The 101632-nt window shown below is 51.0% G+C and overlaps 1 non-coding gene and 2 pseudogenes across 1 annotated transcript; 2 read left to right on the top strand and 1 right to left on the bottom strand.

Moving 5' to 3' along the window:
• Positions 36641-42829, top strand: SLC29A4P1 (solute carrier family 29 member 4 pseudogene 1; annotated as a pseudogene).
• Positions 47762-61380, bottom strand: TNRC18P3 (trinucleotide repeat containing 18 pseudogene 3; annotated as a pseudogene).
• Positions 101050-101129, top strand: MIR4283-1 (microRNA 4283-1). The gene has a single exon (NR_036246.1). It is a non-coding gene; the product is annotated as a microRNA 4283-1 (primary transcript).
• The last annotated feature ends 503 nt before the right edge of the window (positions 101130-101632 follow it).

Below are 101632 nucleotides of genomic sequence, written 5' to 3'. Positions count from 1 at the left end.
TGACATTTTTATCTTGCGCCCATACTTCTAAATTATTCCTCAAATGGAATATGTCGTAGCAGCCAAGATATCCAACCCTGACATTACACGCATGGACCCAACCAGCCAATAGGCCTGGAAGAAAATCAGACAGTAGCGTCCTGGACCATTCTCTTATTTATTTAACGTGTGTTCATTCATTCCCCAGAGTGTTGTTGGAATCAATTAAAGATAAAAGACACAAAGCCATGCCATGCAGAATAAATGAGATAGATAGATAGATAGATGATAGAAATAGATAGATGCTAGATAGATAGATAGATAGATATGTATAGATGGAGAGAGAGAAACAGATGGATAGGCATAGAGAGATAAGTAGAAGATAGATAGATATATAGATAGATAGATAGATATAGGTGGAGAGAGAAACAGATGAATAGGAATAGATAGATGGATAGATAGATGATAGATAGAGGAATAGATGGATACATAGATGATAGATAAATATAGATACATATAGATGGAGAGAGAAAAATGGATAGATATATGGATAGATGGATAGGGAGAGATACATAGATATAGATCAATAGATGGATACATGATAGATAAATACATATGTATAGATGGAGAGAAATGGATAGATAGATGGATAGGGATAAATAGAAGTAGATGGATACAGAGATGGATAGACAGATATAGACAGATGTGAAAAATACATATATATGTGTATGTGTAGTTATAAATATGTATATATGTAGTAACAAATATGTGTATATGTATTTATACACGTGTGTGTGTGTGTGTGTGTGTGTGTGTGTGTGTGAACTCTCCATGCATCCTGGGTTGTCAGAGACAAGAAGGAGCCCAGCAGAAAGTACCCGCTGAGGGAGACATGAAAACTCTGAATTTTGAATGTGTTCCCCACACCACGCAGCTCCATAGCACAGCATAAAACATTTGGCATTTGGAAGCATTTTGTGCTTTTCTGTTGGTTTTGGGTTAAATTCTGTTTGTAGTTCTATGTATTTAGGGGGTGCAAGTGCAGGTTTCTTAGGGAATATATTGTGGAGTGGTGAAGTCTGGGCTTTTCATGTACCCATCGCCCAAATAGTGAACATTATACCCAATAGGTACTTTTTCAGTCCTCACCCCCTCCCAGCCTCCCACCTTTCATAGTCTCCAATGTCTATTATTCCCTCTGTATGACCATGTGTATGCACTGATTAGCTCCCACTTACAAGTGAGACCGTGTGGTATTTGGCTTTCTGTTCCTGAGTTATTTCACCTAGGATTATGGCCTCCAGTTCCATTCACATTGCTACAAAAGACATTATTTTATTTCATTCTTTTTAATGGCTGAGTAGTATTTCATGGTGTCTATATAGCACATTTTTAAAATCCAATCTTCCCTTGATGGGCACTTAGGTGGATTCCACATCTTTGCTTTTGTGAATAATGCTGCGATAAACATACAAGTGCAGGTGTCTTTTTGATATCTTTATTTTTAGAGGCATTTTGAAGCATAAGTGGACTGTGGGAAGGCAGAGATCCATCCATGAGAAGGGCATGTCAGGCAAAAAGAATGGCTTGGACAAAGGGTGACAGTGTAGAAATACATGGTGTGAATGAGGATAAAACACAACAAGCCCCATTTGGATTGAGCAAAATATACTGCAGGAGAGAGAACTGGATGCAGTTATGGCATGAATCAGAAATAATTTCAACTTCCTAAGGGGAAGTTGTGAAACTTGATTTCCATCATATCTGGGAAGTGAATAAAGCCCAGAAAGTTTAAGGTATCAGTTTGAAGAACTTGAGTGTTATGGTTCATGCCACTGGGCCTCTGGGGATCGTGTTGAATAAATATTTAGAAATAGTGCTTTATGAGTATTGCTGTTAATTAAGTATTAAGGAGTAATCATGTCATTGCCTGATGGCCTCTTATCCCCCACTGCACAGATACAGCCAATTTACTGAGACAGAAGTATTGTAATAAAGAGTTTAATAAACACAGAGCCAGCTAAACAGGATATAGGAGTTTATTACTCACATCAGTCTCCCTGAAAGCTTGGAAGCTAGGGTTTTCATGGCTAATTTGGCCGGGAGGGGCTAAGCAATGGGTATTGCTTATTGGTTGAAGATAAAATCATAGGGGTGTGGAAAACAGTCCCCGTGAGCCGAGTCAGCCTTTGGGTGGGGACCACAGGACTGGGTTGAGTCATGAGTCATGGGTCCAAATGGAGTTAGTTGTAAGAATGCAATAGTCTGAAAAACATCTCAAAAGGCCCCTTTTAGGTTCTACAATAGAGATGTTATCTATATGAGCAATTGGGGAAGTCACAAATCTTGTGAAGTCTGGATTCATGAATCCTGAGTGATTAGGGATTATAAGAAAGCAAGCTATGGAACAATGGGTGGTTATTATTTAACTAAGCCTACATCTGAGCAGATTTCAGTCCCCTCCTATAATCCCAATCTCGTGGTTTTTCACGGATCTTACAAAGATAGTTTCAGTACTGAGACAAGGAGGGGTTCAGTTTTAGAAAGGGAGTCCTATTATCCTTGATTCAAAGTCAAACTGTAAATTAAATTTCTCCCATGGTTAGGTTGGTCTATGCCAAGAATGAACAAAGGCAGCTTGGAGGTTAGAAGCAAAATGGAATCAGGTCAGATTTCTTTCCCTGTCATAATTTTTCTATGTCATGTTTCTCTCACTGTCATACTTTTTGCAAAGGTGGTTTCAATCATAACGAAGATACCTGAGCTACAACATTTCCAAGTTTTTTTTGGTTTGTTTTTTTGTTTTTGAGACAGAGTCTTGCTCTGTTGCCCAGGCTGGAGTGCAGTGGCGCCATCTCGGCTCACTGCAAGCTCTGCCTCCCGGGTTCACACCATTCTCCTGCCTCAGCCTCCCAAGTAGCTAGGACTACAGGCGCCTGCCACCACACCTGGCTAATTTTTTGTATTTTTAGTAGAGACGGGTTTCACCGTGTTAGCCAGGATGGTCTCGATCTCCTGACCTCGTGATCCGCCCGCCTCGGCCTCCCAAAGTGCTGGGATTACAGGCCTGAGCCACCACGCTCGGCCCATTTCCAAGTTTTATCAGCATCTCTTCTAGAGATTAAACAGGTACTGCACAGGGTTGACCTTCAAACCATAGGTGGAATGAACAGAAGCTTGTGCGTGGCCCACATGAGAAAAGATGGCACATCCTGTGGTCTTCCACGAAGTGTCTCTAGCAGTCATGGTGGCAGCATTCCAGCAAAGGGTAGCTAAGGGCTGCAGGATAGAAAATTCCGAAAGCAATGATTTCTTCCAGTTGTGCAGTGGAAGCCTTCTCCTGCAAGAAAGAAACCAAAGCAAAGATCAGACTACAAGCAGCAAGGTCAGAGTCCATGGGGAGAAAGTTTACAGGCACCTTCCCACAGAAAGCCAAACATCAGGAGCCAGAAGAGAAAGCTTCCTAAAGAAGCCAGAGAAGTCAAGACTAGCCCCACCTGGCTGGAATTTCCAGAGACAAACGTTAAACCACAGCCTGAAAATGCAGTTGCATGTTTCAACCCGGTCTTATCCTCTAGGTGAGGCTAGACCCTGCCTGCCTGGTCTCATGCTTATTACTCTGTGCAACGTAGGTGGACAAGAAATACCCCTGGAAGGACCTGGGAGGGGAAAATAATGCCACCTTCAGTTTCGGTTTTCAGAAAGGGGTTCGCAAGGAAAGTACATTTGTCCAGGAATCAGGTCTGAGTGCCATAGCCCAGTACACAGGCTATGGAACCAGCAAATTTGAGTTCCAATCCAAAACTCTGTCTCCGAACCAGATTAAGAGACAGGGTCCTAGGCCATGTCAACATGTCATACATCAGAAATGTGGTGTCTGTTCTGGACTTCTGCTTTGCTGGTTTGCCCTTAACATGGTAGGTGATATGCTGATCCTGACTCATCGAATAAATAGTGAACAAATATTTAAAAGAGGTACAAGGCTGGGTGTGGTGGCTCACACCTGTAATTGCAACACTTTGGGAGGCCAAGGCAAGAGGATTGGTTCAACCCAGTTCGAGACCAGCCGAGCAATATATTGAGACCACCATCTCTGCAAAATAAAAAAAAAATAATTAGCCAGGTGTGGTGGTGCGTACCTGTAGTCCCTGCTACTCATCAGGCTGAGGTGGGAGGATTGCTTGAGCAGGGGAGGTCGAGGCTGCAGTGAGCTATGATCATGCCACTGCACTCCAGCCTGGGTGACAGAGCAAGACTCTATCTCAGAAAAAAAAAGAGAGATATAAACATTTTAACATTATTTTATGAAATGTTATAAAAAATAAAAATTACAAACTTATCCTGGGTGTTCTGTCCTCTCTGCTCTGCTTCTTCTAACTGGGTGATCTTAGGACAGATGTTTAATGCCTCCAAGCCTCACTCTTCTCATCTGCAAGAATGTAATAGGTCCTGTAATCCCAGCACTTTGGAAGGTGAGGCAGGTGAATCACTTGAGATCAGGAGTTCGAGACCAGCCTGACCGACATGGTGAAACCCCGTCTCTACTAAAAATACAAAAATTAAGCCAGGTGTGGTGGTGGATGCGTGTAATCCCAGCTACTTGGGAGGCTGAGGCAGAATTGCTTGAAAGCAGGAGGCGGAGGTTGCAGTGAACCAAGATCATGCCACTGCACTCCAGCCTGGGTGACAGAGTGAGACTCCATCTCCAAAATAAACAAAAAAAAGAATGCAATAGGAAGTGCAATATTTTTCCTAAGGCTGTTCAAGGGGTGAGTGGCGGGTGTTCTATAAATTGTGATTATTCATCCCTAGCTCTGCCAGTAAGTGTTTGCTCTTACATAGCTCACTTTTCCTTTCCGAAGTTCAGTGTTCTCACATGCAAAATGGGGGGTTCAGACCAGATAACCCCTAAGAAGTAAAAGCGAGCTTTCTGTTTTTCATTGTGCTGTGTTTCCAAAGCAGCACCTGGTGAGAAAGCAAGCGGTGCCCCACCTGGAAGCAGGAAGAGAACTAGTGTCTTGAGGTTACTGTGTTAGTCCATTTTGCATTGCTATAAGGCAATACCTGAGACTGGGTAATTAGAGAGAAAAGAGGTTTATTTGGCTCATGGTTCTGCAGGCTGTCCAAGAAGCATGGTGCCAGTGTCTGCTTCTGGTGAGGACCTCAGGAAGCTTCCAATCATGGTAGAAGGTGAATGAGGAGCCAGTGAATCACATGGAGAGAGAGGAAGCAAGAAAGAGAGGAGGAGGTGCCAGGCTCCTTTAAACAACCAGCTCTTCATGCCTGTAATTCCTGCCCTTTGGGGGGCTAAGGCGGATGGATCACATGGTCAGGAGATTGAGACCATCCTGGCTAACACAGTGAAAACCCATCTCTACTAAAAATATAAAAAATTAGCCAGGCGGGGTGGTGGGCGCCTGTAGCCCCAGCTACTCATAAGGCTGAGGCAGGTGAATCGCTTGAACCCGGGAGGTGGAGGTTGCAGTGAGCTGACATCATGCCACTGCAATTCTGCCTGGGTGACAGAGCGAGACTCTGTCTCAAAATAAATTAAAAAAAAAAATAGCTGGATGTTCTGTTGTGCACCTGTAGAACTAGCTTCTTGGGAGGGAGAGGGAGGAGGATGGCTCGATCCCAGGAGTTCAAGGCTGCAGTGAGCTATGATTGTGCCATTGCACTACAGCCTGGGCAACAGATCAATTTGAGACAGAGTCTCACCCTGTCACCCAGGCTGGAGTGCAGTGGCATGATCTCGGCTCACTGCAAGCTCTGCCTCCCGGGTTCATGCCATTCTCCTACCTGAGCCTCCAGGTTAGCCGGGACTACAGGCACCCGCCACCATGCCCGGCTAATTTTTTGTATTTTTTAGGAGAGATGGGGTTTCACCGTGTTAGCCATGACAGTCTCGGTCTCCTGACCTCGTGATCCACCTGCCTTGGCCTCCCAAAGTGCTGAGATTACAGGTGTGAGTCACCGTGCCAGGCCCAAGATGTGATCCGCCTGCCTCGGCCTCCCAAAGTGCTGGGATTACAGGTGTGAGCCACCAGGCCCAGCCCAAGACCTGTCACTCTGTCGCCCAGGCTGGAGTGCAGTGGAGCAATCTCGGCTCACTGCCAGCTCTGCCTCACGGGTTCACGCCATTCTCCTGCCTCAGCCTCCTGAGTAGCTGGGACTACAGGCACCCACCACCATGCCAGGCTAATTTTTTTTGTATTTTTAGTAGAGACGGGGTTTCACCATGTTAGCCAGGATGGTCTGGATCTCCTGACCTCGTGATCTGCCCTCCTCGGCCTCCCAAAATGCTGGGATTACAGGCGTGAGCCACCGCACCCGGCCAAGACCTGTCTTAAAAAAAAAATTCGTGGCCGGGCATGGTGGCTCACACCTGTAATCCCAGCACTTTGGGAGGCCGAGGTAGGCGGATCACGAGGTCAGGAGATGGAGACCATCCTGGCTAACAGGTGAAACCCCATCTCTAATTAAAATACAAAAAATTAGCCAGTTGTGGTGGTGGGCACCTGTAGTCCCAGCTACTCAGGAGGCTGAGGCAGAAGAATGCACCACCACACTCCAGCCTGGGCAACAGAGCAAGACTCCATCTCAAAAAAAAAAAAAAAAAATTCATGTTGGAAAGGGTTTTTAATTTTTAGTAGATATGAGTTCTCGCTATGTTGCCCAGCCTCTCTCGAATTTCTGAGCTCAGGCAATCCTCCCAGCTTGGCCTCTCAAAGTGCTGGGATTACAGGTGTGGGCCACCATGCCTGGCTGGAAAGGAGTCTTATTGGACAAGCCAAAAGCTGTTTCCCATGATAATAATCTCTCCATTAGGAAGATGTATATCCAATAACTGGCCTTACAGCTTAGCTATGCTTTTCATCATCGATGTATTAATACAATGTCATTGTAATTCTGGACAGGAAACTGGATTAAGCCACTTTTCTTTCTTTCTTTTTTTTTTTTTTTTTTGAGATGGAGTCTCGCTCTGTTGTCCAGGCTGGAGTGCAGTGGCGTGATCTCAGCTCACTGCAAGCTCTGCCTCCTGGGTTCACGCCATTCTCCTGTCTCAGCCTCCCGAGTAGCTGGGACTACAGGCACCCACCACCATGCCTGGCTAATTTTTTGTATTTTTAGTAGAGATGGGGATTCACCATGTTAGCCAGGATGGTCTCTATCTCCTGACCTCGTGATCCGCCTACTTCAGCCTCCCAGAGTGCTGGGATTACAGGCGTGAGACACCACACCCGGCCCTTCAGCCACTTTTCAAATGCCAGGGTAGGGCGCTTCCCAGGTTTTAACTTACAGAAGAACCCTGATGTGTCAAGTTGATACATTTCTTTCTTTCTTCTTCTTTTTTTTTTTCTTTTGACGTAGTCTCTCTCTGTTACCCAAGCTGGAGTGTAGTGGCGCAATCTCAGCCCACTGCACCCTCTCCCTCCCAGGTTCAAGCAATTCTCATGCCTCAGCCTCCCGAGTAGCTGGAATTACAGGAGTGCACCACCACGCCCAGCTAATTTTTGAATTTTACTAGAAATGGGGTTTGTCCATGTTGGCCAGGCTGGTCTGAAACTCCTGACCTGAAATGATCCGCCTGCCTCGATCTCCCAAAGTGCTGAGATTACAGGTGTGAGCCACTGCGCCCAGCCCAGCTGGTAAATTTCTGAGTTTAGTGAAAGTTAAAATGGCAGCTCGATTGTTTAAAACAATGTGATGAGAAGAACGTCTTTGTCTATGTGTGTCAACCCCATGGGATCTGCGTGGCATCCCTCAAGTTGGTGAAAAATATTTACCATATAATAGAGAATAAAAGATTCTCACCACTAACTGATAATCCTGCTAAACAGCAGCTGCTTTTAAAGGGAGTAGACAATCATTGAAATCCAGGTAACTTTAAAGAATTCACCAGCCGGAATCTGTAGGTCCAGAGTATTTTATAAAAGATCAGGTCTCTTTGTAGAGGGAGGTAGCAAGGTTAATATAATGAAGTACAATTTGCTGCTATACTAGACATGTAATCTAATAACAGTATAGTATGATAAGAAAATTTAAATATGTAGTTTTGAAAAGGTTTCAGAAGGGCTCAATGGTTCTGCATCAGAAAGTGAATTTCAGTAACAAGAGGAGACTCAAGGCAGGGCTAATTAGAAGGCTCAGGGGACATTCACAGGGTCAATTAGGCTGTTCACACAATCTTCCTTAAATGGATCAGAAAGCCTAGGGCAGAGATACTGTGAACTAGAAAAATGAAAAGGGTCAACAATTCAACAGTAAAGAGAAATTTCAGTTAAGAGTTATATCTAATGTAAATGAGGAGTTAATGGGTGCAGCAAACCAACACGGCACATGTATACATATGTAACAGATCTGCACGTTTTGCACATGTACCCTAGAACTTAAAGTATAACAATAATAATAATTTTAAAAAGTTATATCAGTAAACATAATTAGGCCAAATTTACCCATAAAAATAAAATACATATTTTTTAAAAAACCCAAAAAGGGTGGTAGAAACACATTTTGAGTAAAAAGGCGATGATTAACTAGATTTTTTTTTTGAGATGGGATCTCACTTTGTTGCCCAGGCTGGGGTGCAATGGCACGATCTTGGCTCACTGCAGCCTTGACCTCCTGGGCTTAAGCAATCCTCCCTCCTCAGTCTCCCAAGTAGCTAAGACTATGGTGAGCACCACCATGCCCAGCTAATTTAATTTTTTTAGAGAGATGATCTTGCTACGTTACCCAGGCTGGTCTCCAGCTCCTGGGCTCAAGTGATCCTCCTGCCTTGGCCTCTCAAAGTGTTGAGGTTATAGGTGTGCACCAGTGTGCTTGGCCAACTAGATTTTTTTTAAAGGCTAATTAAGGCAAGGTTTGAAGCCAGACTAACCAATATTATATGTGGCATAATAATGTTAGGGAGAAATAAGAAATGCTAAACAGCACAGTAAATAGAAACATGAGCTTCAACTTCTCTTAAATAATCAAGTAAGAAAATCTATAAAATATGTAAAATAAAAATGGAATGAAATGTACTGTATAAAAGTGTAATCCTACTATTAGGTCGGTGCAAAAGTATTTGCAGTTTTGCCGTTACTTTTTTTTTTGAGATGAAATCTCGCTCTTGTCCCCCAGGCTGGAGTGCAGTGGTGTGATCTCGGCTCACTGCAACCTCCACCTCCCACGTGCAAGCAATTCTCTTGCCTCGGCCCCCCAAGTAGCTGGAATTACAGGCACCTGCCACCATGCCTGGCTAATTTTTGTATTTTTTAGTAGAGACGGGGTTTCACCAAGTTGGCCAGGCTGGTCTAGGACTCCTGACCTCAGGTGATCCACCTGCCTCAGCCTCCCAAAGTCCTGGGATTACAGGCGTGAGCCACCGTGCCTGGCCTACTTCTTTTTTTTTTTTTGAGATGGACTTTCACCATTCTCACCCAGGCTGGAGTGCAGTGGCATGACCTATGCTCACTGTAACCTCTGCCCCCTGGGTTCAAGCAATTCTCATGCCTCAGCCTCCCCAATAGCTGGAATTACAGGCACCCACTACCACGCACAGCTAATTTTTGTATTTTTGGTAGAGGCGGAGTTTTGCCGTGTTGGCCAGGATGGTCTTGAAATCCTGACCTCAGGTGATGTGCCTGCCTCGGCCTCCCAAAGTGCTGGGATTACAGGCGTGAGCCACCGCACCCGACCTGCCATTACTTTTAATGGCAATAACTGCAATTACTTTTGCACTGACCTAATAGAAAACTAACTACCCCACTAGGAGAATCTCACACAGTTGTGGGGTTTTAATCCCATGGAATCTAGAAACCACTTCACAGTTCAATTTACAGAGGGGAAATCACTGGAGCATTTGGTTAACATGGAAAAGGACACAGACTTAAACCAAGAGCCTCCACAATTCTTCCCAGAGCTATAATAGAATGCTCCTCTTGAAAACAGGAATGAAAGAAAAGGATCAGAGGCTCTGAGTGTCACAAAGGGTGCACATTCACTACTTGTAGGTAATGCAGTCTCATGCAATCCAAGGGATTCACTTGAGCAAATGGACTGGGACAATCATGGGTTCAGCAAAGCGCTATGTTTCTTGGTAAAGACAAGAAAATAACAAACTCCCCTATACCAGTAATAAACATCCACAAAATAAAATAAAAGATCTTTCTCATTTACAACAGGGATAAACATATAAGCATGTGGGAATTAAAATAATGTAGTATAAATTCCACCAATAGAAAAATCAGATTACAAAATGCTTGGAGCAAAGGAAAAGAATGATACATTTCTTAGTGCAGTTGCATTAAATATAAAGAAACATACATTTCTTTCCCAAGTTAATTTATAAAAGTTGGTAAAATGGCTGGACATGGTGGCTCATGCCTGTAATCCCGCACTTTGGGAGGCTAAGGCGGGCAGATCTCGAGGTCAGGAGTTTGAGACCAGCCTGCCCAACATGGTGCAACCCCGCCTCCACTAAAAATACAAAAATTAGCTTCGCATGGTAGTGGGTGCCTGTAATCCCAGCTACTCAGGAGGCTGAGGCAGGAGGAAGGAGAATCACTTGAACCCATGAAGCAGAGGTTGCAGTGAGCCAAGATCACACCACTGCCACTCCAGCCTGGGTGGCAGAATGAGACTCCGTCTCCAAAAAAAAAAAAAAAAAAAAGTTGGTAAAATGATGAGATGCATAGAGAAAAAATAGGTGCCCAAAATACTAAAGGTCGTTGTTTTTGTTTAAAGTAAAAACAATAGTAAACTGGCTATACAAGATATTGAAATAGAAAACAAGGAGACTTCATCAAAAGAGTGTGGCACTTATTAGAGTGAAAAACTAGACTGATAGAATGAAATTATAGACAGAAATCCAGATGTATGTGTAATTATGCCCGATTTGTCAGATATTATTTATCGGGGGAAGAAGTCATCAATATTATTGGGCAAACTGAGTATTAAAGAATAAGAAAAAGAAACAGATATTACTCTATATGCTATAATAAACTTCAGACAAGTTAAAGATACAATAAATCACTGAAGAATAAGAAAATGGATTGAGGAGAAAAGACTGTTTTCTTTTCTTTTTTTTTTTTTGAGACGGAGTCTCATGCTGTCTCCCAGGCTGGGGTGCAGTGGCATGATCTCAGCTCACTGTAACCTCCACCTCCCGGGTTCAAGGATTCTCCTGCTTCAGCCTCCCAAGTAGCTGGGATTATAGGCATTCACCACCACACTGGGGTAATTTTTGTATTTAGAGTACAGATAGGGTTTCACCATGTTGGACAGGCTGGTCTTGAACTCCTGACCTCAAGTGATCCACCCACCTTGGCCTCCCAAAGTGCCAGAATTACAGGCATGAGCCACCATGCCCGACCTGAAAAGACTATTTTCCATCATTGAAACCATATTAGAAATGATGAAGGATAAGATTGATGGGACCTATCTTATTTATATATATTATTATTTATGTGTGGTTGTACAAACACACACACACACACACACACAAGTTGACCCTTGAATATGGGTCTGAACAGTATGGTTCCACTTCACCTTGAATATTTTTTGGTAAAATTACACTGAGTGTGCCTGGCTCCCCTCCCACCTCCTCCTCTGCTGTCACCAGAGACAGCAAGACCAACCCTCCTCTTCCTCTTCCTTGGCCTACTTGATGTGAAGACAACGGGGATGAAGACCTTTTTGATGATCCACTTCCACTTAACAGAAAGTGTGTTTTCTTATCCTTAGGATTTCCTTAACATTTTCTTTTCTCTACCTTACTTTATTGGAAGAATATTGTATATAACGTATGTAACTTACAAAACATCTTAATCGCCAGTTTATGTAACTGGTAAGGCTTCCGGTCACTAACAGGCTGTCAGTAAAACTTTTGAGGAGTCAAAAGTTGTACTTGGATTTTTCACTGTGTGAGGGTCAGTACCTCTAACCCCTGTGTTGTTCAAAGGTCAACTATATATGATTCTTCTGGACAGTGAAAATCACTAAAACTCGAGTGAAAAGAAAGGCAATTAACTGACAGGTAAAGTAATCATAAATGTGAGTGAGTAGCTAAAATCCAGAACATGTGTAGAATTACTACCCAGTTCCCACTGTACCCATCTTCACAGGATATAAGGAAACACAGAGAGAGTAAAATAAATAGGGATCGGGTGCTGTGGCTCACGTCTGTAATCCCAGCACTTTGGGAGGCAGAGGGGGAAGGATCACTTGAGCCCAGGAGTTCGAGACAGCCTGGGCAACATAGTGAGATCTCATCTCCAAAAATAAAAAAAATTAGCTGGGTGTGCTGGCACTTGCCTGTAGTCCCAGTTACTCAGGAGGCTGAGGTGGGAGGATCCCTTGAGCCCAGGAGGTCAAGGCTGCAGTGAGTGGTGATTGCACCACTGCATTCCAGCCTGGGTGACAAAGCTAGATCCTGCCTCAAAACAAAGAAGCAAACAAATAAAAAGTCACGTGGTACAAAGTGGCACTGTGCAAAGCGGTGGGGCAAAGACAGAGGAGGATCCGGCCACAGGCATCAAGGCTCTGTTAATCTGACGCAGATGCTTAACCCTTCCTTTGCCATGGTCCCCTCTGGAAGTCTTGTAAAGAATACAGGCGTCTATTCACAATATTTTAAAGACTTAAGTCCATAAGTCTATTATAGGAAGTAAGCCTAATCATGTTTTAAGGACCAAGGAAAACAACTATTCTGAAGTGCAGTTATTGCAATTTATTTTTTATTTTTTATTTTTTCTGAGACTGACTCTAGTTCTGTTGCCCAAGGCTGGAGTGCAGTGGTGTGATCTCAGCTCACTGCAACATCCACCTCCTGGGTTCAAGTGATTCTCCTTCCTCAGCCTCCTGAGTAGCTGGGAGGCCTGCTACCACACCTAGTGAATTTTTTATACTTTTAGTAGAGATGAGGTTTCACCATGTTGGTCAGACTGGACTAAACGCCTAACCTCAAGTGATCTGCCCACCTTGGCTTCCCAGAGTGTTGGGATTACAGGCATGAGCCACTGTGCCCAGACAATACTTTTCTAAAACCAGATTTGTGATATAGGAACAACTGTTCTTTACTGTTGCTCTAAATATCTAAGAACCGCTGACATTTTGAAGATGAATCCAAACAGCGTTTGTGATCCCTGCAACAACGGGAATGAGATGTGAAAGCCTCTGTGATTTCCACTCACAGCAAGGTCACGGTCTGCAATTAGCTCGGTGTGGGGGCTTCATTTGCAATGGAAGGAAATGCTACATTGCAGTTAGACATTGATGGAAATAAAGATATATTTTTTCTGGGTTCAATTCGTGAAGCTCTCGGGTTCTCTCTATAGACCCCACATGAAAAGCCCCTAGAATGGGGGAGACCAGAGCCCTCTTTCACCAGAGCAGGTAAGTGTGGGCACAGGAGCAGGCAAGGCAGGGCAGGATCTGCTTGTCAGGAAAGGTGGAACCAGCTGTAAGATGAGCTGGGGAAAGGGCCTGGGATTCCACAGGATGGGGAAATTCGATTTAGCATAAGATGAGGCTGGGAAGGCAGGGCTGTATCCCAAAATGCCTGTGCATCATGCTGTGATTTTGGACTTGCCCTTAGAGACGAGAGAGCGCGCCACGGAGAGATTTTAAGTGGGACAGGTTTTAGCAGGATCAGACATATTTTAGAAAGATAATTTTAGCAGATGCATGGAGGGTGGTTTTGTCCAGGGAGAAACTGGTGGCACAGGGTCAAGTTTGGAAGATCTTGAAGAAGTGAGACCAAGAGATGAAAAACAAATTAAGGCCGGGAATGGTGGCTCACACTTGTAATTCCAGCACTTTGGGAGGCTGAGGCAGGTGAATCACTTGAGGTCAGGAGTTCATGACCAGCCTGGCCAACATGGTGAAACTCCGTCACTACTAAAAATACAAAAATTAGCCAGGTGTGGTAGTGGGTGTCTGTAATCCCCACTACTCGGGAACTTAAGGCAGGAGAATTGCTTGAACCTGGGAGGTGGAGGTGTCAATAAGCAGAGATTGTGCCACTGTACTCCAGGTTGGGTGACACAGCGAGACCCTGTCTCAAAAAATAAAAAAAAGAGAGAAAAAAGAAAAGAGAAGGAAAACACATTAAAATGACAGTAGTAAGAGAGGCGATGAAGTTGGGAATGTACAATATTGCCAGAACTAACACGAATTAGACAGGAGGGCTCACAAAGGAGTGAAGAAATACCATCCATTTCTGGACTGAAGGAGGAGCAGATATCGCTGGGCAGAGGAAAAAAGCAGAAGGGGCTGACTATAGGGAAGGGGGAAGTTATGGAGAATAACAAGTTAAGCTGAGTTTGAGATGCTCATGGTAGAAATGTCTAGTAAGGAACTGAAAATACAGAGGTTTTTCTATTGGGAAAGGAAACTTTTCTTTTTTATTATTATACTTTAAGTTTTAGGGTACATGTGCACAGTGTGCAGGTTAGTTACATATGTATACCTGTGCCATGCTGGTGCGCTGCACCCACTAACTTGTCATCTAGCATTAGGTGTATCTCCCAATGCTATCCCTCCCCCCTCCCCCCACCCCACAACAGTCCCCAGAGTGTGATGTTCCCCTTCCTGTGTCCATGTGATCTCATTGTTCAATTCCCACCTATGAGTGAGAATATGCGGTGTTTGGTTTTTTGTTCTTGCGATAGTTTACTGAGAATGATGATTTCCAATTTCATCCATGTCCCTACAAAGGACATGAACTCATCATTTTTTATGGCTGCATAGTATTCCATGGTGTATATGTGCCACATTTTCTTAATCCAGTCTATCATTGTTGGACATTTGGCTTGGTTCCAAGTCTTTGCTATTGTGAATAATGCCGCAATAAATATACGTGTGCATGTGTCTTTATAGCAGCATGATTTATAGTCCTTGGGTATATACCAGTAATGGGATGGCTGGGTCAAATGGTATTTCTAGTTCTAGATCCCTGAGGAATCACCACACTGACTTACACAAGGGTTGAACTACTTTACAGTCCCACCAACAGTGTAAAAGTGTTCCTATTTCTCCACATCCTCTCCAGCACCTGTTGTTTCCTGACTTTTTAAAGATTGCCATTCTAACTGGTGTGAGATGGTATCTCATTATTGTTTTGATTTGCATTTCTCTGATGGCCAGTGATGATGAGCATTTTTTCATGTGTTTTTTGGCTGCATAAATGTCTTCTTTTGAGAACTGTCTGTTCATGTCCTTCGCCCACTTTTTGATGGGGTTGTTTGTTTTTTTCTTGTAAATTTGTTTGAGTTCATTGTAGATTCTGGATATTAGCCCTTTGTCAGATGAGTAGGTTGCGAAAATTTTCTCCCATTCTGTAGGTTGCCTGTTCACTCTGATGGTAGTTTCTTTTGCTGTGCAGAAGCTCTTTAGTTTAATTAGATCCCATTTGTCAATTTTGGCTTTTGTTGCCATTGCTTTTGGTGTTTTAGACATGAAGTCCTTGCCCATGCCTATGTCCTGAATGGTAATGCCTAGGTTTTCTTCTAGGGTTTTTATGGTTTTAGGTCTAACGTTTAAGTCTTTAATCCATCTTGAATTGATTTTTGTATAAGGTGTAAGGAAGGGATCCAGTTTCAGCTTTCTACATATGGCTAGCCAGTTTTCCCAGCACCATTTATTAAATAGGGAATCCTTTCCCCATTGCTTGTTTTTCTCAGGTTTGTCAAAGATCAGATAGTTGTAGATATGCGGCATTATTTCTGAGGGCTCTGTTCTATTCCATTGATCTATATCTCTGTTTTGGTACCAGTACCATGCTGTTTTGGTTACTGTAGCCTTGTAGTATAGTTTGAAGTCAGGTAGTGTGATGCCTCCAGCTTTGTTCTTTTGGCTTAGGATTGACTTGGCGATGCGGGCTCTTTTTTGGTTCCATATGAACTTTAAAGTAGTTTTTTCCAATTCTGTGAAGAAAGGCATTGGTAGCTTAATGGGGATGGCATTGAATCTGTAAATTACCTTGGGCAGTATGGCCATTTTCACGATATTGATTCTTCCTACGCATGAACATGGAATGTTCTTCCATTTGTTTGTATCCTCTTTTATTTCTTTGAGCAGTGGTTTGTAGTTCTCCTGGAAGAGGTCCTTCACATCCCTTGTAAGTTGGATTCCTAGGTATTTTATTCTCTTTGAAGCAATTGTGAAAGGGAGTTCACTCGTGATTTGGCTGTTTGTCTGTTGTTTGTGTATAAGAATGCTTGTGATTTTTGTACATTGATTTTGTATCCTGAGACTTTGCTGAAGTTGCTTATCAGCTTAAGGAGATTTTGGATTGAGACAATGGGGTTTTCTAGATATACAATCATGTTGTCTGTAAACAGGGACAATTTGACTTCCTCTTTTCCTAATTGAATACCCTTTATTTCCTTCTCCTGCCTAATTGCCGTGGCCAGAACTTCCAACACTATGTTGAATAGGAGTGGTGAGAGAGGGCATCCCTGTCTTGTGCCAGTTTTCAAAGGGAATGCTTCCAGTTTTTGCCCATTCAGTATGATATTGGCTGTGGGTTTGTCATAGATAGCTCTTATTATTTTGAAATACATCCCATCAATACCTAATTTATTGAGAGTTTTTAGCATGAAGCGTTGTTGAATTTTGTCAAAGGCCTTTTCTACATCTATTGAGATAATCGTGGTTTTTGTCTTTGGCTCGGTTTATATGCTGGATTACATTTATTGATTTGCATATACTGAACCAGCCTTGCATCCCAGGGATGAAGCCCACTTGATCATGGTGGATAAGCTTTTTGATGTGCTGCTGGATTCGTTTTGCCAGTATTTTATTGAGGATTTTTGCATCAATGTTCATCAAGGATATTGGTCTAAAATTCTCTTTTTTGGTTGTGTCTCTGCCCGGCTTTGGTATCAGAATGATGCTGGCCTCATAAAATGAGTTAGGGAGGATTCCCTCTTTTTCTATTGATTGGAATAGTTTCAGAAGGAATGGTACCAGTTCCTCCTTGTACCTCCGGTAGAATTCGGCTGTGAATCCATCTGGTCCTGGACTCTTTTTGGTTGGTAAGCTATTGATTATTGCCATAATTTCAGATCCTGTTATTGGTCTATTCAGAGATTCAACTTCTTCCTGGTTTAGTCTTGGGAGAGTGTATGTGTCAAGGAATTTATCCATTTCTTCTAGGGTTTCTAGTTTATTTGCGTAGAGGTGTTTGTAGTATTCTCTGATGGTAGTTTGTATTTCTGTGGGATCGGTGGTGATATCCCCTTTATCATTTTTTATTGCATCTATTTGATTCTTCTCTCTTTTTTTATTAGTCTTGCTAGCGGTCTATCAATTTTGTTGATCCTTTCAAAAAACCAGCTCCTGGATTCATTAATTTTTTGAAGGGTTTTTTGTGTCTCTATTTCCTTCAGTTCTGCTCTGATTTTAGTTATTTCTTGCCTTCTGCTAGCTTTTGAATGTGTTTGCTCTTGCTTTTCTAGTTCTTTTAATTGTGATGTTAGGGTTTCAATTTTGGATCTTTCCTGCTTTCTCTTGTGGGCATTTAGTGCTATAAACTTCCCTCTACACACTGCTTTGAATGCGTCCCAGAGATTCTGGTATGTTGTGTCTTTGTTCTCATTGGTTTCAAAGAACATCTTTATTTCTGCCTTCATTTTCTTATGTACCCAGTAGTCATTCAGGAGCAGGTTGTTCAGTTTCCATGTAGTTGAGCGGTTTTGAGTGAGATTCTTAATCCTGAGTTCTAGTTTGATTGCACTGTGGTCTGAGAGATAGTTTGTTATAATTTCTGTTCTTTTACATTTGCTGAGGAGAGCTTTACTTCCAACTATGTGGTCAATTTTGGAATAGATGTGGTGTGGTGCTGAAAAAAATGTATATTCTGTTGATTTGGGGTGGAGAGTTCTGTAGATGTCTATTAGGTCCACTTGGTGCAGAGCTGAGTTCAATTCCTGAGTATCCTTGTTGACTTTCTGTCTCGTTGATCTGTCTAACGTTGACAGTGGGGTGTTAAAGTCTCCCATTATTAATGTGTGGTAGTCTAAGTCTCTTTGTAGGTAACTCAGGACTTGCTTTATGAATCTGGGTGCTCCTGTATTGGGTGCATATATATTTAGGATAGTTAGCTCTTCTTGTTGAATTGATCCCTTTACCATTATGTAATGGCCTTCTTTGTCTCTTTTGATCTTTGTTGGTTTAAAGTCTGTTTTATCAGAGACTAGGATTGCAACCCCTGCCCTTTTTTGTTTTCCATTGGCTTGGTAGATCTTCCTCCATCCTTTTATTTTGAGCCTATGTGTGTCTCTGCACGTGAGATGGGTTTCCTGAATACAGCACACTGATGGGTCTTGACTCTTTATCCAATTTGCCAGTCTGTGTCTTTTAATTGGAGCATTTAGTCCATTTACATTTAAAGTTAATATTGTTATGTGTGAATTTGATCCTGTCATTATGATGTTAGCTGGTTATTTTGCTCGTTAGTTGATGCAGTTTCTTCCTAGTCTCCATGGTCTTTACATTTTGGCATGATTTTGCAGCAGCTGGTACCGGTTGTTCCTTTCCATGTTTAACCCTTCCTTCAGGAGCTCTTTTAGAGCAGGCCTGGTGGTGACAAAATCTCTCAGCATTTGCTTGTCTGTAAAGGATTTTATTTCTCCTTCACTTATGAAGCTTAGTTTGGCTGGATATGAAATTCTGGGTTGAAAATTCTTTTCTTTAAGAATGTTGAATATTGGCCCCCACTCTCTTCTGGCTTGTAGGGTTTCTGCTGAGAGATCCGCTGTTAAGTCTGATGGGCTTCCCTTTGAGGGTAACCCGACCTTTCTCTCTGGCTGACCTTAACATTTTTTCCTTCATTTCAACTTTGGTGAATCTGACAATTATGTGTCTTGGAGTTGCTCTTCTCGAGGAGTATCTTTGTGGCATTCTCTGTATTTCCTGAATCTGAACGTTTGCCTGCCTTGCTAGATTGGGGAAGTTCTCCTCGATAATATCCTGCAGAGTGTTTTCCAGCTTGGTTCCATTCTCCCCATCACTTTCCGGTACACCAATCAGATGTAGATTTGGTCTTTTCACATAGTCCCATATTTCTTGGAGGCTTTGCTCATTTCTTTTTCTTCTTTTTTCTCTAAACTTCCCTTCTCGCTTCATTTCATTCATTTCATCTTCCATTGCTGATACCCTTTCTTCCAGTTGATCGCATCGGCTCCTGAGGCTTCTGCATTCTTCACGTAGTTCTCGAGCCTTGGTTTTCAGCTCCATCAGCTCCTTTAAGCACTTCTCTGTATTGGTTATTGTAGTTATACATTCTTCTAAATTTTTTTCAAAGTTTTCAACTTCTTTGCCTTTGGTTTGAATGTCCTCCTGTAGCTCGGAGTAATTTGATCATCTGAAGCCTTCTTCTCTCAGCTTGTCAAAGTCATTCTCCATCCAGCTTTGTTCCGTTGCTGGTGAGGAACTGCATTCCTTTGGAGGAGGAGAGGCGCTCTGCTTTTTAGCGTTTCCAATTTTTCTGTTCTGTTTTTTCCCCATCTTTGTGGTTTTATCTACTTTTGGTCTTTGATGATGGTGATGTATAGATGGGTTTTTGGTGTGGATGTCCTTTCTGTTTGTTAGTTTTCCTTCTAACAGACAGGACCCTCAGCTGCAGGTCTGTTGGAGTACCCTGCCGTGTGAGGTGTCAGTGTGCCCCAGCTGGGGGGTGCCTCGCAGTTAGGCTGCTCGGGGGTCGGGGTCAGGGACCCACTTGAGGAGGCAGTCTGCCTGTTCTCAGATCTCCAGCTGTGTACTGGGAGAACCACTGCTCTCTTCAAAGCTGTCAGACAGGGACATTTAAGTCTGCAGAGGTTACTGCTGTCTTTTTGTTTGTCTGTGCCCTGCCTCCAGAGGTGGCGCCTACAGAGCCAGGCAGGCCTCCTTGAGTTGTGGTGGGTTCCACCCAGTTCGAGCTTCCCTGCTGCCTTGTTTACCTAAGCAAGCCTGGGCAATGGTGGGTGCCCCTCCCCCAGCCTCGCTGCCACCTTGCAGTTTGATCTCAGACTGCTGTGCTAGCAATCAGCGAGACTCCGTGGGTGTAGGACCCTCCGAGCCAGGTGTGGGATATAATCTCGTGATGCGCCGTTTTTTAAGCCCATCGGAAAAGCGCAGTATTTGGGTGGGAGTGACCCGATTTTCCAGGTGCTGTCCATCACCCCTTTCCTTGACTAGGAAAGGGAACTCCCTGACTCCTTGCGCTTCCCGAGTGAGGCAATGCCTCGCCCTGCTTCGGCTCACGCACGGTGAGTGCACCCACTGACCTGCGCCCACTGTCTGGCACTCCCTAGTGAAATGAACCCGGTACCTCAGATGGAAATGCAGAAATCACCCGTCTTCTGCGTCGCTCACGCTGGGAGCTGTAGACCTGAGCTGTTCCTATTCGGCCATCTTGGTTCCTCCCCCAAAATGAAACTTTTTTATTGCTCTGTAAGGGCTTACACTATCTCTCTCTCTCTCTCTCTGTCTCTCTCTCTCTCTCTCTCTCTCACACACACACACACACACACACACACTCTGTTATATACATTGCAAATATTTTTGCCAGTCTGTCTAAATTCATATGTCCATCTGTCCATCCATGCATTTATCCACCCACCCATCCATCTCCATAAAGCTCTGAATTTCCCTTTGTGATTTCTACTTTTGGCATCATGCTTAAAAAAAAATTTTTTTTCTACCCCCTTATTTTATAAATATCCACTAAAATTGTTCCTAGTGTCTTCATGGGTTTTTTTTGAGTCAATTTAAATGTTTTAAACTTCTAGACCAAGTGTGATGGCTCACGCCAGTAATCTCAGCACTTTGGCAGGCCGAGGTGGGTGGATCACTTGAGGTCAGGAGTTCAAGATCAGCCTGGCCAACATGGTGAAACCCTGTCTCTACTAAAAATTCAAAAATTGGCTGGGTTTGGTGGCATGTGCCTGTAATGCCAGCTACTTGGGAGGCTGAGGCAGGAGAATCACTTGAACCCAAGAGGTGGAGGTTGCAGTAAACCGAGATCACACCACTGCACTCAGGTCTGGGCAACAGAGTGAGGCCCTTTCTCAAAAAATAAATAAGTAAATAAATAAATAAATAAATAAATAAATAAATAAATGTTTTAAACATGTAGACTTTATTTTGCATGGGGCTCAGCTCTGACTCTATTGGCTTCTACATAGATGACCTGTTAGTCTACCATTTCCTAAAGACTCTGTCCTTCTTTAATGTACTTAAATTTGAGCTATTTTAAAACTTTTTTTTTTGTTTTTTACCCAGCACTATGGGATGCCAAGGTGGGTGGATCACGAGGTCAGGAGATCAAGACCATCCTGGCTAACACTGTGAAACCCCATCTCTACTAAAAAAAATACAAAAAATTAGCCGGGCGTGGTGGCGGGCGCCTGTAGTGCCAGCTACTCGGGAGACTGAGGCAGGAGAATGGCATGAACCCAGGAGGTGGAGCTTGCAGCGAGCCGAGATCATGCCACTGCACCCCAGCCTGGGCGACAGAGCGAGACTCTGTCTCAAAAAAAAAATGACTTTTTTTTAAAAAATAGAGATGATGTCTTGTGGTTTTGCCCAGGCTGGTCTTGAATTCCTGGCCTCAAATGACCCTACTGCCTCGGCCTCCCAAAGTGTTGGGATTACAGGTGTGAGCTGCTGCACCCGGCCAATTGATCAATTTTTATATACAAGTTTTTCTTCTTTTGGCAGTCCGCAAAAATTCAGAAAGCTACTATAAGAAAATGACAATCAACCATCTGTGTACAAAAAGAATTAGCCACTTAACACAACTGGTCCTTTTTCCATTGTAAAAATCCATAGGAAATTGGATTTGTAATTATGTTTCGGCTTTCCATGGAAACCACAGAGCAGCCGGTCATCTATATATTCAGCAAATCCTTCAAATTGCAGAGGTGTTTTTTTTTTTTTGAGACAGAGTCTCACTCTGTTGCCTATGCTGGAATGCAGTGGCATGATCTTGCTCACCACAACCGCTGCCTACCAGGGTCAAGTGATTCTCGTGCCTCAGCCTCCTAGTAGCTGGGACTACAGGCATGCACCACCATACCCGGCTAATTTTTGTATTTTTAGTAGAGATGGGGTTTCACTATATTGGCCAGGCTGGTCTTGAACTCCTGACCTCGAGATCCACCCACCTCAGCCTCCCCAAGTGCTGGGATTACAAGTGTGAGCCACCATACCCAGCCTGCAGAGATTTTTTTTTAGGGATGGGAAGATCACAGAAATGCATCAAAGCACATATTGTCCAAATAAGAAGAAGTGAAAAGGTAAAAATATAGGCTATCCCATAAAATTTCAAGAATAAGCTGTGCTTTTGTGCTTCAGGCTATTTTGATAGCAAGCATTCTCAACACTACATATTTTTTAGTTTTTTTGAGACGGAGTCTTGCTCTGTCGCCCAGGCTGGAGTGCAGTGGCACGATCTCAGCTCACTGCAACCTCTGCCTCCTGGGTTCAAGCGATTCTCCCACCTCAGTGATAGCGATAGAAAAATTGGATTACAAAATGCTTGGAACAAAGGAGAAGAATGACACATTTCTTCTGTGCAGTTGCATTAAATATAAAGAAACATACATTTATCTCCCTAGTTAATTTATAAAAGTTGGTAAAATGGCTGGGCATGGTGGCTCATGCCTGTAATCCCTTAGTAGCTGGGATTGCAAGTGCCTGCCACCACACCCAGCTAATTTTTGTGTTTTTAGCAGAGGCGGTGTTTCAACATGTTGGCCAGGCTGGTCTCAAACTCCTGACCTCAAGTGATCTGCATCTCTTGGCCTCCAAAATTGCTGGGATTATAGCTATGAGCCACCGCACCAGACCCCAGTGTTGACTTTTTAGAGACATATCTATGAAGGCATTTGCAGCTTTGTAATGGTTTGAACTTGGACTTTTGGCCACCGTATTAGTGGCACCTCAGTGGTGACTAATGCAGATTTTAAAATTTAGGGTCCCTGAGGAAGATGATGGGAAACAAAACCTTTCACCTGGCTCTCCCTGCTGTGGCATGCTAATATGGATGAGTAGGTCTTGCAGTGCAGATAATGATTTTTACAAATTCATCGTGGAAAGTGACAGAATTCTTTCGAGTGGGGAGAGACCTTAAGCAAGGGGAGGTAAGCAGACCTTTTTCAAATGTGCCAGGTGATGCCAGGTGCCTTGCAGGTCCTGTGCCAGGCACTGGCATGACATTCTTTGTTTCTGAAACAGAATCTCCCTCTGTTGCCCAGGCTGGAGTGCAGTGGCGCTATCTGGGCTCACTGCAACATCCACCTCCCGGGTTCAAGTGATTCTCCTGCCTCAGCCTCCTGAGTAGCTGGAATTACAGGCACCCGCCACCACATTTGGCAGATTTTTGTATTTTTAATAGAGACGGGGTTTCACCATGCTGGCCAGGCTGGTCTCGAACTCAAGACCTCAAGTGATCCACCCACCTCAGCCTCCCAAAATGCTGGGATTACGGGCGAGGTATGGCATTCTTTCATTTCACTTATGAAAATACTAAGGCCCGAGTATTTAAACCTCCTGCCCTGCTGGAGGTTACATAATTCATGGAGTGGGGAATCAAACCCAGGTCTTTACAATGTTGCCACCCAGCTTCTTCCCATCACTACTCATGCTTTGCTGGGTGCCCTGGATGCAGCCGTGCCTGAAGGCCACTCCACAAACAGGCCCTGCTGGGAGACAGTATCAGAGATCCAGGACTCTGGGAAGTAGAACTGGGCAAGAAAGTGCAAGGGGCTGACAAATGGGCTGGCTCTCCATCCTGCCTGGCATCTGGTCTGATCCTGTTGTAGTACTAGTGAGGTGGGTGCTGTGGCCGAGGGAGGGGCTTTGTGGGGCCACACCTGGGGACAGATGGGACCAGAGTCAGGGTCTCTGAACTGTGTGCATCATCCACTGTCCCTGACTTTTCACTAGAGATGTCTACAAACATCACAGAGCAGCAGTCTAGGAACAGGGGCTCCCTGCCAGTGCTGCTGTGAGCCCTTGGAGAATTCTGCACTTCCAAAATCTCTTATCTGATGGCCTTGGGAAGCTATCTCAAGATGCCACAGCTGGCCGGGTGTGGTGGCTCATGCCTGTAATCCCAGCACTTCTGGAGGCTGAGGCGGGCGGATCACCTGAGGTCAGGAGTTCAAGACCAGCTTGGCCAACATGACAGTATTTTTACTGTCTCTAGTAAAAATACAAAAATTAGCCTGGTATGGTGGCATGCACCTCCCACCCACCTGGGAGGTTGAGATGGGAGGATTGCTTGAGCCGGGCAGTGCAGGTTGCAGTGAGTGGAGATTGCGCCACTGCCTTCCAGCCTGGGTGACAGAGCAAGACCCTGTCTCAAAATTAAATAAGTAAAATTAGAAAAAAAAAATAAACAACTGGTATACTTGGTTGTAGCTGCAGGGATTATCAGTTACCCTCTGTCCATAACCCTTAAGTGAAAGCCTTGTCTAGGGGCCACTGATCTTGGTGGACCTGGCAGGGGAGCAGTACACTCCAGGTGTCTTAGTAGGGCCATTCCTAAAGTCCTAAAGATGGCATTGGGCAGTACAAGGGACTTCTGCACAGCACACACACACCAGGTCTGCATCTTCTCTGCAGGACGTGCAGCGTTTTATGCTGTAGCCCCAGAGATTTCAGTCTCTGCTTTTACGAAGGCATCCCCTGGAGATTATGTGAGTACTTCAACAAGTGCAACCAATTTCCCTCCATATGCAAAGTGTGGGTTGTGGAGAATTCACGTGTGCAGCACTCCCTGGTTTCCTGGGGGAAGTTGCCACTGATGGTGTATTTATTTTCCTTGGGAAAGCCAAGAAGAATGAACCCCAAACTCACCGACTCACCAGACACAATGTCCGCCACAGGTGGGACATCAGTGCTGGGGCTTACCTGGGATGTCAATCAATCTTTTGTAGACATTCAAGAAAGCTGCTTCAGCTTCCTTGCTTCTTTTAATAACGTGTCAATCTGAAAGGGAAGGAAAGAAAGGAAAGAAAGAAAAGAAAACAAAGAGCTCAATATTTGTCAAGAGGTAATTTACAAAGCATTACACATCTAGTGAAGTCCCGCAGCAAGGGGAAGTCTGATTCCTCCGCGTAGATGCTTGACAACTGGGCTTCAACCTCTTAGAGGAAATGCCTGCAAACCACAAAAAGGCCCCTTTCATGAAGGTAAAAGAGGCAGGAGCAGAGATTTGGGAATATGGAGCCATTCACTATACAGCAGGGAACACTGGGTGGGTCTTCCATAGAGAATGGTCTGGCGTGCGTGCCCTTCGTGGTCTTTTTCTTTCTGCAAGTACTAAGAGCTGGCCATGTGCTAGACACTGCTGGGGGGCCGGGGGTGGGCGGAAGAGACAGTTCCTACCCCCAGGAGCTCAGGGTCTAGGAGGGAAACAGGTACGTAATTAAGAAGTAATTAAATCCCTGGGGACATGGAGAAGGGAACCTCAGGCAGGAAAATCGTGACCTTGGAGCAGAGTCTTAAAAAGTATTTCACCCCAGTGGATGGGTAAGACACCGCATGTAAATGGAAGAACATACTCAAACGCCCGGAGCAAAGAATTTCATAAAATTCCTTTTTTTTTTTTTTAAGACAGTTTTGCACTGTCTCCCAGGCTGAGGGGCAGTGGCGCGATCTCGGCTCCAAACTCTGCCTCCCGAGTTCAAGAGATTCTCGTGCCTCAGCCTCATGAGTAGTGGAATTACAGGTGCCCACCACCATGCCCGGCTAATTTTTGTATTTTTAGTATAAATGAGGTTTCATTATGTTGGCCAGGCTGGTCTCAAACTGCTGACCTCAGGTGATCCACCCGCCGCAGCCTCCCAAAGTGCTGGGATTACAGGCCTAAACCACTGCGCCTGACCTATGTGTTCTCTTTTGAGATACTCATTCACATGTCAGCTTGTGCTCCATTCCTGGAGTCCAGATTAAGAGCCCACCAATGGGGCTACAACACACCATGGGGGATAGGGGACCCACGAGAGTCTGCCGGGTGGGAACGTGGATACATATGCAGGATCTGTGGGTGACGCAGTTGGGCAAGCAAATGGGGTCAGATCGTGAGGGGCACAAGAGCAAGTGGTGCAGGGTGACCGTCATCACCTGGGCAGCAGTCGGGGAGAAAAGAGCACAGGGGGCGGCAAGGAGGAAGAGATCACTCTGGAGTCATTGCTCTCATCCAAGGGAGACATGCTGGGCAGTGGCTGTGGGTGTTGAGGAGGACGAGAGGGCGGCTGGAGAGATCAGTGGCACACACAGTTGATGTGAGGCCCAGAAGAACAAGGCGAATCGAGGACGATGCCCAGGATTCCAGATTAGGTAACTGGTGAGGTTTTGCGATCGTGGCCAGGATTGGTTTGTTTTGTGAACTGACTAGCTGAGCCAGTTTCCTCCAGCGTAGACGTCTATTCTTCAGCTGTGCCGGACGCACATGCAAAGAGCCTGCCGTGGTTGGACCGACTTATTAGAATATTTAGCTTACCTACACACTTGCTGAGACAACAGATCACGCTTTACAGCCAAAACACACAAGACTGCACGTGCACCAATTTCATACTGGCTCAGGCAAAGGACAGTAAATTATATATTCCTTCTGTCCCTTCCTAGAACTATGCTGTCTCTGATGTTATTAAAGAGGCAAAAAGATGTGGTTTAATTACAGGGCCTTTCAGCTGAGCCACCTGGCAGTTTGTTAAGGGCTGAGAGAGGTCCCCTGATTAAGGATGTGGGGTTCTCAGGACTAGGGGATGAGGGCTAGTGGGAGCTGGGCCTAGAAAATCAAATGCATAGCAGACTAGTGTAATGCAAGCATTTCCAACTTCTAACAAGCTGTGCACTAAGATTCCAATTTGAAAGTCAGTTGTTTGGAACTCAGACACATTCGCCCCCCCACCGCCCCCTGCCCCCCGCCCCCCAACCTGATAAGTTAAGGCTGTGATTCTAGGCCAGTTGTGGTGGCTCACACCTGTAATCACAGCACTTTGGGAGGGTGAGATGGGAGGATGGCTTGAGCTGAGGAGTTCAAGACCAGCCTGGGAAAAATAATGAGGTATCTACAAATTAAAATTTAACAATAAAAATTTTACAGAATAAAAAATAAAAAAATTAGCTGGGTGGGGTGGCAATGCACCTATAATACCAGCTACTTGGGAGGCTGAAGTGGGAGGATTGCCTGAGCCTAGGAGTTCGAGGCTGCAGTGAGCTGTATTCACACAACTGCACTCCAGCCTGGGGAACACAGTGAGACCCTGTCTCAAATTAAAAAAAAAAAAAAAAACACACACACACACACACAAAATGTTGTGAATTTGGTGTTGAGTAGAGTTTCAGAACACTCTACAAGGACTGTTTTTTGAGATAGAGGCTTGCTTTGTTGCCTAGGTTGGAGTGCAGTGGCACAGTCTCAGCTCACTGCAGCCTCTGCCTCCTGGGTTCAAGCAATTCTCCTGCCTCAGCTTCCCAAGTGGCTGAGACTATAGGAGTGCGCCACCATGCCCAGCTAATTATTTGTTTTGTATTTTTAGTGGAGATAGGGTTTCATCATGTTGGCCAGGCTAGTCTGGTCTTGAACTCCTGACCTCAGGTGATCCACCCGCCTCAGCCTGCCAAAGTGCTGGGATTACAGGCATGAGCCACCATGCCTTGCCTGCAAGGACTATTAATATGACATGACCGCCCTTTGTTTTTAAAATAACTCCCTCCCCCTTTATTAGCAATTCATACTCATTGTGTGATCAGAAAAATATCAAATATATAGAAAAAAATTAAAAGTATAATTACAATGTGCCACTCACAGGCAGGAATCAGACTGTGAGGTCTGTATTTCTAAGTTTGTTTTCCTAATTATACAAAAAAATATCATTGCGGCCAGGTGCAGTGGTTTATGCCTGTAATCCCAGCACTTTGGGAGGCCAACGTGGACAGATCACAAGGTCAGGAGTTCGAGACCAGCCTGGCTAAGATGGTGAAACCTCATCTCTACTAAAAATACAAAAATTAGTTGGGTGTGGTGGCATGCACCTGTAATCCCAGCTACTCAGGAAGCTGAGGCAGAATCGCTTGAACCCGGGAGGCGGAGGTTGCAGTGAGCTGAGATAATGCCACTACACTCTAGCCTAGGCAACAGAGTGAGACTCCGTCTCAAAAAAAAAAATAAATCAGTGACATGAAATGCAGACACACAAGAGACTGATGTATTATACATTAGAGTGGTCTCGGGCTGGGGGTGGGCAGGAAGGAGGGGCTGGTAGATGCCAACTGAAGGGTGTGGGATTTCCTTTTGGGTGATGAAAATGTTTTACAATTGTCTGTGGTGACAGCTGTACAACTTTGTGAATATCCTAAAAGTCAATGAACTGCAGATTTTAAATGGGTGAATTATATGGTATGTGAATTGTATCTCAGTCAAGCTGCTTAAAACGGGTGTGTGTATGTACATATTCGAAATCAACCTATACATAAGATTGTGCATTGTGCTTTCTTTACCTGTCGTATCATGTATCTTTCTCAATATCCATTACAAATTTTGGGAACTGTCTAAATGGTACTGTTTCAACTGTACCTAAGCCCACATATTATAGATGTCTGCAGTAAGCAACGGATTTGGAGTTGCTTCTCCAGACGAATTGGAACACTCCCTGGGGCCCTTCTAAGAGAGGCAGGTGGGTAGCAGAGCCTGTCCAGAAAGCTGGGCAGATGCCCTGGCTGCTGTCCGTACTGATTGACAGCCACACAGAGGCTTCTCTTCCTGGCTTAGGATCTGCCTAGGGAGGGCCCTTCACTTCCCAGGTATTCCGACTGAGGGTACTAGGTGGCTGCATCTCCTGGAGGCAAGGGCTGGGATCTGGAAGGATCCTGAACTCTGTCCTCCTGTCAACTATGTTATTCCCAGGGATGTGGGGTTTGGTAATTTACATGGCACACTTCGGGGCTGTAACAGGTTGAATTGTGTCTCCCGAAAGATGATGAAGTCCTGACCCTCAATACCTGTGAAGATGACCTTATTTGGAACTAGGGTCTCTGTAGGTGATCAAGATAAGGCAAGGTCATTAGCCTGGGCCCTCGTCCAATAGGATCCGATAAGAAGGAGAAACGTGGACACAGAGACAGACACATAGACAGGATGTCACAGGGAGACAAAGGAAAGGCTAGGCTGATGATCTACAAGACAAAGATGACCAGGAAACCACCAGAAGCTGGGACAGGGACACAGTAGATTCTCCCCTACAGCCAGCAGAAGGAACCAGCCCCGTGGACATCGGTGTTTTAAAACCACTCTGCTGAGCTGGGCATGGTAGCTCACACCTGTAATCCCAGCACTTTGGGAGGCCGAGGTGGGTGGATCACCTGAGGTCAGGAGATCTAGACCAGACTGGCCAACATGGTGAAATGCTGTCTCCACCAAAAATACAAAAATTAGCCAGGCGTGGTGGTGGGAGCCTGTAATACTAGCTACTTGGGAGGCTGAGGCAGGAGAATTGCTTGAACCCAGGAGGCAGAGGTTGCACTGAGCTGAGATCATGCCGCTGCATTCCAGCCTGGCGACAGAGCAAGACTCCATCCCCCACACACAAAAAAATTAATTAATTAATTAAAAAAAACCACTCCAAGCATGTCGTTTTGTCTAAACTAGCATAAAAACCAAAAACCCTAGTGTTCCTCCACCCATTGGAGCTGTATCACAGGGACCACGACTTTCAGACCTCTCCCCATGCCCTCTTCCACTAACACAGGGAAATTCCAGCCCAGTCCTGAGGAACATGGTCAGGTCGATGGGTTTAATTAATTCAGTATGCAAATGGGCCATGAGGTTTCTTAAAAGAGATGACTTAAAAGATCCTTTTCTAAATGATGAAGTCCCCTCAGCCCCACAGACAAGAATGGGCCCCAAGGCTGGGCGCAGTGGCTCATGCCTGTAATCCCAACAATTTAGGAAACGGAGGCAGGAATTCAAGACCAGCCTGGGCAGCAGAGTGAGACTCTATCTCTACCAAAAATAAAAATTAGTTGGCCGGGCGCGGTGGCTCAAGCCTGTAATCCCAGCACTTTGGGAAGCCGAGGCGGGTGGATCACGAGGTCAGGAGATCGAGACCATCCTGGCTAACACGGTGAAACCCCATCTTTACTAAAAATACAAAAAAATTAGCCAGGCGTGGTGGCAAGCGCCTGTAGTCCTAGCTATTCAGGAGGCTGAGGCAGGAGAATGGCATGAACCCGGGAGGCAGAGCTTGCAGTGAGCCGAGATCGCGCCACTGCACTCCAGCCTGGGCGACAGAGCGAGACTCCGTCTCAAAAAACAAAAACAAAAATTAGCCAGGCATGGTGGTGTGCACCTGTAATCCCAGCACTTTGGGAAACTGAGGTGGGAGGAGGACTTGAGCCCAGGAATTGAAGACCAGCTTGGGCAGCATAGCGAGACCCTATCTCTACAAAAAAATACAAATTAGCCAGCCACAGCGGTGCACACCTGTAGTCCCAGCTACTCGGAGGCTGAGGTGGGAGGGGCTCAAGGCTGGAGTGAACTATGATTGAGCCACTGCACTCCAGCCTGGAAGACCAAACGAGACTGTGGTTTTTTTAAAAAAACAAAACAAAACAAAACAAAAAAACAGAATGACCCTGGAGGTGGAGTTCAGTCCATCCTCCCTCTGCAGCTCACCCAGTCTGTGGTGGGCTTTCCCTTCCTGTGACTTCACTGCTGCAGCCTAGTTCCGTGTTCCGTGCTTTGCTTACTTGGAACACCCTTGGCTGGCCTCTCCACTCAAAACCTATCTATTCTGCAAGACCCGATGCACACACCACTTCCCCCAGACCTCGAGCTGGGTTCCTGGGCTGTTCTGAGTCTGAAGGGAGGGAGGGAGCCAGGCCTTTGAATGCCAGCCCCACCTCATCTGCATGAGGAGGAGACAGCAGCCACCTCCTGGGGCTGGACGAGTCGCTGACCTACGCTGGCGAGGGCCCCAGTACCAGATACAACACAGTGACTCTGCCACACAGAACAGCTTCCCTCCAGGTGTCCACACGGCTACTGGCCAGGAAGAGCACCCGTGGGAGGGAGGGAGGAAGGGACAGTGTTGTGCTCATCTTCATGGCCCGCACCCACCCACCTCCCTGCAGGGAGCCCAGCCCGTCCACTGCATGCCTTGGAGGTGCAAGCCAAGGCTTGGTAACACAGCTCCCTCTGAGAAGGGGAGGGATCTGCGAATGAGCAAGTGTCTAGGGCGAGGTCTTAATGCAAGGATTGCTGAAGAGAGGATCCCAGGCTAGGGTTCCGGCTCCCTCATGCCTGCGTGCACGTTAGCTTGAGGTAGGTACCATGCCCTTAAAACCATTTAGGGCCGGGCACAGTTGTTCATGCCTGTAATCCCAGCACTTCGGGAGGCCAAGGTGGGAGGATTGCTTGAGCCCAGGAGTTCAAGACCAACCTGGGCAGCATAGCAAAACCCCATTTCACACCGCTCTCACACAGACACAAAACCATTTAGAAGAAGCTAAACTGGGACGGATCTAGAAACGTCAGACACTGGCCTGTGGCCCTGGGTAAAACCTGTCCTGCTCTGAGGGATAGCCTATTTTTCAGGCTCACCTCCTGCCACACCCAGTCACTCCCAGTTCCCGGAACACATGAGCAATTTCCCCTCTGCCTGTAAGGCGCCTCCCAGGAATGCTACCCTGATCCCAGGGCTCAGAGCAGATCCATCTCCCAGTCGTGGCCACTCCCAACACAATGTGGGACTGTCCTGGAGTTCTAGGATGACAGATAAGGCTGCCTGACTCAGGGATCCTGAATTCCTGGAAAACTAAGCTGTAGCATCAACCGCCTTTCCTCCTGACCATGGGCACACAGTGGGTGTTTAATATGCTTTTAATATTTTCCTCAATGGCCAACTGCATGGTTTGCAGATGTGACCCAAGGGTTCAGGAATCCAGGTTTAAATCTTTATGAAAATGCTCAATATGTAAAGAGTTCTTGACTGGGTGTGGTGGCTCACGCCTGTAATCCCAGCACTTTGGGAGGCCAAGGTGGGTGGATCACTTGAGGTCAGGAGTTCAAGACCAGTCTGGCCAACATGGTGAACCCTCGTCTCTACTAAAAATACAAAAATTAGCCGGGTGGGGTGGCAGGCACCTGTAATACCAGCTTCTCAGAAGGCTGAGGCATGAGAATCGCTTGAACCTGGGAGGTGGAGGTTGCAGTGAACCGAGATCACACCACTGCACTCCAGCCTGGGCAACAGAGTGAGACTCCGTCTCAAAAAATATATAAATAAATAAATAAATAGAAAATGCTTAACATGTAAAGAGTTCTCTGTGTAGTAAGCATTGTTTTGTGTGCTGTGAGACAATGACAGCCATTTGGCTGGCAGTAGCTCCTGGGAGGTGTGTTTCTCCACTGTACACACACAATGGTGCTCTCCAGCCGTTTTCCTGCAGTGACCCACACATCCACACTAATGACTGCTGCTGGATTCCATGGTTATCTTTTCAGCAACATCAATTTCATAAGGTTGAGTTTTTCTTTTTAAATGTAATAAGTGTTACATTTAAAGACAAATGTGTAGGCACAGTGGCTCACACCTATAATCCCAACACTTTGGGAGACCAAGGCAGGATCACTTGAGGCAAGGAGTTCGAGACCAGCCTGGCCTTCGTGGCAAAACCCTGTCTCTACTAAAAATACAAAAATTAGCCAGGCGAGGTGGCCCTTGCCTGTGATCCCAGCTACTTGGGAGGCTGAGGCAGGAGAATCACTTGAACCCAGGAGGCAAATGTTGCAGTAAGCCGAGATTGTGCCACTGCACCCCAGCCTGAGCGAGAGTAACATACAGTAAAAATAAAGACTAAACAACCAATATCTTGAGAGCTGAGGGATTTTTGTGTGTTTGTTTTGAAGCTTGTTTATTTTTGACAGGAGTGGGAAGAGGGGAAGATCATATAAGTAAAAAGGGCACTAAGTTTGAAATCAGAAGACTGGATTAAGGCATGGCTCTATCATGCATTTTGGCTCAGGCTGGGAGTGGTGGCTCACACCCGCAATCCCGGCACTTTGGGAAACTGAGGCAGGAGGACTGCTTGAGGCCAACAGTTTGAGACCAGCCTGGGCAACATAGAGAGAACACTTCATTTTTTGTGGATGAATATCTTTTTTTTTTTTTTTTTTTTTTTTTTTGGAGACGGAGTCTAATTTTGTTGCCCAGGCTGGAGTGTAGTGGCGTGATCCCAGCTCACTTCAACCTCCGCCTCCTGGGTTCACGTGATCCTCCTGCCTCAGCTTCCTGAGTAGCTGGGATTACAGGGGCTCATCACCATGACCAGCTAATTTTTGCATGTTGGCCAGGCTGGCCTCAAACTCCTGACCTCAGGTGATCCTCCCACCTCAGCCTCCCAAAGTGCAGGGAGCCACCTCTTCCAAAGAGCTGGGAGCTCACATGCGTGAGCCATTGTGCTTGGCCAACCTCTTGTAAGCTTTCAATAGGATTGTGTGCAAATGCCTATAATTAGGTCTAGCACTCAATGGGCACAGAACATGCTATGACTGTTCCAAGGCATACTGCACGCACAGTGTCAAGTCCAAAACCTCACTAGAGCATGGTCTATTCACCACCACTGTTGCTCACCAAGCTCACGGTAAAAAGGATAATAGTAATTTGTGCACTGGGCTGCAGCAGGCTTTGGGGACCTGCGTGGGGGTGGGGGGTGCACCAGGAGACTAGCTGTCCAGTGGGTGCCTCCCCATGTGCTGCACAACAGGGTACCTGGCATGCCAGGTGGGAGGCACAGAGGGAGACAAGGATGTGGACTGCACAAGGGCCCCAGATCACCAAGGTGTGAATCGGAAAGACTGGACTTCAGATCATCTGTGGGGGTGGTAACCGAGGCTTAAGAAGTGCTGTGTATTTTTTGTTTCTGAGATGGATTTTCACTCTTGTCATCCAGGCTGAAGTGCAGTGGCATGATCTCAGCTCACTGCAGCCTTCGCCTCCCAGGTTCAAGCAATTCTCATGCCTCAGCCTCCGAGTAGCTGAGATTACAGGCACATGCTAGCACATCCGCCTAATTTTTGGATTTTTAGTAGAGACAGGGTTTCGCCATGTTGCTGAGGCTGGTCTTGAACTCCTGACCTCAAGTGATCTGCCGGCCTTGGCCTACCAAAGTGCTGGGATTACAGGCGTAAGCCACTGCACCTGGCCAAGAAGTGCTATGTATTTTGAAATAAGAAAGGCTCATCTCTCCAGTGTACCATGCCCATGTGGTAGGCAAGTCCACGCCACACACAGCCAAGAGCCTGGGTATGTTTTTGGCAGACCAGGGTTTGATTTCCAGCTCCAACATAAAACAGGTACTCTGCCTGGGCCGTTCAATCAACCTCTCTGGGCCTCAGTTTTTTCATCTGCAAAGTGGGGCGATACATCTTGGTTGCTGTCAAGATCAAAGCCGTGGTGACCGTTGGAAAACAGCGAAGGAGTCGCTGCCTCACCAGCTCCACTTCTCAGACGCAGAAACCCATCAAGCCACTTGGAACCTGGCCCCTGGCCCTTCCTAGTGATATGATAAAATCCAGCATTGTGCACTGGGGCTGGGGGCCACATGGTTGATGGAAAGAATATGTGCTTTGATGGAAAGACAGACTTACGTTTGAATCTTAGTTCCAGCACACACTGGCTGGGTGACTGGGAGGCAGGTTATTTAAATACTGAAGCATTTGGCTGGGCACAGTGGCTAACACCTGTAAATACCAGTACTTTGGGAGGCCAAGGCAGACAGATCACCTGAGGTCAGGAGTTCGAGACCAGCCTGGTCAACATGGTGAAATTCTGTCTCTACTGAAAATACAAACATTAGCCAGGCATGGTGGCACATGCCTGTAATTCCAGCTACTTCGGAGGGTTAGGCAGGAGAATGGTGTGAACCCAGGAGGCGGAGGTTGCAGTGAGCTGAGATCACACCACTGCACTCCAGCCTGGGTGACAGAGCAAGACTCTGTCACAAAAAAAAAAAAATATATATATATATATATACTGAAGCCTTGGTCTCTTCGTCTATTAAGTGAGGGTAGTAACTCCCTCCTTGTTAAGCTGTTGTGATTATAAACATGAGAACCTCCTACATCAAGTATCTGACACAGTCTGGATAGAAACCAAATCAACATCACAAACCTTCACTAATAAATCCAAAGTCAGCACCTTTCTTTCCACCACACCATAGGTTATTCTCTGTCGTGATCAAACCAAGCAGGAAGCCAAGATGTGGAAAGTCCTGGAGGACCAGGACACTTAAGCAACATTTAAGATGCTGCTGGCTCTTCTTTACATGAGAGATCTCCCCCAGCCCCCCATTCTTCCTTCTGTGCCTGGACCTGCCCGGGGTCAGTGCTGCCCAGGCAGGAAGCGGAAGCCCAGGTCAAGACCCACGTGGGCCTGGCTCGTTTCTCTCCTGGGGGGCGTTCTGCAACCCTCTGCCTGGTGCTGGGGTCGACCAGATGCCCCGGAGCTTCCAGACTCCCATCTGGGAGGTCCTGGTTCCTGTCGCTGGCCGGTAGATTTTGTGGTGTGGCTGAGCGAGAGTGGGTGCAGAATTGTGTCGGCACACTGATGTCGCGTGGTTTATAGAGCCAAGGGCCCCGCAGAGAAGACGTGCTCAGAGCCCTGCCCACCCTCACGGGGTGGCCCACCATGGCCCTGACCCACCCTGCCTCACACTGGGCAGTGGCTCATGGCCATACGAAGAAAAATCCCACAGCCTGCCCACCCCAAGGCCCTCCCTCCCAGCCTCGTGACCCTAATCGCGGCTTCCAGCACCTCAAACATGACCACTAGCTCACAGCAGGCCCCACCCAGGAACACCCGTCCCCAGGCTGCACTCCCGGCCCTGTCCTGCAGACCTCCGCGTCAAAGGCCCCCAACGGGACAGGGGTCCTCTAACTGCCCCCCACCTCTGCGCGCCCTCTGTTCCATTCCTTTTTGCCCCCTGCCTGAATCACACACAATCTTGTTGCATCCATCCTCTTCCCACCCTGCGCCCGTGTGTCATTGTGGCCCTACTGCGTCCTCAGAGCAGGAGGGTGCAGCGACACGGCAGGCACTGGGTAAATGCCCCATGGTGGGGGTGTGTAAGCGGCGTCGGGGTGCGGCCGCTGTGAGGGGCAGCTCCTCTTGTGGCTGGGGCGGAGCTGAGGACACTCGGAGTTGGGGTGGGAGAGACGGGACTCAGGACTTAGAGGGAGCGGAAGGGGGCGGGGCTGGGAAGGGAGGTAGGGCGGGGAGCTGGGGGAGCGGGTGGGACTGGGCTGTGTGGGGCCAAGCTGAGTCGGGGGGTGGGATGCAGCTGGGCGTGGCTGAGTGGGGGCGGAGCTGAGTGGGGGGCGGGATGCAGCTGGACCACTCATTGTAGGAATTGCTGGAAGGGGCTGGTGGAGCAGGTCTGGTTGTGGGAGTGGGGTGGTGGCAGTGGGCAGGGCCGGCGGTGATGGAGGAGCCTGTGTGTTGGGGCAGGGCCGGTGGTGGAGGGCGGGGCCGGCGGGGAGGGGTCTGTGTGTGGGCGGGGCTGGGGCGGGGCGGAGCGGGGCTGGGGCGGGGCGGAGCGGGGCTGGGGCGGGGCAGGGCGGTGCAGGGAGCTGGGCGGATTAGGCCCCCGGCCCACTGTGCACGCTCCCCAGGCACTGCGGGCGTGATGATCTCTCTGAGCCGCATCCTCACGGAGCTACTGCTGCCCGACGAGCGCGCCAGCATGCTCATCTTCTTCCTGGTGTCGGTGGCGCTGGAGCTGCTGTGCTTCCTGCTGCACCTGTTAGTGCGGTGCAGTGGCTTCGTGCTCTTCTATACCACACGGCCGCGCGACAGCCGCCGGGGCAGGCCAGGCCTGGGCAGGGGCTCTGGCTACCGCGTGCACCACGACGTCGTCGCCGGGGACGTCCACTTCGTAAGTGCGCACCGCCCACCTCCGTTCCCTCCTCTGTCCCCACCGCGACGTAGGGAAGTACCTGGGGCCCAGCCCCTGCCCTGCATCCCAGGCTGCGGCCTCCTGCTGTGGTGGAGAATCCTTCCCGCCAGCACCCTTTATTCTGTCGACTCAGGTGTGGGTTCTTAGTGGCACCCCACGTCTCGTGGCCTAAGGCCCCACTCCACCCGCATCTGTGGTCCGGAGATCTGCCCAGCTGCTGTGTCCCACGGTGTGGGGCGTGCATGGTCCCTGTCCGCAGTGACACCCCACATGATGTACACTAAAGTTTCCATCCCTGGGACAGCCCACGTTCGTTCTGAGGGTCTCAGCCCTCCTGGCTGCGCCAACCCACGTTGGAGAGTCCTCCTGCAGGCTCAGCCTGGCAGCAAACTCTCTAGGAAGCTCACACTCTTCCTCCCTAGAGACGGGACGCCAGGAGGGAAGTCAGGGCTCAGGGATAACCCTGGGTTCCCTGAGGGGGTGTGGCGGGGCCCCCAGAATTTCCCACAGAAGTCACCAGCCAGGAAAGGGAGTGGTCTCCCAGGTGGGGATAGACAGGCGGAGAGGGAGGGCCAGGGGCTTGGTTCTGTGGCCCCTGGCTCTGCTGGGCTTCCCTGTCACAGCACAGAGGCACTGCCCCTACGGGGTCCCCAGCACAGACAGCCCCTGCCAGGAGGTGCCCTATCCCACCATCCCTGGGCAGGCAGCTGTCCTTGGGGGGCTGGGGTGCCCTCTGGTGGCAGCAGCACTGCACAGACCCCCAGGGTCAGGGCCGGCAGCTGTACAGGCCTGGGGACACCTGCAGGGTGAGGTCAGGAGTGCCAGGCCATGCAGAGGCGGGTCGAGGGAGCCATTGGTCCTCATTCCTGAGGGTCCAGAACCAGAACGGTCTTGATGCAGGTCTTGATCCAGTGAGTCACCTGGGCACTTGGCTGGGGACACTGAAGTGAGCCAGAAACACATCCCCAGGGGAGCCCCCAGACCCAGAGAGGGGCCCAGGATGGAAGGGGACAAGCCAGGGGAGGGGTGTGTCCCTCTCATGGTCAGGGAGGTTCCCTGAAGGACTTTTGGGCTAAGACCTGACCCACAGGTAGGGTGTTGGGGCACAGGGAAAAGTGTGTGCAGTGGCTCAGAGGTTGGGAGGAGCTCCGTTGGGTTTAGAGGAGGGGAGAAGCAAAGGGGTCATGGGGGACTAGATGCTCTTGTTGGTTTGGTCAGAAGCTGGTAGAGGGTTCACAGGAGTGATGAGATGGAATTTGCTGCATCAGAACTGTGAGAGACAGCCAGGCTCATTGGCTCACAGCTGCAATACTAGCTATACAGGAGGCCAAGTTGGGAGGATCGCTTGAGCCAAAGAGTTTGAGATCAGCCTGGGCAACATAGCAAGACCCTGTGTCTACAAAAAAGAAAACAGCAAAAATAATTGGCCTGGGTGATGGCACATGGCTGTAGTCCCCACTACTTGGGAGGCTGAGGTGGGAGGATTGCCTGAGCCCAGAAAGTTGAGGCTGCAGTGAGCTGTGACTGCACCACTGCACTCCAGCCTGGGCAACAGAGCAAGACCCTCTCTCTAAAACAAAAAAGAAATGTGAAGTGAGAGACCTTGATAAATTGGGGGAGGGGTGTCTGCACATAGTAGGCACCACCTGAATGTCAGCACCAGCCCCAGTGTGGCTCTTCTTCTGATTGGGCCTGAATTCCTGGCCCGTGTCTCCTGTCCTCCCCTCCACTCCAACCCCATCCCACTCCATCCTCCCTCCAGGAGCACCCAGCCCCGGCCCTGGCCCCCAACGGGTCCCCAAAGGACAGCCCAGCCCATGAGGTGACCGGCAGCGGCGGGGCCTACATGTGCTTTGACGTACTGTGGCCAAGGGTCCAGCGCAGCTGGCCCACCTTCAGAGGTGAGTGCGGGAGGTCCCTCTGCAGCCCTGGGGCTGGCACCCAGGCAGGGGGTGAGGGGGTGGGGGAGGCAGGCAGGGGTCCCCGTGGGCGCTGCCTCTGACCCCCACCCGCCACCGCCCAGCCGTGTTACTGCACCGCTACGTGGTGGCAGGGGTGATCTGGGCCGACATGCTCTCCATCGCCGTGACCTACTTCATCACGCTGTGCCTGTTCCCCGACCTTGAGTCTGAGATCTGCCACTGCATCCTGGGCGAGTGGCTGCCCATCCTCATCATGGCTGTGTTCAACCTGTCAGACTTCGTGGGCAAGGTGGGCTGCCTGCCCTGCCCGGTGTCGGGGGACACCATGGGGTGGGGGTGACGGGGAGGCCCTGGCCCATCCGGGAAGTGTTCTGAGTGAAGGATGCATGTGGCTCCCAGGTGGAAAGGGCAAGAGCCATGCAGTGGCACCATCCTGGACAGTGTCCTCTGGAGGACAGCCCCGGCCTGATCTCACTGGGGCGCTCCGGAGTGTCAGCTGTATCTCAGAGGACAGGCGTGGCCCTCACCCTCTCGCCTCATGGTCACAGATCCCCCGGGGATGAGCACAGGAGGATGCCCCAGAGGGGACCCAGAGAGGGCAGGGACACTTAGAAATGGCTCAAAGAAATGGCCAGGTGCAGTGGCTTATGCCTGTAATCCCAGCAGTTTGGGAGGCCAGAGATGGGTAGATCACTTGAGGCCAGGAGTTCGAGACCAACCTTGCCAACATGGTGAAACCCCGTGTCTACTGAAAATACAAAAATTAAATGGAAGTGGTGAAGTGTGCCTGTAGTCCCAGCTACTCGGGAAGCTGAGGCAGGAGAATCGCTTGAACCCAGGAGGTGGAGGGTGCAGTGAGCCGAGATTGTGCCACTGCACTCCAGCCTGGGTGACAGCACGAGACTCTGTCTCAAAAAACAAGCAAGCAAACAAAAAAAATCACTCAGCCGTGGTGGTGCGTGCCTATGGTCCCAGCTACTCGGGAGGCTGAGGTGGGAGGATGGCTTGAGCCCAGGAGTTTGAGGCTGCAGTGAGCCACCATCGTGTCACTGCACTCGAGCTTGGGGGATAGACCGATACCCTGACTCTAAGGGAAAAAAATGTAAGTGGAATTTGGGGGGTTTTAGAGGGGCGATCCGGAGAAGGGCAGGGGTGCAGGCTGAGCTGGACAGGCCCAGAAGTGTTTAGGGATGGGGATGTGGCTGGAGGCTGTCGGGGTTATGAGGGGAGTGGGGCTGTGGCCAGGACAGGGCGGCCCCGTGCCTGGCTCTCTGCAGATCCTGGCAGCCCTGCCTGTGGACTGGCGGGGCACCCACCTGCTGGCCTGCTCCTGCCTGCGTGTGGTCTTCATCCCCCTCTTCACCCTGTGCGTCTACCCCAGCGGCATGCCCGCCCTCCGCCACCCCGCCTGGCCCTGCATTTTCTCACTGCTCATGGGCATCAGCAACGGCTCCTTCGGCAGCGTGCCCATGATCTTGGCAGCAGGCAAAGTGAGCCCCAAGCAGCGGGAGCCGGCAGGTGAGGCCCGCGGGACATGGGGGTGGGGGCGTCCTCCCAGCAGCGCAATGCCCACCTTGCGAGGAAACCCAGGCCAGACCACAAGAAGGTGCATTTGGGTTCTGGGGGTTCAGAACAGTCAACGTCTGGGAGGCCATAGGTGTGGGGACATTCTCAGCCACTTTATTCACTCATTTATTCGTTCGTTCATCCCACAACTACTTGGTGAGCCCCTCCTGTGGACCAAGTGCTTTTCAAGGCACTGGGGACATAGTGGCGACAAAACGGCGCTCCCTGTGCTGTGGGACTGACTGTCCAGATGTGGAGGCAGCCCAGGCCGGGCACAGTGGCTCGTACCTGCAATCCCAGCACTTTGGAAGGGCAAAGTGGGTGGATCACTTGAGCCCAGGAGTTAAAGACCATCCTGGGCAACACAGTGAGAGCCTCTCCTCTCTACAAAAATGTTTAAAAAATTAGCTGGATATGGTAGCATGTGCCTATGGTCCCAGCTACTCGGGAGGCTGAGATGGGAGGATCACTTGAGCCCAGGAGTTTGAGGTTGCAGCTGTGATCATGCCATGCACTCCAGCCTGGGTGACAGAGCAAGATCCTGTCTGAAAAAAAAAAAAGATCCCAGATCGGCGTGACTGGTTGAATGGCAGTAAGTCCTATGGGGAAAAATAAAGCAGAGAAACAGGAGTGATGGGATGGGAGAGTCAGGCTCAGGAGCCAGCAGTGTAAAAGGAGCAATCTGGGAAGACCTCACTGAGGAGGTGACTTTTGAGCAAAGACCTGGAGGAGGTAGCAAGGGAGATAGCCATGTGAGGATGCAAGGGAAAGGCATCCAGGAAGAGGGAACAGCATGTGCAAAGATCCTGCGGCACTGAGGCCAGGGGACGGAGCAGAAGAGGAACGGGATTTGATGGTTGATAAAGCATCCCCCCAGCTGCCGTGGGCATGGAGGTGAGTGAGGAGCTACTTCACCAGTCCAAGCCCTTGAGAATGGGGCTCAAACCTGGAGGAGGTTGACGTGGCACTGGGAGGTGCCAGATTCCAGGTCTTGTTTGGACAGCAGCCCAAAGGACCGGCTGATGGGTTGAGAGGTAGGGTGTGAGAGAGGGAAGGGGGCTCCAGGTTTGGGGTCCACTGCTCAAGGCAAGAAGGCTGGCACTGGCACAGACTGAGATGGGAAGGGGCCTCGCAGGGAGGGGTTGGGGTTGGGTTTGGGACTTGGTACATTCGAGGTGCCCATCGGACATCCCAAATTGTCCCTGATAGGGAGGAAGCTGTAGGTCGGAGAGTGGAGTTTTTTTTTCTTTTTAGATGGAGTCTTGCTCTGTTCCCCAGGCTGGAGTGCAGTGGCATGATCTCAGCTCACTGCAACCTCTGCCTCGCAGGTTCAAGCAATTCTCATGCCTCAGCCTTCTGAGTAGCTGGGATTATGGATGCCCACCACCATACCTGGCTAATTTTTGTATTTTTAGTAGAGGTGAGATTTCACCATCTTGGCCAGGCTGGTCTCGAACTCCTAACCTCAGGTGATCTGCCTGCCTCAGCCTGCCAAAGTGCTGGGATTACAGGTGTGAGCCACCACACCTGGCTGAGACTGGAGATTAAAACGGGGAGGGTTGGGGCCAGGCGCACTGGCTCAGGACGGTGTTTTGGGAGGCCAAGGTAGGACTATTGCTTGGGACCAGCCTGGGCAGTATAGCGAGACCGAGTCTCTACAAAAAATTTTTTTACATTAGCCAGGCGTGGTGGTGCATGCCTGTGGTCCCAGGTACTCGGGAGGCTGAGGTGGGAGGATCACGTGAGCCCAGGAGGTCAAGGCTGCAGGAAGCTATGGTTGTACCACTGCACTCTGGTCTGGGCAACAGAGCAAGACCTTGTCTTTAAATTTTAAAAATGGGGGCTTGGGGGACTCAGAGAAGCAGGCAAGGCCTGGAGTGCATAGCAGATGGCCTCGGGAAGAAGCAACGAGGAAGGACAGGATCTGGAGAGGGTGCTCCCAGGAGGAGCGATGGGGCAGCGGGTCCTGGAGGGGTGGCACGGTTCATGCAGGTGTCACCGCACCTCACACCCGAGCAGCTGTGGCCACCAGGTGGCCGCCCTGGCCCTGCTCCCCTCAGGCCAGTGTTGTCCACAGGGAACACCATGACTGTGTCCTACGTGTCAGGGCTGACACTGGGGTCCGCCGTGGCCTACTGCACCTACAGCCTCACCCGCGATGCCCACGGCAGCTGCCTGCACGCCTCCACCGCCAATGGCTCCATCCTCACAGGCCTCTGAGCCAGCCCCGCCCACTGCCAGGGACACCGAGGGCCTGACCAGGGGCCCCGAGGCCTGAGGGCCCCTCCCCCATCCCCACCTCAGTGCCTGCGGGGCCCTGAGCCTCCCCCTGTGCCAGCAGCACCACTCCCTCAGGGTCTAGCCATCCCCCACCCTGGACTGAAGTTCTGCAAAGTCCTTTGAGGACCAGAACACGTTTCTGCGACCCGGGGCTCTGGCCAGCACTCTGTTCTGTGTTTGGTCTCATACCTGCGTCTACCTTCTATCTGTGTCCAGCGGCCCCAGCTCCAGCCCAGCCAGCACTCTGCAGGGTCACACGCACCATGTCACCACCCAGGACAGCAGACACCCGCCAGAGTGTGCGTGCCCAGTGACTGCACCCCGGCCCTCATCACCCGCTGGCACTGATCAGGGCACCACCTGGCCCAGCCTCCATCAGGGACCCCTCCTCATGAACCCTGGAGCCCTGAGAGGAGAGGGGCAGTCCCCCACCTTGTCACCCTCAGGGCTTCCCCTTCTGTCCTCATTCTTAGAGACTGCTTCTCCCAAACAAAACACGTTAGCCATGAAGGAGTCGGAGCCCTGGGTCCGAATGGACCCGCCTGCAGTCTGCGTCAGCCTCTGGGAAACCACAGCGGTGATGCCAGCTGGGCACGTCAGGACCTCCCCACACACCCACGTGATGCCACAGGTCGGGGGATGTGCCTGACTAGGGAGCCCTCCTATTGCCTTCCTGGCCCGGGATAGAAGAGGGGAGGTAAGTCTGGGGGCTTCGAAGCCGGGCCCCCCACCCTGGCTGAAGTCAGCTTGACCTAGGTCTTGACCCTCATCCAGCAAGGGACCCGACAGACCCAAGGGTCCCTAGAATGTAAGGAGGGGTTGGGGGTCACTCCAGCCCGGGCCTCCCAGAACACCAGGCCCGTGTGGGTGGCACCCTGAGTTCAGGGAATCCTAAGGGTATCCTTCCAGAGACGGCGTTTCCAGGGGGGAGGACCGCCCACCCTTCCAGATCCCCGGCCCCGGCTGTGACTGCCCTGTTTCACCCCTGCTGTGTCCCGTCACCCGTCTGTCCACTAACTGTACCACACCAGCCATTAAAAGATGAAGGCAGACGGCTGCACCGCCGCCTGCAAGCAGAGTTTGTGCATGGACGGGGGCTGGGACTGCCATCTCGGGATCCCGGTGGAACTTGGGCCGCCCCGGATAAGCCGGTCCTCAGTCTTCCCATCTGTGAGGTAGGCCGGGTGGATCAGGGAGCAGGAGGGTGTCCTCACACCGGGTAGGCTTGGTTTGTGGGCAGGGCTGGGTGGTGGGGTGAGAGCTGGGAGCACTTGGGGTTTGTCGCTCACCTTGATGACCGCCCCCCAGTCTTCATGAGGATCAGGGAGGATGGCCGCATGCAGCCCATTTGAAGGGGAAACGAAGCGGGCGCAGCTTGGCCCCTGCCCCTTGGGGACTGCACTGCATCCTAGGAGTCAGAGCCTCCTGGCCTCGAGCCTCATCTCTTTTGCTGATTTGTGCAATTTGGACAAAATCCTGCACTGTTCTGTGCCTCGTTTCTTTCTTTCTTTCTTTTTTTTTTTTTTTGAGACTGAGTCTTGCTCTTGTCGCCCAGGCTGGAGTGCAGTGGCACGATCTTGGCTCACTGCAACCTCCGCCTCCCAGGTTCAAGTGATTCTCCTGCTTCAGCCTCTCAAGTAGCTGGGATTACAGGTACGCACCACCACACCTGGCTAATTTTTCTTGTAGAGACCGGGTTTCACCATGTTGGCCATGCTGGTCTCGAACTCCTGACCTCAAGTGATCCACCTGCCTCATCCTCCCAAAGTGTTGGGATTACAGGTGTGAGCCACTGCACCTGGCCTGTGCCTCATTTTTGTTTTTTCTTTCTTTATAAGACAGGCTCTCGCTCTGTCACCAAGGCTGGAGTACAGTGGTGCCATCATAGCTCACTGCAGCCTCCACCTCCTGGGCTCCAGTGATCCTCCCACCTCAGCCTCCCAAATAGCTGTGAATACAGGCACGTGCCACCACGCCTGGCTAGGTTCTTTTATTTTGTGTAGAGATGGGGTCTTGCTGTTGCCCAGACTGGTCTCAAAGTCTGGGCCTCAAGTGTTCCCCCTGCCTTGGCCTCCCAAAGTGCCAGGATTACAGGTATGAGTCACTGCGCCCAGACTGGTCTCAAATTCTGGGCCTCAAGTGTTCCCCCTGCCTTGGCCTCCCAAAGTGCAAGGATTACAGGTATGAGTCACTGCGCCCAGCCTGTTCTGTCCTTAGCTTCCCCAAGGAATGGGGCTGGTCCAGGTTTTGATGTGGGTCCCTTAAAGGAGGGCACGAGGGCCACCTGTGCTCTGGCAGGCATCCTCCCTGGGGTCCAGGTGGGCAGCCACTTGGGCCAAGACTGCGCCAGGTGACACCAGAGCATTTCCCAGAGCCCACGCTGGGCCCTTCCCTTGCCCGAGGCCGGCTGACTGCCCTCCCGGGGTTACCCTCTTTGCAAAGCCCCGAATGTCCTCTGCAGGCCACCCACACTAACCAGGTCACTCACTGGGCAGCCAGACCCCCACTTATAGCTTCCCTAGGCCCCAGTGCAGAGATGCCATCCACCCCCATCTAGGTGAGGGCTTGGGGCCACTCTTAGCATTAGTATCATTTTCTTCTAGTATCATTTTGTGGTAGGCATGGCTGGGAATGTGCAGCTTTGCTTTTTTTTTTTGAGGAGTTTCGCTTTTGTTGCCCAGGCTGGAGTGCAATGGCTCGATTTCAGCTCACTGCAACCTCTGCCTCCCGGGTTCAAGCGATTCTCCTGCCTCAGCCTCCCGAGTAGCTGGGATTACAGGCATGTGCCACCATGCCTGGCTAATTTTGTGCTTTTAGTAGAGACGGGGTTTCTCCATTTTGGTCAGGCTGGTCTTGAACTCCCGACCTCAGGTGAGCCACCTTCCTCAGCCTCCCGAAGTGCTGGGATTACGGGCGTGAGCCACCATGCCTGGCACTGTTTTTTTGAGATGGAATCTCGTTCTGTCACCCCGGCTGGAGGGCAGTGGCGCGATCTCAGCTCACTGTAACATCTGCCGTGGGTTCAAGCGATTCTCCTGCCTCAGCCTCCCAAGTAGCTGGGATTACAGGCACGCTCCACCACACCCAGCTAATTTTTTTGTATTTTTAGTAGAGATGGGGTTTCACCATATTGGCCAGGCTGGTCTCGAACTCCTGACCTCAAGTGATCCGCCTGCCTTGGCCTCCCAAAGTGCTGGGATTACAGGCATCAGCCACCACACCCAGCCAACTTAACTTTTAATTTTTTCTCAGGTAAATTTGTTCAATTTCTTTTTTTTTTTTTTGAGATAATCTCTGTCACCCCCAGGCCAGAGTGCAGTGGTGCAATCTCAACTCATTGCAACCTCCACCTGCCGGGTCCCAGTGATTCTCCCACCTCAGCCTCCCGAGTAGCTGGGATTACAGGTGTGGGCTACCACACCTGGCTAATTTTTGTATTTTTAGTAGAGACGGGGTTTCACCACATTGCTCAGGCTGGTCTCGAACTCCTAGCCTGAAGTGATCCTCCTGCCTCAGCCTCCTAAAGTGCTGGCATTACAGGCGTGAGCCACCGTGCCCAGCCGAATAGCTCATTTAGATGGCTGCATGTGGTCACTGCCCCTGCACGGGTGGCACCCAACTTCCAGTCGAATCCTGCTTCTTGGTGCCCTGATATGGCAGAATCCCCCAGACACCACCCCTACTCCAGCTCCTGAAATAAACCACTCCAGACAATTTTATTTTTCCAATTAAATCTTTTCTTTTTTTTTAATGAAAAAAGATCACACAGAATTTGCCAACAAACAAAATTCCAAAAGAAACATTAAAAAAAAAAAAAACAATAATTCCCCCAAAAAACAAACCCAAAGTCTGGCTATTCCTTCCCTCAAGATTGTCTGGTCGAGGCCTTGGTTTCCCTGGAAGGCCTGGGGCCTGGTTAAGTGCTTTCTGGGGCCCAAGCAGGGACCCTGGGCTCGGGCCGGCTCCTGCTCTCCCTAACACTTCTCTATCCTGGGGGGTGAGTACAGTACACTTGGCGGGGTGGGCGGGGGGTGTGCTGGAGACCGGGAGGCTGGTGAAGCCGGTGCTAGACACTACAATCTAATAGGAAATAAAAAATAATATTCTGCACATCAGAATGTGTTTTTTTTATAATTTTATAGCTATTTTTCACAGTTTTAAAAAGTTTATATATATTTATATATATTTATCTTTATATATATAATTAAAAAGTTGACTCCATTTAAAGGCTTAGGATACAGGGGCAGGGCGAGTCTCTTGGTACAATAAAACTGTACAGGTTAAGAAGTGCCACCTCCCTCCTGGGTGGGGAGGGGCCGGGCGTGGCCAGGCGAGGGTTTCAGCACCATTGGGGTTTTCTGTAGTGTGAGGGTTTGGACCAGGGTGGGCCTGTGCCGGGCCCTCTCCACCTGGTGCCTTTGATACTCCGGGCTGCAACCCCACCCTGCTGTGTTCCCCAAGTCTAGGCCATCCTGAGAGGGTGGGGGCAAGGCCCCTGGCACAGTCAGTAGGCCAGCTGGCATCGGGCCACCCCATCCCATGCACGGTGGGAGGCCTTGGGGTGGGCTCCATGCTAAGGGTGCCCGGGAAGCCCAGAGTGAGCGTCAGTTTGGTTCCTTAGAAGCGCCCCTCCCCACTGAATCCCCAGTCTGCATGGGCCTGGGGGCACCCGGGCCCCCATGCAGCAGCAGGCTGGAGGGCCGGCCTGGCCAAGTGCTTGCAACGTGCTGGGCAGGAAGGGCCGGTCCCGGCTGAGACTGCCCTGAGGGGGACAGCAGGGCCATACCCTGATAGCTAAGAGGGGCCCCTGTCCTGGGGGCACTGAGGGGTTGGAAGGTGGGGCTGGAAGCATGTGCACATGCATGCACACACGTGCATGCACACGGGCACACACATGCACAAACATGCTCACCCGGGCGTCCACGTGCACACCTGGCCCCATGCTCACGCCTGCAGGAGCGCTCGCATGCACACAACGCACATGGTCTCCGAACCATGGCAGTGATGGAGAGGGGTCCCTGGCCGCCCTCGGGGCACAGGTGGCCGGTGGCCAGCAGGGCCCGGCGGGCTCAGCAGAGCACGGGCATGCCATCCGTGGAAAAGATCATGCCTGTGGTGGGCTCGTAGGTGCCCGCGAGGTAGTACAGGCCCTCGCTGTCCTGGTACTTCTTGGTCTTCAGCATCTGCGCATACTGCTCCAGGCCCACCACCAGGCACTTGTGCGACACCGTCTGCACGTCATTTTCGTCCACATGCGAGGACTGGTATAGCGCGCACTGCGGGCACGCGGGGACATCAGGATGGCAGGTGGGGGGGCACAAAGGCCGAGGGAGCCCCAGGGAGCCACAGGGACAGAGACAGAAGCAGAGGGAGCCCCAGGGACTGAGAGAGAGACCAGGTCAGAGACAGAGGCTGAGGAAGAGACAGACCAACAAAAGAGAGACAGAGACTGAGAGATGGAGAGCAAATGAGAGACAGAAGACAAGGAGAGACAGACCAACAAAAGAGAGACAGAGACTGAGAGATGAAGAGCAAATGAGAGACAGAAGACAAGGATAGACAGAACAAGAGATCCAAAGACGCAGAGAGACAGAGACCGAGACTGAGATCGAGAGACCCAGAGAGACACAGAGACTGAAAGATAGAGGTTGGGAGAGACCCAGAGAGAGTCAGAGGGCAAGAATGGCCAGAGACTCAGAGACAGACACTGGGAGAGCAGAGGAGACCCAGAGACAGAGATAGACGCAGAGACCGGGAGAGACAGAGAACAGGAGCCAGGCACTGAGAGTGGCAGGTCAGAGGCTGAGGGAGACCATGGGGGACAGAGCAGCAGATGCTGAGCTGAGCCCTGTCTGAGCTGCCCGGAAGGAGGCAGCCATCCCCAACCCACCCACCACCACCACCACCTACCTCCATGAAGTCCTTCCTCTGGCTGGAGACCTGCAGGGCCGCCGGGAGGCTGCGGCTGGACTTCTGGTCCCAGTGCTGTGTGGGGGAGAGAGGAGGGGCTTGGGTGAGCCCAGGGGCTGCAGCACCTGACCCCAGGCCCCAGGACAGGGCTGACCCACTGGGCAGGGCTGCTGATGCTCCAGCACCCAGAATGCCTCGCCCTCAGGTCTGCCCTACACCACCTAGGACTGGGGGGCCCAGCCCGGGGGGCCGCAGCCGGGCTGCAGGCTCACCTGGCCCTGGTGGAACTGCTTGCCTGGGCTGGTCTCCTCGGGGTGGTAGAACCACTTGACGCGGACCACCATGTTGTTGCCCCACGACTCCCACATGCTCTGGATGCAGCCGATGTAGGGCAGGTTGGGGCGGCCGGCAGAGAGGAACACGGCACAGTCCCCAGTACGGATCATCTCCTTGCCGCACACGATGGCCTTGTAGAAGAGCTTGTGGGCCTTGCCCTTCATGCCACGCTGCTGCAAGGACACATGTGTCAAGGCACAGGCCCTGGCCCAGCCCTGAGGAGCCCGCCGCCTGGCAGGCTCTGCGCTTGGGACTCCAGGCCCTTGGCCTCTAAGTCAACCCCTATCCAACTCTTGGGAGAGGAGGAAGCCCCTTGTCTTGCTCCAAGTGGGGAAGCCCCTCTTCCACCTCTTTGATATGCTGGGTCTCCAAGAGGCGCTTCCCTTAATCTAAGGATTCTGCCACTACGAGACTTTTTATTTTTGAGACAGGGTCTCCCTCTGTTGCCCAGGCTGGAGCGCAGTGGCGCCATCATGACTCACTGCAGCCACGAACTCCTAGACTCAAGAAATCCTCTCCCACCTCAGCCTCTGAGGAGCTGAGAATACAGGCGCACACCATGCCCGGCTAATTTTGATTATTTTTGTAGAGAACAAGGTCTCACTATGTTGCCCAGGATGGTCTCAGACTTTTGGCCTCAAACCACCTTCCCACCTTTGCCTCCCAAAGCACTAGGATCGCAGTGTCAGCCACTGCACCTGGCCTTATTTTTCTTTTGAAAATTACTTTTTTCAGAGAAAGGGTCTTGCTCTGTCACCCAGGCAGGACTGCAGTGGTACTATCATAGCTCACTGCAGCCTCAATCTCCTGGGCTCAAGCCATCCTCCTCCCTCGGCCGCCTGAGTTGATGGGACTACAGGAATGCACGGCTAATATTTTCATTTTTGTAGAGATGGGGGTTTCACTATGTTGCCCAAGATGGTCTCGAACTTTTGGCCTCAAGTGATCCTCCCACATAAGCCACCCAAAGAGCTGGGATTACAGGCGTGAGCTACCACACCTGGCCTTTTTTATCTTTTAAAAATTGTTATTATTATTATTATTCTTTTTGAGATGAAGTCTCACTCTGTCGCCCAGGCTGGAGTGCAGTGGCACTATCTTGGCTCACTGTAGCCTCTGCCTCCCAGGTTCAAGCAGTTCTACTGCCTCAGCCTCCCAAGTAGATGGGATTACAGGCGTGCACCACCACACCTGGCTAATTTTTGTGTGTGTATTTTTAGTAGAGACGGGGTTTCACCATGTTGGCAGTCTGGTCTCGAACTCCTGACCTCAAGTGATCCTCCTGCCTGGGCCTCCCAAAATGCTGGGATTACAGGTGTGAGCCACTGCGCCCGGCTAAAACTATTATTTTTTTCAAGACAAGGTCTCACACTATCGCCCAGGTTGGAGTATAGTGGCACAATCATAGCTCACTGCAGCCTTGACCTCCCAAGCTTAAGTGATCCTCCCGCCTGGGCCTCCCAAAGTGCTGGGATTACAGACTTAAGCCACTGCACCTGGACAAGAGAGACTTGAAACTCCATTCTAGAGCAGCTTTGGAAATGCTGCCTGAGACACCACTGACCCCTACTGGAACATGCAGGTGCTCCTGCCCCACATCTACAGCACGTTGGGGGCTCCTTGCCAGCCTGCCTGAACCACCCTCACTTCTCACACTGGGTCCTGTCATGTGTATGTGCCTGTGTGTGCACATGTTCATCTGTGCATTTGTGCATGTGTGTTCATGCATGGATGCATGTGCATGCGTGTATGTGCCTACACTTGTGCACATGTTCGTGTGTGTGCACGTGTGTTCGTGTGTGCGCCCACGTGTTTGCGTGTGTATGCACGTGTACTCATGTGTGCGTGCACATGTGCATGGATGCATGTGCACACATGTATGTGCCAACATTTGTGTACGTGTGCAAGAGTGCGTTTGGGTGGGTGTAGTGTATTTGTGTGCATGTGTGTGCATGTTCATGTTTACATGGTTCGTGTATGTGCCTGCATTCACATGTACGTCTGTGTGCATGTGTACTTGCTTTTGTGTGTGGCTGTATGTGCATTCGTGTGTACATGTGCATGCATATGTGTGCGTGTGTGCGTGTGTGCATGTGCCTGTGTTTTTGAGTGCACTGTGTGCAAGTGTGTGTGCATGTGTGTAGACAGCCACAGGTAGGCTAGAAGGGCTCCTTCTGAACAGCTATCCCACTGCTGCAGGCAGGGCACACGGGACCCTGACCTGGCCAGCCAGGACTTTGTTTTCCAGGCCATATTGATTCACTCAGGGGTGGGCACATGATCCTGGCCAGGCCAAGGAGCTTCAATCGTGGACTTTTGCTAGCAAACCCAGGAAGGAGGTACCTTCTGCTGGGACTGCCACACTAGTGGCCAGGAGCCCGGGGCATGGCTGGGAACACTAAAATGCCATGCACAACAGGCTGTCAGGCCCCGCACCTGGAATCCCAGCACTCTGGGAGGCCGAGGCAGGAGGATCACTTGAGCCCAGGGGTTCAAGACCAGCCCAGGCAACACAGTGAGACCCTGTCTCTACAAAAATATTTAAAAATCAGCTGGGTAGCATGGTGGCACACGTCTGTAGTCCCAGCTACTCAGGAGGCCGAGGTGGGAAAACTGCTTGGGCCCAGATGTTCAAAGCTGCAGTGAGCTATGATGGCGCTGCTGCACTCCAGCCTGGGTGACGGAGCAAGATCCTCTCTCTAAAAAAAAAAAAAAAGAAAGAAAAGAAAAAGCCAGGCGCGGTGGCTCACACCTGTAATCCCAGCACTTTGGGAGTCCGAGGCAGGCAGATCACTTGAGGCCAGGAGAGTTTGAGATCATCCTGACCCACATGGGGAAACCCCCATCTCTACTAAAAATACAAAAATTAGCCAGGCGTGGTGGCGTGCGCCTGTAATCCCAGCTACTTGGGAGGCTGAAGCGGGAGAATTGCTTGAACCCGGGAGGCAGAGGGTGCAGTAAGCCAAGATCACACCACCTCACTCCAGCCTGGGCAACAGAGAGAGACTCAGTCTCAAAAAAAGAAAAAGGAAACAATCCCAGAGGCCTGGAAAGCCCCTTCCACGTGGCGCTGACGCCTGTGGGTCTGTGCTGATCTTTGCACGTTTCCTTCATCTGGGCTCCACATGAGGGTGGCTCTGCCTCCCAGGACCAGAGGGCAGGACCGCTCTGCTCTGAAGGACTCAGGCATCGGAGTCCGACAGACCCAGGTGCCTGAGGACACTCTGAGACTCAGTGTACCCATCCATAAAGTGGGACGCCAGCCCTCCACCCTGGGGTTCTGGGAGGTTACCACACGCGGAGACACGGCGTGAAGCCGTGGGACCAGCAGAGAGAGACAAGGCCCCCGGCCCCTCGGCCGTGCCCGGGCGCGAGCTTGCTCACCTGGGTGGGCTTGCCGAACCACTTCCAGAGCTGCCAGGCTGGCAGGAAGGCATCAATCTTGGGCCGGTTCTCCACGGACGGCAGGTGCTGCCGCTTGGCCAGCTCCTTGGTGGTGGGGAGGTGGACGCCCTCTCTCTTCTTGGGTCGGCTCTTGGCCCCGGCCTGAGCCTTGGGCTGCAGAGGCTGTGTGGGCTGCGGAGGAGGCGCCTGGGGCTGGGGCGCGGGCGTCTTCTTGCCTGGGGAGTGGGCCGAGGGCCGCGCCTTGCCGGCCTGCTTGGTGGCCTTGGTGGGGAGCGCCGCCTGCGCAGAAGGGCCAGCCGTGGGGGCGGGGGCTGCCTCATCGTCCGAGCTGCAGGAAGAGTCCTCATCTGTGGTGGAGGAAGAAGAAGAGGAAGAGGAGGAGGAGGATGAGGATGAGGAAGAGGAGGAGGAGGAAGAGGAGGAAGACGAAGAGGAAGAGGAGGAGGAGGAAGAGGAGGAGGAGGAGGAGGAGGGGGAGGAGGAGGCCGGTGAGGCCGCCCTGGAGCTGGCAGCGCTGCAGTTACGGCCCCCGGCGCCACGGCCCCCGGCGCCGCAGCCCCCGTCCCCGTTCTTGTCGCCTTCCTCCTCCCCTTCTGTCTCCGAGCCACTGCTGCTGCTGCTGCTGCTCTCGGACTCTTCGGCCCCGTCCTGCTCAGCCTGGGCCTTGTCCGGGCTCTTGGGGTTCCCAGAGTCCTCGAACGTGAGCCCCGGCCCGGGTTCCTGGGCGAGGTCCCGGTTGGTGGCCTTGGGCCAGGGTGCCTTGGGCTCGCTGCTGCCGGCCGCCGGGTGATAGCTGCCCAGGCTCAGGAGGCTCTTGGGCTCCTGCCAGCCCCCCGCCCCCGGATCCTCCCGGAGCAGCAGGGCCTCTTTAGCCTTCTTGCTTTTGGGTGACATGACACCCCCGTGATCCAGTTTGACAAGCAGCTCGGCCTCCTCCCCCGGCCTCCGAGGGCCCTTGGCACCCGACTCCTCGGCTGCCCGCGCCTTCTTGGGCTTGGGGCGTGTGGCAGGCATGGTGATGAGGGGTGCTGGGGCCAGGGTGGTGGCAGGAGCTGGCAGCTCCACAAATGGCTCGGGTGCTGGGCAGCTGGTGAAGGCGGGTGGTGCGGGACTGGGCTGCGGCAGTGCCCGGCGCACCTTGGGGGCCTTGGCTCGCTTGTCCACAGGCTCTGGGGGGCTCTTCTTGGAACCTGGGGTGCTGCTTGGCTCCAGGGCTAAGGGGGTACTGGGGACTTCGTCTGTTGGGTTCCCTTCCTCCAGGGTAGAAGCTCTGTCTGCAAAACAAAACAGATGAGAGGCTGGGGCGGAGGCTTCCTGGCAGAGATGAGCTGTGGCTTTCATCAGAAAGGCCTGCTTCTGTGAGTTTTGTTTTTGTTTTTGTTTTTTTTTGAGATGGGGTCTCAGTCACCCAAGCTGGAGTGCAGTGGCGTGATTAAAGCTCATTGCAGCCCTAACCTCCCTGGGCTCATGTGAGCCTCCAGCCTCAGTCTCCCAAGTAACCTGAGGCCACAAGCATGCGCCACTATGCCTGGGGAATTTTTTGTATTATTATTATTTTTTTTTTTTTTTGTAGAGATACAGTTTTGCTCTGTTGCCCAGGCTGGTCTTAAACTCCTGGGCTCAAGCGATCCCTGTGCCTGGGCCTCCTAGAGTGCTGAGAATAGGTGTGGACCACTGCGCCCAGCAGAAAGGCCTGGTTTCAATCCTGGCCCTGCTACTTCTTGAGTGGAACCTGGCTGCAGCCTTCTTAGGCCTCCTTCGGCAGTTCCCCTATAACAACCTTAAGTTGTGTTGGCCCCAAAGCGGGTCCTCCTCTGCTTTCAGCCTGCACGAAGCATTTTCTCTGGATTCTGGAAAGAAACACAGGCCAGCTGCAGCTCAGCTCTGCCTCTGACAAACCAACCTGCCTCCCTCAGCCTCAGTTTCCTCATCTGTCACCTGGTCAGAACGGCCCTGTGGTGCAGGTGCAGAGTTCTCTTTTTTTTTTGAGATGGAGTTTCACTCTTGTTGCCCAGGCTGGAGTGTAATGGCGCGATCTTGGCTCACTGCAACCTCCAGCTCCCAGGTTCAAGCGATTCTCCTGCCTCAGCCTCCCACGTGGTTGGGATTACAGGCACTCACCACCATGCCCGGCTAATTTTTATATTTTTAGTAGAGATGGGGTTTCACCACGTTGGCCAGACTGGTCTTGAACTGACATCAGGCGATCTGCTCGCCTTGGCCTCCCAAAGCGCTGGGATTACAGGTGTGAGGCACCGCACTCGGCTCAGAGTTCTTACAGACAGCAGGCAGGCACTTCGACAGGTTCCCAAGCCCGGAGTTTGGATGCACGAAGGAGCTCCCCCCACCGCCCCTGCCCTGGGGACCGGGCCAACCTACCACCCCTGGCCTTGGCGCTGGGTTTCCACCCACGCCCACGGGCCTTGGCTCCTGGCTCCTCCGACCCAGCCGTGCCACCGTCTTTGCCCTCCCCAGTGTCTTTGCTGGTCTTCCGGCTGCGGCGCTTGGCACTTGGCACCAGGAGGGCCGGGGATGGCTCAGCACCTGTGGGGCAGAGGACAGAGTGGCTCGTCAGGCCTGGGGTCCCCAGCTTGGAGCTTCCAAGACCATGGTCTGTCCCGGGGATCAGGGATGGGGGCGGAAGCAACTGACACCAGGTGTCTGACCCCGGGTGGGCTCCCATGACAGGCTGTGAGGTCCAGCAGGGGAAACCCCGTCTGCAGGGGGCAGCCAGAGGCTGCCGAATAATGAAGTAAAACAAAGCACTTTGTGGAACTGGGACAGGTGGATAAAGATGCTGACTTTTGTTGGTTTTTTTGTTTTTTTTTTGTTTTTTTTCAGACAGAGTCTCACTCTGTAGCCAGGATGGAGTGCAGTGGCAGGATCTCAGCTCACTGCAACCTCCGCCTCTCAGGTTCAAGGGATCCTCCTGCCTCAGCCTCCCGAGTAGCTGGGACTACAGGTGCATGTCACCACGCCTGGCTAATTTTTGTATTTTTAATAGAGACAGGGTTTCACCATATTGGCCGGTATGGTCTCGATCTCTTGACCTCATGATCCGCCCATCTTGGCCTCCCAAAGTGCTGGGATTACAGGCGTGAGCCACCTCACCCAGCCATTAACAATTTTTGATCAGCTTCCCATGGCCTGGGCCACTGGGCTTGTGCTGTCCTCATGGACCCAGGACCCGGGAACCCTGGGATCTCACAGGAGCCCATCCATGGATTCTGCTACTTCTATCACCTGTGGCTCCAAATGACTTCAGACACAGCCCAGAGCTGGGCTTGGAGGGCGAGAGCCTGGGTGGGCGGCCCCTGGCAGGAGCCCGGGTGTCATGAGCTTGTCACTTACATTGGATCTTATAGTCAGGGGGCAGGAGGCGGATATGTGAGAGGGGGATCCTGCCCGTGTCTCCGTTGTCAGACTCCACGGTGGTCAAGTCCCCATCCTCCTCCAGGTCCAGTAACCCTGTGGGAGGAGGGGAGGCTCAGGGGAGGCCCTCCGACCTCCAGCTCCCTAGTGAGGCACAAAGGTCGGGATGGCAGAAACTGGCCCCTGTGCAGCCCTGGTCTCTATGGTACAGCAGTGGGGACATGGGTGGAGGGTATACAGTGGCTCAGAATGTGGGTGTTAGAGCCAGGCCATCCGGGCAGGAGAAATGGGTCTCCCTTTCTTTTTTTTTTTTTTGAGACAGAGTTTCACTCTCGATGCCCAGGCTGGAGTGCAATGGCGTGATCTTGACTTGCCGCAACCTCTGCCTCCCGGGTTCAAGTGATTCTCCTGCCTCGGCCTCCCAAGTAGCTGGGATTACAGACATGCACCACCATGCCCGGCTAATTCTGTATTTTTAGTAGAGATAGGGTTTCTCCATGTTGGTCAGGCTGGTCTCAAACTCCCGACCTCAGGTGATCTGCCCACCTCAGCCTCCCAAAGTGCTGGGATTACAGGCGTGAGCCACTGTCCCTGGCCTGGGTCTCCCATTTCTAGCTGACTTTGGGTGACACAAGACAGCTGAGCACATGCACCTGTGCCCGCTCACGCACAAGACCCTCCTGCAACCACAGCAAAGGAGGGACACAGGTGTCAACCCTGAAGGACATGAAGAATGGGAAAGGGGAGGGCGGCAGTGGGAGACGGTGGCATTTCCGGAGAGATGCCGGGATGAACGTGCAGGAGCAGGCTTTGATCTCCTAGGAGGAGGTGATACCCACGAGGAGGAGGTGGTTTTCCCAAGAGAATCCTGCCAAGGCTCGGGCTCGAGAGGCCCCAACCACCTCCAGAGGCAGGGCTGAGGGAGACCTCAACACTGAACAGGCTGAGGGTGGCCCAGCTGGCAGGAGCTGGGAGGTTCACCCTAGAGAGAGGCTCCAGACTGAAGGACACTGAGCGCAGGGAGGAGGCTGGACAGGCCCCCCAAAGGGTGATAGCCCAGCCCTCTTCCCAAAAGCCAGATGCTGGGACTATATCCCCAAGGATGTGAGTCTTGCAGAATCTGGGCAAGACTTCCTGTCCACCCGCTATGACAAAGACTCATGAGTGCACAGGGTTCCCATCAGCTTGATAATGTTCCCTTCATTCAGGGTCCCCAGATGCCTAAGAAGTTCTAACCAGAGGAAGAGCACAGCACCAGCAAACAGAAGGAGGGGGGACTGGGAAGAGAGAGGGAGCTGCAGAAAGCTAAAATGAGGCCAGGCGCAGTGGCTCACGCCTGTAATCCCAGCACTTTGGGAGGCCGAGAGAGGCAGATCACCTGAGGTCAGGAGTTCGAGGCCAGTCAGGCCAACATGGTGAAATCCCGTCTCTACTAAAAATACAAAAAATTAGCTGGGCATGGTGGTGCATGCCTGTAATCCCAGCTACTCCAGAGGCTGAGGCAGGAGAATCACTTGAACCCGGGAGGTAGAGGCTGCAGTAAGCTGAGATCACTGCACTGCACTCCGGCCTGGGTGACAGAGCAAGACTCTGTCTCAAAAAAATACAGAAAGTTAAAATGAAAAACAATCCTCTGAGAAAGTTTAAAAAGAAATGTGTTGATAAAACAAAAAAAAAATTTTAAGGAATATTCAGAGAATAAGAAAGAACTCTTAAGGATTTTTTTTTTTTTTTTGAGACAGGGTGTCATTCTGTCACCCAGGCTGGAATGCAATGGCGCAATCATAGCTCACTGAAGCCTCGACCACCCAGGCTCAGGTGATCCTCCCGCTTCGGTCTCCCAAGTAGCAAGGACAACAGGTACACACCACCAAGCCTGTATAATTTTTTTTTTTTTGAGACAGAGTCTCACTATGTTACCCAGGCTAGAGTGCAGCAGTGTGATCTCGGCTCACTGCAACCTCTACTTCCCAGGTTCAGGTGATTCCTTCCTGCCTCAGCCTCCCGAGTAGCTGGGATTACAGGCACCCGCCACAATGCCCAGCTTATTTTTGTATTTTTAATAGAGACGGGGTTTCACCATGCTGCCCAGGCTGGTCTCAAACCCTGACCTCAGGTGATCTGCCCACCTTGGCCTCCCAAAGTGTTGAGATTACAGATGTGAGCCACCACGCCTGGCCCAAGCCTGGCTAATTTTTGTATCTTTTTGTAGAGACATGGTCTTGCTATGTTGCCCAGGCTGGTTTCGAACTCCTGGGTTCAAGTGATCTGCCCGCATCAGGCTCCCAAACTGCTGGGACTACAGACGTAAGCCACTGCAGCTGGTGGAGAATTTTTTTAAATGACAGCAGAAAATTTTAAAATTCAAGAAAACAGAAGGGGTTAGAAGATAAAAGTAGAGAAAATCTCTCCGCAAGTTGAACAAAATAAGAAAATATTAACAGAAAAAAAGACACACACACCAGGGGCCATGGGACCTAGCCCAAGTTCCAGGGAAAACATGAAATTCACAAGAGAAGTTATCCAAGTTGTGCTACAAGTAGAGCTTCCAAGAATCAAGGAAATTTGCTTCAAAATCAAAGCCTCCCTCTGCAGATACCAAGCATGATGAGAACACACACACACACACACACGAAATTCCAGATCTAGGGACAGTGAGAAGATCCTAAAAGTTTCCAGAGATAAAAAAGCAGGTCTCCTACAATGATTTTGGAATCACAATGTTGAATGTCTTCAACATGGGAAGCAAGAGAAAAATAGAAAAATGTCTTTGAAATGGTGAGGGGAACTATTTCCAGTCGTGAATTTATACCCAGCTCAACTATCTCTAAAGAATAAGGGTACCCAGCTCAACTATCTCTAAAAAATAAGGGTAGAATGAAGAGATTTGCAAATACACGAGGATGTGAGAAATTTAACTCCCACAGACTCTTCCTCAGAAAGCTACTCAAAGATCCACTGTTTAAAACAAGGAGCTGAACCAAAAAAGAGAAAAACATGCAACGCAACAAAAGTGGTTCCCAGGATGAGGGACAGGGAAGGCCCAAGAATCCAGAATGATACCCATGAGGCAGGCCTAGAACACAGCCAGCACCTCCCAGTACAGGGGGACAGCGTGTGCCAGGAAATCCGAATCTAAGGCCAACTTCTGCTTTATTAACAGCACTTTTAGAATTTGGATGATAAATGAGTGACTAATACAATGGAAAAAACTAAGTCTTCTGGCCTGAGATCCTCTACTCAGGCTGGACCAGTCATCTGTTGTTTTGCTGAGCTGGCATTGGCTTCCATCTTCTGGGTATGAATGGATTGTAGGCCAAGCAGTGGACTGTATTTGGCATGTGAGTGGGCTTTTTTTTTTTGCACAGGCGGGGAATGTCTAATCCACATCCATACCCCCTCTCTAGGACACATTGCTTTTGCAAAAGCTAAGGGTTGGACCATTTGACTGTCTTTCTTGCCTGTCTGATATCCACACCTAAATTTCCTAGGTTACCTGTTGTTTTTCTCCATCCAGCCCCCATTTTTTTTCTTTTTTTGAGACGTAGTCACACTCTGTCACCCAGGCTGGAGTGCAGTGGTGCAATCTTGGCTCACTGCAACCTCTGCCTCCCAGGTTTGAACAATTCTCCTGCCTCAGCCTCCCAAGTAGCTGGGATTACAGGCGCCTGCCACCATGACCAGCTAATTTTTGTATTTTTAGTAGAGATGGGGTTTTACTACGTTGGCTAAGCTGGTCTTGAACTCCTGACCTCAAGTGATCCACCTACCTTGGCCTCCCAAAGTGCTGGGATTACAGGCATGAGCCACCACACCCAGCCTCATTCTCTCTTATTCTAACAACATGTCCACTTTGCAGGGGAAGCCACCCTCCCATCTTTCTCAGTCCACGAATAAAAGGGAGGTGACCTCACTCCTTAGCCCCAGGGATGAGAATCTGACCCAGGCCCGGTCGATCAGACTCACGGCGGTAGGATCAATGAAAACCATGTGGCCCAAGTCAGTTCACACTAGAACTTGTGTGGGAAAACCGGGACTGAGAAATCGTACAATGGTAAGATTTCTTAAGATGGTAAAATACAATCTCCAAGGAGCTAGTGTGAAGCCAGCACAGATGACAGCACTGCTGACAGATACTCAGAGCTGGAGTCCTGATGACATCGTTTAAATGGCACCTGGATCCAACCATGCCTGAAGGCCATACAGTTTTCAGTTATGTGAGCCCACACGTCTTTATCCTTAAGCAGTTAGAGTTGGGTTTTAGTAGCCAAACAAGTCCATACTGAGATGTTAGACGGCAGGGGAGAGTTGGGGAGGAGGTATCTCACCTCAGACCACGGTGCCTGGGTAGAGACAGCGGTACTGCTGGCTCCAGTAGGCTGCAATCCTGGTCCCTTGTGGCAAGAAGCGAGTGGCAGCTGGCCTCACATCGATGATCTAGGAGGGCATGGGATGAGTCCAAGGTGTGGACACAGTTATGGCCGTGGCCTTGGACACCCAGCCCACCCCAAGCCTCCCGAGGCCCCGCCCCTCCCCCTCTCACCACCTCCTGCAGCAACTCCTCCAGACAGTAGATGTGGGGCTGGTTCCCACGCTCACCCTCCACCACCACACGGTATCTGTAGGAGCAAACGAGGTGTGAGGTGGCAGAGGCCAAGACCTCCCCAGAGGGCCTCAACCCCACCAGCACCAGCACTGCCTCCTAGACCACTGGGAGGTGACACCAGGACTCAGAGGTTTGCTGACTTGCTGAATTTGGGAATTCTCCCCCTTTCTGGGTTCATTTTCTTCATCTGTAGGACTAGGGGTTGTAGAGCACACCAGGCTGGCGCAGTCCAGATCCTGAGAGAGGCCAGCATGCTCTCTCACCCCTTCCCACTGTGGCTCCTGCCATGGAGCAGCCGTGCCCAGCCCCTGGGAGGGTTCACCCAGTACTCCCTCAAAGTGCCCAGGGCCTCCCCGTCAGCTCTGAGCCCACTCATGCCCCTGCCCTGTGCCTTCGGGGGAAGCCACAGCCCAGAAAGGAGAAGCAGCCAGGCACAGAGGCGGCCAGGACACGGGGCGGGTATGGGACACGGGGCAGGTATGGGACATGGGGCTCTGCGCCGGACCTCCCACCCCACTCACATGTCTGGCGAGTGCACGGTCTGCACGTGCCCAGCCTACAGCAGCTTGTCGTCCAAGGGGATGAGCACACGCAGGCCGTCCTTCAGCTCGTCCTTGTCGATGATGCAGGAGCGAGGGGCTGCAGGGGTTGGATCGTGAGGCAAGACTGGAGCCAGGGGTGTCTGCGACACCTCTCCCTCCTCCTGTCACCCGCAAGTCATCCCCTTGGAATGGAGGCCCTGGTGCTGGGTGGGCCTGTGGGGCTGAGACATGTGCACTCCTTCGTCTGCCTGTATGTGTACCCGTGCAGACCTGTGTGTACCAGTGGGCACGCACAGGGTGCCGTGGCCAGCCCCTCTCCTCCCCTCTCCTCCCCTCTCCTCCCAGCCCCCTCCCCGGCCTGGCCCCAGATGTCTGCAAAGACCCCAGGTGGGTGTGAACCCAGGGATGAAAGCCTGCACGTGCTGTCTCTTCCCACCTCAAGACCAGCAGCCTCTGGGCCTGGCATGAAGCTCTGGGTTCCAGCCATCACCGGACACTCACAGCGACCATCCTCCATCATGACGTCTGCCCTCACCTTACTGCTGCCCTCAGCCAAACTTCTAGGACTTTCTTTTTATTTTATTTATTTATTTATTTATTTTTGAGATGGAGTTTCAATCTTGTTGCCCAGGCTGGAATGCAATGGCATGATCTCGGCTCACTGCAACCTCTGCCTCCCGGGTTTAAGCGATTCTCGTGCCTCAGCCTCCCAAGTAGCTGGAATTACAGGCACCCGCCACCACGCCTGGCTAATTTTTGTATTTTTAGTAGAGATGGGGTTCCGCCATGTTGGCCAGGCTGGTCCCGAGCCCCTGACCTTGGGTGATCCACCCGCCTCAGCCTCCCAAGTGCTGGGATTACCGGTGTGAGCCACTGTGCCCGGCCTCTTTTTTTTACATAATTTTTTCAGGCCAGGTGCGGTGGCTCACGCCTGTAATCTCAGCACTTTGGGAGGCTGAGGCAGGCAGATCACAAGGTCAGGAGATCAAGACCATTCTAGCCAACATGGTGAAACCCTGTCTCTACTAAAAACACAAATATTAGCCAGGCGTGGCAGTGCATGCCTGTAGTCCCAGCTACTTGGGAGGCTGAGACAAGAGAATTGCTTGAACCTGGGAGGCAGAAGCTGCAGTGAACCAAGATCACGCCACTGCACTCCAGCCTGGGTGACAGAGAGTGAGATTCCGTCTCAATAATAATAATAATAATAATCTTTTCAGAGACAAGGTCTTGCTCTGTCATCCATCCTGGAGTGCAGTGGCAAGATCATAGCTCACTGCAGCCTCGAACTCCTGGGTTCAAGCCATCCTCCCACCTTAGCCTCCTGAGTAGCTGGGACTATAGGTGCACACCACCATGCCTGGCTAATTATTTTTTGTAGAGACAGGGTCTTGCTACGTTGCCCAACTGATCTTGAACTCCTAGTCTCAAGTGATCCTCCCACCTCGGCCTCCCAAAGCACTGGGATTACAGGTACATGTGACCACACCCCACCTACCTCTGAGACTTTCCATCCACTTTTTCTTTCTGGTGGAAATGAATGCCCAGGGGCAAACTTCCCTAAGGCAGTCACCTCTCATTGCCCCAACTCTCTGCTCCCTCCCTCTCCCTGCCCCTGCTGAGACACTTGGGCCTGCCCTTCCTTCTCAGTGGGACCTTTCACCTGGTCTGTCCCCGACATTCCCATTACCCAGATGACTCGCTGGGAGAGGGATGGTTGGGACCACCCTATCCCTGCCTGTGCCTGCACAGAGCCCTCACGTGGCCTTGTCACAGGCAGAGTTGACTTCCCACGCCTTGACGTTGGGCTTGGCCATGTGGCTCTCAGAAGTGGCCGGGGCCCAATGCTGAGCCTAGGCCTTGAGAGAGCTCTTAAGCCCAACTTTTCCTCTTAAGCCACGGGTCTGGCAGGATAAACAATGCATGCAGAGAGGACCACAGACCTGGAGCAGCTGACCCCTGGCCAGCCCATCACCGCAGGAGCGAGGCCACGGGGGGTCTGCATGGCCACCCAGCAGCCCTACGTGCCCCTGAGACGCACACAGGTGGCGGTTGGTTGTCACATAGCAGCAGGTGACCAATGCAGCCTTGGGGCGGCCGACTCCTTCTCACTTGCTCCCCCATCCATACCCACGATCTCGCCTCTGGGCTACAGACCCCTGGGTCCGAGCCTGGGCATGACTTCCCAATAGTCATCAAACCCCAGTAGATGACCCTCCCTGACCTGGGTCTCAGGGACAGGGCCTCTGCCCACCCCCACACCTGTCCTCACCCTTCCCTTCCCCTCTCCTCTGCCTGCACCCCCGACCCCACCTCCCATCCACTCTCCCTCCTAATGTGTGCACCCTGCCCCGCCTCCTTCCCTGCTGCCCCCACGGCAGCCCCAGGCTACAACCCACTCTCGCCTGGACAGCACAGCCTCCTAACTGGACTCCCTGCCTTCCCTGGGGCCCCCACTCATTCTCTGTGCATCACCAGACAGCTTTTTTTTTTTTTTTTTTGAGACACAGTTTCGCTCTTTTTGCCCAGGCTGTAGTGCAATGGCATGATCTTGGCTCACCGCAACCTCCGCCTCCTGGGTTCAAGTGATTCTCCCGCCCCAGCCTCCCGGGTAGCTGGGATTACATGCACCCACCACCACACCCAGCTAATTTTTGTATTTTCAGTAGAATCAGGGTTTCACCATGTTGGCCAGGCTGGTCTGGAACTCCTGACCTCAGGTGATCTGCCCAACTCGGTCTCCTAAAGTGCTGGGATTACAGGCATGGGCCACCACGCTCGGCCCAGACAGCTCGTTTTAAAGCCAATCTGACCATATCACATCCCCACATCTAACCTCAGAGAGCTTCTCATTTTCCTTAGGGCCAACACGGAACTCCTTCCCAAGCCCCGCAGGACCTGCCTCCTCCCTGGTCCCAAGGCGGCTCTCTTGCCTCATCTGCAGTTGACTAAGCTGCAGCCAGTCCAGCCTTCTCATCCACCCGGGTAACAGCCTCAGGATCTCTGCTCCTGCGGTTCCCTGGCCCCAGCTAGCCCAGCCCGTCCGTCTCAAGCCTTGCTCAGATCTGCCTCCCCCAGGGGAGGCTCCAGCAGCCCCGCCCGGCACATGTGGCATCATGGCCACTCACCCGGGGTCAGCGGCCGCTCCGCAGCCCCGCCACGTGGCAGGTGCTCGTCCTCAGAGAAGCTCGAGTCTTGGTTGGGTTCAAAGTCCTCCTCGGCTGCCATGCTCTCCATCAGCTTGCTCACAGCGCCCCCCTTGCTGAGGTTCTGGGGACAGAGCATGGCCGACAAATGACTTAGGACCTGAACGGGGGTCCTGCCGGGCTGGGGACCCTCTCTGGAAACCTGGAGCCACAGTCAGGCCACAGGGGGAATCTGTCATGTGCATGGCAGGGATCCCAGTTAGGGGCACCCCAGAGGCCAGGGGGAGGGTGAAATGGGCCCAAAACCCAGCTGGCCCATGCTCAGTACTTGGTGCTCAATACTCAGTACTCTGTGCTCAGTATCAGCACTCAGCACTCAGTACTCACTACCATACCTCTGTTCATCACTATGGCAGGTGCCTCCGTTCCCTTCTTAGAGAAACTTCAGCAGCATCTCCAGCATTTCCACCCAATGGGCTTGAGGAAAAACCACTTGGGCAGGGGCTAGCAGGTGTCGGGAGTGGGCATGCCATCATCTGCCACTTGGGCAGATTCACCCAAGCCTGAGGGCCCTGTAAGGACCTGGTGCTGGGCTGAGGGCCTGTCACCCAGGTCTCCTGGTCTCTGTTCCAGTGTCCCTCGCCCCCGCTAGAGCAGACATTTCCTGAGGACAGGAGCAGAGTCCCCAGTATCTCCTTATCCCTGGAGCACGGGGACAGCCACGTCACCCTCGTCACCCGCAACCTCTCTGAGCCACAGCTACAGGGGGGATGAATACAGAGCAGCAGGTGGAGCCCCTGGCCCCGACCACAGGAGCATGGCTCAGCCCCCCACAGCCCCCCACCAGGGCACGGTGAGCCTCACCTCCTTCTTCACCTCCTTCCCTTTGGCCTTGGCTTTGCTCCTTCTGGCAGCAGTCAGGGAGATGCCGTGAGGAGCCCTGGCCTCAGAGGGCAAGGCGGGAGCTTGGGGTGGCAGCAGCCCAGCTCCTGGCATGGCCTCTTTCCCTTTCTTCTTCTGAAGGAGGAAGCAGCAGAGAGGATCCATGAAATAGCAGGGAAAGTGCAGGCAGCACTCCTGTCCCCCTGACTCACTCACTCCCAAGTTCTGTGCCACCCCAAGTGTGCCCTCCCAGGAGGAACAAAACGCCCCTTCTCTCTCTCCCTGCAAGTGTTTTTGGTTTTGGGGTTTTTTTTGTTTTTTTTTTTTTGAGACGGAGTCTCGCTCTCACCCAGGCTGGAGTGAAGTGGTGCTATCTCGGCTCACTGCAAGCTCCGCCTCCCGGGTTCACGCCATTCTCCTGCCTCAGCCTCCCGAGTAGCTGGGACCACAGGCACCCGCCACCACACCCGGCTAATGTTTTTGTATTTTCAGTAGAGACGGGGTTTTACCGTGTTCGCGAGGATGGTCTCAATCTCCTGACTTTGTGATTCGCCCGCCTCGGCCTCCCAAAGTGCTGGGATTACAGGCGTGAGCAACCGCGCCCGCCCGGCTTTTTTTTTTTTTTTTTGGAGACAAGGTCTCGCTCTGTTGCCCAGGCCAGAGGACTGTGGCACCATCACCACTAAATGCAGCCTCGACCTCCCGTGCTCACGTTATCCTCCTACCTCAGCCTCCTGAGTAGCTGGACTACAGGTGCACACCACCACACCCAGCTAAGTTTTTATTTTTTATTTTTTTAGAGACAGGGTCTTCCTATGTTGCCCAGGCTGGTCTCAAACTCCTGGCCTCAAGCAATCCTCCTGCCTTGGCCTTCCAAAGTGCTGGGATTACAGGCTGTTTTTAATGTTTATTATCTTATTACTAGTATATATTACTTGTTGCCCCATCTGCCCAAAAAAGACAACACTGAAGTGTATATATGTTGCAAGTTCCTCTCCAGTGACCCTCCTACCAACTCCACAGAGTCAGCTACTAGTAACAGCATGGTATATCCTTCTAGAACTTTCCACAAGCACACACAACCCTGTAAATATGAAGGCTACGCAGACACAACCATGCAGACACAGTATTTAAAAAAAAAAGTGGGAATTTACCAATAGTCCTGCTTTGCAACGTTTCCCCCCTAACATGACTGATACATATAAAAGGAGCTTCATTTTAACAGCAGCCTATTGAGCCAAGGTATGGAGAAACCGTAATGCACTTACTTTAACCACCCCCGCGATGAGAAGGGCCTGTAGGCTGCCTCCGTTTTCTCACTCTCTGTTTTGTTGTTGTTTTTGAGACAGGGTCTCGCTCTGTTGCCCAGGCTGGAGTGCCGTGGTGCAATGACAGCCGACTATAGTCTCAACCTCCTGGGCTCAAGCAATCCTCCTGCCTCAGCCTCCCAAGTAGCTTGGACTACAGACATGTACCACCATGCCCAGCTAAAAAATCTACACTTTCTAAAAGGAACATGTCTAAAACAAATGGCCATTAGCTGGGCATGGTGGCGGGTGCCTGTAATCTCAGCTACTCGGGTGGCTGAGGCAGAAGCATCGCTTGCACCCAGTAGGTGGAGGTTGCAATGAGCCGAGATCATGCCATTGCACTCCAGCCTGGGCAAAAAAGAGCAAAACTCCGTCTCAAAAATAAAATAAAATTAAGAAAAAAAAAAGGCCAGGCGCGGTGACTCATGCCTGTAATCCCAGCACTTTGGGAGGCCGAGGCGGGCGGATCACGAGGTTAGGAGATCGAGACCATCCTGGCTAACACGGTGAAACCCCATCTCTACTAAAAATATAAAAAAGTAGCCGGGCATGGTGGCACGCACCTGTAGTCCCAGCTACTTGGGAGGCTGAGGCAGGAGAATCGCTTGAACCAGGAGACGGACGTTGCAGTGAGCCGAGATCGTGCCACTGCACTCCAGCCTGGGCGACAGAGTGAGACTCTGTGTCAAAAAACAAACAAACAACAACAACAACAAAAACAAATGGTCAAGGCCAGGAGAGGTAGAAAAGTAATAAATAAAGATAATAATGGTAAAATGTTACCAAGACAACAACAGAAGTCACAGTGTCCATATCCAAAATGAAAGTCAAAGCAAAGAGCATTAAAAGAAACAAAAAATGGCATGTTCTAGGGAAAAAGAATATACAGTTTAATCCCCATTTTGGGGGGGGAGACTATATATATGTATGTGTGTTTGTGTGTGTGTGTGTGTGTGTGTCTGTGTGTTTTATTTTCTTGTTGCTGCTGAACTCTTTAATGCAAGTCATCCTTCTGGAATCAGAGGCATCTTAGGCGCTGAAGGAATGTTAGTGGCGCTGTCCCCTTATCTCTGGGATCTGTCATTAAGCAGATAGCTGCAGCTCCTGGTACATGTCCCTGCAGCTGTACCCACGGGGGAACAAAAGGAAATGACAGCAGAAAAAAAAAGGCCTGAATGGATTTTTCTTTTATCTTCCAAATTACTGTTATAATCAGATAAAACCAGTAACTGTTTCTTTCCCTTTGATCAGAAAACCCACGGCTGGGAGCCTTCCCCTACTTTTTTGTAAAAAAAAAAAATAAAGTAAATAAGAAAATAATTTCCGATGTGATAGAAGTTCTGTAAGCAAAACAGAGACACTGCCTGCTTTGGTAATTATGACAGCAAAACACCATCATCACCCAAACCACCAACCGCCAGCAGGGTCAGTGGTGGGAGACAGGCAGGCAGTGGAATGGCATTCAACCATTTAAAAATACTGACAGCCAGGCGCGGTGGCTCACGCCTGTAATCCCAGCACTTCGGGAGGCCAAGGCAGGCAGATCACTTGAGGCCAGGGGTTCGAGACCAGCCCAGCCAACATGGTGAAACCCCATCTCTACTAAAAATACAAAAATTAGTCAGGTGTGAGGGCACGAGCCTATAATCCCAGCTACTTGGGAGGCTGAGACAAGAGAATCACTTGAACCCGGGAGGCAGAGGTTGCAGTGAGCTGAGGTTGCACCACTGCACTCCAGCCTGGGCCACAAGAGTGAGACTCTGTCTCAAAAAATAAAAAAAAATACTGATGTCCAGGCATGGTGGCTCACGCCTATAATCCCAGCACTGTGGGAGGCTAAGGCAGGAGGACTGCTTGAGCCCAGGAGTTCAAGACCAGCCTGGGCAACATAAGGAGACCCCACCCCATCTGCATGAAAATATTTTTTTTTAATTAGTCAGACGTGGTGGTATACACCTGTAATCCCAGCACTTTGGGAGGTCGAGGCAGGAGGATCACTTGAGCCCAAGAGTTTGAAACCAGCCTGGGCAACACAGTGAGACCACCTTTCCTGCTGCCGCTTTTTTTTTTTTTTGAGACGGAGTCTCGCTCTGTCACCCAGGCTGGAGTGCAGTGGCACAATCTCAGCTCACTGCAACCTCCGCCTCCTGGGTTCAAGCGATTCTTCTGCCTCAGCCTCCCGAGTAGCTAGGACTACAGGCGACTGCCACCACACCCGGCTACTTTTTTGTATTTTTTTAGTAGAGGTGGGGTTTCACCATATTGGCTAGGCTGGTCTCGAACTCCTGACCTCGTGATCCACCCGCCTCGGACTCCCAAAGTGCTGGGATTACACGTATGAGCCATTGCGCCCGGCTGAGACCACCGTCTCTTATTAAAAGAAAAATTAGCTAGGTGTGTTGGTGTGCACCTGTGGTCCCATCTACTCAGAGGAGACTGAGGCAGGAAAACTGCTCGAACTTGGAAATTCGAGGCTGCAGTGAGCTACAATCAGCACTGCACTCCAGACTGGGAAACAGAGCAAGACTCTTGTCTCTTATAAATAAATACAATAAAAATATTGATAGAAGACTGGGCATGGTGGCTCATGCCTATAATTGCAACACTTTGGGAGGCTGAGGTGGGCCGATCACCTGAGGTCAGGAGTTCAAGACGAGACTGGCCAACATGGCAAAACCTTGTCTCTACTAAAAATACAAAAATGAGCCGGGCATGGTGGTGAGCACCTGTAATCCCAGCTACTCGGGAGGCTGAGGCAAGAGAATCGCTTGAATCTGGGAGGCAGAGGTTTCAGCGAGCCAAGATCTCACCACTGTACTCCAGTCTGGGCAGTAGGACAGATTCTGTCTTTAAAAAAAAAAAGATAGAAAATAAAAGTAAAAGCCCATCCCATGTGGCAGTACACATGATATAACACAGACTGAACTAAGTCTGAAAAGCAGAATACAGCCAGGCACGGTGGCCCACGACTGCAATCCCAGCACTTTGGGAGGCTGAGGTGGGCAGATCATTTGAGGTCAGGAGTTCTCTCTGGCCACCCTGCAGTTTGTTGTGAGTCTTCCCTCCTGCACAGGTGGGGAAGCCCTTCAAGGTCCACTCCACAGTTTTCTTGAGTGTGGGACACTTTACGATCCACAGATATTTGACAGGACCCGTGAATGGAAGGAAATAAAAGATTTTTTGTTCATTTTTGCAGACACAGTCACAGGATCCTAGAGGATGTATTTAGAATATGACATCTAAATATAATTTTCTCCTGGGTTTTTCAGAAAATTCCCATCATCTGCCATGCAGAACTGTGTAAACCCAATTTGCTCATGCAAACTCTGAACTCACTATTCTCACAGCCTCCCAAAGCCTGACCCTATCAGGTGCTCCCCTGTCTTTTTGACCAAGATTGCTTGTTTGATTTTGAACACAGTCATTTCCCAGGGAGCCTGGCGATTTTCTATCTCTTCTGTTTAGGCCGACACCTTCCTCACTGCAGAAATAGGCCTTGGGGGCTCTTGCTCCCCTGTGAGTGCCCTGCCGTGCTCCACAGCTACACTGTGTTTACTTTTTATTTATTTATTTTTTTGAGATGGAGTCTCTCCCTCTGTTGCCCAGGCTGGAATGCAGTGGCATGACCTCGGCTCACCACAACCTCCGCCTCCCAGGTTCAAGCGATTCTCCTGCCTTAGCCTCCCGAGTAGCTGGGATTACAGGTGTGCACCACCATCCCCGCCTGATTTTCATATTTTTACTAGAGACAGGGTTTTACTATGTTGGCCAGCCTGGTCTCGAATTCCTGACCTCAAGTGATCTGCTCACCTCGGCCTCCCAAAGTGCCGGGATTATAGGCATGAACCACAGCGCCCTGCCAGCTTCACTGTGTTAGCTAAGTCTTCAGGGACCCCCTCCCGTCATTGCTGTATTCCTTCTTAGCGGTTAGCAACTCAAATACACAGCCTACTGCCCCCTGACAAGGAGAGCGTGTGAACCAGGAAGACAGCCTTGGCTCCTCTGTCCTGTGTTCAAGTCCCCAAGATGACCAAGAGGAAGAGGAGGTGGCAAAGTGACAATAGCGAAAGCACCAATACTGAGAATGTGGCCATTTCTGGACATCAAGCAGTAAACAGTTCAAAAGCTTCAAGTGCAGACCAGGTATGGCGGCTCACACCTGTAATTTCAGCGCTTTGGTGGCTGAGGCAGGAGGCTCACTTGAGGTTAGAAGTTTGAGACCAGCCTGGGCAACATAGCGATACCTCATCTCTGCAAAAAACACAAAAATTAGCCGGGCATGGTGGTGCACACCTGTAGTCTCAGCTACTCAGGAGACTGAGGCAGGAGGATTACTTCAGCCAAAGATTTTGAGGCTGGAGTGAGCTGTGATTGTCCCATAGCGCTCCAGCCTGGGTGACATAATGAGACTCTGTCTTTTTTTTTTTTTTTTTTTGGAGCTAAGAGTTTGGGTCTGTCACCCATGCTGGGGTACAGTGGCATGATCTCAGCTCACTGCAACCTCTGCCTCCTGGGTTCAAGTGATTCTCCTGCCTCATCTTTCCGAGTACCTGGGACTATAGGTATGCACCACCACGCCCAGCTAATTTTTTTGTATTTTTGCAATTTTAGTAGAGACAGAGTTTCACCATGTTGGCCAGGCTGGTCTCAAACCCCCAGCCTCAAGGAATTCACCCACCTCAGCCTCCCAAAGTGCTGGGATAACAGGTGTGAGCTACCGTGCTCAACCAATAAAGCCTTTTTTTTTTTTTGAGACAGGTTCTCACTCTGTCACCCAGGCTGGAGTACAATGGCTCAATCCTAGCTCACTGCAACCTCCGTCTCCTGGGTCTAAGCGATTCTCATGCCTCAGCCTCCCAAGTAGCTGGGACTACAGGCGTGCGCCACCATACCCGGCTAATTTTTGTATTTTTAGTAGAGGCAGGGTTTCACCTTTTTGGCCAGGCTGGTCTCGAATTCCTGAGTTCAAGTGATCCACTAGCCTCGGCTTCCCAAATTGCTGGGATCATAGGTGTGAGCCACCACACCAGGCCTAAATAAAGCCATTTTGAAAAGAGAGAGTAAGAAGTAAACGAACACACTTCCTGGCCTTGGTCCCGCTTGGAGAGGATTATCCTGGAGCTGGTGGAGCAGGGTCCCCCCGGAATCCACTGAGTCAGCAGATGATGCTACGTTCCCGCCTTTCCCCAGGAGGGTGGTGTGGGGGCTGCTGTGAAACTGATCACACAGATCTGGGTGGGCGGCCTGGAGCCCTTGAGCTACAGGGCCTGGGTGCTTCCCCACCACGACTATGGCCAAGGCCTGCCTGAGTGGTGGGGGCCGAGGCAGCTGCAGCCACGATAACAGCTGCTCCCAGAAGGCCCCGTCTCCTGGGCAGCCACAGTATCTATCCGACAGTTCCCATTCTGTGAGGCCCAGGGTGGATCGATGCAGACAGTCCATCTCATTTATCACTCACTTAAGTACCACCCAGCAGGGCCTCCTGGGAGCCTGCTGGCCACAAGCCCTGCAGGCCACAGCCGTGGCAAATCCAGACCTCGCCCTGAACTGCAAGGAGAAAACACACTCAGCCTAAGCCCCTGCCCCTCTGGCCACGCGGCTGCCTTGTCACCGTCGAGGAAGTGTGCCCAGAAGGAGCGGCCAGGGCTTTCCTTCCTCATCTCCTGCCCAGAGCAGCCCCTTCCAGGCCACAGGCTCAGAGCCTTAGCCTGCAGGCCGAGGGCAGGCCCGGGGACACAGTGAGGGGCCTGGGCTATTTGAACAGCAGGGAGAATTTTGCATGCAGCATCACAGAGGTAAGAGGCTCGATTCTTAGGGCTTCTTTCCAGTATTAAGGAGCTCAAGACCTGTGTCCACTCTGATTTGGTAAATCAGGGTTCTTTGAAGTCATGATAAAAATGCAGGGCCAGGTACTTTGTGAGGCCAAGGCAGGTGGATCACTTGAGCATGCTTGTAGCCCTAGCTACTCAGGAGGCTGGGGCAGGAGAATCGCTTGAACCCAGGAGGTGGAGGTTGCAGTGAGTCAAGATCACGCCACTGCATTCCAGCCTGGGCAACAGAGGAAGACTGCATTTCAAAAAAAAAGAAAGAAAGAAAAATGCAGAGACGAATCTCTGAAATTAAAACGTTTTAATTGGGTGGGGTGGGGTGGCTCACGCCTATAATCCCAGCACTTTGGGAGGCCGAGGTGGGCGGATCACTTGAGGTCGGGAGTTCGACACCAGCCTGGTCAACACGGTGAAACCCCGTCTCTACCAAAAATACAAAAATTAGCAAGGCGTGGTGGTGCACACTTTTAATCCCAGCTACTCAGGAGGCTGAGGCAGGAGAATCGCTTGAACCCGGGAGATGGAGGTTGCAGTGAGCCGAGATTGCACCACTGCACTCCAGCCTGGGTGACAAAGCGAGACCCTATCTCAAAAAAAAAAATAAAGAAAATACAGTGTTTTATTTGGGAAGACAGAACTGTAATTCGGGGCATTCACACTGACTAGGTATGTCCAAGAACAAAATGGAGGTAGGAGGTTTTACAGAGAAAGAGAGAGAGAGAGAGAGAGAGAGAGAGAGAGAAGGGAAATGTTACGTATTGCTCTTAGAATTAATTTTTTTTTTTTTGAGACAGGGTCTCACTCTGTTGCCCAGGCTGGAGTGCAGTGGCTCAATCATAGCTCACTGCAGTCTGGACTTCCCAGGCTCAAGTACTCCTACCGCCTCAGCGTCCCAAGTAGCTGGGACTACAGGCACGCACCACCATGCTGGCTAATTTTCTCTTTCTTTCTTTCTTTTTGAGATGGAGTTTCGCTCTTGTTGCCGAGGCTGGAGTGCAATGTCCCAGTCTTGGCTCACCACAAACTCCACCTCCCGAGTTCAAGTGATTCTCCTGCCTCAGCCTCCGAAGTAGCTGGAATTACAGGCATGTGCCACCATGCCCAGCTAATTTTTGTATTTTTAGTAGAGATGGGGGTTTCGCCATATTGGTCAGGCTAGTCTTGAACTCCTGACCTCAGGTGATCCACCCGCCTTGGCCTCCCAAAGCGCTGGCATTACAGGCGTGAGCCACCATGCCCGGCCCACGCTAGCTAATTTTCTTTGTGTGTGTGCGTGTGTGTGTGTGTGTGTGTGTTTTGTTTTTGTTTTTTTTGTGATGGAGTTTTGATCTTGTTGCCCAAGCTGGAGTGCAATGGCGCGATCTCAGCTCACTTCAACCTCTGCCTCCCGGGTTCAAGTGATTCTCCTGCCTCAGCCTCCCAAGTAGCTGGGATTACAGGCGCATGCCACCACGCCTGGCTAATTTTTTGTATTTTTAGTAGAAACGGGGTTTCACCATGTTAGCCAGGCTGGTCTCGAACTCCTGACCTCAGGTGATCCACCCACCTCGGCCTCCCAAAGTGCTGGGATTACAGGCGTGAGCCACTGCGCCCGGCCCAATTTTATTTGTTTTTGTAGAGATGAGGTCTCGCTATGTTGCCCAGGCTGGTCTTGAACTCCTGGCCTCAAGTGATCCTCCTGCTTCAAGGCTCCCAAAGTGCTGGGATTACAGGTGTGAGTCACCACACCCAGCACATACTGCTCTTTGAGAAAGATCCTTGGTGCTAGTGAGGTTCCCAGGAAGGGAACCTGGGAAGCTCTGATTGACAGGTGATAGAGGTGGGCAAAATTAGTCCTAGGGTTGCAGTGAGCTATCTCAGCAGCTGTACAGAAAACTGGCCTCAAATTACAGCAGCAGTGCCAGCCTTGGGGCTTGCGGAGAATGACATTTTTGGAGCATGGTTCTGTGTCAGTTTTTCCCCCCTGGCCTCTTGACGCTGTTTTAGTTGAGTATGACAAGAATGACCCAGTTCAGATGATCAATCTTCACAGTTCAAATCCCAACGCCACCACATGCCAGCTGGGTTAATGTCCTAGGACTGCCATGGCAAAGTATTGCAGACTGGGTGGCTTCAACCACAGAACTTGATTCTCTCACTGTTCTGGAGGTCAGAAGTCTGAGATTGAGGTGTCTGCCAGGGCCACCCACACTCCCTCCAAGGTCTCTGTGGGGATCCTTCCTGCCCCTTCCAGCCTCTGGTGGCTCCAGGTGTTCCTCGCTTTGAGGCTGCATCGCTCCAGGCTCTGTCTCTTCTCTGTGTCTCTGTCTTCTCCTCTGTCATTGGGTTTAAGGCCCACCCTAAATCCAATACAACCTCATCTCAAGACCCTTAACTAATTACATCTGCATTCACCCTATTTCTTTTTCTTTTTTTTTTTTTTTTTGTGAGATGGAGTCAGGCTCTGTCACCCAGGCTGGAGTGCAATGGCGCAATTCTGGCTCACTGCAACCTCCACCTCCAGGTTCAAGTGATTCTCCTGCCTCAGCCTCCCGAATGGTTGGGATTACAGGCATGCACCACCACGCCCAGCTAATTTTGTATTTTTAGTAGAGATGGGGGTTTCGCCATATTGGCCAGGCTGGTCTTGAACCCCTGACCTCAGGTGATCCACCCACCTCAGCCTCCCAAAGTTCTGGGATTACAGGTGTGAGCCATTGTGCCCAGCCCATCCTTTTTTTTTTTTTCAATAGGGTCTCGCTCTAGCACCCAGGCTGGAATGCAATGGTGCAATCTCAGCTCATTGCAACCTCCGCCTCCCAGATTCAAGCGATTCCCCTGCCTCAGCCTCCCTAATAGCTGGGATTACAGGCACGTGCCACCATGCCCAACTAATTTTTGTATTTTTAGTAGAGACGGGGGTCTCACTGTGTTGGCCAGGCTGGTCTCAAACTCTTTTTTTTTTTTTGAGATGGAGTTTCGCTTTTGTTGCCCAAGCTGGAGTGCAATGGCGCGATCGTGGCTCACTGCAACCTCTGCCTCCCAGGTTCAAGCAATTCTCATGCCTCCACCTCCCAGGTTCAAGAATTCTGGTGCCACCGCCTCCCAGGTTCAAGCAATTCTCGTGCCTCAGCCTCCCGAGTAGCTGGGATTACAGGCATGCGCCACCATGCCCAGCTAATTTTTTATTTTTAGTAGAGATGGGGTTTCTCCATGTTGGTCTCAAACTCTCGACCTCAGGTGATCCGCCTACCTTGGCCTCCCAAAGTGCTGAGATTACAGGCGGGAGCCACCGCACCCAGCTAAAGATGGCATCTTTTTTTTTTTTTGAGACGGATTCTCACTCTGTCACCCAGGCTGGAGTGCGGTGGCGAGATCTCAGCTCACTGCAAGCTCCGCCTCCCGGGTTCACGCCATTCTTCTGCCTCAGCCTCCCAAAGATGACATCTTAACATATGTCCCTGAGTTGTTTTTCAGAAACCTGGACCCCCCCACCAAACGATCTGTTGACAGGCCTAGACCTCAGGGGGAGCTGAGGACAGAACTCTGACCCCTGTTCTTTGTTCTAAATTATTTCCCCACGGGCCGGCAGGAGGTCCTGTCCACAGGCCAGAGCTAACATTCTTTTCTACTGATCCCAGATTTTTAAACAAAGCTTCACCTGCTTAAAGCAATTGCAAATTAGAAAATCTTCAGGTCGGGCGCGGTGGCTCATGCCTGTAATCTCAACACTTTGGGAGGCCAAGGTAGGCAGATCATGAGGTCAGGAGATCAAGACCATCCCGGCCAATATGGTGAAGCCACGTCTCTACTAAAAATACAAAAATTAGCTGGGCATGGTGGTGCATGCCTGTAATCCCAGCTACTCGGGAGGCTGAGGGAGGAGAACCGCTTGAACCCAGGAGGTGGAGGTTGCAGTGAGCTGAGATCGCACCACTGCACTCCAGCCTGGCAACAGAGCGAGACTCCATCAAAAAAAAAAGCATTTCAAATCTTCCTATGACCTGTGGGTCCCTGCTTCGAGATATCCCACTTCTATTTATTTATTTATTTATTTTTGAGATGGAGTCTCGCTCTGTCTCCCAGGCTGGAGTGCAATGGTGTGATCTTGGCTCCCTGCAACCTCCACCTCCTGGGCTCAAGCGATTTTCCTGCCTCAGCCTCTGGAGCAGCTGGGATTACAGGTGCGCGCGCACCACCACACCCAGCTAATTTTTTGTATTTTCAGTAAAGAGAGGGTTTCACCATGTCGCCCAGGCTCGCCTCGAACTCCTGGCCTCAAGTGATCCACCCTCGTCGGCCTCCCAAAGTGCTGGGATTATAGGCGTCAGCTGCCGTGCCCAGATCCTCCCCACCTTTAAAAGCCCTTGCCCACAAGCCATTGGGAAGCCGTCAGGGAGTCTGGGTTTTAAGCACGAGCTGAGCTGCCCAATTCTCCCTGTTTGGAGTCCTGCACGAAACGCCTCATTTTCTCTTCACTGCAGCCCTGATGTCAGAATTAGGCTTTGCTGTGCGAGGCGGGTAGACTCTGGTTTGGTAACAACAGTCCAAAGGCATGTACCCTCTGTTGCAGAAGAGCTGATGGAGGGGGGCTCTGTGGGCAGTGGGGATATTTTAGGTGGGGCTTTGTTCCCTGCCCCCAGCCCCGAACTCCAGGCCTCATCTCTCCTGATGGTGGCGAAACCGAGAACCTGACTCTGGAATTTACTATCTCTGTCCCTCGCAGTTGGTGTGGGGGCTGCCTTCTGGGGGACTCATATTTGCATAAGCCAGGGGAGGGTTTGGCTGCAAAAGAGCCACGAACGAACGAAGGATCACAAAAGCAACACAAATGCTTCGAAGCGCTTAAAATAAAACCCAGCAAAGAAGCAGGCCAGTTAAGAGAAGGTGCGATTACCTAGTAGTCATTTTAAATTCACGCTCGGCCCTCCAATCTTCTTAAGTGGTGGCCTGACTTTGCGTTTCAGCTGGACCTGGAATACATTCGGTATTCACTTTTCAGAAGCGATGCACCAGCCTACGGTCCCAGCTCACGTCTAGGGGGGGTAGGCACCATTATTTCTGCGCTGTAAATGGAAAGGCTGCCGTCAGAGGTTATGTGGGAGGGTGAGAAAAAATGTGGAGGGTTTTAGCAACAGAAATGTACCAGGTGGATACAGATCCCCCAGCTATAAACACATGGCTGAGCTCAAAAGAAAGAGAGGCGAATTCTCAAATGTGAGAGCAGGAAGGCTGTCTTATGGCACCTGGGGCCAGGAACGTGGACCCCAGATCCAGGCTCTAGCTTGGGGCTGCAGTATAATATCCACACCAGTTGCGACTTGACCTTGAATTTGTTTGAGATGCAAGAAAAGAGACGGCTCAAAATGCAAATCACTGGCCAGACACGGCGACTCACTCCTGTAATCCCAGTACTTTGGGCTGCCGAGGCAGGTGGATCACCTGAGGCCAGGAGTTTGAGACCAGACTGGCCAACATGGTGATACCCCATCTCTACTAAAAAATACAAAAATTAGCTGGGACTTGTAATCCCAGCTACTCGGGAGGCTGAGGCAGGAGAATCTCTTGAACCCAGGAGGTGGAGGTTGCAGTGAGCCAAGATTGTGCCATTGCACTCCAGTCTGGGCAACAAGAGTGAAACTCCGTCTCAAAAAAAAAAAAAAAAAAAAGGAAATCATTGAAGAGCTGTTCAGTCAAGAGAGATTCCTGAAGAAGGCTCAGGATGTCTGGTGTATCCAGGGAGCTCAGGTGCTTGCCAGGGCCTGGGGGAGGTTGAAATGTGGAGGGTTTGCTTCATGGGTGGAGAGCTTCTGTTAGGAATGGTGAAAAAGTTATGTAATCAGATGGTTTGCACAACATCGTGAATGCACACGATGCCGCTGCATTGTTCACTTAAAATAGCTGCAACAGTCACTTTTATATTGTGTATATTTCCCCACAATTAAAACCAAAAGAGGCGGGCGTGGTGGCTCATGCCTGTAATCCCAGCACTTTGGGAGTCCGAGCCAGGCAGGTTGCTTGAGTTCAGGAGCTCAAGACCAGCTTGACCAATGTGGTGAAACCCTGTCTCTACTAAAATATAAAAAAAATTAGCTGGGTGTGGTGGCAGGCACCTGTAGTACCAGCTCCTTGGGAGGCTGAGGCACAAGAATCACTTGAACCCGGGAGGTGGAGTTTGCAGTGAACCGAGATCGCGCCGTTGCACTCCAGCCTGGGCAACAGAGTGAGACTTGGTCTCAAAAAAAAAAAAAAAAAAAAAAGAATGCTCAGCTGTCCGGTTATGAAAGTAATATTCGTGAATCAATTTTTTTTTTTGAGACGGAATCACTCTGTCACCCAGACTGGAGTGCAGTGGCATGATCTCAGCTCACTGCAAGCTCCACCTCCTGGGTTCAAGTGATTCTCCTGCCTCAGCCTCCTGAGTAGCTGGGATTACAGGCGCCCACCACCGCACCTGGCTAATTTTTGTATTTTTGTAGTAGAGACGGGGGTTTCACCATGTTGGCCAGGCTGGTCTTGAACTCCTGACCTCAGGCAATCCACCCACCTCAGCCTCCCAAAGTGCTGGGATTACAGGCGTGAGCCACCACACCTGGCAGAATCAATCATTTTCTACATGCCAGCAATGATAGATTAGAAAAAACAGTGGTGGAGGGGAGACACCACAAGACTGGCAGGAAATCACTCACAATAGCAGCAAAGACATAAAACACTGAGTAATTAATTAAATGAAATTAATACAATTTATATGAAAAACAGCTACAGTATCTGGAGTGGCTCAGGAAATATTTGTTAGCAAATGAATAATTACAAATTTTATAGGGATATAAAAGAAACAAGAAAAAAAAGAAAATATTTACCACTTTTTTATAGGAAAAAAAGGCAGTAACAATCCAAGACATTGGAATAAGCCTATTGGTATAAAGACTGATTATTGGCCAGGCACGATGGCTCATGCCTATAATCCCAACACTTTGGGAGGCCAAGATTTGAGGATTGCTGAAGTCCAGGAGTTTCAGACCAGCCTGGGCAACATAATGAGACCCCCATCTCTATAAAAAATTGTTTTAAGTTAGCCAGGTATAGTGGCACACTCCTGTAGTCCCAGCTACTCAGGAGGCTAAGGTGGGAGGATCGCTTGAGCCAAGGAGGTGGAGGCTGCAGTGAGCCATGATTGTGCCACTGCACTCCAGCCTGGGCAATGAGTGAGACTGTCTCAAAAAACACAAAAACAAAAAAAGACTTGACTATTAAAAAGAAATCGAGGCAATGGGTAATGACTCATTTGGAATGGCTAAAAACGATGTGTCCCTACTAGTAAAACTCTTGCATCAATAATGAAAGGTAACATTCTCAACAACTAGTGAAAACAGGTGAAGTGCCTGCAGGGGTTCATCATGCTGTTCTTCTAGACATGTTGTGACATTGAAAAATTTCACAACAAAACGTTGTAAAGTTCATGAAGCAATTGGAAACATTTGAGCACTGATTGGATGGTCAATGCTGTTAAGGAAACATTGTTAATTTGTTTTGGGGGATAATGGGGGATAATGGTATCATGAGATGGTTTTCTTTTTTTTTTTCTTTTTTTCTTTTTTTTTTTTTTTTGAGATGGAGCCTCCCTGTGTCGCCCAGGCTGGAGTGCAGTGGTGCAATCTCAGCTCACCACAACCTCTGCCTCCTGGGTTCAAGCAATTCTCCTGCCTCAGCCTCCCGAGTAGCTGGGACTACAGGTGCCCACCACCACACCCAGGTAATTTTTGTATTTTTTTTTTTTTTTTTAGTAGATACAGGGTTTCGCCACGTTGGCCAGGCTGGTCTTGAGCTCTCGACCTCAGGCGATCCATCTGCCTCGGCCTCCCAAAGAGCTGCGATTACAGGCATGAGCCACCACACCCAGCCTTATGGGATGGTTTTCAAAAGCATCCTTTTTTAGAAGTAGATTCTGATATATAATCGGACGGTATGATATGATATCTGGGATTTTCAAAGTCTGGAATGTGGAGGGGAGGAGGCACAGGTACAGGTATGGATGAAACAAGCTCACCCATGAGTTGACAATTGCCAAAGGTAGGTGGTGAGGACATAAGGGTTCATTGTTTTATTCTCTTGGCTTCTGTATAATTTGAATTTTTCAATAACACAAATATTTCTAAAGCCAATGACTTCATTATTGTTCCAAGATGACATGATTACCTATATGGAAAATTACAAAGAATCAACACAGAAACTTCCTGGAACTAATAAGCGATTATAGCAAGGTTGCAGGATACAAAGTTAATTTACAAAGGTCAATTGCTCTCCTAAGTCCCAGCAATGAACAATTGGCCTTACATTTAAAACACAGGCCGGGCACAGTGGCTCACACCTGTAATCCCAGCTCTTTGGGAGGCTGAGGCGGTTGGATCACGAGGTCAGGAGATCGATACCATCTTGACGAACATGGTGAAACCCCGTCTCTACTAAAATACAAAAAATTAGCCTGGCGTGGTGACGTGTGCCTGTAATCCCAGCTACTTGGGAGGCTGAGGCAGGGGAATCGCTTGAACCCAGGAGGCGGAGGTTGTGGTGAGCTGAGATGGCACCTCTGCACTCCAGCCTGGCAACAGAGCAAGACACTGTCTCAAAAAAAAAAAAAGAAATTTAAAACACAGTACCATTTATATTAGCACCTCAGAACTGAAATACCTATGAAACTAACAAGATATATACAGGATTGATATGGGGAAAATTATAAAAGTCTGATGAAATAAATCAAAGAAGAACCAAATAAATGGAGAGATATTCCATGTTCATGGATAGGAAAACTTGATATTGTCAACATGTCAGCTCTTCCCTACTTGATCTATAGATTCAACACAATCCCAATCAAAATCCTAGCAAATTATTTTGTGGACAATGACAAACTGATTTTCAAGTTTATATGGAGAGACAAAAGAGCCAGAATAGCCAACATAATATTGAAGAAGAAAGTTGGAAGACTGATTTAATATTTACTATAAAACTACAGTAATCAAGGCAGAAGCCAGGCACAGTAGTGGACACCCGTGGTCCCAGCTATATGGGAAGCTGAGATGGGAGAATGGCATGGGCCCAGGAGTCCAAGGCTGCAGTGCACTACGATTGCACCTGTGAATAGCCACTGCACTCAAGCCTGGGTAATGCAGAGAGAGCCCATCTCTTAAAAAATAAAAATAAAAACAGGGCTGGGTGCAGTGGCTCACACCTATAATCCCAGCACTTTGGGAGGCCAAGGTGGGTGGATCACCTGAGGTCAGGAGTTCGAGGCCAGTCTGGCCAACATGGTGAAATCTTGTCTCTACTAAAAACACAAAAATTAGCTTGGCATGGTGGCAGGCGCATGTAATCCTGGCTACTCGGGAGGCTGAGGCAGGAGAATCACTTGAACCCGGGAGGCGGAGGTTGTGGTGAGCCGAGTTTGTGCCACTGCACTCCAGCCTGGGCGACAGAGCGAGACTCAGTCTCAAAAAATAAATAAATATACAAATAAATAAAAATAAAAAAGGAGGTGGGGGAACCAGTACCGTGGCTCGCACCTATAATGCCAGCATTTTGGGAGCCTAATATGGGAGGATGGCTTGAGGCCAGGAGTTTGAGACCAGCCTGGGAAACACAGCAAGACTCCATCTGTACAAAAATGAAAAATAAAAAATTAGCCAGGCACTATGGTACACACTTGTAGTCCCAGCTACTCAGGAAGCTGAGATAGGAGGATCCCTTGAGCCCAGGAGGTCAAGGCTGCAGTGAGCTATGATTGCACTATTGCACTCCAGCCTGGGCAACAGAGTGAGAACTGCTGTCTAAAAGATAAATAAATAAAGACCCTGTGGAATTGGCAAGCAAACAGAGATGGATCAATGGAGCAGAATAGAAAGCCCAGAAATAGACACACATAAATATAGCACATTCCTTTGGAAAACCATGCAGCATATCTTGAGCTCTCCAGCAGGTTTGCATCAGTAATGGGGAGAAACTCCTTTTATAAAAAAAAAAAAATTGCAGGTCAGGCGAGGTGGTTCATCCCTGTGATCCCAACACTTCTGGAGGCCAAGGTGGGCCCGTAATCCCACCACTTTGGAAGCTCAAGATGGGAGGATTACTTGAGCCCAAGAGTTCGAGACCAGCCTGGACAACACAGTGAGACCCCCATCTCTACATTTTTTTTTTTTTTGAGACAGAGTCTCGCTCTTTTGCCTAGGCCAGACTGCAGTGGTGCTATCTCGGCTAACTGCAAGCTCTGCCTCCCGGGTTCATGCCATTCTCCTGCCTCAGCCTCCCGAGTAGCTGGGACTACAGGTGCCCGCCGCCACGCCGGGCTAACTTTTTATATTTTTAGTAGAGATGGGGTTTCACTGTGTTAGCCAGGATGGTCTTGATCTCCTGACTTTGTGATCCACCCGCCTCAGCCTCCCAAAGTGCTGGGATTACAGGCATGAGCCACCGCGCCCGGCCTTATTATTATTATTTTTTTAATTAGCCAGGCATGGTGGTGCACGCCTGTGGTCTCAGCTACTCAGGGAGGCTGAGGCGGGAGGATCACCTGAGCCTGGGAGGTCGAGGCTGCAATGAGCCAAGATTGCACCACTGCACTCCAGCCTGAGAGACAGAGTGAGACTCTGTTATACGTATTTGCACAAAGAAGAAACAATAGACACCAGGGCCTACTTAAGGGTGGAGTTGGGGAGGAGGGTGAGGATCAAAAAAACTACCTGTCGGGTACTGTGCTTATTACCTGGGTGATAAAATAATCTGTACACCAAACTGCCATGACACAAAATTTACCCATGTAACAACCCTGCATGTGTGCCCTCAGTATCTAAAACAAGAGTTATTCCAGGCGCGGTGGCTCATGCCTATAATCCCAGCACTTTGGAAGGCCGAGGCAGGCAGATCACTTGAGGTCAGGAGTTCTAGACCAGCCTGGCCAACATAGTGAAACCCCGTCTGTACTAAAGAATACAAAAATCAGGCCAGGTGCGGTGGCTCATGCCTGTAATCGCAGCACTTTGGGAGGCCGAGGCGGGCAGATCACGAGATCAGGAGATTGAGACCATCCTGGCTAACACGGTGAAACCCCATCTCTACTAAAAATACAAAAAAAAAAAAAATTAGTCGAGCATGGTGGCAGGCACCTGTAGTCCCAGCTACTCAGGAGGCTGAGGCAGGAGAATGGCGTGAACCCAGGAGGCGGAGCTTGCAGTGAGCCGAGATTGCGCCACTGCACTCCAGCCTGGGAGACAGAGGGAGACTCCTCCTCAAAAAAAAAAAATCAGCCAGGCATGGTGACACGTGCCCATAATCCCAGCTACTGGGGAGGCTGAGGCAGGATAATAGTTTGAACCCAGGAGGTGGAGACTGCACTGAGCCGAGACGACGCCACTGCACTCCAGCCTGGGCAACAGAGGGAGACTCTGTCTCAAAAAAATAAAATAATTAAGTAAAATAAAATAAAAAATAAATTAATTAATTAAACATTTCATTTTAACAGGCTTTCCTATCTCATCACCAACTCAGGGCAGTTTCTCCAGGAACCTGGCAGGCCCCGCCACAGAGAGACCCTGCTTCAATCCGCCATGCCCAGCCCTTGCCTGGTGGCCACTCTCTGCAGCCCTCCCCAGGGGTCCCTGGCCCAGCTCCAGGCCTGCTCAATGCCCTGTTCCTAATGCTGACATCTCACAGCGACTGAGATCCGACCACAGTCCAGGCCCCACCGGAGATGCTTCACAGGAATCATTTCTGCCTCACAATGGCCCTTTGAGGAGGAGGCTTTTATTGTGCCCCTTGCAAATGAGGAAACTGAGGCATGGAGAGAGGTACTAACTCACACAATAGCAGGAGACCCTGGATGCAGCTGCAGGCAGTAGGCCCCCAGAGCCTGCTCATCTCAGGCCTGCCGGCTCCTCCACCTGCCTTTTCCAGTACCCTGGGAACCCCCCAAGGACAGGTGTCATCGGTTGCTTCATCTCACCATCCCTGGGCCCAGCACAGATCCAGGCACACAGTGGCTGCTCACGTAAGCTGAATGAAAGGAGTCATGGCTGCAGGGTGCCCTGGGCCTCCACCTTAGCTCCTGCTACAGAATGTCTCCAACACAAACATGCCTTTTTTTGTTTGTTTGTTTTGTTTTGAGACAGAGTCTTATTCTGTTGCCCAGGCTAGAGTGCTATGGTGCAATCTCAGCTCACAACAACCTGCATCTGCTGGGTTCAAGTGATTCTCCTGCCTCAGCCTCCCAAGTAGCTGGGATTGCAGGTGTGTGCCACCATGCCCCAGCTAATTTTGGTATTTTTAGTAGAGACGGGGTTTCGCCATGTTGGGCAGGCTGGTCTTGAGCTCCTGACCTCAGGTGCTGGGATTACAGGCATGAGCCGCCGCTCCCAGCCACAAACACGCCTCTTTATTATTATTATTATTATTTTTTGAGACGGAGTCTCACTCTGTCGCCAGGTTGGAGTGCAGTGGCGCGATCTCTGCTCACTGCAAGCTCTGCCTCCTGGGTTCATGCCATTCTCCTGCCTCAGCCTCCTGAGTAGCTGGGACTACAGGCGCCCGCCACCACACCCAGCTAATTTTTTGTATATTTAGTAGAGACGGGGTTTCACCGTGTTAGCCAGGATGGTCTCGATCTCCTGACCTTGTGATCCACCCGCCATGGCCTCCCAGAGTGTTGGGATTACAGGTGTGAGCCACCATGCCCAGCCTCCGAGACCCTTCTTAGCAGAAGTGATCTGGGAGCAGGAAGCCCCAGAAGGGGTGTGTCCCCAAAGCAACCCTGAAGCAAGCGTGCAGGCAACCTGAGAAGGGCTGTGGGTCTGGGCAAGGCTGTTCTTTAGGCAGCTGGAGCCTCGGTGGGCAAGAGGAACTCAACCCTCTTGGGAGCCCCTGGGCTGCTGTGGCTGTCCCAACCCAGGCACCAGGAACCCCGAGTTTATCCACCAGTCGCCACCCATCATGGGCGAGGGCCGCTCCTAGGGCCAGCCCCAGCTGTGCACCTGCACCGGGAATGCACTCAGGAGGAAGGTGACTGGCACCTGCAGGGGGACATGTTGGCTGGCACCCACCTTTTGGGGCAAGACAGGCTGAGGGGGCTGGGCGTAGTGGCTCACACCTATAGTCCCAGCACTTTGGGAGGCCGAGGCAGGAGGATCACTTGAGCCTAGGAGTTCAAGACCAGCCTGGCAACACAGTGAGGCTCCATCTCTACAAAAAACTAGCCAGACATAGTGGAATGCACCTGTGATCCCAGCTATGTGGGAGGCTGAGGCAGGAGGATCACTAGAACCCAGGAGTTGGAAGCTGCAGTGAGCTGAGATTGTGCCACTGCACTCCAGCCTGGGGGATGGAGCGAGACCCTGTCTCAGAAACAAAAACAAAACAAAAAAAAGGGCAGAGGGGAATCACGAGGTCAGGAGTTCGAGACCAGCTTGGCCAACATGGTGAAACCCTGTCTCTATTAAAAATACAAAAATTAGGCCAGGTGCAGTGGCTCACGCCTGTAATCCCAACACTTTGGGAGGCCAAGATGGGTGGATCACCTGAGGTCAGGAGTTAGAGACCAGCCTGGCCAACATGGTGAAACCCCATCTCTATTAAAAATACAAAAATTAGCCGGGCATGGTGGCAGGCACCTGTAGTCCAAGCTACTTGGGAGGCTGAGGCAGAAGAATCGCTTGAACCCAGGAGGCGGAGGTTGCAGTGAGCCGAGATCGTGCCACTGCACTCCAGCCTGGGCGACAGAGTGAGACTCCAGGGCAGAGGAGAAAAGAGAGGGAGAGAGGAAGGGTGGGGATCAGGATGAGGACAGGGAGAGAGACAAGCAGAGAGAGGAGAGGGCAATGTCACAGCAGCCACTAGAACCAAGACCTCCACTGTCCTGGTTCTGTCCTCCTTCCGGTCAGCAGCAACCTGCCATTGGTCATTCCCTGGCCACTTGTGCCCGGTACAAACAACATGTCTGCCCTCCCGAGGCTGGGCCTGCTTCCTAGAGTCTGGGAGTGGAAGACATCACTTGACCAGCTAGGACCCCCTCCGCCCACCACCGTGGTTCCCTGCTTGGGGCAGAGCTGAAACAACTCCCACCCAGCCACATATGCCTTGAATCTTCCCCACAGCTGCCAGGGCCATGGTATCCAGGAGGAGCGAGCATTCGGCCCTCACTGCACTCAGCCCTTCCTGCCTTGCCCAGGCCTATGAAGATGGCCTGTTTCTCCCTCCTTGATGGGGAACGAACCTGCTGGAGACGGGCGCACCTGCTCCCAAGTTCATTGAGAGTGCCAGCGAGGCAGGGGCTTGGACCCAGACCCCTGTGCGCCAGGCCTGCACCCCTCAAACGCAGGCTCTGAGCATGTAAGCTATTTTTGTACGCACAGCGAATGTTCATTTTCCTCCTCCGAGGCAGGGCTGTTGAACCTTCTCTTCAGGTCAGGGACCCCTTAGAGAGTCTCATAAGAGCCACTTCCCGGGAAAAATCACACTCGCTCGGCCAAGAGGGGCCCTGCACTCTGAGAGCCTGTGATTTCCTGAAGCGTGAAGTGTTTGGAGGAAGATTAGCCTCTCCCTCCTCCAGAGGCAGAGCTGGGAGGTGGAGGAACCCAGCAGCGGATTCAGGCCTGGGCTGTGGGAGCCCCTCGACCCCCGAATCTCCACCTCCTCCCCTCAGCCCTGCCTGGGTGACATCCTTCCGGGAACCAGGACAAATGGATCAGTCACAGGGTTCCCACTTGGCCTCCCTGATCATGAAACGACCCCACTCATTCTAATCTCCATCCTCCGGGCTTTTGGGAAGGTGAGAAATGTCTTCTGCCTCTGAAATCTCAGAAGAAATTATTTCCACTCCAGCAGCAGGAAACCCTTTGAGGGAAGAGACGGCTCCATCAGCAAAGAGGCCACAGGATGGAATTGGCCCTGGGGCGGGGGCCTGCCCAGACTCCTCCCAGGCCAGAGAGAGGTGGGCCGGAGGACAACGAGTCCACTCCACAGGGCCCCTGTACTGCATGAGCCGGTGAACAGGCTGCTCACAGACCAGGACCTTGTATCTGTGACCCAGCCAGCAAAGGGTCCCTCAGGGCCCACCCACAGCCATGCATGAGCCTGGGAAATAGGAGCTCCAGCCCAGACTAGGGGGACAGGGTCATCCCCTGGCCTCACCCCAGTTCAGATCACAGCCATATGTAGAGTAAACTTGGGGTACAGGCAAGGCCCTGAGCCCTTCCCAAAGCTGAGGGGAAGTAGGTTTGGCGAGGAGATGCAGGGAAGGTTCTGGAAACCTGGAAGCACACCTCTTGTGTCCTCTCCTTTGGAGACAGTTTGTGGAATCTCTCTGGTAATTTTTTTTTTTTTTTCTGAGACAGAGTCTCATTCTGTCATCCAGGCTGGAAGGCAGTGGCACGATCTTGGCTCACTGCAACCTCCGTCTCCCTGTTTCAAGCGATTCTCACGCCTTAGCCTCCCTAGTAGCTGGGATTACAGGTGCACACCCCATCACGACTGGCTAATTTTTGTATTTTTTAGTAGAGACAGAGTTTCACCACTTTGGCCAGGCTGGTCTTGAACTCCTGATCTCAGGTGATCCTCCCACCTTGGCCTCCCAAAGTGCTGGAATTACAGGCATGAGTCACCAAGCCCGGCCTCTTTTTTTGTGTGTTTTTTGTTTTTGTTTGTTTGAGACCAAGTCTTACTGTTGCCCAGGCTGGAGTGCAGTGGCAAGATCTTGGCTCACTGCAACCTCTGCCTCCCAGGTTCAAGCAATCCTCCTGCCTCAGCCTCCCAAGTAGCTGGGATTATGGGCATATGCCACCACGCCCTGCTAATTTTTGTATTTTTAGTAGAGATGAGGTTTCACCATGTTGGCCAGGCTGGTCTCAAACTCCTGACCTCAGGTGATCCACTTGCCTCGGCCTCCCAAAGTGCTGGGACTACAGGCTTGAGCCACCGCACCTGGCCAATTCTTTTTTTTTTCTTTTTTTTTTTTAAGAGTTGGGGTCTCGCTCTGTCACCCAGGCTGGAGTGCAGTGGTGCCATCATACCTCACTGCAGCCTAGATGTCCCAGGCTCAGGAGACCCTCCCCCCTCAGCCTCCCAAGTAGCTGGGACCACAGGTTCACCACCACCACACCTGGCTAATGCTAATTTTTAAAATTTTCTGTAGAGACAAGGTCTTGCTCTGTTGCCCAGGCTAGAGTGCAGTGGCATGATCACAGTTCACTGTTGTCTAGAACCCCTAGGCTTAAGCGATCCTCCCATGTCGGCCTCTCAAGTAGCTGGGACTACAGATGGGCACCACCATGCTCAGCTATAGCATGAACTCTGATGGTCAGAAGGGTGAGGAGCCAGAGGCAGGACCCTCCAGGCAGAGAGACCAGCCCAAGACACAAATCTGGGAAGCGTGAGGGACCAAGTCGTAGAGGGTGGGGGCCCTAAATTAGACCAGGGGACATACCCCACATCTTGCCCAAGAGCAGAAGAGTGCCAAAGGGCTGCCGACAGGCTGGTGGGCACACACCAGCTGTGGCCCTGGGGCTCTGGCAGCTGAACAGGTGTCTGTGCCAGCCCAGAGCCCAGACCCTAGGACCAAGCAGATGGTCACAGAGCACTCTCTCTTCTGTGCAAGGCCAAGCCACCACCGGGTACCAGGCTCCATGTGGGGGCACTCCCAAATGACCACCCATCCTTCCATCAGCCCTGGGTGGGCTTTTGCCATTTTACAAGAAATGGGAGGCTCACAGAGGTTGAGAAATGTGATCAAAGACACACAGCATAGCCAGGGGTTGAATCCAGGACTGCTGGGACACCAGGGGAGTGACAGTTTTCAGCAGAGCACACGTGTGTGTGTCTATTGTTGTGAGTGTCTGTGTGAGCCTGGCAGTGGCCACAGGTGTCAGAGCCGACTCCTCCCAGCTCCAAAGACGACTGTGTGCCCTGTCCCCAACTCTGACCTCATAATGATAGCTGGAATCCGGTGGGAATATTGACACCATGGAAATTAGCAACTGCTACAAGTCAGAACGCTGGGTGTGTTAAATACTGACCAGTCCAGCACTGACTGACAAGTGTGTGCATCTACGTGAGATTGAGTGTGTGTCTTTGTATGTGTGTGTCTGGGTCTGTCCATCTGTGCGGTGCCTTTATCTCCTGCTTTGCTCATCTGTCTATCCCTATCTGAATCTGTGTGCACGCCTCTGTGTGTCTGAATGTGTCTGTGTGTGTCTGTGGCTGAGTGTGCTTCAGTGTGTGTGTGTCTTGCATGCATGTGTATGTCTGTGTGTGTCTATGTGTGTGTCCAAGCACATATGCATTTCTGTGTGTGACAGTGTTTTGGGGGTGTTTGTGTGTGTGTGTGTGTCACTGTGTCTGTGTGTGTTCATGTGACTGTGTGGCCTCTCAAGCTGAAGATGATGGTTTCAACTGAAATTGAGGCTGACGCTCTCCACTACAAAGCTCAATTTGCTTGCAAATGTCCTTCAAGAGGCAGAGGAGACAGGAGCAGAGGGGGCGGGAGGCAGGAGCCAGACAGACGCAGCGACCGGCAGCAGAAATGACATCACCCGGCAGATTCCAAGAGCGCCCCAAGACCAGTGGGGTGTCACCCACCTGGAGGCACTGTGGATCCTAGAGGAGACTCTGGCAGGCCCCAAACACAGCCCTTGAGGAAGTAGTCATTTGGGAGGATTCGGAGTGATAAAAATATAGTTTGTTGCTTGCGAAAATCACTTGTGACTTAAAAGCGTCTCCCGTTGTCATGGAATTGACAATACCATTGAGGATCAAAGGGACAAGAATAGACGAGGAGCTCTGTTTCCCACTTAACTCCTGGAAGCCTTTTCTCCCAAGCTTCCCACTCTCTCCTCCCTCTGAAGAAGACTCTAGAGGCTGTAGTGCAACCCTCCATCACTCAAAAGCTGGGACGCTCTCTGTTCTGGACAGACACCCCTTGTCAGGAAGAGCCCCACCTCCCCAACCCCAGCCACATGGCTGCCGTCCTGCTGCCCCACCCTCCTGGCCCCGGGCAACCATGTGACCCAAGTTGGGCCAATCAGATTCTCCCCTGGGATTTTTCATATTGAAACCAAGGGAGAAGGGTTGGGCCCTCCTGGGAGATAAAAGTGGGTGGCTGTGTGGGTGGTGGCTGATGCCTGTAATCCCAGCACTTTGGAAGGGCGAAGTGGGAGGATCACTTGAAGTCAGGAGTTCGAGAACAGCCTGGACAACATGGCCCATCTCATAGACTTGATGGCCAAGGCCCCAAGAGGAGGCATGACTTGCCCAAGGCCATACAGTGCAGGGTGCCGGGCGATAAAGTCCCAGAGACACTCTCTTCCTCCTGCAGGTCAAAGCACCAGAATCCAAAGCGCCCTCCGCTCCTGATGGCTCAGAAGGGAGCCACCCCATCAATTATTAAATGTCCTTACAAGCCCAAGAAACTGAGATGGGACTGGATCAGAAGCCATCAGACCACTCACAACCTTTGGCTAAAAAGGAAAAATTAAGGCCAGGCGCAGTGGCTCACACCTGTATTTCCAACACTTTGGGAGGCTGAGGTGGGTGGATCACTTGAGGTCAGGAGTTCGAGACCAGCCTGGCCAACATAGCAAAACCCAGTCTCTACTAAAAATACAAAAATTAGCCAGGCGTGGTGGTGGGCACTTGTAATTCCAACTACTCGGGAGGCTGAGGCAGGAGAATTGCTTGAACCCGGGATGCAGAGGTTACAGTGAGCTGAGATCACACCACTGCACTCCAGCCTGGGCGACAAGAGCAAAACTCCATCTCAAAAAAAAAAAAAAAAAAAGGAAACATTAAGTTCATGGGGAGTTAATCCACGTATTGCAGAAGGCAGGAATTCTCAGTGTTTTGGCATCCCTGGGATAACGACAAACTTCGCTTAGAACAAGATGTTGGGAGCCACAGAGCAGTTTCCACGTAGTCCCTTTGACATCTTGGGGGAGTGGGGAGGGTCCTGTGAAATGTGACTCTCACACTCACCTCAGTTCCACAGGCAAGTGCTCCAAGACTTCACAGTTGAACTTTTAGCTAAGGACAGAGTTCTTTCCCAATCTCCCCCATATGCATATTTATTTCACCCAACAAAACCTGACTTTTACACACATTTCATAAAGCAACGCGCATTCTGCATTCCCACGGAATGTTATATTGTGTGCATTGCTTCATCTCACCAGGCTTCCTTTTTAAGAACTTCCCTCTGCCCGGGCGTGGGTGGCTCATGGCTATAATCACAGCACTTTGGGAGGCCAAGGCCGGAGGATGCTTACGTTCTTTATGTTATTTAGCTTGGGCAACATAGTGAGACCCCATCTCTACAAAAACAAAAAGTTAACCAGGCGTGGGGGTGCATGCCTGTTAGCTACTCAGGAGGCTGAGGCAGGAGGATAGCTTGAGTCCAAGAGGTCAAGGCTACAGTGCAGCGAGCTATGATCGCACCACTGCACTCCAGCCTGTGCAAAAGAGTGAGACCCTGACTCTTTTTTTTTTTTGGAGACAGAGTCTAGCTCTGTAGCCCAGCCTAGAATGCAGTGGCAAGACCTCAACTCACTGCAACCTCCACCTCTTGGGTTCAAGCAATTCTCATACCTCAGCCTCCCAAGTAGCTGGGATTACAGATGTGCACCACCACACCCAGCTAATTTTTATATTTTCAGTAAAGGTGGGGTTTCCCTACGTTGGCCAGGCTGGTCTTGAACTCCTGACCTCAAGTGATCTGCTCACCTCGGCCTCCCAAAGTGCTGGAATTACAGGTGTGAGCCACCATGCCCAGCCATACCCTGACTCTTAAAAATGAAATAAAATAAAGTTAATGTTGTAAACATGAAATATGCTGCTCTCAAGAATTGATGTTCAGGCCGGGCATGGTGGCTCATGCCTGTAATCCCAGCACTTTGGGATCCTCCCAGCAGGATGATCACTTGAGCGCAGGAGTTTGAGACTAGCCCAGGCAATATGGTGAAAGCCCATCTCTACAAACCCCACAACAATTAGCCGCGTGTGGTGGCATGGACCTGTGGTCCCAGATACTCGGGAGGCTGAGGTGGGAGGATCACTTGAGTCCAGGAGTTCGAGGCTGCAGTGAGCTATTATGGTACCACTGCATTCCAGCCTGGGAAACAGAGCAAGACCCTGCCTCAAGGCAAAAAAAAAAAAAAAAAAGGATGCTGTAGGAGTTAGGACCAGAGAGATGTTGTGCTGTTTTAGGTGAACTTTCGTGTTACTGATGATGAAGTAGAGTATCTAAGAGTGACTCTGCACACCCGAGAAATACCCTGAGTGTGTCCCGTCTCCTGGCAGCTCAGTACCCTTTCTGCTCCACCCCAGGGTCTACGTGGTCATCCCGGGGCCACCACGTTTTATTTGATCATAAAGTTTTTTGGTGGCTCTCGCCTCTCTGAGACCTCAACAGAAAACAGCAGATTGAGATCAGGGTAATTCAAGGAGGGTTATTTACAAAGGGATGGTTCACACGAGGGAGGACAGGGGGTCAGGAACCGCCTGGCACTATGGTGACCTGGGATAGCAGAAAAAAGAGCTGTGACCGGCTGGGCGCAGTGGCTCAAGCCTGTAATCCTAGCACTGTGGGAGGCCAAGGTGGGCGGATTGCCTGAGCTCAGGAGTTTGAGATCAGCCTGGGCAACATGGTGAAACCCCATCTGTACTAAAATACAAAAAAAACAAATTAGCCAGGCATGGCGGCATGCGCCTGTAATCCCAGCTACTCAGGAGGCTGAGGCAGGAGACTTGCTTGAACCAGGGAGGCAGAGGTTGCAGCGAGCCAAGATTGCACCACTGCACTCCAGCCTGGCAACAGAGCAAGACTCCATCTCAATTAAAAAAAAAAAAAAAGAGCTGTGGCTGCCCCTAAGCCCAAACCAGTAGGGAAGGACCAGACACCAGAATCTTTTTTTTTTTTTTTTGAGACGGAGCCTCACATTCTCACCCAGGCCGGAGTGCAGTGGCGTGATCTCGGCTCACTACAAGCTCCGCCTCCCAGGTTCACGCCATTCTCCTGCCTCAGCCTCCCGAGTAGCTGGGACTACAGGCGCCCGCCATCACACCCAGCTAATTTTTTGTATTTTCAGTAGAGATGGGGTTTCACCATGTTAGCCAGGATGGTCTCAATCTTCTGACCTTGTGATCCTCCCGCCTCAGCCTCCCAAAGTGCTGGGATTACAGGCATGAGCCACCACACCTGGCCTGCATTAGGCTATCTTTGTCTTTTGCTACAAGGAGCTCAGGAGGAGTGTTTTAGACTTTGCTTATTTTCATTACAAAATGTTAAATTATTTCTTCCTTTCAGATATTTCCTGTCGGTATTTTTTTTTTTTTGAGATGGCGTCTCGCTCTGTCACCCAGGTTGGAGTGCAGTGATGTGATCTCAGCTCACTGCAACCTCTGCCTCCCAGGTTTAAGCGATCCTCCTGACTTAGCCTCCCTAGTAGCTGGGATTATAGGCCTGCACCACCATGCCTGGCTAATTTTTGTATTTTTAGTAGAGACGGGTTTTGCCATGTTGGCCAGGCTGGTCTCAAACTCCTGAACTCAAGTGATCTGCCTGCCTTGGCCTCCCAAAGTGCTGGGAAATACAGGCGTGAGCCACCACGCCTGGCCCAAGACACCAGAATCTAGAATGAGAGAGAGGGGCCTTGGGAAGCCGTGACCTATGTCAAGGAACACTCTAGGCAGGGTGACCTCACGGGGAGGGAGTCAGGAGAAGATATGGTTAACTTCGAATCCCTTTCTCACTCCCTCCAACCCCCTGTTGGTGTCTTCCTTCCATTAGCCAAATCTCACTGGAAGACAGAGGCAGGGAGTCCATTGATGTGGCTCATACAGGGCAGCTCCCCAGGGCACTCAGCAGGGTGGAGAAGGGCAGGGGGAAAACAGAGGATGAAATTTGCAGTCTGGTGACGACCCCTCCCGGGTTATACTGGCCAGTGGCTGCTGAGAGATTTGAGCACCAGGAGCCAGAAGAAACCTCCCGCAGGGCTTGTCTTAGTCCATTTGCTACTGCTACAACTGAATACCTGATGCTGGGTAATTTTTAAAGAAAACGGCGGGGCGCGGTGGCTCATGCCTTTAATCCCAGCACTTTGGGAGGCTGAGGCGGGTGGATCACGAGGTCAAGAGATCGAGACCATCCTGGCTAACACAGTGAAACCCCGTCTCTACTAAAAATACAATAAATTAGCCAGGCGTGGTGGCGGGCGCCTGTAGTCCCAGCTACTCTGGAGGCTGAGGCAGGAGAATGGCATGAACCTGGGAGGCGGAGCTTGCAGTGAGCCCAGATTGTGCCACTGCACTCCAGCCTGGGTGACAGAGCGAGACTCCGTCTCAAAAAAAAAAAAAAAGAAAAAAGAAAACTATTTATTTCTTACAGTTCTAGAGGCTGGGAAGTCCAAGGCTGTGGGGCTGTGTCTGGTGAGGACCTTCTTGCTAGTGGGGACTCCTGTCTGCAGAGTCCCAGGGAGGCACAGGGCATCCCATGGTGAGAGGGCTGAGCATCCTATCTCAAATCTCTCTTCTTCTTATAAGGCCACCAATCCCACTCCCATAATAACCCATAATTAATGAATGGATTACTCCATTCGAGAGGGCAGAGCCCGCATGACCCAATCAGCTCTTAAAGGCCCCACCTCTCAATACTGACACATTGGGGATAAATTTCAACATGAGTGTCGGAGAAGACAAACATTCAAACCATAGCAGGGCTTCTTAGTCTTTGGGGGAATCAAGGAGAATTTGATGAAATCCATCGATTCCTCTTCCTGGAAACAGGTACATCCACACTCCTTCAGTTCCAAGTGGCAGAAACGCCACTCATACAGCTTTATGCTAAAAAGGGAATTTACTGGCCCACAGAGTAGGTGTCAGGTAAGGCTAGATCCAGGGTCTCAAGTAACGCTGCCAGGGCTCTGGCTTCATCTGCTGTTCTGTTTGTCTTCATGAACTTCATTCTGCACATAGGTGCTGGGCACATGGCGGACAGGTGTCTATGGCAGCTTGATCTTATCTCCCCAAATTGAGGTGCCATAAAATAAACCCATCCAGGAAGACCTCATAAAAGTTCTAAGGAAGGCTCTGACAGGCCAGGTTCGAGCCATATGCCCTTCCCTGACCAACCTCTGTGTTCCAATGGATACTGTCCCATGACTGGCCTCAGTGATGCTTTGGTGACTCACAGCCCTACCTCCCCCCAGGGCGGGTGGGGTGGAAGCTTCCCAAACCAATACACATTATAGCCACTTTGGGAGGCTGAAGCGGCAGATCACAAGGTCAAGAGATTGAGACCATCCTGGCCAACATGGTGAAACCGCCCCCCCTACTAAAAATACAAAAGTTAGCCAGGCGTGGTGGTGTGCACCTGTAGTCCCAGCTGTTGTGTGCAGCCCTCCCCTAAGACACACAACAGCACAGGGACCACAGGCCACCACTCACCCCTTTTCTTTGCAGGTAGAGAAACGGAGCCACAGATCAAGGTCACCCAGTGAGTGAGAAGCAAAGTCTGGAGCTGAGGCAAGTTTTTCAAATTCCTCTTCCAAGGCTTTCTCTTGGAAAGCCCAAAGCTTATTAAATCCTTAAAGGGCATTATCAACGGGACGTGCATTGAGTTTCCTTAATCCTGCAAGAGGATTAGGAGAATTCAGCCAAGATAAGCTCCTTCAGGGACAAACCAGCCGCCTCTCACCAACCCGTGCTCTTAGCGGGCTGGGACAAGCCCCCTCAAGGAGCCTCGACCTTGGGACGCATCCCCACCTCATCAGGCTCACAGCCCATAATTATAATAACCACAGCCGTGTTCAGACAGCCCAGGAAGGCTTCCAAGGGGACTGGTGTTTTTTAGAAGACAAAACAGCAGGAACAAAGATACATAGTCTGAGGCTGGGTGCAGTGTCTCCTGCCTGTAATCCCAGCACTTTGGAAGGCTGAGGCAGGAGGATCACTTGAGCTCAGGAGTTTGAGACAGGGCTGGGCAACATAGTAAGACCCTGTCTCTACAAAAAAATTTTTAAATTGTGTAGCTGGAACTACAGGCATCGTGGCATGTTCCTGTAGTCCCAGCTACTCAGGGAGGCTGAGGCAGGAGAATCACTTGAACCCACGAGTTTGAGGCTGCAGCGAGCTATGATTGTGCCACTGCAGTCCAGCCAGGGCCACAGAGCAAGAGCTTGTCTCTAAAAAGAAGATATGGAGGCTGGAACTTGAGGTCATACCTACCCCTAAATATACAAGGCCTGGGATGAGGGCCAAATTATGAAAGGCTCACACATCATACCTAAGAGTTATAAATCAAGCGGAAAAACTGCTAGGCAAATACATTCTGTCTCATACTTTTCTTTTTTTAATTTTTTTTTTAGAGACAGGGTCTTGCTATGTTGCCCAGGCTGGATTCAAACTCCTAGGCTCAAGCAATCTTCCCAACTCGGCCTTCACCTGAGTAGCTGGGACTAGAGGCAGGCACCCAGCTCCTGTTTCATATCTTTCTTTTTTTCTTTTTCTGTTTCTTTTTTTTTTAATTTGAGATAGGGTCTCGCTTTTGTCATTGGGGCCAGAGTGCAGTGGTACAATCTCAGCTCACTGCAGCCTCTGCCTCCCAGGCTCAAGCAATCCTCCCTCTTCAGCCTCCCAAGTAGCTGGGACTACAGGTGCACGCCACCACGCCCGGCTAACTTTCATATTTATTGTAGAGTTGGGGTTTCACCATGTTGCCCAGACTGTATTCAAATTCTTGGGTTCAAGCCATCCTCCCACCTCAGCTTCCTGAGGCTCTGGGATAAGAGGTGCAAACCACGGCACTGGTCCGTCCGTGGTGGATTTCAAGGTGCCAAGATGACATCACTGGACTTGGATTTGGGGAGAGAACGCAGCCGCATAGCACACTGTCATTTGGCGTTTCCATCCTACAGGGTACCAGGGATGGAAATAACCCGGAGAATGCAGACCCTAGTCACATAATTAGACAGTGATGAATTTTGAGTTTGTATTACCTTTGTATGTTTATTTCATTCCATTTTTAACAATGGCTGGCCAGGCGCGGTGGCTCATGCCTGTAATCCTAGCACTTTGGGAGGCTGAGGTGGGCAGATCACGTGGTCAAGAGATCGAGACCATCCTGGCCAACATGGCGAAACCCCGCCTGTACTAAAAATTCAAAAATTAGCCAGGCGTGGTGGTGCGCACCCGTAGTCCCAGCTACTCAGGAGGCTGAGGCAGGAGAATCACTTGAACCGGGGAGGCAGAGGTTTCAGTGAGCCGAGATCGCACCACTGCACTCCAGCCTGGCGACAGAGCGAGACTCCATCATAAAATAAAAAATAAATAAAATAAAATAAACAGTGGCTGAGTTTAACAACCTTCTCGCAATATTTCTTGAAAATGTGCTAATCGGCTCTCTGGAGCTGCTGGGAGCAGTTCCAGGACAGCACAGAGCTGTTCCCTCCAGCGAAGGAGCCCACGTCCATGTCCACGTCCACTCATGGACAAGGTGACATGCCCCAGCCTCACCAAGGGGCCCGGTGTGGCCAGCAAAGGCCCTGCGTGGGTCAATTTCCACCGAGCGGCCAGATACCCCAGGCGTTTTATTGATCCTATTGGCCACGGCAAATGGCCGCTGGACACCAATTCAGTGCCAGCCTAGGCTCAGGGACTGCCACACGTGGTCCATGTAACTCACAGTTATCCTGTGCCATGGTTACCCCACGTTACAGCTGAGGCCACTGATGCTCGGCAAGACGAAGGCGCTTGTCTTAGGTCACACGGTTAGGAGGCGGTAAGACTCAGACTAGAAACTCTTCTTCTGTCCTGACTAGGGAAGAAGGGCAAGGTGGGGGAAAGGACACCTGTCCCCAAGGAGCCACCCCTGAGGCCCAGCCTCCAGGGACACTGATGAGGAGCTGAAGAGTCCCAGGTGGGGAGGAGTAATCTCTTTTTCCCTGTCTCCCTCTCTTTCTGCCCCTCCACTTCTCTCTCCCTTTCGCTCCTGTCTCCCTCTGTCTCTCCCTCTCTCTCACACCCCCACTCTCTTTTCCTATCTCTCCCTCCCTCTCTCTCCCTCCCCCCCATCTACCTCTTTTTTTGTTTTTTTGAGACAGAGTCTTGCTTTGTCACCGAGGCTGGAGTACAATGGCGTGATCTCAGCTTACCCCAACCTCCGCCTCCCAGGTTCAAGGGATTCTCCTGCCTCAGCCTCCTGAGTAGCTTGGATTACAGGCACCTGCCACCACGCCCGACTAATTTTTGTATTTTTAGTAGAGATGGGGTTTCACCATGTTGGTCAGGCTGGTCTCGAACTCCTGACCTCAGGTGATCCGCCTACCTCGGCCTCCCAAAGTGCTGGGATTACGGGCACGAGCCAACACACCCAGCCCCCGCTGCCCCTTTTTATCTCTCTGTCTCTGAAATACCCCAGTCAAGGATCCCACCCTGTGTATGGCCCACTGTGTGACCAGCTGCTTGGCAGGGCCTGGGCCGCTGCTCTCAGGGACAGGTGCCCGGCATAGGCGGGGAGGCGCTCTCTCTCGGTTTACTTTTCTACAGCATACATTTCTGGATTGGTGAAATATTATCTTTGTCTTTAGAGGGAACAATAAAGCTATTTTCAGCTTGGGAACAAATGCGTCCAATGGTAAATAAACCCCCAATGCCGGTGCTGGGCAGGCGGGCGCTGTCGTCACGGTGGAGGCCGCCAGCCTTCCTTCCCAGGAAGGGCTTGGTCTCAGGGTGGGGGCACAGAAAGGATGTACGGAGCCCAGGAGCAGAGGGGCAGGAGGGGAAAGGAGACAGGGAGCATCCTGGAATCACGAGGCTGGACAGACCCGCAGGTTTTACGGATCCAGACACTGAGGCCCAGAGAGGGTGAGCACCCTGCCCCAGGACACACAGCCTGCAGGTGCCTGGTCCCACTTCCTGGAGCTCTGCCGGGCACCACGGCTCCAGGGAGTGCTCCGGTGTTTTCTCAGCACTTGGCAACAGATGGCTCCAACTCTCACCCACGGACGCCAAACATTTTCCCTGGTTACCCTGCTAATTTGCTCACAGCCTCCTCTTGTAAATAGAGAGTACAAAGGCTCCTCCGAGTAGTGTGTATGCCGGGCAGACGCTGATGCCACGGGGAGAGGCCTTAGAAGGAGCATAGGAAAGTCCCAGGTAAGAACTAGGTAAGGCCCAGGTAAGGCCAGGATCCTTGGCTGACCTGGGGTCGTGGGAAGGACAGTGGCTCGGGGCCCAGGCAGACCTGGTTCAGGTCTTGGCTCTGTGCTCCCTTGGAGCCCGGCTGGGAATCTTGCACTGGCCTCAGGCCCTCTGGCATCAGTTTTCTCATCTGTGAAATGGGCACGTTAATGCCAAAGGCGTAAAACAGGAGCTATTATGTAGGTGCTCAGGGACTGGATGAATCTGTGGGAATCTAGCCATCCTTCCTGCCTTCATCTGGGGTCAACAGGGTGGCGGCTGCACCCTGGGCAGCATCCCTGCCCCTCCGTCCCCAACAGTAGTCCCTTCACCCAGCCCTTTTGACAGAATTCTTTCAACAACACTTATCAGGTCCTCCTCGGTACCCAGCCCTGTCACGAGGCCCAGAGAGGAGCTGATTCAAGCTTCCACACTGGGTGGCCTTGGGCAGCTGCCTTCACTTCTCTGGGCCTCATTCCCTTGAGCCTCCCACAGAGGTCACAGGGAGGATTCCATGAGATGATGTGTGCTCAGGGTGCTCAGAGTCACTCCTACCATGCAGCAGTCAGGGAAGGCTTCCTGGAGGAGGCAACACTAGTCCTTACACCTTACAGATGCATGGGCATGATTGGGTATGGCTGGTGCTTCCAGTGGGGGTTGGGTGGGGAGGCACCTCATAGGCTCAGGCAGGGCCTGGGGTGCCCAGCTGCATGGAGGGGTTTGGAGCCGGCTGGAAAGGGGACTCCAGGCTGACCTCGGGTCCCTTGGGCCTCCCTTCCCCATAACCTCCTTCACAGCAGCCCAGCTGATAATGAAGTGCTCCTTCCAGCCGACAGCTCCTGGAGCTGGGCCAGGAGGCTCCTCCTGTCCTGGGCCTGCCTCCAGCTGCTGCCCACAGTCCCAGAAAGACTTTACCGCACCTCTCCGGCCTGGGGTGTCCTGGGGGATGAAGCTCCAGGAGGCCACCTATGGCTTGGGGCCCCAGTCCCAGAAGCCTGGCCTGGGGCGCACCTCTCTGGTCTTCAGGAAGAGGGGCCTGGAATGAGAGTGGGGGCGTCCAGTGGGGCAGCTTAACCGGGCAGGGCTGATGGGACCACGGGCTGGGGAGGGACCGGGGCCTGGGGAGGAACCAGAATCTGCCTGGCCTCACTGTGTGACTTGGGTGAGCTCCTCTACCTCTCTGAGCCTGGGCTTCCCATCTGTCTGGGATGTCTCCCCTCCTGTAGTCACTGTGAGGTTCTGAGCAGAGGACACTCTTAGCCCAGAGCCTGGTGCATAGCTGGTGCGGTGAGCGCCAGCCCCTCCCTGTTCCTGCAGAGCCCTGCCGTTCAGCGCACACAGGCTGCCTTGCCCTCTCCAGAGAGGATCATGGGGCTTAATTTGTTGATTGAATTTGCTTGTTTGGACCAGATGGTTGGGTCTCATTTTCTTTTTTTCTTTCTTTTTTTTGGAGACGGAGTCTTGCTCCATCACCTAGGCTGAAGTGCAGTGGCATGATCTCGGCTCACTGCAACCTCCGCCTCCTGTGTACAAGCGATTCTCCTGCCTCAGCCTCCCAAGTACCTGGGATTACAGGCACGCACCACCATGCCTGGCTAATTTTTGTATTTTTGGTAGGGATGGGGTTTCGCCACGTTGGCCAGGCTGGTCTCAAACTCCTGACCTCAGGTGATCCACCCACCTCGGCCTCCCAAAGTCCTGAGATTACAAGCATGAGCCACCACGCCTGGCCGTGGGTCTCGTTTTCTCTTGCAAGTTTGACTCCATGGTGCCTGAATGCAGGGGAAGCAGGTGGTGTCCTGTCCCGGCAAAGGCAGACATGGGGCTGACACAGAACGGCCCAGGGACTCTGATCCTGGGGCTCAGCGAGTTTGCAAGGGGTGTTTCTGTCCATGGTCAGGCTTGCCAGCCTTGGTCCTTGGGCCCACCATAAGGTGGCCCAGTCCTGACCCTGTCTTGGAATTGCTGAGAGCAGAAATGCAGTAATGTGTCACCATGATGATGTCTGGTGTCATGCTATCAGACCCACCATTCCTCAGTGGGACCCCTGCCTCACCACTCACCAGCTGGCTCCCTGGTCTGCAAAAGGTGGTTCACTGGTACCCAGGTCCCTGTGCGAATGAGAGGAGCTGACTTCTATGAAAGCCACTCCCTGCACCCAGGGAGACTAAGGAGGTGGGAGGCTCTCGTCCCCTCAAAGCCCAGCCAGCCAGCCCCCTCTCCTTCTGCCTCCCCAGGGAACCGTGTCCCGAGCAGGGCCCTTCACCCCATCTCTGTCTGATCTCCACTGCGTGTACGGATTGACGGGAAAGATTCTAATGGGCTTTAAGTTAACAAGCTGGGAACGAATTAAGTTTGATCTCTGCCAGAAGCAGATGGCATAGCTTCCTGGCCTGGAACAGCCCGGCTGGAGCAGTGGCAGGTGGCAA

This window comes from Homo sapiens, chromosome 7 (genome assembly GCF_000001405.40).
Source record: "Homo sapiens chromosome 7, GRCh38.p14 Primary Assembly".
NCBI lineage: Eukaryota > Metazoa > Chordata > Mammalia > Primates > Hominidae > Homo > Homo sapiens.
This window is presented reverse-complemented; position numbering and strand designations above follow the sequence as displayed.